This window comes from Enhydra lutris, unplaced genomic scaffold (assembly GCF_002288905.1).
Source record: "Enhydra lutris kenyoni isolate GAN:26980312 unplaced genomic scaffold, ASM228890v2 scaffoldscaffold30, whole genome shotgun sequence".
Taxonomy (NCBI): domain Eukaryota; kingdom Metazoa; phylum Chordata; class Mammalia; order Carnivora; family Mustelidae; genus Enhydra; species Enhydra lutris.
This window is the reverse complement of record NW_019154114.1, coordinates 5,574,982-5,714,040: the sequence shown is the minus strand read 5'-3', so window position 1 is coordinate 5,714,040 and position 139,059 is coordinate 5,574,982. Positions and strand designations below refer to the sequence as shown.

At 45.4% G+C, this 139,059-nt stretch overlaps 2 protein-coding genes and 1 pseudogene across 3 annotated transcripts in view; 1 reads left to right on the top strand and 2 right to left on the bottom strand.

Moving 5' to 3' along the window:
* Window positions 1-18,211, bottom strand: part of LOC111153063 (transport and golgi organization 6 homolog) — a 197,320-nt gene extending 179,109 nt beyond the window's left edge. The window contains exons 1-3 of the mRNA XM_022511863.1: window positions 18,115-18,211; window positions 3,732-4,372; window positions 1,345-1,461 (exon numbers count right to left, since the gene is read on the bottom strand). Of these exons, the coding sequence (XP_022367571.1) occupies window positions 1,345-1,461; window positions 3,732-4,372; window positions 18,115-18,211 (855 nt within the window). The remainder of the gene's footprint in view (window positions 1-1,344; window positions 1,462-3,731; window positions 4,373-18,114) is intronic.
* An 8,616-nt stretch (window positions 18,212-26,827) lies between these two features.
* Window positions 26,828-111,243, bottom strand: LOC111152817 (cadherin 1). 2 transcript variants are annotated; one of them, XM_022511474.1, is made up of 16 exons: window positions 111,137-111,243; window positions 110,119-110,233; window positions 61,716-61,945; window positions 53,971-54,114; window positions 53,691-53,846; window positions 52,785-52,929; window positions 50,876-51,051; window positions 50,491-50,619; window positions 47,929-48,111; window positions 46,042-46,286; window positions 39,684-39,829; window positions 35,736-35,960; window positions 35,186-35,416; window positions 31,944-32,074; window positions 30,204-30,347; window positions 26,828-28,630 (listed from the first exon to the last, which is right to left on the bottom strand). In XM_022511474.1, the coding sequence occupies exons 1-16, from the start codon at window positions 111,182-111,184 to the stop codon at window positions 28,421-28,423; spliced, it is 2,658 nt and encodes an 885-aa protein (XP_022367182.1). In that variant the 5' UTR covers window positions 111,185-111,243; the 3' UTR covers window positions 26,828-28,420. The 2 variants fall into 2 exon arrangements, with proteins under 2 accessions (XP_022367182.1, XP_022367183.1); XM_022511475.1 differs by lacking the exon at window positions 47,929-48,111.
* A 2,875-nt stretch (window positions 111,244-114,118) lies between these two features.
* On the top strand, window positions 114,119-120,461 carry LOC111153062 (annotated as a pseudogene).
* Window positions 120,462-139,059: the final 18,598 nt, after the last annotated feature.

Here is a 139,059-nt window from a genome sequence, read left to right as displayed (position 1 = left end):
GGGGAAGCAGGCTCCCTGCCTCTCTGCCTACTTGTGATCTCTCTCTCTCTGTGTCAAATAAATAAAATCTTAAAAAAATAAAATTAAAAATAGGGGCGCCTGGGTGGCTCAGTGGGTTAAGCCTCTGCCTTAGGCTCAGGTCATGGTCTCAGGGTCCTGGGATTGAGCCTCGCATCAGGCTCTCTGCTCGGTGGGGAGCCTGCTTCCTCCTCTCTCTCTGCCTGCCTCTCTGCCTACTTGTGATCTCTCTCTCTGTCAAATAAATAAACAAAATCTTAAAAAAAAAAAAAATTTCAGATAAATTATTTTTAAGAAAATATCTTATATCTACCAGAATATATACTATTGTGTTTTCAAAGGAGATAAAAATAGTCCCAATGATAGCACTAATGTTAATGTCTTGACTATATATATATATTCCATTCAAAGAATAAGATGTCTAAACATTTCTGCCCAAAGAATGTATTATCAAACAGCCAAATTTTAGTATTAAAAAAGAGCTTCAGCTTCAGAAATTTTTTTTTTAAGATTTTATATATTTATTTGAGAGAGAATGAGAGAGAGAGAGCATGAGAGAGAAGAAGGTCAGAGGGAGAAGCAGACTCCCCAAGTCGCTGGGAGCCCGATGTGGAACTGGAACCTGGGAGTCTGGGATCATGACCTGAGCCTAAGGCAGTCGCTCAACTGAGTCACCCAGGCACCCAAAGAGATTCAGTTTCAGAATGAATAAAATACATTTTCAGTAAGATTGCCATATTCTAGTTAAATTTAAAAAATGAACAAAAATTCAAAGCAAATAAATAAAATGGCCATATCCTTGGAAAAAGTGGCCATCATTCCATTAATAGAAAAATCCTTAAAAATTATCCTAACGGCTGGGGTGCCTGGCTGGCTCAGTTATTAGAGCATTCAACTCTTGATCTTGGGCTCATAGTTTCAAGCCCCACAGTGGGTGTAGAGATTACTTAAAAATAAAATCTTAGGGACGCCTGGGTGGCTCAGTCGATTAAGCCGATGCCTTCGGTTCAGGTCATGATCCCAGCCTCCTGGGAACAAGCCCCACATCAGTCTCCTTGCTCAGGAGGGAGTCTGCTTCTCTCTCCGCCTTTGCCTGCTTGTGTGCACTCTCTCTCTCTCTCTCTGACAAATAAATAAATAAAATCTTTTTAAAAAAATAAATAATAAATGAAATAAAATCTTTAAAAAAGATTATCCTAAGGGTCAGTGTAACTTAGTTTTACAAATACCAAAGACTCAACTAGATTATCAAATCTCCCAGGAGAAGACAACATTCTGCACATTATCACTAATGATTCACCCACAGGAGCGCCCAGGCCGGAATACCTGGGGTGGTCCTCCCTGGAGGAGAAGTAACTCTCGGACTGCTAGTGGTTGATACGCTTGATCCAAGATGTCTCTCAGGGCCTCTCTAGATAGCGTTTTTTCCTCTTCTGTTAAAACCTAAAAGAGACATGTACTTGGCTTTAGCAGGCACTAGAAGGTAAAGTTCACGGTACTGTACAAAAACGCTGATGACAGGACAGGAGAACAGGCTTCCTTCTCTTGACTCCCTTCCACGTGGAGGAAGTAATAACATCAAAACACTCCTGGCACCCTCTGCACCCCCTCACTCACCTCGGAGCAGGAGATTTTAGGCACTTAACTTATTGGTGAGTCTGAAATAAACTTACTTACCGGTGAGTGCTGGCAGGTACAGCTTGGCTCGTTGGTCATCTGTGTCTTGGGAGCAAGTGTACATTCTGCTCTGCTCTTCCTTGCTGTGGATTTTACAGGGGCATATCCCCTGCCACGGGGGAGCACAGGGTGCTACAGTTTTCTAGCACTCCTTACAACTGGTGAATAGTAAGTGTGTCTAACTCTGGAATGCGCTGTTAGGAAGCCCAACTGTCTCCATCGATAAGCTATATCCCCAATTTTGCACTTAGGAGCAGGAGAGATGACATTTTGAGTTTTTAGCTCACTTACTCGGTTAAATTTTAATTCACTCAGAAGTTGGGCAGCAAAGAGGAGTGCTACTTGTTTTTTGTTTTGTTTTTTTAAGATTTTATTTGTTTATTTGACAGAGAGAGATCACAAGTAGGCAGAGAGACAGGCAGAGAGAGAGGGGGAAGCAGGCTCCCCGCTGAGCAGAGAGCCCGATGTGGGGCTCAATCCCAGGACCCTGAGGCCATGATCCAAGCCGAAGGCAGAAGCTTAACCCACTGAGCCACCCAGGTGCCCAAGGAGTGCTATCTGTTGGGTCTCCTTGAACCTCAACAGTACTGCTCCCCTTCAGTAACTTGGTAAAGCAGTCAGGATTGTGCCCATTACCATTTAGCAATGTGAAGCACTCGCACTGCCTAGAGCAGCTCCTGATGCTGGGACTTGCCCAGCTGCAAAACATGTACCCCCCATGTTTCCCCTTCTGTCAACTTCTCTTTCCTTCCTACTTGGTCCTTTCTGTGCGCTTCCCTTTTCTCCTTCCTGCTTGACACTCTGGGGTACTGCTTAGGTAATAGTACTAAGATCTGTCGATCCAGCCCCCCCCCGCCCCCCGCTTATCTTAGAGCGCTGGAAGCAGAAGGCATGGAGAGAAATGCCAAGACTCACACCCTGTCGTAAAGAGCACAGTGCCCTGCTCCCCACAACATGAAGCCACCGGGGGAGCTCATCATTTCATGTCACTGCTCGGATGACAGCAGCTTTTAGACAAATGTTTGTGAACATATGCAGGAAAGAGAACAGAAAAGGGAACAAACAGAGAAGAACTACGATTAGAGGGTGACATAGGTGACAGAGAAACGAGGCGGGTGGGCATTATGAATCTGGCTGTAGGGGCAAAGGAATTAGCCCACATTCAAGACACGTTGACCTTCAATACATTTTGATCTTAAGAGCTCCTTCTCACTAGGCTCCTATGCTGATGCTGGTGGCCTTCTCATGAGGAACTCGGGGTCCCTGCTATGTTGTACTTATGCATCTTGTCTCTTCAGTTAACGTCTTTTGCTTCCGTAACCTCCAAAGCACCTTTACAATCCAGGTACCCAAAACCTTACTATGTCAGCAAGAAAAAAAACCAGGCCAATACTCCTAACAGCTAATACCAATAATGAACACTAATTGAATTATGCAGTGACCCTGTGCTTTACATACTTAATTTCATTTAATCTTTCCAAGAACTTAATGAAGGACAAATAGTTTAAAACTAGTATTAGTAGTGATTACTTTTTGATGAGCACTACTGGAGATTGGGTTAGGTACTTTACACACATTATCCTTAATCCTCACAACCACCCTCCAAGGCAAGTATCATTACACACATTTTATGTGTATAGAAACAGAGGCAAAAGAAGAAGAAGAAGAAGAAGAAGAAGAAGAAGAAGAAGAAGAAGAAGAAGAAGAAGAAGAAGAAGAAAAAGAAGAAGGAAGGAAACAGAGATTCAAGAAAACCTGCAATCATTGTCACAAAATGACAAGAAGAAACAGGTAAAATGGACTCTCTAGGCACGCTAAGGACTAGCATCTAATAAATGATGCACCAGCCTTCTAAAAAGATTCATTTATGATGAATGAATGCTTATCCACTAGATATGCTTTGGCATTCAACAGGAATTCTAGGTCTTTCCAACAGCCCTTTTCCAAAGACCTAAGAATTGTCTTTTATAACCACACACACAAATATACACACACACATTCACAAAGACACACACACACACTCAATGTGTGTTTACCTCGCCCTCAGGTTTCGGTGGTTTTCTCTTGGTTGAGGAGAATCCTAGCTGGCACAGACCGGCAGCAATATCTCCAAAATGGCGGCAGAAAATCAAGCTTCCCAGAGATGTGTGACGTGCAACATTTAGAAGAACCTTGCAGCTGGTGTACAGGCGCCGGGTCGCATGAGGAGGAGCATCGAGGCACACCACATCCTGAACGACAGCCCCAAACTCAGTTCTGCATCTCAAAGGGACTCCGACTCCAGGCATGAGATAGGGGCAGATACCCAAGGTGACTACAAACTGCAAGGCTGACTGGACAGTCTTCTGCTGAGAGATGCTAAGTGTATCTGGGCTCAGGGCAGGAGCAGCTTCTGGAGTCTTCAGGTTGGGTTTACCTGGAGTGAAATCAGCTGCAAGGTGGATCATGGTTTCCTTCAAGCACAACAGCAACAATAAGGCTTGAGAGGTAAAACTCCAGGTGACATCCACAGAGTTTTGTGGCCATTCTGAGTTATTAGCGATTTCATCCCTTAGGAGTTTCAGTGTCTTCCAGTGAGGATCCTTCAGCAATTTGTCCTCCAAAGCAGACAGGTTAGAATTTAAAGTAGCCAACAGGACATTGTGTTTTGTGATCTGTAGCGAACTTGAGTCTGATCCTTTTGAAGGGGGGAAAAAAAAGGATCACATACATGGGAAACAAATTGTACTTCTCAGTGTGTGGAATGCCTTACCCACTCCAGCTCATCCTCTGGGGCCTGGCCCAGATGTCACTGTCCCTGGAAAACTTTCTCCAGTTGCACCACCCAAGCCTAGGCAGAATTCAAGACCCCATTTTCTGCCTTCCCAAAGCACTCTGCAATGTGGGGAGAATGGCATATAACACATTATACTTCATGTAGTTTGTTTCTATTCCCCGTGTGTTCTGAGGGCGGAGGCCATATCTAGTCATCTTACTGGCTTAAATTGTAGCCAGAACTAAAAAATAAAAGGCTGAATGTTTACCACAGAAGATTCATCCAAACTGTTCTAGGTTCCAGGGATAAAGCACTAAACAAAACAAAGTCTCTTCTCTCATGGAACTTACATTCTAGTGCAGCAGTTCACAAAATATGGGCCTAAGGGTAGGAGGGATTCATCTGATCACCTCCCCCCCACAAAATATCTATTTTCAATCCGCCCCCCAGAACCTTTCCTAAAATGGTCTTTTCTGCCCTCTACTGGTGAAGGAGCCTAACATGCTCACAGCAGTAGCTGACAGAGCTGACAACTCCCTCCTTGAAACACACTCAGCCCTTGGCTTCTGAGACATCTCAAGGGCCGTGTCTCTGCTGCTTGGCCCTCCTCTACCAGGCCTCTACATTCTCCTGGGCTTGTCCTGAATTCCACGCTCTCTTCCTCAAGGATCTTCTCCAGGTCCATGTCTTTAAAAACCAGCTCTGAACTATGAACTACAAAATTCGTACGCCCAGCTCATGCTGACTCTCCAAGTACCAAGGTAAGTAAAAAGAAAATCACATCTAGGCATATTAGAGCCAATTGTTAAAACCAGGGAGAAAGAGAAAATCTTGACAGCAGCCAGAAAAATACAGAGTACTATATAAGAGGGACGATGCTGTGAATGACTATGAACTTATGAACACTGACTGCTAAAATTGGTAGAAAAACATCTTTAAAATACTGACAGAAGGGGCGCCTGGGTGGCTCAGTGGGTTAAGCCGCTGCCTTCGGCTCAGGTCATGATCTCAGGGTCCTGGGATCGAGTCCCGCATCGGGCTCTCTGCTTGGCAGGGAGCCTGCTTCCCTCCCTCTCTCTGCTTGCCTCTCTGTCTACTTGTGATCTCTCTCTGTCAAATAAATAAATAAAATATTTTAAAAAATAAATAAAATAAAATACTGACAGAAGAGGGGCACCTGGATGGCTCAGTCAGTTAAGTGTCTGAATCTTGATTTCGGTTCAGGTCATGAGCTCAGGGTCATGAGCTCAAGGTCGTGAAAAGGAGCCCCATGACGGGCTTCTTGCTGGGTATGGAGCCTGCTTAAGGTTCTCTCTCTGCCAGGGCACCTGGGTGGCTCCATCCGTTAGACAAAAGTCTCTTCGTTTTCGGCTCAGGTCGTGATTTCAGGATTGTGAGATTGACCCCTGCATCAGGCTCCATGCTCAACATGGTGTCTGCTTGTCCCTCTCCCTCTGCCCCTCCCACCACCCACACTCTCTCTCTCAAATAAATAAAATCTTAAAAAAAAAAAAAAAATTCTCCTTCTCCCTTTCCCTTTGGCCTTCCCCCACTGCTCATGACACTCTCTCCAGAAAAAAAATAATAAAATACTGACATAAGAAATAAGATGTCAACTTGGAATTCTAGATATAGTAAAAATAACCTTTAAAAATGAAAGTAAAGGGGCGCCTGGGTGGCTCAGTGGGTTAAGCCGCTGCCTTCGGCTCAGGTCATGATCTCAGGGTCCTGGAATCGAGCCCCGCATTGGGCTCTCTGCTCAGCAGGGAGCCTGCTTCCTCCTCTCTCTCTACCTGCCTCTCTGCCTGCTTGTGATCTCTCTCTGTCAAATAAATAAATAAAATCTTTAAAAAAAAAATGAAAGTAAAATAAAGACATTTCAGTTCAATGAAAATGAAGAGAACTGTCAGCAGTCCTGCAATATAAACAAATGGTAAAGGAAATTCTTCAAGTGGAAGGAAAATAATACTACATGGGATCTTTGGGAAGGAATAAAGAACATCAGAAATGGTAAATATAAAAGACTAAGTTTTTCTCTTAATTTCTTCAAATATATGTATGTCTAAGGCAAAAATCTATGAAAGTGTATTGGATTTATAACTTCTATAAATATAATAAACATGAAAATCATAATAGCATAGGGGCACTTGGGGGACTTAATCAGTTAAGTGTCTACCTTTAGCTCAGGTCTTGATCTGGGATTTCTAGAATCAAGACCCATGTTGGGCTCTCTGCTCAGCAGGGAGTCTGCTTCTTGCTTCTCCCTCTCACCTTCTCTCTCCCTCTGTGCTCTCTCTCAAATAAAGAAATTAAACTTAAAAAAAAAATCATAGCATAACGCCCAAGTTGGGGTCTGGGAGCCATAAAATGGCCCTTATAGTTGCAAGGTTCTTAACTGTTAATGTGAAGTAGTAACAATATTAACTCCAAGCAGATCGTGAAAAATTAAGGATATGTACTGTAATTTCAGGACAACTATTAAAAATACAAGGCAAGGAGGAGGGTTATGGTTAGAAAACCATAATAAAACGCTGACAATGTAAATGAATATAAGAAGTAACACACTTTAAAACTAAAACACCTTCTAAGAAACAAATTAGAAAGGATTAAAGTGGAATAACGAAAAGAGTACTCAGCAGAGCATTACTTATAATAGTGTAAAATGAGAAGTATATATTCATTAACAGGAGACTGGATGAGTAAATAACCGTCTACCTGTACCTAACATACTACATGTAAGTGTAGTATTTATTTTGTTTATTATTTATTGTCTCTTTGCCGACAAGAATAAAAGCTACCTGTAGACAGGGATGTTGCTCTGTTTCATTCATTGTTGTATTCTCCTTGCCTGGAACAAGGCCAGTCAGATAAAGTAGTATTGATCAAAACAGGTAGTAGATGAATGAATGAATAATGGAATATTTGTAGCCATTAAGTTATCTCAAGGGGCACCTGGCTGGCTCAGTCCAGACAGCATCTGACTCTTGATATTGGGGTCATGAGTTCGAGCCCCAACTGGGTGCAAAGATTACTGCAAAAAAAATTTCACTGAATTTTATTTAATGACATGCTCATTCAATAGATTCTAAATAAGTATATTCTAAAGTGAACAGAGGGGTGGGATGACTGGGTGGTTCAATGGGTTAAGCGTCTGCCTTCAGCTCAGGTCATGATCCCAGGGTTGTGGGATAGAGTAGTTTATAGGGCTCCTTGCTCAGCAGGGAGCCTGCTTCTCCCTCTACCTGCTGCTCCCTCTGCCTGTGTATGCTCTCTCTCTCTCACACAAATAAATAAAATCATAAATAAATAAATAAACAAATAAATAAATAAAGTGAACAGAGATGGCGCCTGGGTGGCTCAGTCAGTTAGGCGTCTGCCTTCGGTTCAGGTCATGATCCCACGGTTCTGCAATCAAGCCCCTTATCAGACTCTCTGCTCGGCAAGGAGTCTGCTTCTCCCTCTTCCTCTGCCTGCTGCTCCCCTTGCTTGTGCCCTCTATCAAATAAATAAAATCTTTTAAAAAAATAAAGTGAACAGAGTATGAAATACTATATGAGCAAAAGATATGAACAGTTTACAGAAAAAGAAATGCAAATGACTTCTAAACATAAAAATAAGATCAACCTTGTTCGTAACAGAAAAGTAAATTAAAACTATACTGAAATAGCACTTCCCATTTATCAACTGGCTAAAATCCAAAAGTTTCATAACACATTATGTGGCAGGGTTTTGGGAAATCACGCACTGTCATACATTTCTGGAAGAAACGAAAATGGTAACATTCCTGAAGAGAGCAATTTGGCAATATCTAACAAAATTATATACGTATTTAACGTTTGGCCCAGCAATCCCACTTTTTAGGAATCTATCCTATAGATAAATACACAGACAAAAATGCAAAATTACATATACACAGGCTATTCATTGTAGTGCTTCTTGTATTAACAGAAGACCTGAGACAACCCAAATGTCCATTAAAAGAGACATGACTGAATAAACAATAGTATATCCAGATAACAGCATGCTTATAATGGAGGAAGATTGCTGTAAACCATGATGTAGTAATCTCTAAGACATTAAATATTAAAAGTAAGGTATAGGGCGCCTGGGTGGCTCAGTGGATTAAAGCCTCTGCCTTCGGCTCAGGTCATGATCTCAGGGTCCTGGGATCGAGGCCCGCATCGGGCTCTCTGCTCAGCGGGGAGCCTGCTTCCTCCTCTCTCTGCCTACTTGTGATCTCTCTCTCTCTCTCTGTGTGTCAAATAAATAAATAAAATCTTAAAAAAAAAAAAAAGTAACGTATAAGGGGCACCTGGGTGGCTCAGTGGGTTGAGCCTCTCTGCCTTCAGCTCAGGTCATGATCTCAGGGTCCTGGGATCAAGCCCCGCATCAGGCTCTCTGCTCAGCAGGGAGCCTGCTTCCCCCTCTCTCTCTGCCTGCCTCTCTGCCTAACTGTAATCTCTCTCTCTGTCAAATAAATAAATAAAATCTTTAAAAAAAAAAGTAAGCTATAAAAGAATGTCTATCACATGCCACCTTTTGTCTAAGAAAGGAAACAAATATAAAATACATTATTTGCTTTTATTATCCAAAAGGAGTGAAAGAACAAATTAAAAAGTAAAATGAGTTATCTACAGAGAGAAGAGAACAGTGGGGAGGAGCTAGGGACAAATTCATCCAGTTTTAGAGTTTTTCTTTTGGAACACTATATGTGTTTTTCTTAGTTAAAAAAAAATTAAGTAAAAATTTTTTTCAAAATAATTCCTAAAAATCAGAAACATACAAATGGATCTAATAACTCTGTATTTTATGTTCACAGTTGTCAAAGTACAATCTGCAGATCAAATCTGGTGTACCACCTTTTCCATAAAGTTTTATTGGAACGTAGTCATGCCCATTTATTTGTATATTATCTATGGCTGCTTTCAAGCCACACAGAATTGAGTAATTTTAACAGCCTATATGGGTCACAAAGCCCAAAATATTTACTGTCTGCTCCTTTACAGAAAAAGTATGCAGACTCCTGCTCTATACCAAGTTAGCAACATAAATGCAGAGAATTATTTCAAGTCACTTGAAATACAGAACTTTAGGGGCACCTGGGTGGTTCAGCTGGTAGAGTGTGCAGACTCTTGATCTCAGGGTTGTTGACTTCAGGCACCACACTGGGTAGCGAGATTACTTAAAAATAAAATCTTAGGGGCGCCTGGGTGGCTCAGTGGGTTAAGCTGCTGCCTTCGGCTCAGGTCATGATCTCAGGGTCCTGGGATCGAGCCCCGCATCGGGCTCTCTGCTCAGCAGGGAGCCTGCTTCCTCCTCTCTCTCTGCCTGCCTCTCTGCCTGCTTGTGATCTCTCTGTCAAATAAATAAATAAATAAATCAAAAAATAAATAAATAAATAAAATCTTAAAAAAAAAAAAAAAAGAACTTTATACATCCTGAGAACAAAAAACAAAAATTCCCTAAAATTAGTAGGTTTGTAGAGGCACCTAGGTGGCTCAGTCAGTTAGGCATCTGCTTTTGACTCAGGTCGTGATCCCAGGGTTCTGGGATCGAGTCCTTCAGCAGGGAGTCTGCTTCTCCCTCTGCTGCTTCCCTGCTTGTGCTCTCTCTCACTCTCTCTGTCAAATAAATAAAATATTTAAAAAAAATATATGGGGCGCCTGGGTGGCTCAGTGAGTTAAGCCTCTGCCTTCAGCTCAGGTCACAATCTCAGGGTCCTGGGATCGAGCCTGGCATCGGGCTCTCTGCTCTGTGCAGGGAGCCTGCTTCCCCCCTCTCTCTCTGCCTGCCTCTCTGCCTACATGTGATCTAAAATAAATAAATAAAATCTTAAAAAAAAAAAAAAGTAGGTTTGTTATGATGGTGATGCAGGATTTGTTGTTTTAAAATATTATATGCATGTGTGTGAATGTGTTAAGCACATACCTATATATGTATATATATATGTATGAAATAAGTAAACTACATTAACTTCATTGGAACCAATATTTTCAGATAAAAGAAATATAAAAATATAAAATATAGAAGAATGGCTAGGTGGACAAATATGGGATGAAGAAAGAATCTAGGTCAGGGGCACCTGAGTGGCTCAGTCGTTAAGTGTCTGATCAAGCCCCACGTCAGGCTCCCTGCTCAGTGCGGAGCCTGCTTCTCCCTCTCCCTCTGCCCCTGCTTGTGTTTCCTTTCTCACTGTCTCTCTCTCTGTCAAATAAATAAATAAAATCTTTCAAAAAACTGAAAGAAAGAATCTAGATCATGGTATATGGGTTTTCACTATAAAATCCTGTCCACTTTTCTATATGCTTGAAAATTTTCATGAAATGTTGGGAAAAATTTAAACTCCATCATCTTTCATTTTAATTGGGGTATCAGTAAGAACTGTGGATTTATGTTTTGTTCTTTGAAAATCCACATATTTCCTAGCTTTAATAATTGAAAAAGTCCGTAAGTAATGACACCAGGGACAATGAATAGGCCTAGTATCCACACCGCAGTAGACTGCAGTCTCTGATTCCACTTCTCCTTCAGGGCGTCTGGCTGGCTCAATAGGTTGAGCATCTGACTCTTGATTTCATCTCAGGGTTATAGGTTCAAGGCCTGCATTGAGTCCTGCACTGAGTGTGGAGACTGCTTGAGAGTCTCTCTGCCCTCCCATCCCCGCCCACTCATGCTCTCTCTTTCTCTAATAAATAAATAAATGTCACTTCTCCTTAAAGACAGTTGTTTTCAAGAATAGGGCAAGAAATGTGTAAGAAGAGTCTGGGACGTCTTATCATGCCTGAAAGCGAGAAGGCTATCAAAGACTACCAGGGTCATGTCAAAGAGCCCTGGAGGGGCGCCTGGGTGGCTCAGCGGGTTAAAGCCTCTGCCTTCAGCTCAGGTCATGATCCCAGGGCTCTGGGATCGAGCCCTGCATTGGGCTCTCTACTCAGGGGGGAGCCTGCTTCCTCCCCTCTCTCTGCCTGCTTCTCTGCCTACTTGTGATCTCTGTCAAATAAATCAATAAGATCTTTAAAAAAGAAAAAAAAGAGCCCTGGAGTGGCTCCCACAAGCCACAAACGTGGCAATTTGAGCATCAAGAATAATGACTACAATTTTTGAAACATATCATATACACAAAAAAATCTATTAGCTCATAATAAAATAAAGAAATTACTTCATTGGTTACCTTTGAAGATTAAGACACTATCATTCTGAAAACTGATCAATAAAGGAACACTAGGAACCTGTTATTAAAATATGTACACGGGGGGCACCTGGGTGGCTCGGTGGGTTAAAGCCTCTGCCTTTGGCTCAGGTCATGATCTCAGGGTTCTGGGATAGAGCCCCGCATCAGGCTCTCTGCTCAGCAGGGAGCCTGCTTCCTCCTCTCTCTCTCTCTCTGCCTGCCTCTCTGCCTACTTGTGATTTAAATAAATCTTAAAAAAATAAAAAATAAAAATAAAATATGTACATGGGGTGCCTGGGTGGCTCAGTGGGTTAAGCCTCTGCCTTCAGCTCAGGTCATGATCCCAGGGTCCTGGGATCGAGCCCCGCATCGGGCTCTCTGCTCAGCAGGGAGCTTGCTTCCCTTCCTCTCCCTCTGCCTGCCTCTCTGCCTACTTCTAATCTCTGTCAAATAAATAAATAAAATCCTTTAAAAAAATAAAAAATAAAATATGTACATGTATATACATATGTACACACACAGAAAAGGTTCTCAAAGGTTATTCTTCAAAGTATTAAGTGATGACCTTTGGGTGGTAGGGTTATGGGTAATTTTTCTTTTTTGCTTAACTATATTTAAAAGTTTTTTCTGAAGTGAATATGTATAGTTTCTGTACTTAAAAGAGTTATTTTAAGGTTATAAAACAGTATGTAGTCTATCTATGTTTATCAGAAAGAAAAATATTTCCCAAAATGCAACCTCCAGATAGTGGAGATTAAGGTCATTTTATTTTTCTTCTTCTAGTTTCTCTATATTTTTTAAAAACTTTACTATAAGGGATATCAACTACTTCTATATAAGAAAAAGGAACATAACACTACTCGTTAAGAATAATGAGAATCAGAAGTATAAGAATTTTTCAGTACTTCTCTAAAACCATTCAGGGCAAGTGTTCTGATTCAATAGCATGAGTCTCTGGTTCCTTTAGCTATTATGTACCTAAAAAAGGAAAGAAGTGTTCTCCTAACTTGTAACCACTAACCATTAAGACCACCAAACAACCTCTAAGTGATTTCCTGCGACTTTGTAAGATCTTTGAACCCAAAATGGGACACAAAGAAAATGATTTAAAACAAAAGCTATCAGCTGTTTTTCAAGAGCCCCTTCATAGCATAGTCTTCTCTGCCCTCTACTGGTGATAAATAATTAAAATCTGCTTGAAAATAACAAAGGCATCCCCTAAGGTGGTTTTCAAAATGGGGTATATGGACCCCTCAGGGAGTCTGCAAGTTAAAAATTATTTTCATATTAATACTCGGCCATTATTGCCTTTTTCGGTCTCATTCTCTCATGAGTGTACCAACTGTGAAAAGTTCATTCAGTTCAGATTCCATATCCCAACTAACCTTTAAGAAATTACCTCTTGTTCAGTTTCAGTACACTATGAAAAAATATACACAATTATCGGAAAAGGCAATCGAGTTCTTCCTTTTCCAACTACATCTCTATGTGAGTTTAGATTTTCTTCATCTATTTCAATCAAAACAACCCATCATGACAGACTAAACAGTGAAGCGAATATGAAAATCCAGCTGTCTTCTAATAAGCCAGATGCTAAAGAGATTTGTAAAAATCAAAACAATACCACTCTCCCTGGTAAGTTAGCTCTTGATCACTATACTACACGACAGAGCCTCAAAATGCTACTCTATGTACCATCTAAAACCATCCCTATCACACTTTGGGAAATGCCGCTCTTAGGCACAACGTTATTTATTCCTCCCAATCACCAATTTAAATGCCTATGCTGTGTGACATTTAAAATCAGACTCCACAGTTTGTGTAGTACTTTTTATTATGTTCAAAGTGCAAAGCAATATGGCATGCAAAATTAAGTGTGGTACAGCTTCATTATTTACAAATTATCAAAATTTCCAGCTCCTTCCTGACAATGTAATTCAAATTTAATGACAGAGTTCACTGAATATATATTTAGTATAGAAAAAATTCATAGTTAGGAAAACTATTACTGAGACGGTTTCCATTTCTTACAAATAAAACTTCATTAAAATTGACAAACCCCTGTGTGGCTCAGTTGGTTAAGCTTCCGACTCCTGATTTTGGCTCAGGTTGTGATCTCAGGGTCGTGGAATTGATACCTGTGTCGGGCTCTACACAGAGTGTACTTGAGATTCTCTCCCTCCTTCTCCTTCTGCCCCTCCCCACCCCTGGAAATAATAAATCTTAAAAAAAAAAATTGACAAACCCCTTTCAAATTCTGCTTAACACATTTCCTAACAAAAGAGGTGGAGATAACTACTATGTGCCCCATGACTGAGAATAGAAATGGAAGGCAGAGGAAGAGAAAATGCTTAATGTAGAATATTTCATGGCTCAAAAGTGAAAGACCACTGGCATCTTTCTTCCTTTCTGTTTAATTCCCATCGAGACTGAATTCCTCTTCCTCTTACAGACTTCCACAGCTCCACTCCTGATGACTACTCCCCTATCCAGGTGCTATCTGCACCATCCTTTCACCACTAGCATTATCCCACCATGTTTAATCTCTCTTGGTCTATATGCATAGTACCATCTCCCCAAACAGACAAGATACATGGGAGCATAAATTTTTATGTAATTTTGTTTCTCCAGTAGCAATAAGGTCACGCTACTATATACAGATGACTCCCAGTAAGTATTACCTCAAAGGGAGTCAAATTTATTTTTTTTTAAGATTTTATTTATTTGTTTGACAGACAAGTAGGCAGAGAGGCAGGCAGAGAGAGAGAGAGAGGACGCAGGCTCCCCGCTGAGCAGAGAGCCTGATGTGGGGCTCGATCCTGGACCCTGGGATCATGACCTGAGCTGAAGGCAGAGGCGGCTATAACCCACTGAGCCACCCAGGCACCCCTAAAAGGCGTCAAATTTAAAGGCAAATCAAAAAGAGTTTAATCCAGCTGGATATAATTTTGACCATTACTTTCATCCTGACTTCTCAATACTCTCAGTCCATCAGAGACATCTGAATACTCATGATGCACAGAAGTGTTTTCAATTCCCTCAGCAGCTGATATGATAAAAAGAAACAGCAGACAGAGGCACACAATATATAACAGACTATATGTGCAATATCTTATCATTTTACCACAGTAAACTTTTTCAAATAGGAATGCTTGAATTCCTGTATGTTTAATGAGTACAAATATGTATGTAATTCCACCACATATTCTTCGAGATTTAAGCAGAGTCACACAGCAGAAGCATGCTGGGCCCATACTCTTCGAGATTTAGAGACGGTCTTTTATAAATGTGCTTTGCAGGCGCCTGGGTGGCTCAGTTGGTTAAGCCACTGCTTTTGGCTCAAGTCATGATCCTGAAGTCCCAGGACAGAGTCCCACATAGGACTCCTTGCTTGGCAAGGAGTCTGCTTCTTCCTCTGACCCTCCCCCCTTCTCTCTCTCTCTCTCTCTCTCATTTTCTCTCTCAAATAAATAAATAAAATCTTTTAAAAAATAAAATAAAATGTGCTTTGCATGTGTGTGCTTTGTGATAGATTACTTCCAGATTTTTTGCTCATTTAACCTCATTGTCAGTCATTTCTAGATTGAGTTGCTAGACAAGTGACCTCTCAATTAGCAAGTTAAGACTTTATTTTGCAGTTTACTTCTTCATTGGGGCAAAGTAGTATAGTTATACTATAGTGGAAGTCATCTGAGTTCAAATCCTGGCTCTATGAAAAAAATAAAAGTATCCAAAATATATAAAGAACTTATACAACTCAACACCCAAAAAACAAATAACCCAATTTAAAATGGGCAGACTCCATAAACAAACATTTCTTCAAAAAAGACATCCAGGGGTGCCTGGCTGGCTCCGTTGAAGAGCAAGTGTAGAATCACTCCTGATCTTGGGGATGTGAGTTTCAGTCCCATGTTTGGTGTAGAGATTACTAAAAAAATTAAATAAACAAAAAAAAGCTATCCTGATGACTGACACATGAAAAGATATTCAACATCACTCATCATCAGAGAAATGCAAATCAAAACTACAATGAGATACCACTTCACATCTGTCACAACGGCTAAAATAAAAAAACATAAGAAAGAGTATTGGCAAAGATGCAGAGAGAAAGGAACCCTCTTGCACTGTTGGTGGGAATGCAAACTGGTACAGCCAATGTAGAACTAAACAGTATGAAGGTTCCTCAAAATATAAAAAATTTTAAGAAGTAAAATTTTTTAAAAAATTAAAAATAGGGGCGCCTGGATGGCTCAGTGGTTTAAGCCTCTGCCTTCAGCTCAGGTCATGATCTCAGGGTCCTGGGATCGAGCCCCACATCTGGCTCTCTGCTCAGCAGGGAGCCTGCTTCCCCCTCTGTCTGCCTGCTTCCTCCTCTCTGCCTGCTTCTCTGCCTACTTGTGATCTCTCTCTCTCTGTGAAATAAATAAAATCTTTAAAAAAAAAATTAAAAATAGAATTACCCTACAATCCAGTAATCACACTACTGGGTATTTAACCCAGAGAATACTCAAACACTAATTCAAAAGGATATATGAACCCCTATGCTTACTGCAGCATTATTTACAATAGCCCAATTATGGGAGCAGCCCAAATGTTATCCATCAATAGATGAATGGGTAAAGATGTGGGGGATGTGTGTGTTTCATTCAGCCATGAAAAAGAATGAAATCTTGCCATGTTCAACAATATGGATGGAGCTAGAGAGTATAAATAATGCTAAGCAAAATAAGTCAGAGAAAGACAAATACCATATGATTTCATTCCTATGTGGAATTTAAGAAAGAAACTAACAAAAACAAGCAAAGAGAGACAGACAGACAAACCAAGAAACAGACTCTTAGCTATAGAGGAAAACTGATGGTTACCAGAGGGGAGGTGGATGGAGGGATGGGTGATACAGGTGATGGGGATTAAGGAGTGTAGTTGTTGTGATGATTCGCAGGTGTTGTATAGAACGGCTGAATCACTACACTGTACATCTGAAACTAATGTAACACTGTATATTAACTATACTGGTACTTAAAATAAAAAAAAAATTAAAAACCATCCTAGCTATGGCCATTTGACTAAGTGGATAGAGCATGCCACTTTTGATCTTGGGGTCCTGAGTTCAAGTCTCACACTGGGCATAGAGCCTACTTGAAAAATAAAAAAATATCCTGGCGCAGGCACCTGAGTGGCTCAGTCAGTTGGGCATCTGCCTTCAGCAGATCCCAGGGTCCTGGAATCAAGCCCCCAGTCCGGCTCCCTGCTCAGCAGGGAATTTACTTCTCCCTCTCATCTCCCTCTGTGTATGCTCTCTCTCAAATAAATAAAATCTTTTAAAAAGAAAAATCCTGACTCTACCACTTACTAGACTGACACTGTACCAACTTGGAATGTACCTGAGCCTTGGTTCTACATCTGTAAAAGAAAATACAAGTAATACCTATCTCATGGGATTGTCATGAGGATTAAATAATATACATGTAAACAGCATACTATTGGGCCTGACACTTAGTAGGCTCTCAATTACTATTATGAATGACCTCTTTTCACTTCTCCCAGGTATGGTACAATGTTCGTGGGAATTTGTGCATTTGGTGGTGGTGGGGGAGGGGGGTGTTAGAGCAAAATCTGAGACTTGGAACAGTCACCTCATGGCCCTTCGTGTACCTTACCCTGCTCACCCTAGAAACCCCTTCCTGCACAGTTCCATCTCTTGTGTTCTTTCTCAAAGCTTCAGAGAACAGCAGAGGCTCCATACCGAATAATCTGCCTTTGGTCTGAGAATGGAATTCAGCAGACCTCAGTTCTGGGTCTGTGTTCTGCCCCTAATTTGACCACATGATCTGAGGCGGGTTACTTAATATCTTCAGTGAGTCTTAAGTGTCCTCAGGTGTAAAAAGACAGTGCCAGGTTGAACCACTGCTAAGGTCCCTTCAGATTCTAACCCTGGAAGGTCTTGTCAACTCACCACGAAAGATAGAAGTGACTCTAAGTCCCTCCTACAGACTATATCCCTAAATACTCTCCCCAAACCCAGCTCAAACACCACTGCTTTCTTTTTTTGTACGCCTCGGCATTCTGTATAAATCTGCATCCACATTAAACCCTGCGCATTCAAGAGGATGAACCTCCCATTCCGCGTCACGAGAGTCTAACCTTTTGTAAACTCTTGCCGCAGTCCCTACCTCAGAGGCTGACAGTAAGGACTGAATGGAACCATGTACCCAGGGCACTTAATAGTGAGTGCCTGGCACAAGATAAGCGCTCAAGAGACGTCGGTTACCATCAGTATTCTGCGGACCCCATCCCCTTTTTTATCTTGGGCTTCCTCAAGTAAAATGAGGCTGGCCGGACAATGCCCGAAGTCCCCAGGACCGGGGCGGGGCGGTCTCAGAGCTGGGGGTTCCAGGGAGGGCCCGAGGGGCGCACACTATGGAAGTCAGGGCAGCCCGGGAAGACTGGCGGCCCTGAGAGTGCAGCCCCGCGCCGAGATCCGTCCTCTCACCTCCCGGGCTCAGCAGCAGCTTCAGCGCTTCCAGGATGCTCTCCAGACCGCAGGTACCCAGAGCCTCTCCGCCCGGTGCCTGTCCGGGGGCCGCCATGACTGAAGTGGAACGCGCCACTGGCGACCTGCTCAAGTGCCTGAGCGGACCGCAATGGCCGCCATATTGAATGTGGCGGAGGCGCGAGGGGCGGGGTCCGCTGCAAGGGGTGGGGCCTTGGGGCGGGGCCGATGCAGTAGGATGGGCCTTTTACAAATAGTTTCTCGGGCCCCTTTTTACTCCCCTGGGGGGAAAAAAACAGCTAACACAACCTGCCTACCGCACAATTTCAGAAATGCAATATTATTAAACACTAAATAAAGAACGGAGAGGACAGTAGTTGATCATGAAATAATACCTATCAGTATGAAAATAATTGGGTACCCAAGCACTAAAAGACATAGTGAAGTAAACAGATGCTGTGCCTATTATAATGAAGTTTGGATACATAAAAAGTTTGGATACATAAAACAATATTCAACTAAATATTGTTGAATTTCTAGGGACGCCTGGGTGGCTCAGTTGGTTAAGCCGCTGCCTTCGGCTCAGGTCATGATCCCAGTGTGTTGGGATAGAGTACTGCATCGGGCTCCTTTCTCTGCAGAGAGTCTGCTTCTCTCTCCGCCTCTGCCTGCCACTCTGCCTGTGTGCTCTCTCTCTCTCTCTGACAAATAAATAAATAAAATCTTTAATATTGTTGAATTTCTTTATGAGTGATATTTAAAAACAAGTACTGGGGGTGCCTAGCTGGCTCAGTTGGTAGAGCATGTGATTCTTAATTTCAGGGTCCTGAGTTCAAGCCCCACTTTGGGTGTGGAGTCTACTTTAAAAAATTTAAAGAAGTGCTAAACACAAACGCATCCATTTTTGAATAGCTACAAATATTGCTATTGGTGATACAATATTTGAAATGGGCCAATTACAGTTCCCAATAAAATTTAAATCTTTGTTCTTTTTACATTCTTGGGAAATTCTGTGTATATTAAAATCATGCCCCCTCACCCCCATCTGCATCATGTTAATATGTACAGCATTCATTTGCAAGTCAGACCATCAGAGACAGGTTTTCACCTATGTGATTCCTGGTGGGACTTTTTTTTTTTTTTTTTCAGACTTACTCATTTTAGAGAGAGAAAGCAGTGGAGGGGCAGAGGGAGAGGGAGAGGAAGAGAATCTCAAGCAGAATCCCAGCTGAGACTGGAACCCCACACTGGGCCAACCCTACAACCTTGAGGTCACTACATGGGGCTTGAACCCACCACTCTGAGATCAGGATCAGAGCAAGATGCTTACCTGACTTAGCCACACAGGAGCCCCTGAACAGTCTGAACTCATGTAGTCTGAAAGTCATGCTACAAATCTAGCAGAGTATTTCTGAGGGTAAGACCTCAGTGTGTGCCTGCCTCTCCCTTCACTAAAGGTCAATAATCTTTCATATCATTCTCAACCCACTTTCCGGAAGTTCTCCCAGATAGGCTGTCCTGCTTCTCCTTGAGATCCCCTGAGCTAGCCTGAGTTCACTACTGATGACTGCCCTTCAGCATTTAAAAGCTGCTGGAAGTCTTAGGAATTAGGATGTGCTCCACAGCCAGCCCCTATCACTGGAGAAAGAAGCTGGTCCTTTAAACTCCTTTCTCAGACCCCTCCTGGCACTCCCAGGACTTCCGGCTCCAGGTCAAATCCATCAACCATTTCCTCCTCTCTAAAGTGAGCAGGTACAGGACCCTTTTTACAAAGCTATCCTAGGGAGTTAAAGTGACACTGTTCTGAAACATTTAGCATTGTCTGCCACGGAGGGGGATGCTTTAAAAATTGTGCCTGTATCTTACTCTCCATCTCTTCAAATAAAATCCTGTCAAAATATTTTTAAATTGGAAAAACTTTTTTTTTAAGATTTTATATACTTATTTGACAGAGATATCACAAGTAGGTAGAGAGGCAGGCAGAGAGAGAGGAGGAAGCAGGCTCCTCACTGAGCAGAGAGCCTGATGCGGGGCTTGATCCCAGGACCCTGGGATCATGACCCGAGCTGAAGGCAGAGGCTTTAACCCACTGAGCCACCCAGGCACTCTGGAAAAAGATTTTTGAAGGGCAAATAAATGACCCATGAAATTACCACATCAGTCTTTTCATTGTTGTTGGATATCCCACCCTAGACTGTCAATTTTTCTTCAGTTATGTATGTAATCAAGCTCATTTTGGGGAATAAAAAATTTAAGGTCTCCCTCGTAAGGGCCACTGGAAAAAAAAACAAAACCCAAAAGCCCCAAAACAAAAACAAAAACTTTAAGGTCATTTCAAGATACTAAACATTTAGTGAAGTGGATGTAAAGCATTGTGTAGGAAAGACCTACCCCTGAGATTTGTGGGCATTGGGATAGAAATACAAGTGGAAGCCTTCATACCATATGCCTAAGTATTTCAAAGTACAAATCAAACTAACGACTAAAATAAAACATCTCCTATTCTCCTACTTTGTTTTTGGTTTTTTTGGTGGGCAGCAAAGCAAAGTTTATTGAACAGTAACACAAAGCTCCCAAAGAGGGAGGGGACCAGAGGGGGTTGCCCTATTCTCCTTTGAAAAAATGTACCAGGTTTGAATTGAGACTTGTCAGACTTGGCCTCAGAGTTCCATATTGGATGTCGCACTAGGGGGGAAGCCAGCCCCCCACCTCTGGCCTGACCCCATTTTCTCCTCACTAGTGTCTCCATCCTGAATTCACACAAATGGACACCACCGCCTAGATGTGTACACACCCCTAAGAAACTACCACTTGCCCCCCACCAGGGTTAGGGGTACACACACAGCGGGCATAGGTCACCTCTCAGAGGGCACACCAACTGAAGAGGCTCACACAGCAATGGAAGCAGGTTAGAGATGACTGAAGAGGAAATTCCAGAGTCTCAGAAGTTGGGAGTGAGGTCTGGGAGAAAGGTGAGGATTTGGGGTAGGCAATTACCCTAGGACTGGCATATTCCTGGCGTGTCCATAAAGATACTCATCATGGAGGAGGTCAGGTGGGACCTATAAAGCAGGGGACCCAGGGTGGGAACCCTACTAGCCAAGTCTAAGGGTGGTACTGGTGTGATTTACAAAACATGGTAAGAAGGGCCCCAGAGCTGAAAACCCTTTATCCCAAAGCATTACGGCACCAGATTTTATCATTTGGGCACTAAAAGCTCAGATACCCCAAAATAATACACCTAATTTCAAAAACAGTGTCATAAAGATCCTATAAAATTTTTCCAGCAAAAAAAATGGATGCCGCTTAATACACATGATAGGATGCTGGAGGCGAGCCTGGAGCCTGTAAGGTTATAAATAGGTTCTGCATCTGAAAAAAGGGAAGCATTCTCAAGCTTGGCCTGACTTTTAAAAAATCATTAAAATTGGCTTTTAATTACCCTACATCCTTAGAATCCGGTATTTATACTTCGAGGATTTTAATTTATAGAACTGGGTTCTGGCAGCCCCTTCCTTGGTTTGCTCTGGGCAGCTTTGTTAAAACACTCAAGTATAGCTGGGAAACTCCCTCGCAATATGCTGTTAAATATCCATCACAACCAACATGCACAAGAGCTCTATGAGAGAGGCTGCTGCTTCCCGGCAATGAACCATCCATCCGGGGATGTTCAAGACACACCGAGGTCTGTATTCACGGAAAGCGGATTCCATTCATTTGAAGTTGACCAACATGAAGCCCATTATCAGGGACTTGAGGGACAGCAGTTAAACATCTTACCCAAGCTGACTGGGGTCTGCTTGCCTCAATCCAGAGAACCAACAAGTCTAATGGCACTCAACACTTATCAGTGGCCGTTTGACAGAAACATAATTCCCAGTAAAGACCCCAGCAAATTGAAAGTTCATATGGGTACTTATCTTCTGAAGCCATGGAAGAATTGGAGTGGCTGCATCCCATTTTCTCTAACTCACCCCTAAACTCTTAGCCTACCCTTGTCAAAACTTTACTCACTGTGATCATTCTCATGGCTCCACAAAGAAGGTTCCCGAAGCTCATTAATTTTTCACTTACTTTATTTTTAGGGCATTTTTAAAAATTTAAGATTTTAAGTACTCTCTACACCCAACATGGGGCTTGAACTTACAACCCTAAGATCAAAATTCTCATGCCCTACAGGCTGAGCCAGCCAGGCACCACAATTTTCATCTATTTTAAAGGAATGATTTTTTCTCTGTATTACCACTCTTAAGTATCCATCAGATATTTATGGGAGAGGAAGAACTTATCTCTGTCCTCTTGGCTTCTCAGTAGGGAGGCCTGGGAATTAAACTGACAAAAGACATTAGAGAGAGAAAAGACAGGTTTTTATTCACATCCAAGGGAGCTCACAGAAAAATGTAACTCCAAGGGGCGGTCAGAATATGGGGTTTATACTCCATATTACTAGAGAAAGGGTGTGTGTGGGCAAACAAATGATTTTAAGAAAAGATGAATGAGATGGGAAATAGGATTTTTGTGGCAATATCTGTTTAGGTGATTGTTTTTGAAAGAGAGACCTCACACACACGAGCAGGGGTGTGGGGACAGAGGGGAGAGAGCGCAGCATATCTGAAGTAGACTCCATGCTGAGCAGGGGTTGGGGGCAACACAGGGCTCAATCTCAGGACCCCGAGATCATGACTTGAGCCAAAATTGAGTCAGACCCTCAACCCACTGAGCCACCCAGGCGCCCCTGTTGAGGTGATTTCTTTTCCTGGGGTGCCAATTTCTTATCTCCGGTAGTAGGACTCAAACCTCCCTGCTTATGAAACTCCCTGATGAATTTGTTCAGGACACTCTGCTTTTAGGCAGATAAGGGGAGTCCAGAAAAAAAAAATCCTCTTTACAGTGCTCTATCCTGGATCCCTTTGTTCTTATTTCAACGGCCAGAGGCTTTTTATTGTCTCAAGGTTCCCCCCCCACCTCCCCCCACTCCCCCGCCAAGGCCAACTCCTCAGTCCTGCAAACGGACGCATCTTCACAGAACGCCACTCTGGGTCACATAGTTGTCCTAATCACAACACTTCAGTGGTTCTGTCCGACCCACTAAATCCAGCCCAAAACAGAACACTTGGCCTTTACTCTCCTAATACCCTGCGTTTGCTTAAGTGATTCTCTCCACTGCAAACTCCCTCGCTGTGCCCCTTATTCAATAATAAAAACGAGCTCACATTTAAGAGAACAACGCCGTGCGCCAGGCCCTCTTCTGAATGCTTTATGCGTACCAACTCAAGAGCCCACAATCACCCTATGAAGTAGGTACAGTTCTCCCTGTGGAGATACGGAAACGGAGGTAGAGAAAGATCAAGTAGCTTACCTAAGCCCACAGGTGGAAAGGTCAGAATCAGGATTCGAACTCAAGCTCCGGGGGGAATGTGTTTTCTCCAAAGACTACCTCCTTAGACAGAGTTCGCCAGACCTCGTCATACGTCACGGCGTCAGATCTTGTCAGACCTCATCAGACCTCGCCAGAATTACCAAGAGGAAAACAGGCTCAAACCACTTTCTCTGTTGCCTCTCACCAGTCACTGGTGTGACTGGTGTAACCCTCTGCATGTAGTAGGTACTTTGTAAACAGTTTATTTTCTATAGAACCATTTTATTTGACCTCATGGTATTTTGCTTTTCCCTTTTTTAGGATTTTATTTGGCAGAGACAGCGAGAGAGAGAACACAAGCAGGGGGAGAGGGAGAAGCAGGCTTCCCACAGAGCAGGGAGCCCAACGTGGGGTTCAATCCAAGACACTGGGATCATGACCTGCGCGGGAAATACTTAACTGCTGAGCCACTCAGGCACCGCTCATGCTTTTAATTATAAGTACAACATAATGCCAAACCCGGCGTCATGAGGTCTATTTTCTTGAGGGTTTTGTAGGTTTATCCCGTACATTTTGGGTCTTTGATCCATTTTGAGTTTGTTTCTTATATATGGTGTAACAATACATCTAATTTCATTCTTTTGCATGTGGACAACCAATGTTTCCAGCACTATTTGTTGAAAATGCTGTCCTGGGGGGCCTGGGGGGCTCAGCTGGTTAAGCGTCTGCCTTCCGCTCAGGGCATGATCCCAGGGTTCTGGAATCAAGCCCGGCATCCAGCTCTCTGCTCAGAGGGGTGCCTGCTTCTCCTCTCCCTCTGCCTGCCAGCTCTGCCTGCTTGTGGTATGAAACAAATAAATAAAATCTTTGAAAAAACAAAAAACACTGTCCTTTAGCAGAGCATGAGGAAAACGGTGATACCAAAATAGCAATAGAACAGGACAGACGGCAGCTACACTTGTGGGGAACATAGCATAATGCATAAACTTGCCAAATCACTAAGTCGTCTTAGCACCCTTGTAGAGTATCATTTGACTATCTATGCAAGGGTTTATTACTGGCTTCCTTATTTCTCTCCAACTTTCAGTTTTGAAATACTTCAAACTTGAGAAAAAAAATCAAAAGGCTAGTACATGAACACTTGCATACCCTTCACCTGATTTAATGCCCTTCAGCTGATTCAGTCGTCATGAACATTTCATCACACTTGCCTTTGTGCTACCACTCCTGACATACTTTTTTGTTGAACCATTAATTTCCAGATGTCACAACACTTTATCTCTAAATTCATCATTTATCTTCAAATAAGGTTCTCCTAGTAAGCTATGTCCCCAAGAAAATTTGTATTTATTCAGGAATATCATCTACTCCAAGCTCCGTATTAAAATGTGCCCAATTTCTGGGGCACCTGGGTAGCTCAGTCAGTTAAGCATCTGTCTTTGGCTCAGGTCATGATCCCCAGGGTTCTGGGATCAAGCCCAACATCACATCAGGGTCCCTGCTCAGCGGGGAGTCTGCTTCTTCTTCCTCTGCCCCTCCCCCTGCTCACGCTTGCTCTCTCTCAAATAAAAATCTTAAAAAAAAATTTTTTTTTGACCCATTTAAAATAAAGAAGTCTTTTATGGATTTTAAATTTTCACTCCTGGACCGAATCTACGACTATTCATTGGCAGCTTCTCCAACTATACATAGAATTTCCAATATAACCTTGCAGATAGCCAGAATCGAAGAGTTTTCATATGCTAGTGTTCACTGCAGCAGCACTCACAACAGCCACAAGGTAGAAACCACCCAAGACACGTGGGTCCGTAACACGAGGCATATATACGCATAATGAAATATGCAGTCCTGACAGGTGCTGTAATACAGGTGACCCTGGGAACCTTAAGGCCAGGTGAAACAAGCCAATTTTAAAAGTACATGTATCACATGACACCTCTTACATGAAACACCGAGCAGAGTCAAATTCATGAGGACAGCAAGCAGAACAGAAGGCGCGGGGGGCTGGGAGGGGAGTAACAGGGAGTTATTGTCCAGTTATAGAATTTGTTTGGGTTGATGCAGAGGTACTGGGAACAGAGGTGATGGTAACAGAGGTGATGGTCATACATTTTGAATGTACTTAGTATCACTGAACTGTATCCTTGAAAGTAACACATTCTGTACAAACTATACTTCAAATTTTGATGTTTTCCTGGGCTAGTGAGATACGGTCGGCTCTCTAATGATGCTGGGCAGTGGCAGCCACAGCCTGTCGGTCCTGTGATCAGTAAAGTACACAACCAACACACTTAAAACCATTCAGTTTCTCACTGTCCATATTCTATAAATCACACTAGTTATTCAACACTTATGGTAAAATAAAATAGGTTTTGGGGCACCTAGGTGGCTCAGTGGGTTAAGCCTCTGTCTTCGGGCACAGGTCATGATCTCAGGATCCTGGGATTGAGCCCCACATCGGGCTCTCTGCTCAGTGGGGAGCCTGCTTTTCCCTCTCTCTGCCTGCCTCTCTGCCTACTTGTGATCAAATAAATAAATAAAATCTTGAAAGAAAAGTAGGTTTTGTGCGAGATGATCTTACTCAACTGAAGTAAGTGTTCTGAGCACACTGAAAGTGGGTTAGGCTCAGCTATCATGTCTGGTGGATTAGGCGTATTATATGCATTTTTGACATATTCTCAACTTACAATGGTTTATTGGCAGGTAGCCACATCCAAGTTGAGGAAGATCTATATAATTCACCACCACTTAAAAAAAAAAAAAAGTGTATACACACACACACACACACACACACACACACACACAATTCTACCCCTCCCGCAGGAGAAAGTCACACAACAGGGTTTTTCAACAGAAGCACCATTGACATTTTGACCCTGCCGGTCTCTGCTCTATGTGGCTGTCCATGTGTTGCCAGGTTATCAGGCAGCATCTCTGGCCTTGACTTGATGCCAGTAGCACCTCCTCAGTCACCACCATCAAAGTAGCTACAGAAATTGCCCCATGTCCCTGGGGGAGGGGGCCAGAGTCTTCCCTGCTGGCGGACACCGGACTATACAATCTTTGCTGATCAACTGGATGTTGTCTGAAGCTCCGCGGAGCTCCCTCAGCTCCGTTCCCAGTTTTTCCATTGACAAGAGAATTTTAAATGTTTCTCCACATACCACATGGATAGACAGTCTTCAAATAAAGTGACATTCTGAATGCAGTTCCCCGCACTCTGCCCACAACAGAATGACACCGAGCTCTGAAGGAGTCATTTCAACATGAAGACTCCTCCACGTTTTCAGGGGACTCAACGACCCCTGGTCTTGCCTGGAACTGTGGTGTAATGAAATAAAACAAGTGTTTGACAATGGTTTAACAAAATTCTTTAATAAAATTTATAAAAATGAATATTGAAGAATTTCCTCAGCCTAAGTTGTTTTCCTTTTCCACCCCAAAAGAAAATACAAAAATTATCCATACCCACACACATATACACTCAAAACTGTAGTAGCATTCTCTACACAGGTCTACATTGGAGTTTAAATTGCTGAAAAATCAAGAGAATTCCAAGTGATTGCAAGGATGATTTTTTTTTTCCCTTTGAAAAACAGCTGACAGACAGTAAAGCAATTCAGATAAAATTGTTCTTCGTGGTTGTCAAAAGTTTCTTGAAGTTTGCATTTCAATTAAAAGAAGATCCAAATCAAAGTTCTCCCCATCCTCCCCATGCTAACACCCTTCAGGGCACATTTTCTTTCTGTTCCTCAGGGGAAAAAATTGGATTTCCTAAATATTCTTGGTTTTCTACACACACTTGGAATTTGGGGCAGATGTGTCCAGATGAGCCAGCATTTTCTGTAGACATCAACAAAAGCAGGCACTTGGGGATTCTAGGTTTCAGGTATAAACTCTGGCATGAGGATCCTGATAGGACACACATGCTGACGTTCTTCCATTCTTCAGAATTTTCAGAACAGAGGTAGAGCCACCTCAATCATTCACAGTCTCAGTTTGCTAAATTGCCAGGATCAATGACACATCTCTCCTGCCACCTCCAAGCCCGTTTCTCATGTTGCCCTCAGCTGTGACAAACCTCCTTCTGCCTTTGGCTGCGGCACTTGGGCACTATCTTAAATGTCAAAATAGATCACTCTTTTGAGTGACAAATGAACATTAGAAGTTGAGTGGTGCCTGAAAACTCATCACCTTTTCTGCTCAGTGCTCCCTGTTGAGAACCAAAGTACCTCCATAAGGACATACACATAACAAACATACTTACGCAGAATAAGTAAGTGGATGGACACCAATTTCAAGTTATGTACTTAAGAAATTAAAAAGGAGATCCATTAAAGGTCTTATGAGTCCATGATACTCAGTCACACTATGGCCAGACTAAGACCAAGTCTCCTACCCTGAAAGGGCCCAACAATTTCTCCAACAGAGAACTCTTGTCTGGGGCAATAGAAGTTCAGGAGGAGTAAGAGTGGGTGTTACAACAGGGAACACCAGTGCAGTGATAGGAGAAAAAAAGAACACAGATTAAAAATAATTATACATATATACATACACATACACACAAAATAGGGCAGGTGAGTCTTCCCTTCCTCTAAAAAAATGAGACAAAAGCCTGTAAGGAAATCTGCAAGTTGCTAACACAATCTTCTGGAGACTGAAGCTATTCTTATGAAATATTACACATGTGGGGGGGGGTCTATTGGACAGCATCACCATTTAAAGAACGATGAAAGAAAAAAAGCTTCAAGTAAGAAGTCAAAATCATTCTAACACACACAGATTAGATCTATAAAGTGGTAATCCTAACTATTCTAACTGCATCACTGAGCAGTCTCTCTTCCCCGGAAACTCATCTCAAGTGAAGGGCGGTGGAAAACCATTACCCCTGCATTTTCTACCACATGGCTTAAGGACCCATCTCCTTCCCCATTTGTCTCAAGTCCCCTAGTCGTCCTCGCCACCTCCGTACATGTCCGCCAGCTTCTTGAAGCGATTGCCCCATTCGTTCAGGTAGTCATAGTCCTGGTCTTGGTCTGACTCTGAGGAGTTCAAGGAGCTCAGACTAGCAGCTTCGGAACCACTCCCTTCATAGTCAAACACCAGCAGAGAGTCGTAAGGAGGAGCAGTGGGGTCAGTGTCTGCTGCCTTCAGGTTCTAAAGAAGAAGGAAGATGGTAGGCTCTTTCAGTGAGAAGAATCACACACCTGTCAGGCAAGATGCCTTCTCTAGGTGACTCAACGCGTAATGCACGATAACACAGCCATCCTACAGAACACCAGGGGCAGTCAGCACCAGTAACATAAATGCATACAAACTGGCAAGGAAGACAGACAATACACAGTTGATGAAAAGAGAACATCATGGGTAAAGATGCAAAATGTTTTCCCCTAAACTAATGATAAATTTTACGTAGACAGGAGAGAAACCAGCCAGTCAGGACAGACAGAAGCTGAAAACAATGAGGACAGTCGCACTGGTCCATATAGCATTTCTACCTGGAAAGGTCTGGAAGGATAAATGCCAAACTGTTAACTCTGGAGAGTTGGGGGCAGTAAGGAAAGACTTGTATTATGTTTTCTTTATATACATTTTCAACGTTTATTATTTTATTCTAGGTAGCAAACACTATTTTGGTAATTAAGAAAAAAAGGAAACTACCATCCATCAGCTGTGATGACACACAATGAATGTTAATGGAGGAAAGCACCTGGATTCATATTTATCGAAGAGGGAGGTTTTAACTGGCCCTTCCCATTCCCAGCTTCCTAGAAGATCCAGCCTGGTCACTTCCAGCACTGCTGGTTTTATGTAGTACCTGGTGAGGACTCCCAGAGCAACTAAAGCAAAACCAGCCTCTACCACAAAGACTCGCCGAAGGCCACTGAACCATCAGACAAGCCCTGAAAATTACTGCAGTAATTGAGCAAGGGATCAAGTAACATAGTTTAAGGAAACAGATCCTGCCAAACTATTATCTTACTTGATTCTTTGCTCATCCCGACCACCAATTTGTCCTCATCTTACCCTAAGCTAATTAAACTTAATGCCTTATTTCTCATTCTCCCATGCAGAAAAGGACCATCTCGGACAGTTCTGGCCAGTAACCTATAGGATGAACTCCCGTACTTGCATTAATCGTTGTTCAGAACAAAGATTTCTGGCCTCTGCTCAGCCCTTCCTACTTCTTCTTGACTGGAATACAGACCCAAGGCCTGGAAGTGTGGCAGCCATCTTGTGATCACGTGACAGCAAACATGAGAACAAGGATTTATGAGGTTAATCTCCTCATAGCAGTCTAAGCTTCTGGAATTCATAGCTGAATGAATTTTTGACATGCAGAAACTGCTGCTCTATTTCTGGCCCTTAGGCAGACCTGTGATACACATTTAATATCACTCAACCAGCAGTGGGATGCAGGGACAAAAAGGCCTATTAGTGAAACCAAACTGGATCTCTTCTGAATCTCTTTTAGTTTCATTTCTACTTCTACTAAATCCTTACAAGCAATTCTCAGTTTCGCCATATGGATACTGCAAATTCACTATGAACGGTCTGAAGTGCTTTTAGTTCTGAAATTCAGATGAGACACAAAAAATAGCATTCAGGGATCAGGCAAGGAGAAAACGTGGTAAAGGAAAGAATCTAAAGACATTTTCCTCACTTTCAACTCAGCTGTGCCTGAGTTTAGAGACAAGCTGCACCTTGGCGTTTGACTTTGCTAACTTACTTCATCAATAAAGTTTCCAATTTCATCAGGATTGGCAGGGCGGGGCAGGTAATGGGGCACACTCAGGAGGGTTGGCGCCACATCATTGCGAGTTACTTCCGGCCGAGCTTCCAGGCCCCTGTGCAACTGGCTCAAGTCAAAGTCCTTTGGAGGAAAAGGTAAAAATAGAGCAAAGAGTATTAAAAAAAAGAAAAAAGGTCACACAAACCCAGGGCTATATTTGGATTACAGAGTCCGTTATCAGATAATGCTCTTTCAAATGCATGACAGTTGTAAGCATGTGTCAATGTAATCCGAAATGACAGTTTTCAACCCAAGAGTTTCCAACATAGCACCAGAAGAAAAAAACACCATGAAAGAATTGTGAGGAACAACTGGGGGCCTGGATGTAGACTGCTGTACCTTACTAAGTCCCAGGCGATCTACAGGTTCTGGAGAGCCTTGCTGCCCTAGACTGACCGTCCGTTGCCAAATCCACACACTGAAACCTAATCCCCAATGTGGTGGTATCTGGAGGGGCAACTTTTGGGAGGTGATCAGGTCGGGAGGGTAGATGGAGCCCTTGGGAACAGGATTAGCGCCCGGATAATAAAAGATACTCTAGAGTTCCCCATCTGCGACGTTGAGTACATGTGAGATTATGTATGACTGTGAGCCGGGAAGCGGGACCCCACCGAACACCAAATCTGCTGGTGCCTCGATCTTAGACATCCCAGCCTCCAGAACCATGAGAAAGAAAATTTCTGTGGTTTTTCAGCAACCTGTCTGTGGCATCTTGTCTAGCAACCCACCCGGACTAGCTGAGATAAGCAGTCATCCCACAAATGTCTGAAGAACATTTCTCTGTACTCACTAGTATGTTCTACAAAGCAGGAATTGATTTTTTTTTTTTCAAGATTTTATTTATTTGAGAGAGAGAGCGAGCGAGCGAGCATGAGAAGGGGGAGGGTCAGAGGGAGAAGCAGACTCCCTGCCAAGCAGGGAGCCCAATACGGGACTCAATCCTGGGACTCAAGGATCATGACCTGAGCCTAAGGCAGTCGCTTAACCAATTGAGCCACCCAGGCACCCGGGAATTGAATTTCTAATGAATGGCTGTTCTTCCAGACCAGAGAGCTCAGCAAAGATGCTCATGTATGGCCAGAGTCAAAGCACAACTCTGTAGGGGGCCTGGGGTTCCCTTTCTAGATGGAATACACTTTCAAAATTCTCCAAAAGACTCCTGGCCGGCCCAGTCAGTAGAGGATCCAACTCCTGATCTTAGGATCATGAGTTTGAGCCCCATGCTGGGCACAGAGATTACTTTAAAAAAAAAAAAAAAAAAAAAAAGTCTCCAGAAAACTCTAGGCTAAGGCAAGACCCGTATTCAAAATAAAGGAAAATAAAGAAGGCCTAAAGATTTAACATGTACAAAAAGGAAGAAAAGAATTTTAGCATACCTATAAGCTCCAGGGAAACAAAATATTACAATAGAGTAGTTGCTTTATGGCAACAATAATTTGACGTTTGTGGCCTGAGAACAGCAATGAGAAGACTAGGCTCCGGAGTCAAACTACCTGGTCCTCCTGCTTCCTACCTCTGTGACTACGGGCAAGTCACTTACCCACCCTTTGCCTCCGTTCATTCATCTGGGTGCTGAACAGAACAATACTATTTCAAAGGTCTACCTTCTCGTAACCATTGCATCTTCCAAATACAGAGATCTCCATTTAGCTTTTTATCGCGGTTTTAAAAATGTACCTGATCCTCTTCTCCACCTCCTTCTTCATCATAGTAGTAAACGTTGTCCCGGGTGTCATCTTCTGGGGGTAGTAAGGGCTCTTTGACCACCCCTCTCCTCCGAACAAACAGCAGAAGCAGCAGAATGAGGACTGGTGTGGGGGAGAGAGAACGAGGACAGCCACAGGTCAAGACGGCCATAAAAAGCCCCTATCACAGAGCATCGTTGCCCTGCCTACCAGACAGATGGCTGCCACACAACCCTTTGCTGACGCTCACACACTGCAAGTTAATGTATGCAGTCAGTGTAACATCGTGGACTATTACATGGGAGCTGAAGTGTGGTCTTTACCCAGCCTTAAACCAATCAGTCATTTCCCAGAATCTGAGCTAAAATGCTCCAGGCAGAGGAAATGAGGGACAAAGGCCCTGAGGCAGGAGCATGATGGGCAGGGCTAAGGAGAGGCGAGGTCAGCATGGCATACATAGCAGGGTGAGCGAGGGAGGGAAAAGCGGACATGAGTTTAGAGGGTTGGCAGGAACATGGCAACTACTGAAAGGACTTTGGCTTTGATCTGGAACCACTGAAGGTTTGTGAGCAGGGGTGGGTCAGCCTAAATGTGGTGGACAGATGCATATTATTTTTCATCAGTTCTAAGGAATGAGACACAGACCATTCAATCGCCTGGTATATTCCTTATTTTCTCTTAAGAATCACATAAGCAAGCTCTAAACTCTGTTTAATTTTCCAAGTTTTCATCTGACCTTGGGATACTTGTGGAATATATACAATTAATAATTAACTGCTAAAAATTTTTAACTATTTCTTGTGACTGAAAAAAGTATGATTCAGTGTGTATTGTTTTTGTTTTTGTTTTGTTTTGTTTAAATAGGTGCTTGTGCCCGATCTCTAAAGGACACCTACTGAAGCCATCTTGCACTGAAACAGGAGGTTGTATAGATTTGGGGGAAAGATTTCTTACAAGTATCCAACCTTCCTATTGTTTTTGAAATCAGCAAGGTTCCCAGACTTTCCACAGATGAACAATGTAACTTCATTGACCACAATTCACAAAGAGGAATATGGAGTACTTGCTCCATGGGCCAAGACCTGTCTCCGCAGACAATACAGTACTTAACACCACGTAAGATGCAAACAGTCACCATCCTGGTGGAGCTTCGAGCCACTAAAAGCAGGTTTATCGTTTCCAAGAAGACGCTACTTATCCAACATTACTTAAATGTCACTGAAAGTAACCAAAATAAGTCCTATTGTTATCACTTCAGGAAGTTCTGCCCCACACACTGTACCACAACCTCAGCACTCCCACAGGATCTCCATGAAGCCTGGCACCAAGCAAGCAACCTAACACTGAGGGATGCCAAGAAAACCATCATATCCTGGCGTCTTTCTAGTGTAATCTTTGTTTAAGTGTAAGTTCTACGTTGGCCCACAGGGAACAAGGAGTTCTAAGTCTGAATGCTGGCATTGCCTCTGCTCTCAACACTGTTCCACATCTGAACATTCTGCAGTGTCACTCTTGTCCCCTGTGCCTAATGCAATCTATCCCAAACACACTGAGGTAATGCTATTACTCAAAAGTCAATTATTTTCAATGTAACAACGATCTTTAACATATTCCTTAGAATGGAAGTACTAGTTAGTAGCTGCCATCCCCAAAGCTGACTGACCTAGATGTAAGGGGAGTGGGAAGGAAACGGCCAGACAGGGCTTGTACAAGGGCACCCACGATGATGGCAGAGGAAGGGGAATTCACCTCATCCCACAGTGGCAATAAAGCCAGGTGAACACTGAGGAACAGAGGTCCAGAAAGCTCACTGAATTCTGAACGACACTCTCCTTCCTTCTCAGTTTTGAGGGGACACAAGTAGCAGAGGGCGGGAGCAAAGCAATCTGTTCAAGCAGCAAGCAGTGGGATTAAGAACGTCTGTGTTGGGGCGCCTGGGTGGCTCAGTGGGTTAAAGCCTCTGCTTTCGGCTCAGGTAATGATCCCAGGGTCCTGGGATCGAGCCCCACATCGGGCTCTCTGCTCAGCAGGGAGCCTGCTTCCCCCTCTCTCTCTGCCTGCCTCTCAGCCTACTTGTGATCTCTCTCTATCAAATAAATAAATAAAATATTAAAAAAAAAAAATTAAAAAAAAAAAAAAAAAAAAAAAAGAACGTCTGTGTTGAGTCTAAACTGAAACCCCAGGGTTTTTGCCACTGCTCCCTCTAAGAACGTTCTTCTACTCCAGCCACACTGGCCTCCTCTTTGCCCTTCACAGTGCAATCAAGCCTTCCTCTCTGTGCCTTCACTAGTGTGGGAACCCTCACGAACGCCCCTCTGTCCATCTGGATGCCACCGGCCTCTGTCCCAACCATCCTACACCTTCCATCAAAACTTCCTTGAGGGTCAACTAACATCCACCCTTTCTGATAGTAAAAGCATTAACGACCTGGACCACCCTTTCCAGTCCCGAATTTATAAACTATTTTTGAAAATTTTCTAAACGACTTGCAATCACCAAGTTTTTAGAAACCATAATGGCAACCATAGGGTCCAGTTTCTAGGTGGGACCAGGTGATAACAGTTTCAAAGACTATGGTAGGAACTGACACAGCCCCCCCCCCCCAGTATCCTTTTCCCCATTCTGTCCTTTCAGTCACTGATACTCACTGTTCACGCTACACTCCACCCCCACCCGATGCCAAGGTTTAAATGGGCACATGGCCATAGAGTTCAAGTGGGAAATTCTCAGTGTGGCTGTGTTTGGGCCAGTGGGATGGGACTGAAGGTGACTCATGTCATTTCCAGGTATGTCCTTCCCACGTTCTCCAGCATCCCTTCTCCAGGATGGAATGTAGACTGTGGAAGCACAAGTGGTGGAGGTGAGCTGGAGAGCTTGGACCATGCTGATGAGGAGAAGACCCTAAGGCCTTGCTGCTCCAAGCTGGTCCAAGGACCTGCAGCTCCTGCACCACCAGGGAGCTGGTTACAAATGTGGAATATGAGGTTCCCACCCCAGACCCCTCCCAGATGACCAGCTCAGAATCCTCATGCAGGTGACTGATATGTCCTCGAGCATGAGAAGCACTCCCCTGAGGGACTGACAGAACAACAAAATAGAAGGACTATTGATGATGATCTCATGGAACAGGGCTGCCTTCCAGTCTTGGCCAACTTATCTCTGAACCATTCAGTAAGGGATAGAGCTTCCCCGTTTTAGAAGCCAAAGGCTGAACCGCCTGGCAGTCATACGTACTTAGTAAAGCGAGGATTCCTCCGAGAATGCCCAGAATGGCAGGAACCTGCAAGCCTGCCTCTGCGTATGGCGCCACCCTCTTGCAGTTGTTGGTGACCCCTTCACAGTCGCACACGTACACATCTAGGGTGGTCACCTGGTCCTTGTTCTGGTTATCCGTGAGCTTGAGATTTATTTTGTAGTCACCCAACTCTAAGGTTTTTTTCGGCTTCAAAATTAGAGATTCATGGGCTAAAGGAAGCAACAAAAATCAATGATTGGACAAGGGGAGAAAAAAGCCTCATTCTAGAATAAAATTATTGGGGTCAAGAAAATGGAGCTGCTTGGGTCACAGATTACTGGACAGTACTTAGCAGAATCAGATACCAGAAAGGAAAGGGCTCTTCGGTGCAACGCCTCAAATGTAGAAGGGGTAAGTGAACACACGTCAAATTGAAGGGTGGCATCTGGAAGTTAAGAAGGGAATTTCAGAAAGGGGGAGGGTAGGAGCAGGTATGGGAGCAGGGAAAGCATGTGGTCAAAGTTCCTGAAGTAAGATTCCAGTTCCCACCTTGGTCATTGTACTCAATGGTCCAGTTGACACTTGCCCCATGCGTTAGTTCTGCTGTGAAGGGAGATGTGTTGGGCGGAAGATCTGGGTCAATGATGTTGATGACATGAGGCTGTGGACTCTTCTGGCAGAAGTCCATATTTCGAGGTTCTGGTACAGGGCCATTGTCATTCACATCAGAGAGGATCAGGAGGAGGGTTCCCGTTCCAGTAGCAACTGGAGAACCTAAGAGAAAATACACAGGAAATACTATGGCTCAAGAACATTCATGGGGTGCCTGGGTGGCTCAGTGGGTTAAAGCCTCTGCCTTCGGCTCAGGTAACGATCTCAGTCTCCTGGGATTGAGCCCCACATCAGGCTCTCTGCTCAGCGGAGAGCCTGCTTCCTCCTCTCTCTCTCTGCCTCTCTGCCTACTTGTGATCTCTGTCAAATAAATAAGTAAAATCCTTATTAAAAAAACAAACAAAAAAAAAAGAACATTCATGAAGCTCTACTGACTCCCATCTGCCCAAATCCCAATCTTGGTTTGACTCCTTAGGGACCCATCAGCAGGCGCCCCCCTCCCCATCATGGGGCATCTTCACTTCAGCTCTGACTGCTTTCTGACATGCTTTTCCCCTAGTCTGACAGCAATTATTCAAATTATGCTCACACAAAGGACACCCCCTTCCCTCTTCTACACATACCTTTATGCACACATTAAACTTTAACCCCTCTAAGACTTCCTCATTCCATTCCCCCCTACCCCACAATTCTCCCTTTTCAGAGCTTCTATGGCTTGAAGGTCATTATCAAAGGGTTGAGCTTTTTAAATTGCTGCAAGGTGCTTTCGAAAATAGTTTGAGGGTGGAGGAAGACTTGGCCACTTCTGTGTGGATTTCTTTTACCTTCTGACATAGCATCTAGCAAACACGGTGGTAGAAAAAGTAGACACTCAAGTATAACCATCAATGTTAGATTATTATGGAAAGAAAACACAAGACTCTTATCTTGAACCTAGAAAGGGTTATACCCAGGTAGCAAGACTATAGTGCTGTTGTATTTTTTTTTTAACCCTATAAAAAAATCGTGGTTAAAACAAACCACATAGCATAAAATTTACCATCTCAACCATTTTAAAGTTCACTTCACATTTTAGGTTCAACAATGTAAGTATATTCCCACTGCTGTGGAATAGCTCTCCAGAACCTTGTTATCTTGCAAAACTCAAACTCAGTACCCATTTAACAACTACCTACTTTCCTTTTCCTCCCAGCCCCTGGTTACCACCATTCTACTTTGTCTCTATGAATTAGACTGCTTTCAGACCTTAAGTAAGTGGAACCATAAAGTATTTACCTTTTTGTGACATGGCCTTTACTTAGCATAATGCCCCCAAGATTCATTCAGGTTATAACTTGTGACAGGATGCCCTTCCTTTTTTAAGGCTTAACAATATTCCACTGTATGCATATACCCGTATTTTGTTTATACATCCATCAAATCTTTTTTATCTTATCATATGTATTTAAAAAATAGGTAGTGTCATTTACATTTCTTTTCTTTTTTAAAAAAGATTTTTATTTATTTATTTGACAGATCACAAGTAGGCAGAGAGGCAGGCAGAGAGAGGAGGAAGCAGGCTCCCTGCTGAGGAGAGATGCCAATGCGGGGCTCGATCCCAGGACCCTGAGATCATGACCTGAGCAGAAGGCAGAGGCTTTAACCTACTGAGCCACCCAGGCACCCCTCTTTTTCTCTTTTTTTTTTTTTTTTTTAAAGATTTTATTTATTTATTTGACAGAGAGAGATACAGGGAGAGGGAACACGAGGCAAAGTGGGAGAGGGAGAAGCAGGCTTCCCGCCAAGCAGGGAGCCCGATGCAGGGCTACATCCCAGGACCCTGGGATCATGACATGAGCTGAAGGCAGACGCTTAATGACTGAGCCACCCAGGTACCCCTAAAATTTTTTCTAATTAAAAAAGAACTAATAGATTTTTTAAGAAGCCTCATTCTTCTTCCTCGTAGACCTTACATTAAAAAGTGCTGAGTCACGCACAAAGTGAAACTTAAAGGAATCATTCGCCACCATCATACCTGAGCCACGATTATGAGGTCAGGGGTCAGCAAACTAAGGTCTTCCAGGCAAATTAAGAAACATAGCTGTGCTCATTCCCCCTTTACAGATTACCTATGGATGTTTCTAGGCTGCAAAGGCAATCAAGACCACATGGCCCGTGGACACTAAAATACTTATTCCCTGGCCCTTCCTTTACAGAAAGTCTGCCAACCCATGTTCAGGAGCCATTTCCTCCACCTACTTCCAGGCCAGGCTGGAGAGTTTCTACGCAGCCAGTGACAGCGGCCTGTGCGGCTGAAGCCTTGGGCTAGCTTTCCCTTCAGGCAAAAAGCATTCTGTGAATGGGACCCCATCATGGGCCTTACTTGTCCTGCTCTCTGCTTTTAACCCGATTAACTCCCACATACAGCTCCAGGAACAGGCTTTCGATTCTAAGTGAGGAGGCCAGGCTCGTTTGCCCCCGGCATGGTCACAATGCCACGGAGTCTGCATCATCCACCAGCCACCTGTCCAGCCCCATCATGGCCTAATCTGCTTTGCGGTGTTTTCAAGACTATCTACTACCTCAGGAAGCTGGGGAGTTAGAGAGAGAAAGAGAATCCACCACAGTCCCAGGGAGCGAGCAGTTTCTAACAGTAATTCTGTTTCTAAATAGCCAGCCAAGGGAAACACTTGCACACAGAGGTCATGGACAAGGAGGTTTCCTTATGAAACTCATGGGAGTATCGAGTAAGTGGAAACCACCCCAAGTGTTCTTTGATGTGTGAATGATTAAAATATGCTATATCCAGATAACATTAATACAAAGAGATAGATTTATAAGGTGTCAAAATATATCTGGGTCTTTAAGACACATTATCAATAATAATAAACTAAATAGCAAATAAATTAACTTTCATTTAAATCAACATATACAAAATAATGGTTGTTTAAGGTTTTTTAAAAGATTTTTATTTACTTATTTGATAGAGAGCAAGCAAGAAAGGGAACACAAGCAGGGGAGTGGAAGAGGAAGAAGCAGGTTTCCTGCTGAGCAGTGAGCATGATACAGGGCTCAATCCCAGGACCCTGGCCAGGATCATGACCTAAGCCAAAGCCAGACGCTTAACAACTGAGCCACCCAGGCACCCCCAAAATAATGGTTTTTGTAATAAAAGCAAAACCAGGCTGTAAACTAGATAGTGGCTTTATAATAAACTCTATTTCTTTTTTTTTTTTAATAAACATATAATATATTTTTATCCCCAGGGAATAAACTCTATTTCTATATGCATGTAAATGTATTCAAATACACAGTCTGGAAGGAGCCACATTTCACTACTAATGATGAGGATAAAAATTATGATAGTCCTTATAGAGCATACACTCTTCTAGGGCACTTTTACATAAATGAACTCATTTATTTTTTATTTTTTTTTTTTTTAAAGATTTTATTTATTTATTTGACAGACAGAGATCACAAGTAGACAGAGAGGCAGGCAGAGAGAGAGAGGGAAGCAGGCTCCCTGCTGAGCAGAGAGCCCGATGTGGGACTCGATCCCAGGACCCTGAGATCATGACCTGAGCCGAAGGCAGCGGCTTAACCCACTGAGCCACCCAGGCACCCAAATGAACTCATTTAAAATCCAGATGGGGTATTATCATTTTACCAGATAGAGGAACAGAGGGACATAAGCTTTTGTCTTAGGATCCAGACCAAGGCAGTCTGGCTCCCGTGGGGAAGGAGTGGGTTCAGGTATAATTATTTGTACTTTGAAAATCATATGCCTTTCTTTAAGAATACAAGGAAAAGAATGAACTCTGGCCTCCAAAAGCAGGGTATGGGGCAATGGAGCACACTAGCCAGGAGGGTGAGATGGCAAAGGTCACACACTAAGGGCAGCCTTACCGTTGTCAACGGCTATAATGATGGCCTCGTACGTGCTGTTCTTCACATGCTCTGTGTCCTCTCTGTCCAGCTCAGCCCGAGTGAAAATGGCACCAGATTCTGGATTAATCTCCAGCCAACCGGCAGCATCCCTCCAAATCCGGTACCTGAGAAGGCACAAACTCTGCCTTAGAACAGTACACTGAACAGCACCTAGGTGAAGAAGGCTAAGGGTCCTCATCGCTCATTGATCCCATCTACAGCAAAGTATGACCATCCATGTCCCCTTCAAGTTGCAGACCTCACGTTCTTTCACTCAGAAATGCTTCAGCGTGTTAGCCCCTAAGAACAGAGGCATTTTCTTACATGATGATTATTTAATTTCAGGAAATAGAACTTTGATATCATACTCTTATTTAATATATGGCACATATTTAAATTGTCCATTTCCCCAAAACTGTCCTCCAGAACATCCCTGCCCAGATTCTGGATCCATCCATGCCTGACATTTAGACGTCATGTTTCCCTAATTTGGAACTAGTCCTTAGCCTTTCTTTTCTTTCTCAACACTTTTTGGAAAGTGTAGGCCAGGGGTGCCTGAGTAGGGCAGTCAGTTAAGCACCTGACTCTTGGTTTCTGCTCAGATCATGACTGGTCATGAGATCAAGCCCTACATCCAGCTCTACACTCAGCACGAGTCTGCTTGAGTGTCTTTCTCCCTCTCCCTCTGCTCCTCCCCCCAGTTCTCTTTCTCTGAAGTAAGTAAAAAAATCTTACAGCACGAACAACAAAAAAGTAAAGTATAGGCCACTTGTTTTGTAGAAAGCCCCTCAATTTGGGTTGGTCTGATCATTACCCCCTAAGTAGTTTCTTTTTCTTATTTTTATTTAAAAAAAATTTTTTTTTAAAGATTTTATTTATTTATTTATTTATTTGAGACAGAGAGAGAGAGAGAGAGAGAGAGCAGGAGCAGGGGAGCAGAGTGAGAGGGAGAAGCAGGCTCCTCGTTGAGCAGGGAGCCTGATGCAGGGCTCGATCCCAGGATCCCAACCTGAGCTGAAGGCAGATGCTTAATGACTGAGCTACCCCGGCACCCCTCCCTCCTAAGCAGTTTCGCATTATATGAGGGAAGGGGAAGCAAGAACAGTGTGGAGATAATATGTGTCCTCGTCATATCCATCAGATTAGGAGGCACGTGAGAGCTATCCTTTTCTTGGCGATGTTCACTTCCATCACTTGGGGAAGTGACAGGCAATCAGAACTCTTTACAGCAAAGGTACCTTTTTTCTTACGGTAATTAATCTATGACCTGAGAGGAGAAAATGTCACAATAGCCTGTTCACCGAAGTTTCATCCAAGAAATTTAACATCTATGGACAATTCTTGCCTGAAGCAATGAATACTATCCTATGTGTGTGTATGTGTGTTTTAAGATTATTTGTCAGAGAGAGAGAGAGAGAGAAAGCACAAGCAGGGGAAGCAGCAGACAGAGGGAGAAGCAGGCTTCCTGCTGAGCAAGAAGCGTGATGTAGGACTCAATCCCAGGATTCTGGGATTATGACCTGAGCGGAAGGCAGACACTTACCCAACTGAGCCACCCTGATGTCCTGAGCCTTTTCTTTTGGTTTGTTTAATATTTTATTTATTTATTTGACAGAGAGAGAGAAAGACAGTGAGAGAGGGAACACAAGCCAGGGGAGTGGGAGAGGGAGAAGCAGGCTTCTTGCTGAGCAGGGAGCTCAACCCAGGGCTCGATCCCAGGACCCCTGGGATCCAGACCTGAGCTGAAGACAGACACAACCAACTGAGCCACCCAGGCACCCCCTCATCCTATGTGTTATTTAAAAGCAGACTCTTTCAGACCAGTTACCCAAGGGGTACGGTAGCTCACAAACAGTGGCAACATGCCCCCCAGCACCCCTACGATGAGCATGAGGAGGTCTGGGTTGACACAGTGGCCCGAGGGTGGGATGCAATACTGGCCTATGTTGGTAGGTGCTAGAGAGGCTCAAGCTCCTTCCGGTCTTACACAGCGAGAAAAAAGTTTTACTCAAAAAATCCTGTTAATGGCGCCTGGGTGGCTCAGTTGGTTAAGCGACTGCCTTCAGCTCAGGTCATGATCCTGGAGTCCCGGGATCGAGTCCTGCATCGGGCTCCCAGCTCCACAGGGAGTCTGCTTCTCCCTCTGACCGTCTCCTCGCTCATGCTCTCTCTCACTGTCTCTCTCTTCTCTCAAATAAATAAATAAAATGTTTAAAAAAAAAATCCTGTTAAGCTACACCTTATTAGGTATACCAGAAACATTCAGTCAGAGAAAACAAAGCCATGAAAGACAGAGATGGGGCGCCTGGGTGGCTCAGTTGGTTAAGCGTCTGCCTTCGGCTCACGTCACGATCTCGGGGTCCTGGGATCAAGCCTGCAGTTGGGCTCCCTACTCAGTGGGAGCCTGCTTCTCCCTCTCCCTCTGCCTTCCCCCCACCATGTGCTCTATATAAATAAAATTTTTAAAAAGAAAGAAGAAAAACAGATACACCGCTCAGTTATCTGCCAGGGTCATGGAAAGACTCAGAAAAGGAAACAAATAACTTAAGGACACAAGGGCCTTGGATACCTGTATGTACATCCTCACCTCTTTACAAGTGCAAAGCCTTGAACCACAGAGTGGTCTTTACTCCAAGGGTAAGGGCCTCTACACACAATAGTAACACTTGGTCCCTGCACTTGGTCCAAGAGAAGGTGGTTGTTGTTGTTTAAAGATTTATTTATTTATTTGACAGAGACAGAATGCACACACGCACACTAAGGGAGAAGCAGACTCCCCACTGAGCAAGGAGCCTGATGAAGGACTCGATCCCAGGATCCTGAGATCACGACCTGAGCCGAAGGCAGGCACTTAACTGACTAAGCCACCCAGCTGCCCCTCAAACAGAAATTTAGAATTGCCCATCTCACTACTGCAAGCGAAGATGTCAACCCAGCCTTGAAACCACACACTCCAAGGCTTCATCACTGAACAAAAGCCCAACAAAGTTGTCCCTGGTTTTCCACTCTACTTTTCAAGTTTGATTATAAACACATCTTACGAAGGGCACCTGGATGGCTTAGTTGGTTAAGTATCCGACTTTTGATCTTAACACAGGTCTTCACCTCAGGGCCGTGGGTTCAAATCCCACCTCAGGCTCCCCACTCAGTGGGGAGTCTGCTTGAAATTCTCTCTCCCCCACTTCTCCAGCCCCTTTCTCTCTAAAGTAACTAAATAAAATCTTTAGAAACATAAATAAAAGCACACACTATGTTAGTGGGGCACCACATGTTGTAGGGTCTGTTGCTATCCGGACTGTGGGGTGTGGCTTGGGGCGTCCAGCCGTGGTTCTGCACCACACTATCTCTATGGGACTCAAAAAAGACCATGAGGTGATTAAGAATGTGTGGAGGCCAAGGTATAGCCGCTGCAGCAGGCACCCCGTGAGGGACACCAAGTTCATGCAGGGCAGGACCCGAGAAGGTAGTGCCTCTGGCCTACATGAACAGCGTGCCATGTGAGTGGCTCAAGGTCTCCAAGAACAAGTGCACCCTCAGTTCATCAGGTAAAGGGTGAGGAAACACATCCATGCCAAGAGGAAGACAGAGGAGCTCAACCATGTCCTGGTGGCCACAAGGAAAGTGGCAGCCAAGAAGGACCGAACCCCTCCCCTCTGTATATAATAAAGCCTTTTTGGAACTTAGAATGCGCGCATGCACACACACATACACACACACACGTTATTGGCCCTTTTATTTTTGACCACTTAGAAGCAATCTTCAGATTATGACCAGTATCTTGAATATATGGATGAAATCAAAGTATTTTATGTATTTTAAGATTTTATTTTCTAAAAGATTTTATTTATTTATTTATTTGACAGACAGAGCTCACAAGTAGGCAGAGAGGCAGGCAGAACAGTGAAAGGGAAGCAGGTTCCCTGCTGAGCAGAGAGCCTGATGCGGGGCTCAATCCCAGGACTATGGGATCATGACCCAAGCTGAAGGCAGAGGCTTTAACCCACTGAGCCACCCAGGCGCCCCTTAAGATTTTATTTTTAAGTAATCTCTACACCCAATGTGGGGCTCAAACTCACAAGCCCAAGATCAAGAGTGACACACTCCACTGACTGAGCCAGTCAGGCGACCCTGAAATTACAGTCTATTTTAAAGCAAATCCCAGATGCCAAAAGATTTCTCCTCTGGGGATGCCTGGGTGGCTCAGTTGTTAGGCGTCTGCCTTCGGCTGGGGTCAAGGTCCCAGCGTCCTGGGATCGAGCCCCTCATCAGGCTCTCGGCTCAGCGGGAAGCCTGCTTCTCCCTTTCTAGCTGCCCCCTGCTTTTGTTCCCCCTCTTGCTATCTCTCTCTGTCATAAATAAATACAATCTTTAAAAAGATTTCTCCTCTAAATACCTTAGCACATATCTTATATAGGAAAAGTTAAAAAAAAACAAAAACAAAAACAAAAAAGACCCCCAACAATCAGAATGCCACTAACACATCTTACAAAAACAATTACTTAACGTCATTTAATGCCAACTCCATGTTCAAATATCTCGAATTGACTCAAGGGTGTCTTTATGGTTGGACTGTTGAATCTACATTCAAGTGTAGTCTACACATTACCCGTGGATCACCTGCCTGTTAGTACTCTCTTCCTGCACAGCAGTCCCCCTTCCCTTTTGCTATTCATTCATTTCATGGAAAACAGTGCCATTTGTCACAGAGTTGCTACATTCTGTGTTTGGCTGACTGCCTCCTTGTGGCATTTAAGTAGTTTCTTCATTCTCTGCATTTTTTTTAAAGATTTTATTTATTTATCTATCTGACAGAGAGAGAGAGAGAGAGAGAGATCACAAGTCGGCAGAGAAGCAAGTTGAGAGAAGGGGAAGCAGGCTCCCCACTGAGCAGAAAGCCCACTGTGGGGCTCAATCCCAGGACCCTGAGATCATGACCTGAGCCGAAGGCAGACGCTTTAACCCACTGAGCCACCCAGGCACCCCATTCTCTCCATTTCTTCAAAATCAGATCCTATTGTTTGACTACATCTCGTCCCAACTTTTGTTTTCTCCAAAACCATTTCCTCAGTGGCACTGTGTGCACGCCGCTGATCACAGGAGGTGGCTGGCACGTTATGTCGTGCTGTCCTTGCCTTTTTTTTTTTATAATAGTAAATGTTAAAATCGATCAGAAAGTTTTGGTGTTATTAGTCTCCATTGAAAATTTCCCCGTCATCCTTGATCTAAGGACTCAGTTCTAGCAGCCTTTAAGATCACTACCTGCCCCCTTTGTTTAGTTCATTCTGTAGAGGGCACAAGCACTGTCTAGAGGTATTCAGGAGCTCTTTCCCTCAGTACAGAATCGGCATAAAAAGTCTCCAGAATAGAAGCACCTGGGTGGCTTAGTCGGTTCAGCATCTGCCTTTGGTTCAGGTCATGATCCCAGGGTGCTAGGATCAAGCCCCATATAAGGCTCCCTGCTCAGCAGGGAGTCTGCTTTCCACTCTCTCTCTGCCTCTCCCTGCTGCTCGTCCTCTCTTGCTCTCTCAAATAGATACAATTTTTTAAAAATTCCCAGAATAACCTTAAAAGTTCAAGTCACATTTAAAAAATCTTTTTGTTTGTTTGAAGTTTAGTAAGTGAAAAGCACTGATACTAAAACACAAACACCCCTCAAAATAAGAACATACTCAATTAGTAAGTAAGACAGTACTCCAGATTTGTAGAACGTTTTTTTTCTAAATAGTTCATTGTTACAGTTTTCCTCTAAAGCAAATATTAACAGGTAGGAACCTCTCTGTGAAGAGTAAGTGGGCTCATTGGCCAAGCTCTGCTACCCCTGGAAATCACACTATTACTAACAAAGACACATGTGTCATGTTGGGATTTGGGCTCTAATAACTTTTTCCTAGCCAAATCCAGCCCTCAAAAGATGAGGGACGTTCTTTTTCATACATGGTCGTGGGTGCTGCTGTTGGTTTCCACATGTGTTTTCAACGTAGGTGGGTGTGATCTAGATTACAGAGGCGCCTTCCAGTTTAAAAGGAGAGGAAATAGTGAGCTACTTATAACGCAACACCATTCATTTCAATTAAAAGCACATTCCTGCCTCACTGCATGACCTTGAAGAGAAGAAGCACAGTAAATCTAGAATGGCTATCTATGGAGGGAATGGAAAAGATGTGAGGAATGGGAATTTAAAAAAAAAAAAAAAAAAGGGGCCAAAAGAGAAGGGTCTTGCACAGACCAACGATGATAAAGCTCTATGAACTAAGTATTTTACACACATGCACACAAATGTACACACACACACACGCACAGAGTTGCTGCCAGTCTGTTGAAAAATTCTCAAACTTACGTTATGCTCTGTTCCATGAACTGGTCCGGGTCTTTGGCAGTGTAAGACGTGATTTCCAGGCCCACACCGAAGTCTTCAGGTATGCGCACTTCCTTTGGGCAAGGCACAAAGACGGGGGCTTCATTCACGTCCTCCACGTCCACAGTGACAGTGGCCGTGGAGGTGGAGAGAATGACCTCAAACGGGGCTACATTCACGACGGTCACATACAGAATATACTGCTGCTTGGCCTCGAAATCCAAGCCCTAAGGAGCAGAAACAAAAGGGGTTAACAAATACATTCTTTGTTAGTGTTTTTTTTTTTTTAAGATTTTATTTATTTATTTGACAGACAGAGATTACAAGTAGGTAGAGAGGCAGGCAGAGAGAGAGGAGGAAATAGGCTCCCTGCTGAGCAGAGAGACCGATGTGGGGCTCAATCCCAGGACTCTGAGATCATGACCTGAGCTGAAGACAGAGGCTTTAACCCACTGAGCCACCCAGGCACCCCTTTGTTAGTGTTTAAAAAAAAAAAAAAAAAAAAGATGACATGCTTAACTACTGCTGTGGCTGGCACTATGTCATGGTTCTCTGATCTGGCTGTGTTAGGAAGAAGTTAACTTGAGAACTTCTGAAGAAAATAAAGGCCTACACCCTGACCCAGTAAACAATAATCTCCCCGGCCGGGGGGGGGGGCGGCAGGATGTAGATGTTTTTCAAAAGCTAACACGCAACCATATTAAAGATAAGAACCCTAGAGGAACCTGTGTAGCTCAGTCGTTAAGTGTCTGCCTTCGACTCAGGTCACAATCCCAGGGTCCTGGAATTGAGCCCCACATCAGGCTCCCTGCTCAGTGGGAAGCCTGTTTTCCCTCTCCCACTCCCCCTGCTTGTGTACCTGCTCTCACCGTCTCTCTCTCTCTCTAATAAATAAAATCTTTAAAATAAATAAAAAGAGGTAAGAACCCTAGCAGAGAGTAACAAACTATGTGAAGCCTTGAACAGCACAACCCAGTGAGCAAACACTAGCACCTTAAGTCATCTACTATCCAAGACTAGTAAGAATGTTGGTATCCTATGTGACATGTGGTCCGTGCGAGAGCAGATGGACAAAAGACCCTGCTCCTGACCTCGCTGACCTCAATTAAGTTTAGTGACAACATGCAGGTTCAGATATCAGCCAGCAACAAGGTCAAAGTCCAGGTGGGCCATTTCCCAGCTGTGTGGTCCAGGCAACTACATCTCTGGGTCTGTTTCCACACCCAGATACATACGAAAAGGAACCAGTATGTAGAGTTGCTTTAAAGAATAAACTGGAAATTTTTGTGCGGGACGTCGTGTATGGTAGGGGTTCATTTTAGTGGTTTCTTTTGTTAGTAGCATAGAATATGTTGACATCAGTGTTCGGTGGGAGATAAGGTTATGTAGAAAAGGTGCGGCAGAAACGAACAGTCTTGCTCGCCTATTCAACAGGAAGTCTACGTTTGGGGGCTGAACCAGAGATCTGCTAACTTTGAATAACTTTGACAAGAGAATCACTCAACTTCTTAGTTTTCAGGTTTCCAAGACATCTTTCAAAAAGTCATGTGTCCCACTTCTAAAATAATCCAGCAAAATAGCAGAGACCAGTAAACCCTTCTTTCTTCTCATTTGCCAAATGGATATGGGGGTAGGCAAATGTTTCAGGGAGAAAGCCTTTTAAAACAGATGGTACTTTCTTTCTCCTTGATTTCAAGGGGCTGCGTAGGAGCTTCTCACATGTGCCTGAAGAGTTGCTGCAAACCCCAAATGGCTCACCAGAACCTGGGACAGCTGCCCACTCCTAACCCACCAACGCCACACTACTCTATTTCTGAAAGGACACTGAGGGACAAGGGAGCAGGCAGCTGGCTGAGATGTCATACAAACCTTAGCTGTTTTCAAAATGCCGTCGTTGGTTACTGGGTCTGTGGTGACAACAAACTTCTCATCGTTATTGTTCAAAATGGTGTACACGGCCTGCCATGCTGGGGTATTGGGGACATCGTCATCAGTCACTTTGAGTACGGCGATTTCAACGTTGGCCTTGTTCTCAGGCACCCGCCCCTGGTACTACAGAGCAAAGGAGATGAGTCACTTATGACATCCCGACATCTAATAGATGAGCCAGGTCCATGAGAGCTAAAGGAATCCTTTCAAGCAGAGTCTTGGAGAAGAGCCTACTTCACCAGCAGAGCCCCTACTTCCTGTTGGGGGAGCAGCTAATACTGCTCAAGATGTCTCATCCTTCAAGACTACCTGTGTCCACTTTCCAAGGATCTGACTACCTGAGCCCCTCAGCACACTCCAGCCCAGCTGCTGACTGTGATCGTAACCAAACTCAAGACATTGTGGCTTATCCACTACTCCTCTCCTCTCCCACCATTCCTAGTAGCACCAACGATTTTCATAAAACATAAGTCTGGTCAGTATGGTCCTCTGCTTAAAACCCTTGATGACATCCCCTTGCACCAGGATAAATACTAAAATTCTTATGCCATCTACAAGGGCTATAGGACCCAACCTCATTTGATTCACTACCCAGCCTGTTTTTCAGTTCTTGACAATTTTTTATTGATTCAGGGCATTTTGCATATGGTGATCCCTCTGCCTAGAACACTTTTCCACTGCCCCCTATCCCACACTGGACAACCTCCTTTCAAGTCCTACCTTCCTATTATCATGGCTATTTCATATTTAATGAGACTGATGTACATTTCACCACTTCTTGAGATGCAAACCTAACACAGGACTAAGAACATAGGATACTAAATGGGGTAAAGCCACCCACAAATTTACTGAGTAAACCAGAAAAGTACGTAAAACTTTGGGTTGGAATCAAGGGAAAAACCTGTTCACAGCTGAAAGGAGTCATTGGTTTCTAACAAATTATCCTGAAGACTCTACTAATACAAAGGTCAGTTTCTAGAAAAACTAGAACTGCACGAAAGCCCGTCAGGCAGGAGAAATGGGCAGGATGGAAGGCCAGGAGCTGTGCGGGTGGCCGGTCTGCGGCAGGCATGTCTGGCCTAGCAGGTGCGGCTCAGGCCCAGGCCCCGCGGGTGGGAGCAGACTGCAAGAAACCTAGAGCAGAGGTTGGTAGTGCGTTCACCCAAGCCCTGGCTTTCCAGTGAGTGTCTAGGATGCTGATGCTTTCCTCAGACCAGACCTTTCAAGTCTTACTGTAAACATCACGGGCTTTGTGAAGCCTTTTTGTACTCACAATGCCTAGATTAGGGTGGCAGTTACTGCTAATTGCCTAGTAAATATCCACTCACCCCTTCTTCACGAATTATACTGTTGGGGGCAGCAATGTGCCCAGACAAAATATTTTATTTCCCATCCTCCTCGAAGACAGCAACTGCTAGTAAGAGGTAAAGGAGGGGCGCCTGGGTGGCTCAGTGGGTTGAGCCTCTGCCTTTGGCTCAGGTCATGATCCCAGGGTCCTGGGATCGAGCCCCGCATCGGGCTCTCTGCTCAGCGGGGAGTCTGCTTCCCCCCTCTCTCTGCCTGCTTCTCTGCCTACTTGCGATCTCTCTCTCTGTCAAATAAATAAATAAAATCTTTAAAAAAAAAAAAAAAGAGGTAAAGGAAACTTGTGGGATGGAACTAAGAAGCCTTGACTTAGCAGCAATGCCTTTTGCTCACCATGCCCTTGCCTCCTCCCTGAATGAAGCACGGAGACAGCTGGAGCTGCAGCAGCCATCTGGGGCCACCGAGGATGGAAGCCATGCCCCAACGATGGTGGGACAGCAAAATGAAGGAGTTTCCACTGAGAGTGTAGATACTCTAGCTCTAGGCTCTTTGTGACACAAGAGAAAGTTTACCTTATTTGTTTAAGGTACAAGAGTCAAGTCTCTGTTACTAACCACTGAGATTATTTCTAACTAACATATTAAGATTTAGCATTCTTTCATGTGGCTTTTAGTACCTTCTATCCATCTCCATTTAATTGCACACTACAGTCTGTACAAGTTGTCCAACATCTCCCTAACTAGACTATCAGCTCCAATGAGAACAGAGGTTTTGCCTTATTGTGATAGTATCTCCAGTATGTAACACAATTCCTGTTATAAATGTAGAAAATACTTGTTCAGTGAATAACCAAAACCTGCTAAGATTTGCCAGCAGGATGCACAACATGAGGACATGAGCTCAACCGGTGCCTTTTTTTTTCTTTTTAAACTGCTCTCTTGAACTCACAACCCCAAGATCAAGAGTTGTGTGCTCCACGGACTGAGCCAGGCAGACGCCCCCAGGTGCCATCTGCAACTCTGCAAACCTGGGTCAACAGGGTCCACGCTGAGGAGGACAGACACGACTCCCATTCCAATCTGCTTGCGTCTGAAAGCTCACTAGTCTGGGGGAAATCCACAAAGGGTTCACCCATGAGCAGCTGCAAAGCCAGGGAGGACCTTTCTCTGGAAACCATCCAGGGGGCTGCAGAATTACCGTGGTGGGCTGGAAGACGGGGGCGATATCGTTGATGTCAGTGATTGTGATCAGAGCCGTTGCGGTTGTACTTAACCCTTCACCTTGCAGGTCGGCAGCCTCGACCACCAGGGTGTACATGGGAATTTTCTGCAGAGATCAAAACCTGTGAGTCAGGACCAACAGCCACATCAAGCCCAGCCCAGGACATGGAAACCGTTTATTTGATCATTTGCTTCAATGCCAGCCTGCCTTCTAGGTATAAAACCTCTGAGAGCTGTTTAGATGCAAAGCTCAGACCATAAACATAAAGCGGCAAATGGCCTCAGCAGAGCTTTGTACTGTCCATGTGATTTAAGCTGATGTGTTTGCCCTCAACCCCCTCCAGAACCTCTTGACCCCTGACCTCCCGGTCCAACCCGGTGGTGAGCACGCTGATGACTCCTGTGTCCTTGTTGATAGTGAACATCATGCTGCTGGGCAGGAGGGGGTCTTGGGTGACGATGCGGTAAGCGATGGCGGCGTTGTAGGTGTTCACGTCGTCATCCGCATCTGTGGCCGTGACCTGCATCACGGAGGTGCCTGAAGTGGCGAGGGATAGAAAGAGTCGGTTCGGCTGCACTTTGATTCTGGTCAACACAGCTCCGCTCGGTTCTGTCCAGAGTGTTAAAAGAGGAGCCCTAGGGATGGTGCTGTGTTATGGCTCCATTCTCTGACTTCCAAAAATTTTTACCAAAGTGGTAGGGGAGGAAAAAAGCATTCCATCCAGTGAGCAGTGTTCCAATGACTCTGCTTTTCCAACAATTTAGGATGCGGGCTGGAGGTGAGGACAATGGGGAATAAAGAACCTCCCAACTAAACGCTGTTCCCTGTCTCTCATACTGAGTGAATGAGGTGAAAAACAGGAAAAAATCCCACCAATATCCCCACGTGGTGTCAGAGGCACAGCTTCACCAGAGAGAATGGTCACTAGAGATCACAGCCTTCAAGGTGGTAGAGAATACTTACAGCACATGCAACGGCCAAAGGACTAGTGCCCATGACATCAACAAAATTCCTTAGAGCTCCACAGGAAAAGGACAAATAGTCCAAGGGAAAAATGGAGCAAAAGACTTGAAGAGACAAGTCATGAAGAAGAAACCCGAATGGCCAGCAAACATAGAAAATGCTAATAGCCCATTAATAAATCAGAGACATGCCATTTAAAATTGTACAGAGATACCAAGTGCACACTCAACAAAGCTAAAAAGTCTAACAATTCTAGGATATCGACTGCTGGCGGGAATGTCAAGTGGTTCAACCACTAGTCACACTGAACAGGCACGTACCCCATATAACCGACCAATCCGCCATTATGGACACACACCCTGGACAAAGCCTCGTGAGTACGCATCAAGTCATATTAAAGAATGTTCTGAGAACACTATTTCGAACAGTGAAAAACTGAAACAAGCTCAAGTTCCCTCAACAGGGGAATAAAGGGCTTTCTACAAATATAAAAATAATAAATATGATGCAGCAATGAGAATGGATGACCTTGGACTGCTACGGGCACCAACACGAAGAACTTTATGTCCATAAAGCTGAAGGAGCAAAGCACATCACAGAAATACATGTAGACTGTGATTCCATGTATACAAAATCTGAAAACATGCCAAAAAACCCAGATATTATAGAGGGGGTACATATACACATGATGCACAAGATAAGGGGAAGCAAAGGAATGACTACCACCAAAGTCAGGGCAGTGGCTACCTTTACCACGGAGAGAAAAGAATGCGTTCAGGAATGGCAAAAATTTGTTTCTTCATTAGAGAAGGTTCTTAAACTGATCTTTTTTGCGGGGGAGGGGTGAGTTCTATGCCCATGTGGGGCTAGAATCCACAGCCCCAAGATCAAGAGTCACATGCTCTACCAACTGAGCCAGCCAGGCACCCCTCTTAAACTGCTCCTATTTTTTTTTTTTTTACAGATTATTTATTGATTTACTTTATTTATTTACTTTATTATGTATTTATTTGACAGAGAGCAAGAAGAGAGCACAGCAGGAGCAGCAGCAAAGGGAGGAGGAGAAGCAGGCTCCCTGCTGAGCCGGAAGCCCGATGTGGGGCTGGATCCTAGGACTCCTATTTTGTCATACACATTTCTGCAGAATGATGTTTTGTGTGCGTGCGCCGCACACACACATACACACAGGCTTCCAAAAAAGTTCTGTTCCTATGAAGGACCTGATCCCAAACACAAGCCCCAACACTTTGAGGTCTGAAGAATCTGAGTGTCTTTCTGGGTATTCAGCATCTTGACATTGGCCATACCTGGCAGAGCACCTTCCATGACAGATCCTTCAAAGACCTCCTGGGTGAACTCAGGCTTGTTGTCATTCTGATCAGTCACAGTGATCACGATCTCCATTGGGTCTTCGACTGCATTCCCATTAGAAGACACGGCGTGAGAATAGAGCTGTAACAACCAAGTGAGGGTTATTTGGACCCCAACAAGGAGGAAGAAATGGGAGAAGTCATGTGAGGAGAACTCCAGCTGGCCTCCACTCCCTCCCACTCTCCAAGACCCAAGGATGGACACCCCCCGGCCCCGCAGAGAACTTTTCTCATACATGTGCTGCTGCTTCAGTGATGTCATGACACTGGTTGAAGTCATATTATGTAAAGATTCATGTGCTGCAGAACACAACCACCAGGTCAGAGCTCCCCTTTCCCACAGGAAGGTTGGGGAGCCAGACCTAAGACAAGACCGGAGGCCTAAAACACTCTTATTCCCAGCAGGGTAAAATTTGCTCTGGCTTCTCCCGTCTAGTGTCTCTCCCAGATTTTTCTGCATTTGGCCCCATGTATTACCCACCAGCTCCCCAAGCTCACACAGCTACCAAGGTCCAGGAATGGCTTTTGCTCCCCAACATTGTAACTGGTCTCTTCGTTTGGGTCAGGAACTTTAAGCCCCAAGAGTAAGTTGATATCTTCTGTCTAAACTCATGTATGGTCCTAAGACTCCCCCTCTCTTTAATCCTAAAAGGAAAAAATCAACACCCCTCCCTCCCTTTTTCCAGATTCTCCTGTCATCTCCCCTTGTCAATGGGCATAGAGATATCCAATTAATAAGCCTCATACATCCAGAGCATCTGTTCTAGGGATCCAACATGGGTCGACCAAAAAAATTTGGAAGGATATGATCCCATTATTTGCATGCTTCTGAGAGGTACTCACGATGTACTTGGCGATTTGTTCTCTATCCAGAGGCTCTGTCACCTTCAGCCATCCCGTTTCTCTTTCAATAACAAATACACCAACCGGAGGTGTGTCAGCTCCTTGACCAGTGATGCTGTAGAAAACCTTGATTTCTTTGTCTCTGTTAGATTTGATCTGAAGACCAAACAGAACAAACAGAATTATCAAGGAAGGATCCTGACATTGGGGTTTTCCCGTTTTCTTCTAGGTCCTGTTCTGCCAAACTGCTCCCAGAGAAATAGAGAACTTCCTTCTCTACCTGAACCAGATTTTTAGGAAATGGGCCTTTCTCATTTTCTGGGCAGCTGATAGGAGGGATAACCCAGTCTCTCTTCTGTCTTCTGAGACCACGCTGGGAGTTCGGAAATGTGAGCACTTCTGTCTGGGTTTCAGAGATAGCATCCTAAAAAGAAAGGGGATGAAGAACAAAATTAGAAAATTCAGGGGAGGTAATACAGGCCAAAAACAGTCCCACCTAACCAGCCAGCATCTGCAGCCTTCTCGGGGGTAGGCAACGGTTTTAACTTAATAACAAAACACAACACAATGAACTTCTCTGACATATAATAAAAATGGTGTTCCCTTTTGATCCTTCTAATGTCCAGAATTCAAGTAATCATTATGTACACACAATTATACTTTTGAGAGTTTATTATTTTGCAAATTATTTCAAGCCTAAATATATCTGTCATTTTTAATAGAACATAACACTCTGTGGGGCACCTGTGTGGCTCATTGGGTTAAAGCCTCTGCCTTCAGCTCAGGTCATGATCCCAGGATCCTGGGATCGAGTCCCACATTGGGCAGCAGGGAGCCTGCTTCCCCCCCACCCGCCCCCGCCTAACTCTCTGCCTACTTGTGATCTCTGTCAAATAAATAATAAATAAAATCTTAAAAAAAAAAAAAAAAAAGAACATTACACTCTGATGATTGAATGTCAGAGTTTATTCAACAACTGAATATGCAAGCATTTCAATTTTCTTTTCTGTTTTTCCTAGGGGCTTAGGTCCCCAAAGTGGAGTTCTCAGCCTGGATGAGTTAAGGTTTAGGAATTTCTACTAAGAACTACTTTGTGCGGGCGCCTGGGTGGATCAGTGGTTTAAGCCTCTGCCTTCAGCTCAGGTCATGGTCTCGGGGTCCTGGGATCGAGCCCCACATCGGGCTCTCTGCTCAGCGGGGAGCCTGCTTCTCCCTCTCTCTTTGCCTGCCTCTCTGCCTATTTGTGATCTGTCTCTGTGTCAAAGAAATAAATAAAATCTTAAAAAAAAAAAAAAAGAACTACTTTGTGATCGATACCAATCCTATATTTTCATTGTATCATTTTATCTGTTTGGTTTCCATTTGTTTTAATAGAAGCTGTTGGGATGGGAACCAAAAACACCCTTTGAGACTTGTATTGAACAGTTTTCACGTGTGATAAAGAAAACTTTATGCACACACAGGGAAATAAGATAGTGGAAGATGGAAGAAAAATATCCTCCAAATTGTTTAAGTGCTTTAAAGTTATTAGTGGTAATACATAAAGGTTCTAGAGTACAATTCCATCCCCTACTCCCCACATAATCACTGATCACTGTTTGCCAAAGGTGATTCAAGTGCTATTTCCTGGCTTTTCACATTTGATTCAAAATGTACAAGATACAGCTGCCAGTGCAAGACTTCTTCCTGGAGTGCAACTCCCCTGCTGGACTACCCCGACCCTGGGTGCACAGAACTGCCGAGCCGCAGGGACTATCATACTGTCCTACAGCTCCCCCTGGGCTTTCATCCCCATCCAGGGCCCAACTATCCACCCTTCTGGCCAGACCAGATGCAGCCATAGGTCCCACGGCTCCATTACCAAGAGCTCATGCCCCCTGGTTCCTGCAAGCCACAGGAGCCGATACCAAAGAGGGGAAGAAGGTTGTGGCCCCGGAAAAGGACAGCCACTCACATTTGTGATTATGTAGGCTGCGGCAAAACCTACATGAAGAGTCCTCACCTCAAGGCACACCTGCAAACCCACACAGCTGAGAAGCCCTACCACCTGACTGACGGCTGCGGATGGAAATGTGTCCGCTCGGACAAACTGACCAGGCATCATGGTAAACACATCGGGCACTGACCCTCCTAGGGCCGAAGTGCAACTGGACCTTCTCCAAGTGGGACCACCTCACCTTACACACGAAGAGGCACTTTTAAAGCCCAGAAGGGTGGATGTGCCCCACCATACCAGTAGAGAATTCAGTATATATATGTATTTTTTTTTTTTAATATTGTATTTATTTATTTGACAGAGAGACACAGCGAGAGAAGGAACACAAGCAGGGGGAGTGAGAGAGGGAGAAGCAGGCTTCCCACCAAGCCGGGAGCCCGATGCGGGGCTCGATCCCAGAATCCTGGGATCATGACCTGAGCCGAAGGCAGACGCTTAACGACTGAGCCACCCAGGTGCCCCTATATATGTATTTTTTAACCTTTTAAACCGTACCCCCTTCTTCCCCAGGGGAAGGGAGGAACCCAGTTGGAAAGCACTATAACCATGGACAAGTTCCCAACAAGCCAACTTGTGAATAGATAATCGGGAGACACAAGGACACCAGAAGACAAATCAAAGAACCGATGAGGTCTGTGACTGGGTCTTCTATCATTCCAATGCTAAATCCAACTTGAATATTCCTGGACTTAAAAAACACCAAGTTGGGACGCCTGGGTGGGTCAGTGGGTTAAGCCGCTGCCTTCGGCTCAGGTCATGATCCCAGGGTCCAGGGATCGAGTCCCACATTGGGGTCCTTGCTCGGCAGGGAACCTGCTTCTCTCGCTGCCTCTGCCTGCCTCTCTGCCTGCTTGTGTGTACTCGCTTGCTCTCTCTCTCTCTGGCAAATAAATAAAATCTTAAAAAAAAAAAAACAACACACCAAGTTTGTGACTGAAGGTGTGGCTATCAGGGTTTAAATTAGAGCCATGAGTTGGGGGGGGGGGGGGGGGAAGACCAGAATTCCTTTGAATTGTGTTTCGATGCAATGTAAGTACAAAGATCACCTTGTACTCTTTGCCTTCTAAAAGCCATTATGATGATATTAGAAGAAGAGGAAGGAATTCATGTACAGAAAATGGGTTTTTAATAGCATAAATGATGGTGCCTGGTGAGTCTTGGTTCTAAAGGCATCAAATGAGGAAGCCCAAGTTCTCAAACTGCTGCATACTTCGACAAGCAAAATCTTGTTTTGTCTTTCAACCTACATTTATGACCTAAGTCAGGTAAATACACCTGGTTTACTTCTTTAACAGTTTTATGCAGAGGGGCGCCTGGGTGGCTTAGTCCTTAAGCATCTGCCTTTGGCTCAGGTCATGACTGGGATCAAGCCCCACATCGGGCTCCCTGCTTGGCGGGAAGCCTGCTTCTCCCTTTCCCACTCCCCCTGCTTGTGTGCCCTTTGTCTCCCCCCCAGGTCAAATAAACAAATAAAATCTTTAAAGAAAACAAAACAAGTATTTTTATGCAGTCTGTTATGCACTGTGGTTTCAGATGTGCAATAATTTGTACAGTGGTTTATTCCCAAGTATGCCTTAAGCAGAACAATTTTTTTTCTATATAGTTCTGCTAATACAAATTTTTAAAAATGCACAAGACAGACATGAGTTAAGATGAGATATCATCTCAGAATCCTTCCCAGTACTGCATTCCTACGTATTGGTTTTATACACACATACACTCTCACTCTCTCTCTCTCTCTCTCTCTCTCTCTACGTCCTTGGATTATTGATATTCCAGAGAAGTAGTCCCTCCTGAGTCAATGGCAAGCCGCAGAACCAGGATGCCTATCTGTGAATCCTCACTATGGCATTTACAACTCCGGGGGACACTGTTTTACTCTGTTCCACAGTTCCCTAATATGGGGTATCATTGGAAGGATTAAATGAGCTACTAGTATTGCAAATAAAGCACTTAGAATAGTTCCTGAGGGGCGCCTGGGTGGCTCAGTGGGTTAAGCCTCTGCCTTCGGCTCAGGTCATGATCCCAGAGTCCTGGGATCGAGCCCCACATCGGGCTCTCTGCTCCGCGGGAAGCCTGCTTCCTCCTCTCTCTCTGCCTGTTGCTCTGCCTGTCAAATAAATATTAAAAAAAAATAATAGCTCCTGAAACATATAAATGCTCAACAAATGGTCATAATGACAGTTAGGTTGGCAAACACTGAGCTGTGGTTTTAATGGATGTGAGTTTGGGATTAGATACAGCCCAGGAACAAAGTCTTCCAAGGACTGTCTGCAAATGTATCCTAAGCCTAAACAGGGCCATCTCGCACAGCCACTGAGTGTACAGCATCAGTGCATGAACCCAGGTTCATCTGCCACACTGAAGAGGAAGACAAAGGGCACGTGTTGCTGAGATCAGAACTGCGGAGTATTTTCAGAGAAAAAGAATAAAGAAATGATGAACACTGGCAAGAGAATATTAATATCTTCATGGGATGTTAAAGAGAACCATGCCTAAACATACTGAGCATGGAATTCGTCCCTCAGAAAAAAATCATACCAGACTGAGAAAATCTACCCAAAGATTAAAAAACCAGAAAGTTAAAAAGCGTAACTGACAAAAACTGTGTGTGTAGATATTTTTTTTTTTCTTTTTAAAGATTTTATTTATTCATTCGACAGAGAGAGATCACAAGTAGGCAGAGAGGCAGACAGAGAGAGAGAGGAGGAAGCAGGCTCCCCACCAAGGAGAGAGCCCGATGCGGGGCTCGATCCCAGGACCCTGGGATCATGACTTGAGCTGAAGGCAGAGGCTTTAACCCTCTGAGCCACCCAGGAGCCCCTGTGTGTAGATATTTATATACATAGTACATAGCATATTTTGATATATTTAAGATCTATGTATTTCAGGGCACCTGGGTAGCTCAGTGGGTTAAGCCGCTGCCTTCAGCTCGGGTCATGATCTCAGGGTCCTGGGATCGAGTCCCGCATCGGGCTCTCTGCTTGGCGGGGAGCCTGCTTCCCTCCCTCTCTCTGCCTGCCTCTCTGTCTACTTGTGATCTCTCTCTGTCAAATAAATAAATAAAATCTTTAAAAAAAAAAAAAAAGATCTATGTATTTCATATGAATTAAAGAAGTGGGAGTGTCACCCTTCCTTTTTTTTTTTTTTTAAAGATTTTAATGTAATTTCTTTTTCTTTTTTTTTTTTTAATTTTATTTATTTATTTGACAGAGATCACAAGTAGGCAGAGAGGCAGGCAGATAGAGAGGAAGGGAAGCAGGCTCCCCGCTGTGCAGAGAGCCCAACATGGGGCTAGATCCCAGGACTCTGGGATCACGACCCAAGCCGAAGGCAGAGGGTTTAACCCACTGAGCCACCCAGGCGCCCTAAAGTAATTTCTACACCCAACATGGCACTTGAACTTACAGCCCCAAGATCAAGAGTTGCATGCTCTACCAACTGAGCCAGTCCAGCGCCTCCCACTACCCCTTCTCCTAATGCAGGACCCACAGGGTCTCTTGAACTAGAAACGAACCAAAGTGAACCTCAGCAGCTATGTTGCCACATACCACTCAATATCCATTCTCCCTTTCTTATTTAAAAATGAACAAACCCCGAAGTATCTATACCTGTCCCTCTCCATATAGATCTCTCTATATAGATAGTTTTGTATCCAGCACTGTGTTCAAGTAAGAGAGTACGTTTTCTTTACTGCATTTACAGCTAGGTATGGCCATGAGGTCAAGTTCCAACCAATGAGATATAAGCCTTATTTGCTTAAGAATTCCACAAAGATGGTGGGGGTGGGGGGAACTGGGACAGGATGCCTTGGTGGCTCAGCCAGTTAAGCATCTGCCTTCAGCTCAGGTCATGATATCAGGGTCCTGGGAAGCCCCTGCATCAGGCTCCCTGCTCCATGGGGAGCCTGCTTCTCCTTCTCCCTCTGCCTGCTGCTCCCCCTGCTTGTGCTCTCTTGCTATCTCTCAGTCAAACAAATGACTTAAAAAAAAAAAATCCGCAAAGTGAGTGCCTGGCTACCTCAGTTACAAGGCCAAGCAACGCTAGATCTCAGAGTTCTAAGTTCAAGCCACATGTTGGATGTAGAGATTCATTTTTTTTTTAATCTTTTAAAAATGAATTCCATAAAGACTTCTTTAAAAAGGCAGGCAGACAACTGAGTGATGCTTTTGTTCGCTTTCTTCCTTTCTCCTTACCATCTAGAATGAAGATTTGATGACTAGAGCACCAGCAGCCATTTTGGATCACGCGGTCCCCTTGAGGATGGAAGCCATATGTTAAGGATGGCAGAATAGAAAGGAAAAGAGTAATCTAGGCTCCTAATGACTGTAGGGTCTCCATACTGCCACAACTTACCCTTGAATTTCTTCAACTTAACGAAGAAATACTCCATTTTGAATAAGGCACTCTCATTCATCATTTTCTATAATATGCATTTGAACCTCATCATGATAAAACAAAAAGAGAGGCAGAGGCAAAACTGGCAGAAATAGGGAGGAAAAGTTTGAAAAAACCAAGCTCAAAACTTATCTTTTGGTCATAGGAGCCTTCCACACACAGTGGTCCAGCAATAACTCACCATGCTGAACTTACATAAATGATGGAATCAACTGGAGACTTGAGTCAAGGAGCTATGTTAATAAACTGCTACTAAGTTCTTCATTTTTCTGGTCTACCAGAAAAGAGGTAGATCTGGGAGAAAAGAATGTATCTATCAAGACTATTAAACTCCTGCATCTCAACTACCTTTGGGGAGAAAAACAGAAGCCAGCCTTAAAGACTTTGGTACTTCCAACATGTTCTGTATTTTTAAGGCAGTACCAGAATACAACTAGAACGACCTCCAGAAAGACATTCTGGTAGGAAGCACGATGGGAACAATTTAGAAACTAGCAAAGGTGTCTGCTTGGGTAACAATACCCAGAAACACTGTTGCCGAGAACTGGGCAGATATATATCCTTTCATTCATGGCCTATTCACCCATCTGTCCATTCAGTATTTACAGGGTTCCTAGTGCATGCCCGGCTGTGGGACAGGCACCACAAATACAACAGGGAAGGATCTCCTGCAGATTACAGTCCAACGGAACAAAAGCTTCCTGCTGACTTTTCTCATCCCATCCCAAGACCCTCCCCAGTAGAAACACAAAGAGTAAAATGAAATGGAAAAAAAAAAGATAGAAAAAAAAATGTTATCTAAGTATTAAAGCAATAAAAATAATAGAATGATCAGAGAATAGATCTCTTATTCATTCTTCCTCTAAGAAAATGAGCAATTACTGAGTACTTAGTGTATGCCTAACATATTACAGCATTTCACATGTATTAATTCCTGCAGTCACTCTTCTCCACGTTACAGGTAACCTCTTTGTGATTGAAATTCCTTAAGTGAACTCTCCTCCAGCTACTCAGGTAGTGAGTGGCAGGATTATGATTCAATCCCAGACAGTGTCCACATTCTTACCCACTATTTTCTATTACGGACAGAAAGATGATTAACACCTTGCCGTCATTCCACCTGATCCCTCCCCACCCAAACACAAAAAAATTCCCAGCAAGAATTAGTTCAGGGGCGCCTGGGTGACTCAGTGGGTTGGGCCTCTGCCTTCGGCTCGGGTTGTGATCTCAGCATTCTGGGATTGGGCCCCGAGTCGGGCTCTCTGCTCAGTGGGGAGCCTGCTTCCCCCTCTCATTTTGCCTGCCTCTCTCTCTGCCTACTTGTGGTCTCTGTCAAATAAATAAAATCTTAAAAAAAAGACAAAAAATAGAATTAGTTCAGTGAAACCAACAGTCTCAACTAGGGGGATTCCACAACACCCCCCACCAGCACTGGCCATGCCTGGAGACATTTCTGGTTGTGATGACGAGGAGAGTGCTACTGGTATCTGTTCAGTGGGCTAAAGGCAGGGAGGCTGCTGAATGTCACAAGAAAAACTATCCAGCCCCAAATGCGAAAGGTGCAAATGGCAGAGAAGTCAGATTGGGCAACAGACTTAAAACAAGAGTGAACTTCTAAGAAACCAACATACATGATGGTGGTGGCGGTGATGGTGGTCACGGTGCTCGGCTGCCTTCAGCGTGACTCTGGCAGAGAGCTTCCTGCGGCTGGAGTCCCAGGCGTGGACCAGAAAACTCAGCTCCGGTTTATGAAGTTGTAGAGGTCGCTTGACAGTCACCACACCATCTGCGTTCACTTTGAATCGCGTGTCATCAGCATTGTAGGCCGTCCCTGGCCGGCCAGTGCATCCTTCAAAACTCACTGTGGGGCATCAATCACAGGGATTAGGAAATGGGGCAGCGTCGAGACAAGAGCATCCCTTCTCTCTAAAGTGAACTTGGTTTACCCACCAAAAGCCTGACACACACAAAACAAACACAAGCAAAACAACCCCAGTGTGGGGACAGAACAGAAAGATGGCAAAGTCCCCAATATCGTTATGATGTTGCTCAGCATCCCAGGGGGACTGTTAAACATGGTCTCATTTCTTTCTTAGCTGCTTGTAAAATGCAAACAGTAACCTGTTTAGAAAGTAACTTTTTTTCAAAAGCCAAAAAGGGGCCTCTCCTTCAGCTGGCTCCTGACAACATGAAAACAGACCGCGGAATCAAAGAGAATACTTACGAAGTTCAAAGGTTAGAGACTAAGGTACAGTGAGACGTTGTGGAGGGTCTACATTCAAGTAAGAGTTTACATTTCAATAAACAGTGGCAGATAATAAAAGAGAGGCACATGGCAGGATGCTTAAGAGAGGAAGAGAGTACCTGTGTTCAAGTCCCAGCTCTGCTTATTATTAACTCTGTGACCTTAGAAAAAGTACTTAACCTCCCTGCGCCTCAGACTACCCAACTACAGAACGAAGGCAACAAGAGCGACTCCCCTGAGACCGAGATTCTCTCTCCCTCTACCCCTCCCCGCTACTAGCGTGCACGTATGTATACTCTCTAGATAAATAAAATCTTAAAAAAAAAAAAAGAAAAAAACCTTTAAAAACAAATGTGGCTTTGCTTAATCATTTATTCAACCCTCATGAGTATTCCACAAAAGACACTGATCACCCCAAATACGCAGGGAGTGCTGACTATGTGCTTATTACCTGAAGCATCCGGAGGTAATGCCTGCTTGCAATCAGCTGGGGGAAGCGAAACTGATCATCTGGGTAGGGGAGATAATGAGTTATCTTCAACCTGATCACACAGGGCAGCAAATAAATGCAGAAGACAGAGAAGGATTAAAAGAAACAGAGAGAGAGAGAGAAGGACTGCTTGGGTGGGGCAATGTTATGACCAACGATTTCAAAACTCTACTTCAAACTTTATAGCTATCAATGTATTGAAACGTAAGAACTACCAATCAATACCCAAAGCTGGAGATGTTGTGATGAAAAATGTTTACACTAAACAGCAGAATCCCCAAGAACTCATTGTACAGGGTTCACCAAGCCAAATGCCAGAAACTGTGCTGAACTCTAGAGACAAGCTTGTCAACAAGACCGACAATGCACCTGCTCTCACTGAGCTTACACTGTCGTGGAAGATATGAACAAATACAGAAATCAGTAACTTCAGGTAGTGATGAGTGACAGATATAAAGAAATTAAAGACAGTGATACAAGAATGATGGGGAGGTGGGGGCCAACTGGGTGGTTCAGTAGGTTAAGCATCTGGCTCTTGATCTCAGCTCAGATCCTATTTGTTTATTTGTTTGTTTTTAAGATTCATTCATTTATTTATTTATTTATCTGAGAGAGAGACGGGGGGGGGGGAGCAGAGGGAGAGGGACAAGCAGACTCTGTGCTGAGCATGGAGCCTGACGTGGGGCTCGATCCCAGGACCCTGAGATCATGACCTGAGACAAAATCAAGAGTTGCATGCTTAACCAAATAAGCCACCCAGGCACCCCTCAGCTCAAGTCTTAATCTCAAGGTCGTGAGTTCAAGCCCCATGTCGCACCTCATGTTGGGCTCCAAGCTGAGCATGGCATGTATTTTTTAAAAATTAAAATTAGAAGATGATGATGAAGAAATGATGGGACAAGGGGATTCAGAAAGGTGTGACTCATACTGGATGGTGAGCACAGACCTCCCTTGGTGGAGGTGGCAGAGCTGAGATCTGAAGGGGCAAGTCTTGCAGAAACCTGTCTCAGGGGCCCAAGAGGCAGAGAGAACAGCCAATTAAAACAGTTCGCTCCGGGGGCGCCTGGGTGGCTCAGTGGGTTAAGCCGCTGCCTTCGGCTCAGGTCATGATCTCAGGGTCCTGGGATCGAGTCCCACATCGGGCTCTCTGCTCGGCGAGAAGCCTGCTTCCCTCTCTCTCTGCCTGCCTCTCCGTCTACTTGTGATCTCTGTCAAATAAATAAATAAAATCTTTAAAAAAAAAAAAAAAAAAAAAAAAAAAAAACAGTTCGCTCCGCAAAACTCTCAAAGTGGCCTGTTCTCATCCTTTTCAAATACTTGCCCTTCATTTCTCCAGTGGAATTTCTATTCTGTCCAAGTGATCTTTTATAAAAATTCCTCCTCTTCAATCTATTTTAACACAGCCAGACACTTCTCCATTCATGAGTATCAGGTCTCTGCCACAAAGTCCTACAACCATCCTCCATACCTGGGTTGCAATTTTCCATTTTTTCCACCAGGGGCCACCCTTGCAAATGTTTCTGAAGCCAACAGCCCCACCCTTGCTGGAGAAGCCAGTGACTGCGTTGACAAGGTGAGCACCACCATCATCATTCCCTTTTGAAGACTAAGGCGAGGAGAGGTTAAGAAATTTGCCTGACATCCGAAAACCAGGTGAGGGGCAGAGCGGGGACTGGCCCTCAACCTGAGTTACTCAGTGTCACGATTACAGTCCGCTGCCCTGAAGAGACCTTGTCAGGCCTTGGTTATTTGGAAGAATGGTTTGGCCTCCTAGCTAGAATCCAGGGAAATCTGGGGCCACCTTGTGCTGGAGTCGCTACCTGGCCGAACAAACAGAGAGTTCACAGGAAGGGAGCTGGGTCCTTCAAACAATCACCCACCCAACCCTCTCTCCCCACTGTTTGCAAAAGCAAAAATCAAAACCATGCCTTCACCCCTACCCTCACTCCTAATTCTGGTTTTATTTTTATTTATTTATTTTTTTAAGATTTTATTTATTTATTTGACAGACAGAGATCACAAGTAGGCAGAGAGGCAGGCGGGGTGGGGGCGGGAGGAGGCTCCCCCCCGAGCAGAGAGCCCGATGTGGGACTTGATCCCAGGACCCTGAGATCATGACCTGAGCTGAAGGCAGAGGTTTTAACCCACTGAGCCACCCAGGCGCCCCTAATTCTGGTTTTATTAACTCCACATCCCAAACTTGAAGGGGTGAGGGTGGGGTGAGCAGGGGAAGGCTGCAGTAAATAACAGGAAGAGGGACAAGAAGAAAGAGCCAGTCTGAGTCTTGTGGCCAAATAATAAGCCCAGATCCCACCATGTTCTGCTGAGTGGCCTTAAACAACATGCTTAACTTCTCTGGGCCTCAGTCACCATCACTGATGGAGCCTACCTCTTCAGGGTTTTTGTGAAGATTAACAGAGGCAGTGAATGTGATCACATTTTGAATGTGGAAGAGCAACGCGAGTAGAAAATGATAATTATCATTCCAGTGCATTTGGGTAGACAAACCTGAAGTATTTGCCACAAGTCAAGTATCTGCTAAACGAGCAGAGAAACCATAAAATGACAAGAGAAGCAAGAAGAAATGCGAAGTCCTTCAAGGATGGGCAGATACTGTCTTTTATGTCAAACATAAGAATTCCATCTCAAACCAGCAAAACAAGATGTTTTTCAAATAACCCTCCCTCCAAACCCATCTCAGCAGAAGCAATGGGGTGAGTCTGGAGGATCTGGGGGTTGTCACATAAACAGGGAGCAAGAGCTGCCCCTGCTTATCACAACAAATTAATTCCTTCCCCCAGCTGGCCCCAATCAGCGCAGTGAAAGTTGGGACAAGCAGGACTAGACTTGTCCAGAGGGCGGGAGCCTGAAAAACTGAAAATGGTTTTGCAAATAACTTTGATCCAAGGTGCTTAACCTGTTTGGGGCATCTTGTCTTAATGGTGGCTAAGCCCCACCCTTTGAGAAGTGACAAAGAAGTGTGTGGAACCCTAACTTGAATTTCCAGGTGCTCATTAAGGCCCATTATCTTTCTGTGCAACCCGATCCTCTGGGCTGATAAACCAGAAATTACAGGCAAGATGAGGGAATGAATCTCCAGCTCCGGGAAGGCTCTAGGAGGCTTGCTTCAGCCCTGACAAAGGCTGGGCAGTGTCTCAGAGCCACAGTGACCACTACCACCAGCCTGTGAAGGCAAACAAGAACAGCAAAGATTTAAAAGGACAGAACATGGGGGCGCCTGGGTGGTTCAGTGGGTTAAAGCCTCTGCCTTCGGCTCAGGTGATGATCCCAGGGTCCTGGGATCGAGCCCCACATCGGGCTCTCTGCTCAGCGGGGAGCCTGCTTCCTCCTCCTCTCTCTGCCTGCCTCTCTGCCTACTTGTGATCTCTGTCAAATAAATAAATAAATAAATAAAATCTTTAAAAAAAAATTTTTAAAAATTAAAGGACTGGACATGGGAACTGGGTATATTTTAAAGTTTCACAATAAAAAATTAAACAAAAATAAAACTAGCAAGGAATTAAGTATTAAGTCAGGATGACCTCCTTTCCTAAAATTTGTCATTTGTTCACTAGGTCTAGAAACCAATCCCAGTAACAAGAGCTAAGAACCCAGGTGGCCACCTCTAGGTGTGAAACCCCCCCCTCTTTTTTTTAAAAGATCTTGCTTATTTGAGATAAAGAACAAGAGTGGGGGCATGGAGGGGGAAGGAGAAGCAGACTCCCTGCTGAGCAGGGAGCGGTTGTGAGGCTCGGTCCCACCACCCTGAGATCATGACCTGTACTGAAGGCAAATGGTTAACCAAATGAGCCCCCCAGGAGCCCCTGAAAATCTTTTCACCACAATAATATCATCACCATCAAAAACCACAGACTCAACTAATAGCTTCAACTACCTCTGACCTCCTGTTCTCTTAATACATTTGAACATTTGTAGAACGTACGTGCCAGGCTCCAATCTAACTAAGCCCTTTACCAATATTAACTCACTTCACCCCAGACCTCTATGAAGTGGGTACTACCAGTGTTCCCTTTTTACATGTGGGGAAACTGAGGCAGCTCCTAAGCTGCAGAGCTGAGATTAAAACCCAGGCAGTCTAAGAATTCTCGCTCCTAAACACTGCCTCACACCACTCTCTGCAAGCCATACCCTTGCACTGAAGCTCTTTAAGTCCAATTCCTCCAGCCACCTCCACTTTCTTTGTCCTAACATATGTGCTTGTGAGGCGAGGGGCTGGACCGTCTGCCTCCAAGGTGAGTGTTCTTCACCACTGTTTCCTACTGGCAAAACGGGGATATGCTTCCTAGCAATAATAAAAAGAAACATTATTAAGGGGGGAAAAATGTTTAAAAACATCCCAGAGCAGTAGGGAATTCTACCCACCAGGACGTTAATGGTAATTAGGGTGGAGGCTGGAGGCGGGAAATTCAGAGTGTGGCTGGGTTTTTTCCCAACATATTTTTCCTTTTTTAATCTTTGTACGTATTATATTGTGCATTACGATTAAAGAAAACTCCTTTTTAAATGACAAAGATGACTTTTTGAAAGTTTATTTTTTTTTAATTTTTTTTAAGATTTTATTTATTTGACAGACATCACAAGTAGACAGAAAGGCAGGCAGAGAGAGGACAGGCTCCCTGCTGAGCAGATAGCCCGATGCGGGGCACGATCCGGGGCACGATCCCGGGACCCTGGGATCATGACCTGAGCTGAAGGCAGAGGCTTTAACCCACTGAGCCACCCAGGCGCTCCTGAAAGTGTATTTTTTTAAAGATTTTATTTATTTGAGAGAGAGAGAGAGAACACAGGTGGGAGAGAGGGGCAGAGGGAGAGGCAGACTCCCCGCTGAGCAGGGAGCCCACCATGCGGGGCTCAATCCCAGGACCCTGAGACCATGACCTGAGCCAAAGTGAAATGCTTAGCCCACTGAGCCACCCAGGCACCCCTTGGAGGTGCACAGCGCGGAGAGCACACTGGAGAAACACATCGTGATTCTCGTGCATTATCATCCTGTTAAGTGCCCTATTTTCTAACTCACCTGGCAGAAATGACTTAAGTTCAAACTAAAAATTAAACCCGAGTTCATGAAAAGCTTTTGGTCCCAGGGCAGGGCTTTGAATGCTGAGCAACATTCTTTGCTTGCAATTGCCATTGTGGCTCAAAAAGTCCTTTTTTAAGGATTCCATTTCTTCTTCCACCCCCCACCAAACCCCATAGCTGGAATGTGAGTGGGTAGAAACCAGACAGTCTCAAAAGCCTTCATATGTTTCTGGGAGATGTTGAAATTTAAGAATAGGGACCCACAATCAAAGCCAGCTAACCATAGTTGAGTTATTTGGTAACCAGTGGGATAACCCAGTCTCTTAGCAGCAACTGCTTAAAAGCAGTGTTTTCCCCACACTACACACAAAGGCACGCATTATGGATTGTTTCTCTCTCGTTGGAATACATTTCCCACAGCCAACACCATAGAACCCTGCATTTAGATTTATTTCAAGGACCATTTGAACTTGAGCACTCAGCCTTAAGAGAAGGTCGCACACACAAGATCAGAGAGCCTTCTGAGGCTCCTGGGGGTCGTGTAGCCACTGCATACCCCAAACCAAGGACTTTGGTTTCTAACTTAAATACTGAAGATAAAAGACAAAAAGTTTAACTTGATGGACGAAAGGAATCCTGGAGAGACAGACATTATCACTTAGCTAGGCAGGAGCTTCTTTTTGTTGGGTAGGAGTGGTGTTTCTAACTCTAACCACAAAGCCCTAATTCTCCGCGGATACCACTGCCTATAAAATTTCTTTCTAGATTCCATTTTCTTTGATGCCACTGGGTGACTCTGGAACATCTTCCTTTAATGGGTGTCCATGAAATTACTCAAACTTATAGGTTCACTGAGCATCCGTGATCAGCACGCGTGCGAACACACACACACACACACACACACAGCATGTTTAATAAAGGCGATTGGGGTGCCTGGATGTCTCAGTCGGTTAAGCATCTGCCTTCAGCACAGATCATGACCCCAGAGTCCTGGGATGGAGCCCCAGGTCGGGCTTCCTGTTCAGCGGTTAAGTCTGCTTCATCCTCTCCCTCTGCCCCTCCTCACCACTTGTGCGCTCTCCCTCACTCTCTCTCTCTCTAAGATTTTATTTATTTATTTATTTACAAGAGACAGAGAGAGGAAGAGGCAGAGGCAGAGGGAGAAGCAGTCTCCCCACTGAGCAGGGGAGCCCAACACCGGGCTCAACCCCAGGACCTGGGATCATGACCTGAGCTGAAGGCAGATGCCCAACCGACTGAGTCACGCAGGGGCCCATTCTCCCTCACTTTCTTAAATAAATAAATAAAATCTTGAAAGAAAGAAAGGAAGGAAGGAAGGAAGGAAGGAAGGAAAGGATGATCAGGCCCCCAGGCTGGTTACATTCGGGGAAGACTGAGAGTCAAGTTATACTAGGAAGACTATCTTTTCAGCCCTGATAAGTATCTGTATGTGTCCATTTGCTACCAACTAGCAGCCTGATATTACAACCTAATAGCCACACTAGATACACTGGGCCTGGGTGGTAGGAATTTAGCAGCCCTGGCTAATAAATGAGGAAACTGATGAGGAAACTGAAGCTCAGAAGTCTCAGTGGCTAGAGACCTGACCTGGCCACACAGCCACGAAGCGGCAGAGCCTGTGGTGTGAAGCCACTGTCAGGAGTTAACCCCCTTCAGTACTGATAAGCTACCTGTCACTAGTTCCTAACTGAATGGATGCCTGCAAGTTAGTTCCCACAAGGGAACAGGACAGGTGGAGTATCTGTAATAGTAGTAACAAAGCATCCCTTATCTCCATCTTTCTCTCTCTCTCTCTCTCTCACACACACACACACACACATACACACACACTCTCTCTCTCTCACTCTCACCCTCCCTCTCTCTCTCTCTCTCTCACTCTCACTCTCCCTCTCTCCTTGAAGGAACGCTGTTCCAGTCTTCAGGCCACAGAGAAACAGGGACAGTCAGGAGCCAAGCGAAAGAAGCAGCTAAATAAAATATATAAAAAAAAAAAAAAAAAAAAGAGGAAGCTAAATTTCAGATCCAAGAATGTTCCGCTGTCAATCACCACATTACAGAAGCTAAAATAAGTCGAAGTTCCTCTCATCAGTCAGCATAAACCTCAGACATTTTTCTGGGGGAAGGTAAGCAGCTTGCATTTTCCTGGTAGACGGCAGGACTTGCAGCTGGTGTCCACAAAATCTGGGTGATGTGCTCCCCGAGTGCTGTCGGCTGGGGTGCCCACGCCCCACCCAGTCTCCCAGGTTGACAGGCAGCTCCATGGGATCTCAGGGATGGAAAGTTTACTCTCATTAAGTCTCCCACATCCATTCTCCCAGCCTCCCAGTATGTCCTTGCCGAGAACAAATTATACGTGGTCTCAGATGCGGTGTGTCTACACATACACACAATGGAATATTACTCAGTCATCAAAAAGAATTCAAGTTTTGTCACTGCAGTGACACTGGTGGAAAGAGAATGTATTATGGTATGTGAATAAGTCAGAGAAAGACAAATACCCTATGACTTCACTCACCTGTGGAATTTAAGAAATGAAACAGATGAACATAGGGGAAAGGGGGATAAAAGGGAGAAGGAGGCAAACCAGAAGAGACTACTAACTATAGAGGACAGCTGCTGCAGGGGAGGTGGAGGAGGAGCTAAAAGAGTGATGGGTATTAAGTGGGGCACTTGTGATGAGAACTGGGTTTTGTAAGAGATGAATCATTAAATTCTACTCCTGAAACTACTACTACACTATGTTAACTAATTACAATTTCAATAAAAACTTGAAACAAAATAAATAAACGAATACACATTTTTCTTAAAAGTGTAGTAAGTGGTCTCTGTATTTAACGAACACCCTAAAAACAGACATCAACAATGAACCCCACGTGGGTAGGAAGTAAGGAACCGGCTCCTTCACATGTTTTCCATTAAAACAGGCTAAGGGGGCACCAGAGTGGCTTAGTCTGTTAGGCATCTGCCTTTGGCTCAGGTCATGATGTCAGGGTCCTGGGATTGAGTCCTGCATCAGGCTTCCTGGTCAGTGGGGAACCTGCTTCTCCCTCTCTTTCTAACAAATAAATAAATGAATTCTTAAAGGGGGTGGGGACAGACTGAAGTCTGGGGTGCCTAGCTGGCTCAGTTAGTAGAGAATGAGATTTTTGATCTTGGTGTAAATTTGAGCCCGACACAGGATGGGAGATTACTTAAAAATAAAATCTTAAAAACAAAGCCACAAAAGACTCAGGTGGGGAGCAGGGCATCAGTGCAGACAGAAAAGTGAGGTTACAGATCAAGGAAAAATTAGCTGAGGACCCTCGAATGGGTGCTAGCAAGGTTAAAGGGGTGACCCATCACCCTTATTTCTCCCACTTTGTTTTAAGGTTAGTCACGCTGCCCAGATCACTCTAGCAGTGGAATTTTGCTTCCTACCCATGTTTCTGCCCGGGCTGCTGCGGTGTTTTCTCAGAGAGCAAACACCATGGATGCTGATCAGCACGGTAAAAAACGTCATAAACGGCCCATCTGGAGTTGGTAAAAAGCTCGTGCAAATACTTTTATGGTTGCACATTTGTGTGAAGGGGGTCAAACCAAGTCGGGTTCAAACCCAGCTTTGATTCATTCATGCCACCATAAGCAAGTTACTCTGCTCTTCCTTGAGCACCTGTTTCCCCATTTTGGAAATGGGGACGTCCTCATCTCCTCGGAGGGACTGCTTCAAGGATTCTTTGTTCAGCAAGTATTTACCGGGCCCTGACTCTTCGCCAGGCCTGATTCTAAGTCCTGGGAAGTAAAGCGTTAGACCAAGTAAGGTCCCTGCCCTCAAAGGGCTTCATTCCAGAGAGGAAAAGATAATTACCAAGTTACTAAGTACCCTACATGAATCAAAAGTGCTAATACAGAAAAACAAGCAGGTAAGCAAGTTCTAAGGCTTTACGCAGAGCCAGGGTGGAGGGGACAATTTAAGAAAGGGCATTTAGGGAAGCCTCAAGACCAGGCCTGTGAAAAGATTGTCCCAGTTTCTGGCTGCATGCCAAAGCAAGGCAGGGCGCCATATGGCGGGGGGGGGGGGGGGGCAGTCCTGGGAGCCTGCTCAGGCCCTGCACACCTAACACACCTGTGCTGTTCTAGTTCTGAAGACTCAGCCGTGAACACAAAAGGGAATAAGCCCTGTCCTCCCGGGTTGACTGTCCAGTGGAAGGAAAATGACATTAGCACGGGGTTCCCACACGGCCTGAGCACACAGCACCGGCTCCCACTCCTCTGGTCTAGAAAGGCCAGGGGGCCTCCCCGTTCCCCGCGTCCTTTTGATAATCAAGGCCAGAAAAGAACTCAGGTTTCAGTGTTTTGTCTTTCCGGGCCCGCACTGGACGGTGCAGCAATGAGCCAGCACCCAGTGAGTGATAAAACCTCCCTCGGTTTCCTCTCAACACTCCTGTCCTAATGGGGCTCCAGAGCTCAGCTGGAGAGGCTGGGGCTGCTGCTCTGCTCAAGCCAGAGGAAGAGGGCTTGGCTTCGGTGTTCCAGGGTGAACGCTCACCAGCAACAGATCCCGACTCCGCTCACTTCAGAAAGGGAAGCGGGCAAACACTGAACTTCACTCTCACAGGAGCCGGCTGGCAGCTTGCCGGCTGTGAGGTGAGGCGGGGACTGCTCCCCTGACTGAGGGAGGGAAGCCAGTCTGGTTTCATCAAAAAGAACAAAGAGAATCGGGGGAGGTGGGGCAGCCCTCCAGCGCCGTGTCCCAGCTTCTGGCTGTAGGTTAACTGCGCAAATACCCAGCCCGCCTGCCCCAACGGGGGGGCGGTAATTGATCATTCACACAGGCCGAAATCCAGGATGCATTCCTGTGGCCGGCCTGGGCAACTCCAGGAACTGTCTGTTTATTGATTAGAAAGAAAAGGCGCCCTCTCACACCACAGTCATTGCCCATTCTTCCTTTCTGCTGCTTTCCCGGAGGCCAGGGAAGGCCCCATGTTCCAAATTCCAAAGCAGCTGAACCCTTCCTCCCTCTAGCTCCTGCTGACCCCTCACAGGTAAAGGCAGATGATAGGCCTGGGGTGGGGGACCAGATCCTAGGCCTAGGTCCTTAATGCAGCAAGAAGGGTTCCCTTGGTCTTAGCTGCCCACCTGTGCAATAAAACACCTTGACCAAAATATGCCTAACATCATCTCCAACCAGGGTCTAACATGCCCTACACACAGATTCTCTGGGATGTTTTTAGAAATATCCAGGCCTGGGCATATTTTAAATCTTCCCCAGGTGCTTACAGCACCCAGAGGGAGCTCCCTTTGTGCAAGGAAATAGGTAGAATACGCACTTTTCATTATCACAACAACCAGTTAGGGAAGGATCACTTCCCATGTCATCAGTAAAGGCTCAGAGATACTAAGTGTCTCTCCCAAAGCCACACAGCATATACAGGTCTAGCTGAACCCTAGGACCACAGTCTTAATCCTTGCATAGTCTTGCTTCTCCACAGCCGCATCTGTTTTGGGACCTCCTCTTTTCTCCATCACTGTCTGACATAGGGTGTGAGCAGATGCAGTGAATTCCCTTCCATTTATACTGGGCCATGGGATGCTAACATAATGGGGAAAATGCACACAGCTCACGTTTTCTCAATCACTTTTGGGGAGTTTTCTTGTTTTGTTTTTAAACATTTTATTCATTTATTTGAGAGAGCATGAGCGGGGTGGGGGGGGGCGGTGCAGAGGGAGAGGCAGACACCATGCTGAGCACAGGGCCAACGTAGGGGTGGATCCCACCACCTTGAGATCATCAAAATCCAGAGATGGATGCTTAACTGACTGAGCCACCCAGGCACCCCTCTTCAGTCACATTTTCTATCCTCTCCCCAAATCCTAGTTTTTTATTTTCAAAAGCAGCACCTTGTATCCATCAGATGAAGAAATTAACAGAACACACATGATGTCACAGCATTATTCTTTTTTTTTTTTTTTTTTAAGATTCTACTTATTTGACAGAGAGAGAAAGAGAGAGAGATCACAAGTAGGCAGAGAGGCAGGCAGAGAGAGGGGGAAACAGGCTCACCGCTGAGCAGAGAGCCCGATGCGGGGCTTGATCCCAGGACCTTGAGATCATGACCTGAGCCGAAGGCAGAGGCTTAACCCTCTGAGCCACCCAGGTGCCCCCACAGCATTATTCTTAATGCCAAAAGCGGAAACAACCTCAACTGACAGATGAATCAAATGTAACCTATCCAGGGGCCTGTTTGTGTTCCCTCTCTCGCTGTCTCCCTCTCTGTCAAATAAATAAACAAAATCTTAAAAAATATATATATAGTCTATCCATATAAGACAGTATCATTCAGCAATAAAAAGAAATGAATTACAGATACATGCTACATCATGGATGAACCTGAAAACGTCTCACTGAGAGAGAGAAGCCAATCATAAAAGCCTATGTTTTGTATGGTTCAATTTATATGAAATGCACAGAGTAAGTAAAGCTATAGACCAAAAATCAGTTAGTGGCTGCCTAAGACTGGAGTCTGGGGGTACAGACAACTGAGAGGTGAAAGCCATGGGTGAGAGATTTCTTTTTGGGATGATGAAAATGTTTTAAAATGATTTGTGATTGCACAACTGTGAATATATTGAAAAGCCACTGAAATCTACACTTTATTTTTTTTAATCCTACACTTTAAATGGGTGTAATATATGATCTGAGAAGTGTATCTCAATAAAAACTTTTAACTTAAAAAAAAAAAAAAGGGACAAGCCAAAAGCACAAAGCCCTCAGGGTCCCATCCATACAGAGAAGACACTCTCTATGCTTGTAATGTATCCCTCAGGCTCTGGTCTATACTCCTCTCCTAATTCATTTATGTCCCCTGTCCTGCAATCCCGATAGCCTGTTTTTTCTAAAATTAAAGTACAGGAGTGTACTGGCTGGCTCAGTCAAAAAAGCATGCAAGTCTTGATCTTGAGGTCATGAGTTTGAGCCCCATGTTGGGTGTAGTAGAGAGGACTTAAATAAAAACTTAAAAAATGAAATAAAATTAGGGTATGGACACTACTATATTTTTAAGAACCTTCTTTCCTAACTTTCTTCTTTCTCTCCATTTACCCATTAAAAAAAAAAAATTACCCTATGCATGGTATAACTACTCTGCAACAAAAGGGAACAACACACTACCGACGGCAAAAGCGTGATGAACCTTAAAAGCATTACACTTGGGACACCTGGGTGGCTCAGTCGTTAAGCATCTGCCTTCGGCTCAGGTCATGATCCCAGGGTCCTGGGATCGGGCCCTGCATTGGGCTCCCTGTTCAATGGGGACCCTGCTTGTGTTCCCTCTCTTGCTGTCTCTGCCAAATAAATGAATAAAATTAAAAAAAAAAAAAAAAAAAGGCATTACACTCAGTGAAAGAAAAAGACCAAAGACTCGAGAAGATCACCAGCCCTGGAGATCCAGACTCAGTTAGTCTGGGGTATGGCATTAAAGAGTACCCTCTTATTATATGAAAATTCTAGAATATAGGAGAAACCAAGCTGATCAGTGGCTGTCTAATGCTGGGGGTGGGGAGTGGATTGCAGTGATGCCCCACAGCTGGGTACATTTATAAAAATTACCTCCCTGTACACTTGCAGTGGTAAACTGCGTGGTATGCAAATTACATTTGGATGAACCTGCAACAAAAATAAGTTACTTGGGTCTCCTTTGAGTCAAAGTCCCATGATTCAAAAAAGATGCAATCCATGCATCCAATAATGCCAAGGTCATAGTCACAAAAAAGTGGGGAGGGAAAAGAGAAGCCATAAATAATTCTTAATTAGTAATAATTAGAGGGGCACCTGGGTGGCTCAGTGGGTGAAAGCCTCTGCCTTCGGCTCAGGTCGTGATCCCAAGGTCCTGGGTCGAGCCCCCCATTGGGCTCTCTCTCTCTGCTCCGCAGGGAGCCTGCTTCCTCCTCTCTCTCTGCCTGCCTCTCTGCCTACTTGTGATCTGTCAAATAAATAAAAAAAATCTTTAAAAAGTAATAATAATAATTAGAAGAGTAAACACCCAACGTAAAGACAGTCATTGAGTGCAGGCATTGTGCGGAGCATTCAACACACCTTGACTCCCAAGCTGCTATAAAGCAGGTGAGGTTCTTATTAATCCCTTCATGCTGATGAGCCAGCCAGAAGCCCAGAAAAGCTTCAGTCATTTGCTCAAGGGCACAGAGCTGGTCAGTCTCTGAAGCAGAATTCACACCCAGGACCAGCCACCACTGGCTGAGCCACCAGGCTAGCTGTGCTCTGCCTTGAAGGAAGAGAGAAGCTCCAGGGGCAGAAGAGTGATGTGAGCCGATGCAGACCCAAGCTGGGCACAGAGGCAGCCCGCTAAAAGCAGACTTACTCCCTGTAACGAACACAACCTGGACAGCAGTATGTGCCAACCTGGGGCGGCATTTCCCAAGCCCTGAGTGACTCAGAAATGTGCTGACTCTGCTTTTGGAAACCCAGAAATCTGCTGTGGGGTTCGGAATGTGCAATCCTTCAATGAACTCAGGAACGAGGACTGGAAATCTCTTTCACAACACAGAGAAGGCTTGCACCTTTTCCAAATGTGGGCTGTGCTAGAAAAGCATGGGGCTCTGACATTTGCAACAAAACTCCTCTAACGGTTCCAAAGAACAGCGGGAAGCCAGAGCTGCAGAAGCTGGGCATTTCCCACAGAGTCTCTCAGTCACATGCGTTTGCAGATGACTCTGAAACAAGTGCTCACTTGTCCAATAAAGCTTACAAGGGGAGGCTTTCTCTTTCTTAATAGATGCTAGCATCATTTTTCATTATCAAGAACAAATAAGCATTGATGCGAAAGGCCGCGGCTTCCAAGAGCATTTGCTAAATCTGCTCAGCGGGCTCCAAAGGTAACTGCTCAGCCCCCGCGGGTCCCTTTGCACGGGCCCCTGAGAAAGCAAGCCCGAAACCCATCCTGCTTCCCTCCACGTGCCAGGAAAAAGCACATGTCTCTCTCAGATCGGGGTGCTTACTCCAGGAATTCCAAGCAGATAAAACAAATGAAAAGGACATGAAGACCAACCCATGGGCTCCAGATGTGGGCTCTACCATCGGATGTGGGCTCTACCATCGGATGTGGGCTCTACCATCAGCTGTAGCATGGCCATGGGCCACACGGGCCCCATGGTCTCCTCTCACAAGACGCAGTTGTATGCTTGCCGCTACCACAAGGACCTGTGGCACCTCTCCCAGCAGCAGTTCCCAGACTTTTCATTTTCCTGGTTGCAACTCTTTCAAGACGCCATGGAATGTTTACCCAGCCTCTTCCCATTTTCCACTGTGATCAAAACTGGAATGCTATGCACACGCTAAATGACCTATGTACAAGGTTATTCACTATGGCATCGTTTGCAACAGCAAATCATGGGAGACGACTCAAACAACCATGAACAAGGGATTAAACTGCGGGGATTTTCTCAGTTTCCAATGAAATACTACTGTGGCTATAAAACAAATGAGAAAGCTCCTTATGCGCTACCATAAAACAAACTTGAAGACACATTGCTAGGTGAAAAATGTGCAAAGCAGCGCAAGGGATCAGACTGTATATTCTCGGGCACCTGGGTGGCTCAGTTGTTATGCGTCATTAAGCAACTGCTTTCGGGTCAGGTCATGATTCTGGGGTCCTGGGGTCAAGCCCGGAACAGGCCTGCTTCTCCCTCTCTCACTCCCCCTGCTTGTATTCCCTCTCTTGCTGTGTCTCTGTCAAATAAATAAAATCTTAAAAAAAAAAAAAAGACTATATATTCATATTTGCTTATGTTTCATACAGAAACCTTGGAAGAAATCAATAGGCAAAATATCAGAGGTGGGGGATAGGAGGTGTGATTGGACCAAAACCGGACAGGGCAGGAATACAACTTTTCACTGTATATACCTTTTATATTGGTTCATTTTTTTCGGCCATGTGAACATATTACTCATTCATAAAAAAGAAAAAGAATTGTAGGGCACCGTATATAAACTGTTTTAGTAGAAGAATTTCTATTTTGGCAAGTGCTCAAAAGACTTGTCTCCAGGAGACCAGAACTCCCAAGAATCTCAGCCATCCAGGAGGCAGGAAACCCTAGGGAGGGGTCCACATGGGTCTGGGAAAGAAGGTGGTGACCCACACATGACCAGAGAAGGAAGGGGGCTGCAGGGGAGAACTCTAGTCAGCTGGTCTAGTCAGAAGGCTGAATGCCAAGTCAGGTGACCAGATTCTCTGTGGAGGGGGTGGTCAGGAACACGAGAACTCAAGGCAAGTCCTCTACATTCTCCCTATGTTTTCCCGTCAGTAACACACACAGTCTGAACTTTATCAGCAAAGATGTGGGCTTGAAGGCCTTCTTGTTGCACCTCACGGCAAGGGGAACCGCAGTACGCCTTCTGTGGAAGGCATTCTGACCACGTTTGTAGACTTTTCATTCTTACTACCTCTTGTCTAGCAAAGCTCAAGGCTATGACTTCATCCCACAGCTGGACTCAAACCTGTGAACAAGGACAGATATTTAAAGAGAGCCACTACAGGTGTGGTAAAGTGGCAGGAGACAGAAACAGTACTGAAAGAGGAACGGTGAAATGAACAAGAGGCATCCACTCGAGAGAAAATCAGGCAGAAATGACAAAGAACAAGACAGTCGTTAAAAAGAATCAAGTAGGGGTGCCTAGGTGGCTCACTTGGTTAAGTGACTGCCTTCAGCTCAGGTCATGATCCTGGGGTCCTGGGATCGAGCCCCACATCAGGCTTCCCCTGCTCTGTGGGGAGCCTGTTTCTCCCTCTCCCTACCCCTTCCCCTGCTTGTGCTCTGTCAAATAAATAAATAAAATCTTAAAAAAAAAAAAAAAATCAAGTAAATCTACATTTAACAATAGGGGAGGAATTTGTCTTTAAATAAACACAAAAAGCAAAATGGGCTGGAGAAAACACTTAGAATATCTTCAGAAAGATACGAAAGACTGGTAACTCAGGTTGTCTCCAGAGGCAACCTGCGAGGAGAAAGCAGGTGGGAGACTTGCATTTAGGTCGTTTTGTACCACTTAAACTGGTTCATGTTTGCTTTCTATCGTCACATAAACCCGTATTTCTCTTTTCTTTAATGAGAGACCTAGACTGAAGGAGGGATGGTGTCAAGTCAACTAACTTCAAAGGGCAAGACCTGCATTCAGCCTTCCCTAATGCAGCCTTCAGCTGCATTATCAGAAACAAGATACTCAGGAGATGAGAGGCTAGCTGGTCCTGTTCTGTTCAATTCCGTCTGTGGTTTGAGAAGTACATTCTCAGGGTTACAATCTAATGAGCTAAATGATGAATGCTTTTTTCTTTCCAGAAGTCATGCTTTAAGAGGGACACTGACCCATGGAACCAGTCCAGAGGCAAAGGGGCAAGGATGGCAACTTGCCCTCTCAGAGGGAAGAAGAGGCCGACTGTCCTCAAGATGTGCAGGGCTGACTCCTTCCCGAAGTATCCGTGACAATGGCACCAGAGGGCAATGTAAGGGCCAGCAGGAGAGTAGAAATAGGGAGACCACTTGAGAGAAGGGAGCCGTCTTAGGCTAAGACCTATCCAAAGAGAACTGGGCTGCCGGCCTCCTGAAGGCCCCTCACTCGCTCGAGCACCAATGGCTCCAGCCGGTGCAGCCTCCCCAGAGCACGTGGGTTCAGGGCATAAGCCTGGCGTTGAGAGAGATCTGGATTCTAACCTCAATTATGCCTCTACCTGGCGGCATAACTTCAGGAACATTAACTCCGGAGTCTCCGTTTCCTTGATTTTAGAAAGAATGGTCCCTACACACCATGCAGTCTGTTGGGAAGAGTTCTCATCAAGGGCTCCATCAGTCTCCCGTGTAACTGACCCTGTGGACTCTGCCGGGTTACTGCCATATACAGATACACGGACCTGCAAGCTTGTGCAGCTGCCCCTGAGGCCACCGGGCAGGTGAGGCAGGGCCGCGGAGGCGACAGAGGCTCTGGGGCCCTCCCAGGAAACTCAAATCCCATCCATGCCTCCCGCTGGCCTCATCCATACCTCTCAGGACCTGCCATTCCTGCTTTTGCGTGTGGGGCCCCCTTGCCTGTGGGCAAAGTCTACACTTCAGGAAATCAATCCTTTCCTACCTTTTCTGAGGAAAGCTAGGTCACACAGGGAGCAGGGTCCCTCCCTTCTCAGGCCACCTGGAAACCTCTCCATGCCGGTGAAAGCAATCTCCCATGACTGTTCTCCTTTGACCCAATCCTGAGGACACAGCAGTGACCACCTCTGAACTGAATCAAGGTTCTGGGCTGAATAGGCATCAGGGGAGGTGTGAGACCCTGGAATTACCAGTAAATATGTGGACCCCAGTAGCAGGTTCCATGGCCTTTGATTATTTCCTCAGGGACCAAAGATCCCCAAAGCAGAGCTCTGGCCTAGAGACACACTAGGTGAGTGTTGGGAGGGAGAATGGGAGAATGAAGGGGCTCAAATACGGCCACGATGACGGTTTCCAATGCCACCCCAACCCAACCCTCCCAACCCCAGAGAAAAAAACTCCACACCTCCTGCCTGCATGCTTTGAGAGCTATGAATAATAATAATAAAAAAAGCACACGTGAGGGTTTGGGGCAGGAGGTGAGAGAAGAACCCAAGACAGCCAAACAACCCTTATTTACCCACAGATTCAATCCATCATTTTTTTTTTTTAAGATTTTATTTATTTGTCAGAGAGAGAGAGTAAGCACAAGCAGGGGGAGCAGCAGAGGCAGAGGGAGAAGCAGGCTCCCCATTTAGCAGGGAACCTGATGTGGCACTCTATCCCAGGACCCTAGGATCATGACCTAAGCCGAGGGCATACACTTAACCAACTGAGCCACCCAGGCGTCCCTCAATTCATCTCTTAATGCCCAGACCAGTGCAGTAGCCTCCACCAGGTCTTCCTAATTCTGGCCCAGGTCCCTAGCACCTCTGCTCTACCCAATGGCCTGTTAGAACCAGTCAGATCACAGTCTGCCTATGATCAACCCTTGTGATCTACTCACAGTCCTCCAAGAATCCCCATTTCTTCCCCAAGTAAAAGCCCAACTCCCTACTGTCAGGCCCCAGCTACCTCTCTGACTACCCTGACCTCATTCATTCTGCTCCAAGCCAACATGCTGAATACGCTCCTGACCAAGTCACCGGATTTGCTCCTCCCTCTGCCCAGATGACCATGCTTTTCAAGGCTCCCTCCCTCCTTCCTCCACTCAAAGGTTAAGGTGAAGGTCACTGTTGATGCAGGCCCTGAACATTTTAGTTAAAATAGCACTCCACTGCCTCTATTATTCCCTCTATATGTCTTCTCTGCTTTATTTTTCCCTTATAGCATTCCCCACATCATATTTACCAGACCTATTTACTTATTATTTACCTACTACCCTCCCAGTAGAATGTAAGTTTCACGAGGGCAGGAGTTTTGCCTACCCCTGAAAAATGTTTACTACTATATCTCTACAGCAAGTACATCACTGCCAAGCATTTAGTAGACAGTCAATGGACATATGTCAGGTAAATAAATGGTGCGTTTGTCTTCCCCATACATTGGTCAGATCCTACAGCCCAGATGGCCCCAAAGCCAATCTGAGAGCAAGTAAACCCCGAACAAGTAGATCAACAGAGGTAAACATCCTTTCCAGAGACCACGGTGAAGTGTGGGAATGGCCAGTAAATAAGGCTTTGAATCCTCAGTTTTGACACTAAGGGATTTGGGGTCAGCCGCAGCTTAAGGGGGACAAAGATGCTCATGAGCCCAGAGTACCCACCTTAACTTCACGAGTCTTCCCAAGCAGGCTAAGACAGCATTTATCATCATCATGATTTCACGCCTATGGTTACTAATTAAGTGTTCCAGTACTAACCCTCTCATAAGCACCGTACACATTCTTAATCATCACAACCCTAGAAGGTAGACACTGTGGTCCCATTTTACAGGTGAATAAACCAAGACTCAGAGAGATGAAAGGACTTGACCATGGTCACACAGCTAGCTAACAGACGGAGAGGAAAACTGAACTCAGGCCAGCCCGACCCCAAACAAAGCCTTTAAAACCTCCATTTTTGCCCCACCTTTCTGATCTGTTCTGTTAACGGGTCTCCTCCCTGGTTCTATCTTTTCACTTCCTGCACAAGGTCTCCAAATAGGAGTGCTGGACAGGAGCGGTTTGTTTCCCAAACAAGCCACTGGGACATCTCATTAAATCCGACACTCCAGGTAGAGGCTAAGTGCTGATGGGGCAGGCCGTGTGTTGACATCTGACAAGGTCCATTTAGACGAGGTCTTTGGGGAATTCCAACAGCACAGAACTGGCTCTAAGAGCTGTAAATAAAGTTGGCTCGCTCAACACCCTGGCTGGTAATAGGGTTCGCTGACCTCGGCAAACCTGGAGGGGCCACCTGGCTGTCCCCAAAGGCTTAAATGAGAGTGTAACTTTCGGATATTAATTCCCAGAGAACTTCTTTCTTGCCTTTTGACCTAAAGGAGGCATGCCATGCCAGAGGAGCCAGGAAGAGACGAAAAACCTCCTGACCTCCATGGATAGCATGGGAGAGCTGTGTGTTAGCAAATCCTGTACAAGGCAAACACATGCCACTGAGGCAAGCTTTAAATACTTCTCCTTCTTGCTCTTAATACTTTATCTGCTGATGGGGCAGCAGGAGTGCAGACCAGTCAGGATGCCACTGTAAACACCCTTTTAAGCCATTAGCTTATTAGGCTCATGTGGAGAGCCTGCCCTCCTTTTGATTACACAATACATCAAACTGATCTTGGGTGTTCATTTTCTTCAGCAGGTAGGGGGCTGTGGTTTCCCAGAATCTCATGTGTTTACGAGAAGCCTGCAAACCAAGCTTCTTCAGGGGACGGGCGGGGCTGAGTAAGAGGCCTACTACCTCAAACCGGAACTGTTTCACTAATTAATGATCTCATTTTCTGCCCCTCGGCATTTTTAAAAACCCAGATATAATTCAGATATGTATAAAATCCACCCATTTGCACTGTATAATTTCAGTGGTTTTTAGGTTATTCCCTATGTTTTGCAGTCATCACTACAATCTAATTCCAGAACATCTCCATCACTCCAAAGAGAAAACTGCAAACACATCAGCAGTCCCAGTCCCCTGGCAGCCACTCATCTATTTCCTGTCCATATGAATCGGGTTATTCTGGACATTTCATATAAAATGGAAGCAGACATTATGGGGCCTTTTGCGTCTGGCTTTTTCCACTTAGCTGGTTTTCAAGGTTTATCGGTTCATCTGTGTTGTACCAGACATCAGTGTGCTCTTTTTCTTGGCTGTATACTATTCCATTGTATAGAGCACCCACATTCTGCTCATCTAGTCACCAGCTGATGAACTCTGGGGTTGGGTTTTGTTTTGTTGACTACCAGGAATAATACTATGAACACTGATGTGCAAGCTTTCGCGTGGACCTATGTTTTCAAGTCTCTGGGGTCTATAGCTAGGCATGAAACTGCTAACTTGAACAGTGATTATGCTCAGCTTTTTGAGGAAATGCCAGAGGTCTCCCACAATTCTACATTCCCACTAATGCATGAACAAATTTTAATTCCTCTACATCCTTGCCAACAGCTGTCATTTTCCGGTTGTTTGTTTTTTAGAGATTTTATTTTTAAATACCTTCTACACACAATGTAGGGCTCGAACTCACAACCCTGAGATCAGGAGTCACATGCCCGACTGCCTAAGTCAGACAGGAGCCCCTGTTTTTCAAATGATAGCATCATTTGAAAAGCACTTCCTAGTGAGTGGGAAGTGCTATTTTACTGTGGTTTTGCTAATGATCTTTTAAGGAAACCTGTCATCTCCCCTAGAAAATCACGGCCTCACAGGGTTGTTGTGAAGGCACTCCTGGCTAGAGCGTTTTGGTGGTGGTTTAACAGCAACTAGTACTATTATTTCTACCACCAATGCTTTCTACATCATGTACTATGTGCCAGGATCCTTATATTAGACACTTAACCTTCACAATAACTATAACAAGTGCTATTATTATCTCCATTTGACAGGTGGGAACACTGAGGCACAGAGGGGTTGAGTAACTTGCTCAACATCACACAGCTTGTAAGTTGCTGACATGAAACAGGAATTAGAGCACAGGGCAGCCTTGGCCCACAGCTCTGGACCACTATGCTTTCACAGATAGGAAGCACAATGCCAACAAGCCTGAACACCATAGCCTAAACAAACCTTTAAACCAGCTCCTGATACAAGGCTTATACACACCAGCATTACATTTGTGACAGGGCTATCCATGGGAGGTGGGACCACCTGGTGGTAACAAGTGGTAACAAGTGGCAACAGGAAGTCACCAACACCGAGGCTGAGCGTTCAGCTCTACCACTCAGACCTCCAGTCCAAGTGAGGTCGTTTGCCACCCCCATTCCTCAGTTTCCTCATCTGGGAGATGGGTCTAATGGTGATCTCTAAATCTGAGACCTGGGGTGATGATTATATGAGAAAGTTCGGACAAAAAAAGATCAGCACTCTAGCTGACGTACAAGCCTGTCAGACTCGAATCTTATGCACAGGTTGTTTTGCTAAAAATGGTGCATAACTCGGGGCACCTGGGTGGCTCAGTCGGCTAAGCATTGGCCTCCAGCTCAGGTCATGATCCCGGGGTCCTGAGAGCGAGCCCCACATCAGGCTCCCTGCTCAGTGGGAAGCCTGCTTCTCCCTCTCCCACTCCTCTTGCCTGTGTTCCCTCTCTTGCTCTGTCAAATAAATAAATACAATCTTTAAAATAAGAAACTTAATTTTTTTTTTTTTAAAGATTTTATTTATTTGACAGAGAGAGAGATCACAAGTAGATGGAGAGGCAGGCAGAGAGAGACAGAGAGGGAAGCAGGCTTCTTGCTGAGCAGAGAGCCCGATGTGGGACTCGATCCCAGGACCCTGAGATCATGACCTGAGCCGAAGGCAGCGGCTTAACCCACTGAGCCACCCAGGCGCCCCAAAATAAGAAACTTAATTTTTTAAAAAAGGTGCATAACTCAAAATGTGCTGAGTTTTTCTGTAAAAGTGGATGTGAAGGATTCCTAGTCTTTTAAAGTTGCAGACAAAATGAGACTTTACTATGTAAAACATTATAGTGCTATTTCCACTTTGAATGAGTCAAACCCGCACGTGAGCGCACTGTACAGTAGCATGGGCTGTACTCCGTACCCATCAGGCATTATGCTAAGCACTTTATCCTCCATGTCCATAGAGAGCACAATTAATCAAAACAGCAAAAGTGGATGAGCTGTCCTTACTACCTGCTACCATTAAAAGAAATCGAAAATAACTATTTGGGCACTTAATAATTTTCCCTGCTCAATTCCTCCCCTTTTGGAGGTCTGTGGAAGATAGATAAAAAGTGGAAAGGGGGTGCTCAGCTAACGCTAAACACCCAAGGATCACGAGTGAGTGTTTTGGAAAATGCTCACACTGGATCTTACACTGTCTTGACCTTGAGGGCTCACTTACTTTGGGGCCTATTAAAACATAACCTCTATTCCTTTTGAATGCAGCATGCTGATGCCACCATCCCTGCTTACTTCAGAAGCTTCAGATCTAGAAATGCCAGCTCTGCTTTATTACAGGGGAAAGAAATAGACTAAGTCTTTTTAAATTACAAACTTGAATTCCATGTGTGGCTGATACAGCTTACATGAAACTCATGTGCTTATAAACACAAAAACAAAGACTTCCATCCTCTCACACTTTTTCAAGTTCTATTCCCAAAGCAGGACAACAAAAGGAGGCCAGTGGCTCTGATTAGAAGAGAAGAATGCCACCATTTCTTCTCACATTCCCTACTGCATACACTGTGATCACAGAGGCCAACATTTTAAATGGCTTGCATGCAAGATTCTATAATAAAACACATTCCTGGGAGAGTTGGGGCTATTTTGAATACAGAGTGGCTATTAGATGAGACTGTACATTTTCTTTGTTGGGACAATGGTGACTTTTAGTTGTGGTTCAAAAGGAGACTGTCCTTACTCTTAGGAGATGCAGGCCAAATTTGTGATGGTGAGAGATCTTATGACATACTCTGAGATGGCTCACAGGGCCAACAAACACACCAAAGCCCAAGTAGGACCACGCCGATAGTAAAATAGAAGTACTCCAATGTTCACTGTGCTATTTCTCAATTTTTATGGATGTTCTGAGTTTTTCATAGTTGAAACAAGTTGTGGGAGTGGGGGAAGGTTCTAGAGGAAGAACTAACCAAACTAACTGACCATGTATTTACTATGGATGGAACCAGGACCGCTGTTCTGCTAGGACTCAGGACACAGCTGCACCCACAGCTAATTAGCTGACCAAGTCCCCCATCCACGGGGAAGCAGCCTCCCTCGTGAGCCTCCTGGAGGCTTCCCCCATGTCCACCCTCCAGCTGCTGCTCAGGATCTCACTATCTGTTTGAACACTAAATGCCAGGCATCCGCTTTGACTACAAAGGGTCCATGTTGTACCAGTCATCATTCAACATTTTAAAGGATCCACTCCTGAGTGTTTGTAACTACTGGCCATTTGCCAAAGACCATTCTTTCTCCTTAGCTTCCATAATCTCTGCTCTTAGCTAACTCTGACAGCCTAACCTGCTTCCCTTGCCTGAGAACAGGGAGAGCCCTGTTGCACAGAGGTTAAGCTCTGATGCAGACTTGAGTTCAAATCCCAGCTCTGTCATCTCCCAGCTGCATAATCCCGAGCCAATCACTTTTCTCCTCCAGGACTCGGTTTACTTCACAGCAACACAGAGATATAGTCAGTTCTGTTATACTTGTTTCAAAAATGCAAATGTGTTCCAACATGAATGACTTATTAGGGAACAATCTGAGCATAACTCAAATTTCAAGTTTGCTCATGTGTGTAATTTTGTCTGTGAGAAACACTAGGCGAATGCAGAGCAGTGTACTCTGCTGAAGGGTAGGAATGCACAAAACACACACAGATCTCCCAGCCACACCCATCCCCATCTGGTGTTACCACTTTCCATCTGACTTCACGTTATTCTCCTTCCACAAGAACTCACAAGACACAGCCCCACCAGACCTACTCCCACAAGCAAACTTTTTTTTTTGATGTATTACAATGAAGTTATTGAGTGCCGTGCTGCTAGCCACTTCCCCATAAGCCCTGTGGCGTTTTCCTGGGCGATTCTGCAGTGTGATGGTTTTCAGGAAGGCCTCTGTCCCGTTACAGTGCAGTTGTGAGTGCAGTTGCTCCCTCACAGAGTATGGTGAGATGGCTACGAGACACAACCCCCCGGGGGTTGGGGGGTGGGGAACAACTCGGTTGGAGGACCCGATCTTGGAGGTTGAGTTTGAGCCCCACGTTGGGTGTAGAGATTATCTAAGTAAACTTTGAGAGAGAGAGGAAGGAAAACTAATAAAAAAAAAAAACAACAACAACAAAACAACTTAAAAAAAAAACAACTTAAAGAAAAAAATCCACACAGGGGGAGGGGAGAGTTCCATGCGGGGCACACTGCAGTACTCGATAAATGTCGGCTCATGGCGGTCTCTCAGTCTGAATGCAGAGTCCAGTGCATTAAAGATGCTCAGGGAACACTTACTGTTCCTTTTCCCTGAAAGGTATATGGTCTATTAATCTCAGTGGACTAATTAAAGAGACTTATCCTTCTCTCCCGAGAGGTTGGGAGGGGCAACAACTGTCAAACTGTAAATCAGAGATGGGGCTTCAAAGAACTAATGGAGCCCTTCCCTTCCAAGCCTGGCCGGAGGAGGACAGGAGTCAAGAAGACAATGACCCTCCCTGTCTGCAAGGAGTCCAGGATATAAACTCTTGGCCATCGTGGGGCAGTGTAGTATTAAGTGATTAAGAGCCTAGGTGACGGGGCTCCTGGGTGGCTCAGTGGGTTAAGCCTCTGCCTTCAGCTCAGGTCATGATCCCAGGGTGCTGGGATGGAGCTCAGCATCGGGCTCTCTGCTCAGCGGGGAGCCTGCTTCCCTCCTCTCTCTGCCTGCCTCTCTGCATACTTGTGATCTCTGTCAAATAAATAAATAAAATCAAAAAAAAAAAAAAAGGAGCCCAGGTGAGAGGTCAGGTGACTAAGGTCACACCCCGACGGCATCACGCCCACCGCACTTCCCTTACCTGCAGAGCAGGAAGCACCACCGTCACTGTCTCCTACAGGGGTGAGATGATTCAACACATAAAGCCCTTAGCACAGGTGCAGACACAAGAGAAGTTCAGTGAACACCGGCTGCTATTCCAGGCCTATTAAGGCAAAGCCGCATGCGTCCAACCACAGAGCTAGAGCAGGAAACCATACACATGTACAGCAGCCAGGGGAGGCTGGTTTTAGCTGAACTGAGAGACAGGATACGGTGGGTACAAACTACTTTTCATCAACCATCCACCCCAAATCCCCTCTGACACATAGCCTGCACTCAGCTAGCCACAGTCACTGAATAAACTTAATGTTCTGGTCTCTCGCACATCATTTCCTAAAGAAACAGACGGAGCCTCCTCCAACTGAGGACAAAGGTTCCATGATTAGCCAGAAGGAAAAATCAGTTGAATGGAATGGTTTAATCACTTCATCTGGGTGGAAGCTGACACAGTGGTATTTATCTTTCTTTCAGAAGAGACTCTTTATTCAGTCATAATAGAAGAATGATATCTTGGGGCACCTGGCTGGCTCCGTCGCAAGAGCAAGGGACTCTTGATCTCAGGGTTGTTGAGTTCAAGCCCCATGTTGTATATAGAGATCAAAGAGGGGGGAAAGAAAGAGAGAGAGAGAGAGAAATAAATAAATCTTGCCATTTGCAACAACACAGGATTTAAATATATACTTAAGTGTGAATGAATGAATGAATGAATGAAGAGGTCATCTGACCAAGAAACAAGATCTGGTCTCTGTCTTCCCCTCCAGGGTGTCTCTCACCTGTTACCACACTGCATCCAGCAGGCCCTTGCCCGCGGGCCTCTTCCTCCCCTAGTAAACTGTGCTCTTTGCTGTCTTGGGCTCTTGGTCCTGCCTGTTTCCTTTGCTTCCAGCAGTTCTTTTTATGGCACCTGCCCCTGCAGCACTACCCAGATCACACTTTTCCTCATGACAACCTGCCTGACCCACTCAGCTACATTAGGCCACCTCCCCACTCTAGTTACTCTTCACCCCATTTCTCTGCTTCATTCCATGAAACCCTATTCATTTACATGTTTCATGTCTATTTACTTATTTACTTTGTTTGTTTATATTTTAAAGATTTTATTTATTTGACAGAGATCATAAGGCAGGCTGGTGGCGGGGCGGGGGAGGGAAGCAGACTCCCTGTTGAGCAGAGAGCCTGATGCCAGGCTCGATTCAAGGATCCTGGGATCATGACCTGAGCCCAAGGCAGAGGCTTTAATCCACTGAGCCACCCAGGTGCCTGTTTCATGTCTATTTAGACACTAGAACTGAAGTTCCCTGAAGGCACAGGCCTGGTATGCTGCCCTTTCTGTGGTACCCCAGTACGAGCAAAAGGCAGGCCCAGGATAAACATGGATTGACTGATGCCCACCTCAGGGCAGATGTGGAGTCATTCATCCATCTATAAATGCTCCCTGAGTACATACTAAGTGCTGATTATTGTGTTCAGAGCTGGGGGTCAGGGTCGGATAGAGAAGAGACCCAAGTCCTTACCTCTGGGGTAATTGCAGTCCCACGGGGAGGATATAGGCAGAGGGAGCCTGGCCAGGGCTGGCATCCATGGAAGTAGGCCCATGTCCAGAAAGTGACATTCTTGGGATGGGAGGCAGAGCTCCCTGGGGCACACACCTCACGGTAGCCAGCAAGACTCTCAAGCCAGCAGGTAGGAAGCTTAGCTTGACCATCTAGGCCAGAGAAAGGACTAGACTGAGAGGCCCCCAGGAACCCCTCCAACTCTGAAACTACTGATCTTCAGGCAAAGGTGAATAAAACATAATAGTGGCCAAGACAGTCCTAAAACTTGTTTGGAACCACAGAGGACCCCGAAGAGTCAGAGCCATCTTGAAAAAGAATAAAACAAGGTATCACAATCCCAGATGAGATATCCTACACAAAGCTATAGTTATCAGAAAAGTATGGTACTGGTACAAAAACAGATACACAGATCAATGGAACAGTAGAGAGAGCCCAGAACTAAACCCCCAGTCTCATGGTCCATTAATCTCCAACAAAGGAGGCAAGAAAATACAATGGGAAAAAGAAAGTCTCGATAAATGGAGTCGGGGACACTAGACAGCTACATGCAAAAGAATCAAACTGGACTCCTTTCTTACACCCTACACAAAATAAACTAAAAATAATAATAAACCCAAAACAGATTAAAGACCTAAATATAAGACCATAAAATTCCTACAGGAAAATACAGGCAGTCATCTCTCTGACATCAGCTGTAGAAACATTTTTCTAAATACGTCTCCTTTGGCATGGGAAATAAGCAAAATTACTGGGACTACATCAAAATAAAAAGCTTTTGCTCAGCAAAGAAAACCCACTGAATGGGAGCGATACCTGCTAATGATACATCGAATAAGGGGTTAATACCCAAAATATATAAAGAACTTCCAGCACTCAACACCCAAAAAACCAATAATCCCACTTAAAAATAGGCAGAAGACATGAACAGATATGTCTCTAAAGATGTACAAATGACCAACAGACACATGAAAGGTGCTCAAATCACTAATCATCAGGAAAATGCAAATCAAAACCACAATGAGGGGGCACCTGGCTGGCTCAGTCAAGTGAAGCCTATTGACTTTTGATCTCAGCGTTATGAGTTTGAGGCCCACGGCAGGTGCAGAGGTTAAAAAATAAACATTTAGAAAAAAATGTGGAAGGGATGATCCAGTTCATCGGGTACTATCATGAAAACAAAATGGCCTTAAGACCTTCTAAGCAGCAGATCTACAGGTCATAGTGAACCACACACTAAGTGAACTCTGTGCCTCAATTTCCTCATCTGAAATGGGGCGGAGAACCTACTACTCCCACTGAACGATCAGGAGAATTTGATGTTACTGTACAAATACTTAGGGCAATGCCTGGCACACAGTAAGAGCTTTATCAGTGTTAATAATAAAAACAGTGATTATGTCTTACTGTTATCAAGAATAGCAGTAAGGGGGGCGCCTGGGTGGCTCAGTGGGTTAAAGCCTCTGCCTTCTGCTCAGGTCATGATCTCAGGGTCCTGGGATCGAGCCCCGCATTGGGCTCTCTGCTCAGCAGCGAGCCTGCTTCCTCCTCTCTCTCTGCCTGCCTCTCTGCCTACTTGTGATTTCTGTCTGTCAAATAAATAAATAAAATCTTAAAAAAATAAAAATAAAAAAAAATAGCAGTAAGGTACTACTACTTCTGAAGCCCAATGCATGCCTGACATTCTGTATTGTTCCTGTTTAATCTCCCCAATAACCTCTTAAGTAAGCACTACTAATCCCATTTTTTTAAAGATTTTTATTTGTTTATTTGACAGACAGATCACAAGTAGGCAGAGAGGCAGGCAGAGAGAGAAGGAGGGGAAGCAGGCTCCCTGCTGAGCAGAGTCCAATGCAGCGCTCCATCCCAGGACCCTGGGATCATGACCTGAGCAGAAGGCAGAGGCTTTAACCCACTGAGCCCCCAGGCGCCCCTAATCCCAGTTTTTGAAAGATTTTTGAGAGTGAGAAAGCACAAACAGGGGGAGGGGCAGAGAGAGAAGGAGAAGCAGACTCCCCACTGAGCAGGGAGTCCAGATTGGGACTCAATCCCAAGACCCTGAGATCATGATCTGAGCCAAAGGCAGATGCTTAACAGACTGAGTCACCCAGGGCCCCCCTATTAATCCCATTTTGCAAAGAACCAACATTAACAGAAAGATAAGACTCCCTTTAAAAAAATCATTTTAAGAATTTCCCAGGATTAGACCTCTGAGAGCTTGGACAGCCTAAGGACAGCCTTCCCTTCTCAAGGAAGGGAAGCTATGCATCCCAGCAATCAGATGAAAATTGTGAATCCTTGCCCTGTCACCAAGCAACCAAGGGGACCTCATCTCTTTGAGCTCCAGTCTCATCTATAAAATGGAAATAATTATAATAGGATTAGTGCACAAACTAAATGAGCTTACAAACGTAAAGCCAAGTGCCTGTCAACTGAAAGCTTTTTGATAATGGTCTTCAATTATGGACACTTCTACTGAGGGCGATTCACTGAGAAGAAGGCACAAAATATAAAGAGAAACCAGATCCAATTGTAATAAGGAAATTCCCCATGAGAGAAAAATAAATCTTTAAAATGTGTTAAGTGTCTGAAAGTCCTAACGTGTCCAGAAATACTTTTTTAAGGAGATAAATCGCCTTAAAGCCAATCTCTTTAATAACAAACGACTGTCCTCTAAAATATCAAAGAGTACATTCAGAATCACATTTCTGAAATGCCTTACACATTCACTGGTCCCTGGCCCCCCCCACCCCCAAAGTCGAAAAGCACCTGTACTCCTTGTGCACAGTAAGGAAAGTCCCTAAAATTCTTTCTTCCTTGGCCCAACCTTAAAACTGAAACTGCAGCTGCCTTATCTCCATGTTGGATCTGTTTTCTGCCAGGCTTGAGTTTCATGCCAGCTTCTCCAGGACAGCTGCAGGGCTCGGCCATGCATCTAAATATTGGCCAGGCAACTCGTTAACTCCTCAGTCCAAAACCAAGTTATTTGTCAAATTACCCACTAGTCTGAATTATCCAGGCTACCCTTCCGGGACTAGCAGGCTGGAGACCCCAGATGCCCAGTGACTCCCTGAAGGTAAGAATGGACCATGAGTGAGAGGGAGGAAGGAAGGAAGGGAGAAAAAGCTCAGTTGGCCATCCAAGCTCTCCACTCCACAGACAATAGAATTCTTGCTCCGCCAGGGTTTTTGTCATTCCATCCACATGTCTTGCATATTTTGCTCATATCTGCTTCTCCAAGAAAACATGGGGAGTTCAAAGAGCTCAATGTAATTCCTCTTGCCCTCCAACTTGACAGATGCAGCCAGGCCTTTGAACGCCTTTTCAGGGGGAGCTGGATACCTCAAAGCCTGATGAAAGCTCTGGACCCAATGAACCCAAAAAAGGCTTGCCAGTACGCCGTGTACACACCCTCCCCTTGTTCACATCCTGGTGGGTTCATGGATTCATGGATGCCCCACCCCCCACCAAGTCCAATCAAGAATCTCCTGGCTTTTTTTTTTTTTTTTTTTTTTTTAATGCTGCTGTTCCCCTCAGACCTCTTGACTCTGGATCTCTAGCAGGGAGGCCCCTCCGAGTCCGTATTGCAGTCTGGGGGAGCCCAACTGTAGCCCAGGTTCGGGATGGGAAGGTGTGGACCAGCTTCCTTTGAAATGCAATCCCAGGACCTCCATCCAGGCAGAGTGGGCTTATTTAAAAATGCCGGATTCCCAGACCCCACCCAGATTTACAAATGGGGGTCTCTGAGAGGATGGGGCCCATCAGTCCACATTTAATTAGTTACACAGGTGGTTTTGAGGCACCATAAAAACTGAGAACTATTCCCAGAATTACAGCTCAAGACCTGTAAACAATTGCTAATTAACTAATCAGCATGTCAAATGGCAGAGCACTGAGGGTGTCCACATTCCGAGGAGTAGGGAGAGGAGCAGGGGACATCCCCCACTCCAGTACTGACTTCCCTCCTCCACCTCCAGGTCCCTCTCCTTTCCTCACCCTCCCAACCACATCCTCAACTAACCCTCTACACACCCTTGGATTACTAGTGCTGCCCTCTCTAAACTTGTCAGCTGTGTAATCAGAAATGGGTAGGGGGCATGATGGGACTACAGGAGCAACACCCACCCCAAGAGCCCTATCCCTCCCCACCCTACCCTGCTATACTCCGGTCTTTTCCCCAAACTTCCTTCTAACATAGTACTTAACGCAGTTTGATGTCCCTCCACCTTCTAGAATGGAAATTCTGCACAGGGGGTGGTCATTTTCACCTGAGGCCCTGGCTTCCCTGGAGTGCCTGGCAAAGGGTAGGCAGGCTCAGTAGGTTGAAGAGTGACAAAGTTTTGAGCTAAGTGGCTTCTTGACGCCAAACACTCTTGAAAGTAGTAGATATCACCACAATTTCCTTTCAATGTAAAAAGGGAGAAACTGAATAAATTAAACTGCTTCTTATTATACCTGATTTATCTTTCTTTAAGAAGCAAATAGTAAGTTGGGGGGGGGGGGGGGGGATGCAAAACTTTTTAAATGTCCCATGACTGTTTAAAAGAATGGCCAGAGGGATCCTATCTAAGCTCAGCTGAAAGGGTGTTTTTGTTGCTTTTCAGAAGAGGAAGAGCAAAATGTGATAGAAAAATTAAGAGGTCTGGGAATAGGACTTCCTCTTCTACATTATAATGTACTCCTCCCCCCTCCCAAGGCAGTGTCCTCAACAAATGGCTAAGTCACCCCAGCTCCAGGGTGCAAGCCTGATTCTCCCCAGTGAACAAGCCTCTCACCAAACACTGCTTACTGAGTGCCAACTACATTCCAGGTGCCATGCTGGGGACACTTCATGGGGCATCGAGACTGCTGGAACAGAGAACCTGGGGGATCCCAACCTAAGAAGGGGTTGGGGGCAATGTCCTGACTATCGCCTTGAGGGCAGAAAGTCAGAGAATGCTTCCTGGAGGCAGCACCAACTGAGCTGGCCCTCAGAGATGAGTGCGCGAGGCAGAAAGCTCAGGGGAAGTGCTGCTGGTGGAAGGGACAGAGTCCGGCTACTCTGCAGATGGACCAGAAGCACCATTAGAAATGTGAATCCATGGGCCTTACCCTGGACCAAGGTCTTGAAACTGAACAGTCAGGGGCCAGGGCCCAAGCTTCTGACCACCAGCGTAATAATACTCACCCACTGAACAGCCTTTCATCAAACAACTACTTCCTGAGTATCGCACTGCCTGGAATGGAGAAGGGAAGAGGCAAAGCAAGAAGATAGGAACTGGTGGGAGGGATCTGCACTGAAGGGGTGGAGAGGAGCCAGGAGTTAAAAACAAAGTCCTCACAAGGCCTTCCCCTGGGGCACTCCCCTCTGCCCTTCCATCACCCTCTCCACCTTGGTCACTCAAATCCACATGCACTGGCCTTCTGCTCTTCCACTCCACTTCAAGGCCTGGGACCTTCTGTTTCCCCCGATCTAGACCACCCTTCCCCACACTGCTCAGCCCCTCACCTCTCTTGGATCTTGGATCTTTACTTGAATGTCCCTCTTCAGTGAGGCCTTCTCAAACCACCCCAACTGCTTCCCAGCAAATACTTACTCAGATTCACTTTTCTTAAACATTTGTTGCCACCTCAACACCCTAAATGCTTTACATGTTTATTATGTTTACTGCCTGTTCCCACCAATATAGGAGACTACAAACTCCACCTGGGTGATCTGTTCCTGGCTGGTTCTCTGCTGCATCTCCAGTCCTGGAACAGTGCTTGCCACATAATAGCTCTTAATCATTATTTACTGAATGAATGAATGAATGAATGAATGAGGAAATGAATGAATAATGCACAAACGGACAGACAGGATGGGAGGTGCCGTCTGCTGAGATGAGCCCCTGGAAGAAGCAAGGCGGGGGAGAGGGGAGTGGACTTTGGATAAGCATTCAAGTGGGGGGAGGCTGGGTGAACGCCCCGGACCTGATACTCCAGGCCAGACCACGCTGGCCTCCCCCAGGGCCATGTGGATGGTATAGTTCTTTCCTGGTTCTCTGTGGCCCACCCCACACTGCTTCAGCAGAGTCCAGGAGTGACTCGGTCAACCAGCCCCAGGGCAGGCAAAGAGAGGAGAACCTGCTGCTCCTGTTCTCCAAGCTCGCCTGGTCTTTGCCAACACGGCCCCACCCAGCCAGCCAGCCAACGGCAGCCGCATTACTGTCCTTCTATGGTCCTGTTAGGCCCCATCAGCCCCAAAGGCCAGGCCTGATTTGCCAAGGGGTTGTTTCCTCATAGCCCCCACCCTTACAGTGCCACTCCAGAGCTGGGAGTAGAGTTTCATCTCAGCTCCCTGAGACACCAAATATCCCCTTTGTCATGTTCCTAGCCCCCCCACCCCAATCTGCATGGGAGGATCCCTCCCCACCGACCTTGGCTAAGGGTACCCCTCTCTCAGCCAACAGGCTCCTCTCCACCCTCCTGCTCACATGCCACCCAACACCCCAGGCCCAGCTCCATCTGACTCCCCCCGCACCCCCAAGAAGCTCTGCCAGCGGCTCCAGCCCACACAGGTCTTACCCCACCTGGATTCTGAATGTGCCTATTGTCTGAAAACCTGGCATCTCAGCATTTTCTGACGCTCCTGGACAGATTACCAAACCCCACAGGACAAGAGAATCCTTGTGACTGACAGATCACACAGTAGGCCCTCAAACTCCGTACTGAGGGAACCTGATCGGATTCTAGGATGCTAAAAATACCTTCCTCAGGCTAAAGAGAATGGGGGGGGGGGTGTTCAACCACAGATGGGTAAAATTTTCCAGGACATATTTATAAAGGATGAGCAGGAGAGGATTACATTTTGCCGGACAATTCATATTTCCACTTATGGAAAAACTCTAAAAAGGGAAAAACCACAAATAGGGACACACATGTTCTGTAAGTGTTCAGAAAAATATCTGGGAGGATACACACCCAATTGCTAACAGCAGCCACCTGAGAAGGGGAGAGAACTTTGGAAGATGTTTAAATTTTCTATTACAGAATATTCAGGTTTTCCTTGTGGAATGTAAGCTTTATAGTGGAGAATTTCAAACATGTCCAAGAGTCGAGGAAACAGTGTAATGAGCCTCACAGATCCAGCACACAGCACCAATACCCAACTTGTGATTTCACGTATACCCCAACCCCCAACTCCTTACCCAACCAAATGCCTCCTTCCATCTGTAAATAAATCCTTGCCAACCACTGGAGGATTAAGACTGCTCCCCCACCTCAAAAAAATGATCCCTAGACACAATTACTGTTAAGGTTTTTTAAAACAAAATACTTCCCATTGGATCCGAAGATCAAGGAAGCTGTGGCTGCGTTCATAGAGTTAACAGGTTTAAAATCTCTCCCCACCCCCCCACCAAGTGATTAAGAAGAAACTTTAAGTAGAAGTTTAGAAAAGGAAAATATAATAATTAGCCTAAGCAGCTCTGAAATTGCGGCTTGCAAACTTCTCAGTTTGCCACACTTGACGGTTCAGATTTAAAAGGGAGCTCAAGGGCAAGGGTAACACCCCTTTCATTCTGGGCTTCCAAGGGGGAGGGGATCTTGAAGTTTCATTTACCCCAAGGGCTCAAGCTAGTCAAGGCTTTTGAAGGCTGCAGTGGGTGGACCTTGAGTTTCCTTTTTAGGCCAAAGCGAAGAATCTGGAATGCAGATATTCCCAGAAACCAGTTAAAAGCTGGCCAGGCGGAGAGGTGTGCCTCTAGCTCTGTGATCCTGGGCTGGTCTTTTAAAAAAATAAATAAAAAATACAGCAGAAACATCTAATAATAAAAACTCAGTACTTCAAAGCTTTTGTTATACGCCAGCCACTGAAAACGCTTTAGACATGCTAACTCACAGCATTCTCTGTCAACCCTGTGAGGCAGGAAACACAATTTCATCCCCTTTTTAGAGGTGAGAGCACTGGGGCACAGAAAGGTAGAGCAACCTGCCCAAGGTCATAGGGCAAGTAAGAGATGAGTCAGAATCTGAACCCAGACAATCCTGCTTCTCCTCCTGCCCTCCCCAGATCATCTTTACTCCCCCCGCCCAGTGGGCTCAAGGAGACTCTTTCCTTCACTCCACAGGATAAAAGAGAAATAAATGCTCAAGATTAAAGTCACAACCTTGACGTCAAATCTCTGTTGAAACCGGGAATGCAACCTCACACCTGGTAAGTGAAGTTGGGTTTCCTCGGTTGAACCACCCCCCAGGTATTTAATTCCCAAAGTTTTTAAGCACTCCCAAGGTTCAGGTGAGAGGATTAGCAGAAAGGAGGAAGAAAAGAAAAAAAAAAAAAAAAAAGGTGAGAAATTCTAACTAGATTCTAAAGTCCAAAGAAAAATCAGCACAATTTACATGAAAGTTTCCAAATCAAAGACTCTAATGACAAGCTCTGAAACAGCCATCTGCAAGGCATGCGAGCACTTCTTTATCAATGCAGACTTAAGTCAGAAGGCACAGAAGTACACCCACAAATTCTAATTTCTCCAGAAAGATTAAGACATTACAAGCCCAGGAGCCAAGGTGGTAATGAAATTGGTCACGTGAACTTTACCAAGCAGCTGTGGAGCCCTGTCATTTCCGAAAAACCTCGGGTCCCTGCTCGCTATGAGGAGAGAGACCTACGGGCCAGTATCCTGGGAGTTATGACTAAGAACGGGCACCACAAGTACCTGTTCCTAGGAGGATGAGGTCACAGATTCCAGTGGCTCCTGATAACCTCACCAGGAGAGGTGGCCTGGCCGGTGATTCAGGGTTCCACCCCACCTGGCAATGAGCAGCCAGGCTATTGTCCCAGGGCTGACTCAAGGGGTGACGTTTTCTACACAAAACGCACTTTTCCCACAAATAACTTGGTCCTCTTGTTCCCTTTTCAAACACTCCTACACAACCGGGATGAAGAATCTGCGGGGGAGTTAGTTTGCAGCCTTTGAACGTCCCCATACTTCGTTCTGACTAAGCAGGTCTTGGGACACCGGTATACCTGTGACGCCCCCACACACACACCCAATGTGCCCAAGAGTCATGATGCCTTTAGGACAGTCTCATCCCCCTGCATGAGGTTAAGAGAAACAGATTTAAAGTCCTATTCCTCTCGGGCAACACACCAAGGGTGGGTGACATGGAAAGCACATTATATCCTGGTTTAAATCTGATACCCTTTAAAGGAGATGTAGTGACAATTAGCTCTCGGGACTATTCCTCCAGAAAAATACCTGCCCAGAGATGAGCCCCCCCCCCAACTTCTTTTATTTTTCCTCTGAGGTATAGTTGACATACAATATATTCATCTCAGATGTACAACATAGTGAGTTACATTTAAACACTTATTACAAAGAGATCACCAGATAAATCTAGCTACCACGTGTCACCATATAAAGTTGTAAGCTACTATTAATTATATTCCCTATGCTGTACAGTGTATCCTATGTCTTATTTTAATAACTGAAGTCTGTACCTTTTAAGAGAATAGTCTTTTGTTTTTAATAGACTAGTCTTTAAATTATATCAATATGAACTTTTAAAATAATACAGGAAGCCCCGCTCCATCAAAGACCTAGTCCAGGGGTGCCTGGGTGGCTCAATGGGTTAAAGCCTCTGCCTTCAGCTCAGGTCATGATCCCAGGGTCCTGGGATTGAGCCCCGAATCAGGCTCTCTGCTCTGCGGGGAGCCTGTTTCCTCCTCTTTTTCTCTGCCTGCCTCTCTGCCTACTTGCACTCTCTCAGTCAAATAAATAAAATCTTGAAGAAAAAAAAAAAAAGACCCAGTCCAATCTAACACCTCTTGAGCACACACTTCAAGTCTTCACATAAATGTGGTTTAGTGAGGATTCTCCCAGAACCCTCCACTCCGACACTTTTAGTTCTATCCCCTTTCCTCCTGTATTGTTCTCCTTCCACAGACCACCGTGCTGTCTCCTGTTTCCTCTGATTAGAAGAGAAGCTACACAAGGGCAAGCATTTGGGGGTTTTGTCCTGCTATATCCTCAGTGCCCAGCTAAGCACAGTACTAGTGTTGGCAAGTGCTCAACAAAAATGTGTTCGGTGCTCAGACAGATGACTGCCATCTGGAAGGACTTCTCTTCCCCCTGAGACCTTCAGAGCAGGAATTACCTACCCAACCTCCACACTTGGCCAATCACAGTCTGGTTAGTTGCCTTTTCTTGCTGTAAAGAGCACAGCACAGGCTTTGCTGTGCTCTGGAGTCCAAAAGCCACCAGAACACCCAGCCACAGAACACCCAGCCAGGCTCTCCCCTTTCCTGTCTGCCGGACCTGCACTAGCTTATCCTCTCAGAGCTACAACCATCACTTCTCACGGGTTGAGGTTTAAAGGAGACAGACAGCACATGGGAAGATCTGAACATAGAATAAGTACCTGTCAGTGCAATGTTGTTTATGAGAACAGAGGATGAAACAGTAATGATTTTTTTGGTAAGTATATCTCAAATATTGCATGGGACATAGTAATAAAAAATTAAAACCACTATTTCTCTGAAATTCAAATATAACTGGGCATCCTGTATTTTTATTTGCTAGCCCTGGCAACTCTACATAGTAGGCTGCTACCCTTCTGAAGACAGGGTGATAGATCTTATATAATGATTTCTAACATTCTCTCTCTGACAAATAAATAAGTAAAATATTTTAAAAGGTTTTACTTACTTATAAATAAATATATTTGGGAGAGAGCAAGCAACAGAGTGTGAGAGAACTCTCTTGGGGAGGGGGGTCAAGGAAGAGGGAGAAGCAGGCTCCCCTGAACAGGGAGCCAATCCCAGGATCCCGGGATCATGACCTGCGCCAAAGGCAGATGCTTAACTGACTGAGCCACCCAGGTGCCCCACCTTCTCAACATTTACTGATTTGATGGATTTTGGAGTTGTGAGATTTGTATCTTGGCCATGAGCTAATTAAGATGCCTTGAATTTTTGTATTGAGAGGTTTGGTTTTTTTTTTTTTTTTCCATCTCAAAAGTTCCTCCCAGGTTTCTGTGCATTGCCAAGAACCAGAAGAATGGATACCAGGTCTTTAACAATTAATGGCCCTGAAGGATGCTGCAGATACCCAGGAAGAAGGTGTTGGGTGCATCTGGGAGTCTCGCTCAAGGAAGGTGTTACCCAGACAATAGGAAACAAAACAGATGGCTCTGCTAGGCTCAGATCTCTGTTTAGATTTTGATCTGGTGCTTCCTTACACCCAGAAGTGTGGGGCAGAAATGGCTCCTCTGACCTTTAGACTCTAGATTGCAAGCTGTTTTGAGACAAGACAATTAGGTAAGGTTACACTAGGGGTGTGCAGGGCTCAGAGAAGCAGGGGAGTGCCAAGCGGAGACACATGCCCTGTGACTATCCCCTCCTCATGTCCTTCTATGGCTCATACTGACAAAGTTCTAGCTTTTCTTTAAAAACAAAAGCACCCCAGAATAGTTTTTGTTTTTGTTTTTGTTTTAATTAACATATACTGTATTCTTTGCTTCAGGGGTACAGGTCAGTGAATCATCAGTCTTACACAATTCACAGCACTCACCATAGCACATACCCTCCCCAATATCCATAACCCAGCCACCCTATCCCTCCCCCATGACCCTAGAATTGTTTCTAAATACAAAAAATATGTATAGTTCTATACATACACTCTGAAACCTCCTTTACTCATTCAGCAAACACTTACTGAGTACCTATTATGCGCCAGGCACTGTTCTAGATCCAATAAAGCCTGAAACTAAAACATGAAATTCCCTGGCCTCCAGGAGCTTCTATTCTACTGGGAGGAGACAGAAAATGGACAGAAGAAATAACTGAAATACATAGCATGCTAGATGATGAAAAGTGCTACAGAGGAGAATAAAGCAAAGGAAAAAGAAGGGGAGTGCTCGAAGGGGTAACTATCTCAAATAGTTTCAAGGGTTTCAAGGGGGTGACATGTGAGCAAAACTTGGATCTAAATGAGTGAGCCATGAGGTGTCTGTCAATAGAGCAAACAACTCTTGATCTTGGGGTCATGAGTTCAGGCCCCACGTTGGGCATAGAGCTTGCTTAAAAGTAAGTAAAATGAGCAAGCCAATGTGGGTATCAGAGAAAAGTATTATAGACACCAATAACAGCCAGTCAAAGGTCTTGAGGTAGAAGTGTGCCTGGTGTGTTCTAGGTACAGTCAGGAAGAAATGATGGTAAGGGGTGGGGGGAGATCATGAAAGTTTTGCACATCACAGAAAGGACTTTGATTTACATTCTGTGTGAAATGGGGAGCCACTAGTGGATTTTGATTTTTAACTTTTTTAAAAAGACTTTTTTTATTTGTTAGAGAGCGAGCAAGCAAGAAAGCACAAGGAGGGGGAATGGGAGACAAAACATGCAGAGGGAGAAGCAGGCTCCCCAAGGAGCAGGGAGCCGGAAGAGGGACTCTGATCGAAAGGCAGCCACTTAAGCAACTGAGTCATCCAGGCGTCCCTAACTTATTTTTTGATTGAAGTATAATTGGCATACATTTTATTAGTTTCAGGTGTGCAACATACTATTCCCTATTTGTATTAACTTAAAATTTTAAAAACCATCACTCTTGGCTGCTGGATGAAGACTTTTGGGGGGTGGGGTGCAAGAGGACACAGGGAGACCAGAAAGGAAGCTGTGGCATTAACCTAGATGAACACACTCTTAAAACTTCTTTTGGGAAAACTCTTCTGGGAACAGAAAAGGTGTATGAGTATGTGTGAATGCCAAACCACAGAAACAGGTGTTTTCCCTAGCCTTCAACTTGCCTAGGTACCATAAATCTGAAAGGCTTTCGGCTTATTACAAGCTCTCCTAATTACAAAGCCCACTAATTATTATCTAGGCCTTGGCCAATTATCTTACAGGGTCCTGTGCTGGCCACTGTTTATGATTTTGCTCAGGGTGCACAGGTTCAACCCTTCCAGATGGGCTCCATTAGATCCCAGCAGTAATACCTGAGCTCACAGAATTCAGGCCCAGATCTCTCTCACACCCTGAAAAAGTCCCAGTTGGAACCTTAGTAAATTTAGGACACTTTCCCTCCCAACCCCTCAATCTGAATGCCAACTGAATTCCATTTTCAGAGACCCAGAAAGTTGAAGACACACAGAAAGGAAAAGAAGTGCACTTCAGCTAGCATTTATTTGGAAGGGGAGGAAAGGGGAAACAGGATGGAAATTACCCACACGTGAAAGACAAGTGCCCCTTCAAAAGCAAAAGCAGCTGAAATCCAGCATCACAGTTAAAATTAGTGAGATCAGGAAGGTGTAAAGACACCTCTTCCAAGGGGAGAGGGAATTCCTTACCCTCAGAAAGGTGACTTGGGTTCCACTGGAGATGCAGTTGGGCAACAAGGCACAGGAGGGGCATGATGAAAGTGTGGGTTTTGAAAGATAAAAGTACAAGACCATTGCCCCACCTCTGCCACTTCCTGGGTCAGGATGATAAGACTTTTTTACATACATATTTAAAAAAAAAAAATATATATATATATATATATATATATATATATATATATATATATATATATATATTTATATATGTATTTTTAACCAAGTGAATGATTTGTCTACTAAAAGAATAGAAAGGTAGGGGGACTAGAAAGAGAAAACCCAGGACACCTGGCTGGCTCAGTGGGTGGAGCATGCAACTCTTGATCTCAGGGACGTTGAGTTCAAGCCCCACATTGGGCACAGAGATTACTTAAAAAACAAAACAACAACAACAACAAAACGAAAGAGAAAACTCTCTATTAACTGCAGACTAAAGTCCAAGGCCTTGGGATAGCCTGGCTGCAGCCTACATAGGCAGTCGCATCCTGGGGTCCTCTCCAGGAGCTACCCTTCCCTGTCCAAGAAAGCACAGCTCCAGCCTGGCTCCTTTAGGCCCCGCCATGCCTTTGAGCACCCCAGTCCCAGTTCCTGGACAGCCTGTCCACCCTCTCTGTCTGGCTGAAACCCTCTCACTCACCGTAGTGATTGCGGAACACTTCCCCACCACACAGCCTTTCTCAGAAGGTAGAAGGTACTCGAATTACCCTCTGCAGGGGTCTCAGAGATTTTTGCAATCTCCCTGAGAGCAAGAGCTGGGTCTTAAGTCAGTACCCCTAACACTGGCTACACAGTGGGGAGGGGTATGTGTACTGGCTATTTCCCTGGGTCCCCCCCATTCCTAGCCCATCAGCCCTTTTCTACACCCACAGAGCAGTCCTTTGCCAGCATGGCAGAAGGACCAACCTTATCCCTTCTGGATCCACGGTGCCCTTGAGTCCCTGGCCTTATTTAAGCTGGACAGCGAGATGTTCAGACCCTGGCTGGCACCAGGTATCTACTCATTCGACATTTCTGACCTAGCTACTGTGGTTGTCAAGGGCAATGAATCTGGTAGCAGCAGCAGACACCTGGGGAGCTTTAAACAAAATGCCATATCCAGAACCCCACTCTCAGAGACTATAGCTCAGTGAACTTGCAGGAGGGCAGACCTGCATCTTTGAGGTGTTCCAGGTGATTCAGTACTTAGCCATGCGGGCGAGTATACTCTCAGGGGCCGGGGCAGGGCATCTCTGGCAATGGGGAAACAGTATCCTCAAAGCATGTGTATTATGAAATAATTTTATTTTTTAAAGATTTAAAGTAAGCCACAACACGGGGCTCAAACTTCCAACCTAAGATTAAGAATCACATGATCTACCAACTGAGCCAGCCAGGTGCCCCATGAAATAAATTTCAAATCAGAAGGGGTGTCTGGGTGGCTCAGTTAATAGTCTGCCTTTGGCTAAGGATGTGTCCTGGGGTCCTGGGGGTTCTGGAATTGAGCCCCATGTCATTGGGCTCCCTGCTCAGCCAGGAGTCTGCTTCTCCCTTTCACTCTGCCCCTCCCCCAATGCTCTCTCAAATAAATGAAATTAAAAAAAAAAAATAGAAGCTGACGATTTCAAGGTCATTTTGATCTTCCCATCCCAGCTGCTCCTTGCCCCACTCCGACTGCAAACAATATTCATGAGCAGGTCCACAGGTAGCCCCACCCAGGTACACTGCACAGCGGAAAGCAAGAAAACACCACAGAACTGCCTTTCCTAGCAAAGGGCATTCTGGTCTAGTCACTGTTTGCAGAGCAGTGTTTGCTTTAATGCAGAACAGGGAGAGTGAGGAAACTGGTTTGGCTGGTTTATTGGGTGGGTCGAACAGAGGGAAAAATTTGAACCGAAGGTAAAACACAGAGTAGAGACTCCAACAGAAGGCACCAAATACTCCAAGGGCTTTAATATTTAATATTCATTGAGGACCTGGTACTATTATACCCATTTTATAGATGAGGAAACTAAGGCTTCTTTAGAGGGTAAAGTCCTTGGTCAACATCTCAGCAGAGAAGGGGCATTCCCTAGGTTTCAATCTAGGAGGTCTGACTCAAGAACCTTCTAAATGATGGAAATGTGCCTGGGACTTTGGGGGCGGGGGGGGGGGGGGAGAGGAGGACTGGAGGTAGATTAAAGGAAGGAAAGGGAAGAGGAAATGTGCAAAAAAAGAGAGTGGCTAAAGCCCTCCCAGCGGTAGCAAGCATGAGCTGAGGTGTATAAAAGGTAAACTTAAATTAGTAAGAGAGAGACAGAGAAAGGAAGAAAGGCTACCAGGAGAATTTCTTTTAATTGACTAAAGACGACAAACACTTCAAAACGACTGCCCTTCCCCTTTCAGATTCAGGTTTGAGGGCTCCCGCCTCTGTGCGCCTCTATGCTCTGCCTCTCAGACGGAAGCACTCAGCAAACTATCCCTGGAACACACTTAATGAGATAGCCCAGCTTCCAGAACCACTAAAAGGGCGAGCAACCCTCACACGGTCTTAGAAAGTTCACAGACTCACCTCTAACCAGTCCATTTGGATCAACAACTAGGGCTGGCCTGAGGCCAAAGATTTTAAGAGGTGGAAAAAAATAAGAAAACGTATGAGGAATAATAAGTATTTATTAATTAACTCATTTGTTTAAAATATCTGCATGCCTACTCTGTCCCTAAGAAATAGGAGGCACCATCTAATGAATCTTTGTTTCTTTGTATCATCTCACCTGCTTTGTGTTCAGCCCACAGCTGCTGATTCCTTACTGCAACCCCAGAGTCTAGCCCAGGGCTGGCACTCCTACTTGTTGTCTAGCCAAATACACAAACATACACATTTAAGTCTCACAACAAACCACTAGGTATTATTGCCCCCCCCCCTTTCACAGGGGGGGAACTGAGGTTCATTGAAGTAAAGTGATCTACCCAAGGTCACACAGCTAGAAGCTGAAAGGCAAACCTGGATCTTCCTTTTTTAAGATTTATTTACTTGAGAGACAAAGAGAGGGGGGAGAGAGAGAGACAGAGAACAAGTGGGGGAAAGGGCAGAGGAACAAGCAGACTTTCAGCTAAGCATGGAGCCAGGCTAGATCCCACCCCTGGGATCATGACCTCAGCCTGAAGTCAGACACTTAACCCACTGAGCCATCCAGGTGCTCCACACCTGGATCTTTCATGTGCTTACTCAAACTATCCTGACCAGCCAAACAGACTTCATTCCCCTCCTTGAAAGCCCAAAGCCTTGAAAGGAGATGGGAGTTGAGGCAGAGTGGAAACCCAGAAAGCCTGATGGTGACAGGTGCCTCGGGGATTTTAGGGTTTTGGCAGCTTCTGGGAGATGTGAGAACGGACTGCTGCAGCGTCTGGCTTATCTGGCGCTACACTTAGAAGGGAATGTGTAACAGACACCAAGGTGAGCATTTCGGAAGAGAAGACTCACCCAATATAAAGCCCCAGACAGCGAAAAAGGGATTTCCATAACCACCTGGCAGAGGCAGGGCGGTCCAGCAGGCCCCACGGGGGTGGGGGAGCAGCAGGCAGACTTCCCTACATAGGAAGTATGTAAGGAAGCCTCCGCTTCTCACAGACACAAAGGCAAGAACAGGAGGAGTCAGGTCTCCTTCCCCAGTGAGCTCAGCACCAAGCCTTATCACCGATGTGAGTAATGGGGAAGTGAGTCCGAGGGGCGGGAGAGAAAGGATCTGATGATGTAAGGGAGATCCCAAAGCAGGTTTCTGTATTTGTATTTTTTTTTTTTAGCCCAGTTGAATTAGGAGGTTTGCACACTGTTTCTATCACCTTTCAGCACATCTTTTAGAAATGGGAAATGGATGTATTTAATCCACCACACAAGTGGGTGCTTGTGAGCTAGGTCAATCCATTAAGCAGCCAGAACCCAAACCCAAAACATAAACCCTGTTTGCCCAAAACCAGGTGGTAGAGGAAGCAAAGCAAGGAAGTCATCGGTCTGAACACCTGCAGGCTTCCCCCACCCCTACCCCACCCATGCCTCCATCAAACTAAGGGCACTATGATGATACTTCTTAGATCCCATACTGTCTAACGGCCTGGGTTTCTCAAACCAGTTTGTGCTAGGAAAAAAAATCAGAAATTCTAGAGAACTGGGTTATAGTTGTTTGTTTTTTCAAATACTCTCCATTCTAGAACCTGGAGAGAAACCAAGGAAATAAATATAAGGCTGAGACTATGGGGTCAATCATCTCACAGAGCATGACAATCACCCCAGCGAACCACCCCAGAGTCCCTGGAGTTTGGTTTAACTCTATCTGTGACACTCTATGGCCAATGGTGGACAAAAAGGAACAGGTTCCTTGTTTTCAAACTCCCATGAAGCAAAGTGTTTGTGGAGCCAATGTTTAAACCTGGTGCTAATGTCACATCCCTCCATTTCCTTGGATTCCCCAAAGACTGAGACCACCACCTTCCTTAGGTGCCTTTTTAAAATCACAAAGCCGTGATGCCTGGGTGGCTCAGTTGGTTAAGCAGCTGCCTTCGGCTCAGGTCAGGATCCCAGCATTCTAGGATCAAGTCCCACCTCTGGCTCCTTGCTCAGGGAGCCTGCTTCTCCCTCTGCCTGCCACTATGTCTGCCTGTGCTCACTCTCTCTGACAAATAAATAAAATCTTTAAAAATAATAAAAAAATAAAATCACAAAGCCATGGGACGCCTGGGTGGCTCAGTGGGTTAAAGCCTCTGCCTTCAGCTCAGGTCATGATCCTGGGGTCCTGGGATTGAGCCCCGCATCAGGCTCTCTGCTCTTCGGGGAGCCTGCTTCCTCCTCTCTCTCTGCCTGCCTCTCTGCCTACTTGTGATCTCTGTCTGTCAAAGAGATAAATAAAATCTTTTAAAAAATAAAAATAAAATAAAATAAAATAAAAATACAATCACAAAGCCAGTTCTCTGAGGTCGCACATTGATTTTACCAGGACACTCCTATCCTGGGCTAACTGGGTCATTTTACACAGGACTGGTAGGAAAGCCCAAAACAGGGAAATGTCAGAAAATCTGTTGAGTGGGGTGGGTCCTGGATAGAAAGAAACTGAAACCAGCCACCCCACCGAGGAGCTCGCAGAGGCGGCCTCTCCCACCAAGATCGCCAGCGGCTGACTCCCTGCACTTCCTATGGAGTCTGACCCATCTCCATCACCACTACCTCCTCTCCTCCGAGTCCTGCCACATCAACATCTCTGCTCTCTCAGGCACACAGCGAAGATGACATCTACTTCACAATGGACACTACTTCCCCAAATGCCATCTTTCTCTTTTTTTTTTTTTCCCCAGAATATTGAGCAGGTAAGAGAACAGAAGACCAGCTGTGTGTCTCTGAGCAGATTACTAAATTGCCCAGTTTCCTCACCTGCAAAATCGACCAAATAACGGTGCCTACCCTCATAAAGCAGAATCAGGTGAAGGGAAACACCTGCCTCAGAGTTTGGTTCAAAAGGAATAGGTGCCGCTATTAATAATAATAATGGCAGGGGTGCCTGGGTGGTTCAGTCAGTTAGGCGTCTGCCTTTGGTTTGGATCATGAACCCAAGGTCCTGGGATTGAGCCCTGCATCTGGCTGCCTGGTTAGTGGGAAGCCTGCTACTCCCTCTCCCACTCCCCCTGCTTGTGTTCCCTCTCTTGCTGGGTCTCTGTCAAATAAATAAAATCTTTAATAATAATGGTAATTTTTATATTACATAGTAATGTTAGTGGGACAGACCAAGAGCTTGTCAGGGGGAAAGGCGGGGTGCAGTGCGGGAGCAGTGAAAGCCAGATTAACCCACATCTGGAGCTACCAAATGTCCTGAGGTACAGGAAAACAAAGTGACCAGCTCTTGTCTTGGACATCCCCATAGAGAGAAGCACTCACACTCCCAGTTTCTAACCCCTGCCTCAATCTTCAAGACTGGGTAAACTGCCTCCTCCAAGAAGCCAGTCCTACCCACTGGCAGCCATCAAATCATCCCACGCCACCCACATTCTTTGGCAACTAAATGCCCACGTCCCACAGTGCCCTCTTAAGTGGGTCCTGGGACATTCTCCATAATCTGCTGGAATGTGACATGCCAACAGGCTGGAGTGTCCCTGTAGCTCTTCGATTCATTCCTGGGTGCCCAGAACAGGGATGGGCAGAATATCAACCATCGGGTAATGGTGGACCCACTGCAGAACTCCTTTCTGACTCAATAGAGAGCTCCACACAACACCGACAGGACCCAGAAAAGCAAGTATGTTTAATCAATGAAACTGCAGTTTCTGTTTAAAAAAATGCCGCCCACTGTTGGAACAACTTCCAAAATTCAAACAATCTTCACACAACAGCATGACTGCTGCTGTTTTCACGTGACCAAAGACTGGAAGAAGAAATGCAGTGAATTTCCTCTGGGAATCGTGGGTGATTTCTCACTTTAACAAGTGTTTTATAGTTACAATACTTGCCCCACCAACTAAAATCAAGAGGAAGGAGAACTCGTTTGGTAGAAAAGAAGCATCTGGGAAGTTAGTGAAACCAGAAGAGAAACCAGGCTTCCCTTGCTCGCTCACTCCTGCGAACAGTGAAGTGAAATAAAGCAAACCCTGTAATCCTGATGATCACAGTGATACTGCCCAGAAATACATTGTGTGCTTTTTCATTCCCAGAATCAGAGCTACCTGGCTTTAAAACAAAAAGAAGAACAAAAACAAACACAAACAAAATAAACATTATTCCTTAGGGGAATGGTACGTGTATTGAAATTTTTCACCTCTTTGGGCAAATGCCACAACCTAATAACCAAGACAGGGCACCTCGTAACTGAGATGGTGCAGAATGGGGCCTGGGAGTCGGGCCCATTCAAATTCCTGCTCTCTGACCTTGGGCAAGTGGACTCCACCCTCTGAGCCTCCATTTCCTTATCTGCAAAGGGGAATTACTAAGCCTTCGCCACCCTCCACCACACCAGGTTTCTCCAGTCTCGAACGACAAACTGTCTCGCAGGAAAGGCCTCTAAACGCCCCCTCCCCAACATCCCCCTACAAGGGTAGCCCTCTCACCCACAGTGCTCAACCATGGCTAAGGCTGAGATCCCTACATTTGTGTAAATGCCAAAGGGGTATCTTTTGAACCAGGAAAAAGGGGCTTTGCTCAGGGGCGTGGGAGTACAATTTCCCAGACCCTTGCCACTCCCACCACACCAGGCTCAGGACTTACCTCTGCCCAGGACTCGGCCTCTCTCTAAATGTCGCCGGGGCACTGTGAACGTGTAACTGTCAGAGCCAAAGCCAGGACGACAGGGCCCTGGCTCCTGGCAGAGCCACGATGAGACCTAAGTAGGGAAAAGGTATGAAACCAGGGTGACCTGGGCGCGGCGGCGGGAAGGGGGAGGGGGGTCCCCTCCTGCCCACACCGAAACCAACTGCGCCTCCCCTCCCTCGCTCCCACCGACGGCATTGTGGGAGGGAGCCACCCTCACTCACCCCCAACCCCCAGGGCAAGTAGCCTCGCCAAACCCCTTCATTCCGAAACCTGCTGCCGCCAAGCCCCAGGTACTCCCGGGAGAGGGGGCTGCTCTGTCAGCTGCTCCCCACCAAGCGCCCCTTTCCTTCCCGTCTCCTTTTTCATTTCACTGGAGGCATCTTCACCCTTCCCCACTTCACTTTCCACACACCGGGAACGCCCCCACTCCTAAGTCTACCTCCTCACAAGGAGGGGCGCTTCAACACCTTTTGAGCCCTTTATTATCCCAGGGGCGCCTCCAAACCTGTTTACAGTCTTTTCTTTACACGGCAGGTGCCTTTATTTCTACTGATTTCCCTTTCCTTACCACAGGGGTCGTCCCCACTCCTCCTGCCTCCCCTTGACTTGCACTGGGACTCCTCTTTTCCGTATCCCGACGCCCCACGTCCCCCCACTGCCCGCCCCCAGCGAGGACTGCGGCCAGCCCCGGGCCCCCCGACTCCGCCGCGAGGGTCGCCCCCGCCCCCCACGCCTCGAGTATTTGCGGGAGGGAGTGGGTAACGTCGCGCTCGCTCTCCACCCGCTCCCACTCCCACCTCCGTGGAGCCCAAGAGCGCGGCGCAGCCTCCAGGCCGTTCTTGAAACTAAACTTTCTTGGAAGAGGAGGGGGCGACAGGAGAAAGGAAGGGCCGACGACAGAGAGAATGGGGGCCGGGAAGCGTGGCGTGGGGGCCGGAAGGCGTCCCCCGCCCAGCCAGGGGACGCGACGTACCTGCAGTAGCAGCAGGAGCGCGCAGACGCTAGGGTACCGAGGGCCCATTGCGGGCCGAGCAGCGGTCGGGTCCTGCGGAGCTTGGCGGAGCGAGAGTGCGGCAGGACTTCCGCGAACTCACAGGTGCTCTGCAGCTCCCGGCGCGGACGAGCTGGGTTGCGACGCGGCGGCCAGGTGAGCCTGGAAGGCACCGCCCCCGGCACCGCTGATTGGCTGAGGCTACACCTGCTGCCCACGGCCAATGAGCGGCGGGGCTTAGCCTCGGCTTCCTCCGCGGATTCGGGGGTGGTCGGCTTCCACCCGCTTCAAGCCGCTGCCGCCCAGTGAACCGCTACCCGCGCTTGTTAGAATCAGGATGTGGGATAGGGGTTCCACCATCCCTGTCACCTCCAAGTTCCCTCCCAGCCTCCTGGTGCCTCACAAACACCTGGGGACAGAAAGGAATTTACTCTTTATCTAGTTTTGGCCTTTTTTTTTTTTTTTTTTTTTTTTTAAAGTAGACTCTGCTCTCAACGCGGGGCTTGAACTCATGACCCTGAAATCAAGAGTCACTTCTACAGACTGAGCCATCCAGGCGCCGCATTAGCTCTGCCTTTTCTTTTTCTTTCTTTCTTTCTTTCTTTCTTTTCTTCTTTTTCTTTCTTCCTTTCTTTCTTTCTTTCTTTTTTTTTTTTGACAGAGAGATTGAAGAAGGGGAAGGGCAAGGAGAGGGAGAAGCAGGGTCCCTGCTGAGCAAGCAAGGAGCCGGATATAGGCAGGAGCCCAGGGTCCTGGGATCATGACCTGAGCCTAAGGGAGACGCTTAATCGACTGAACCACCCAGGCACCCCCCACACACAGACTTTTTTTTTTTTTTTTTTTTTTAAGAGTTATTTATTTTAGAAAGAAAGCGCAAGAGCAGGGTGGAGGGGCGGAAGGAGAGGAGGAGAGTCCCAAGCAGGCTCTGAGCTAAGCACCCAGGCGGGACTGATCTCATGATTCTGAGATCAGCACCTGAGCGGAAACCAGAGTCGTTTGCTTAGGTGCAGTAGCTTAGGTAGCTTAACCGACTGAGCCACCCAGGGCTCCTAGTTCTGTCGAAATTTTTTAACTCCTGGTCTCCATAGGTTTGTGAGTGTGCAAATCAATCCACTGGGTGGGACCCACATTTCAAAAACATCAATATCTCCATCTTTCAAATGGTGTGCCAGGCCCTATGTTAAACATTTAACATTGACCCTCTCCTTTAATCTTATCTCAAAACAACCCAAGAGCTGTTGTTATTCCCGTTTGATAGGCCAGTAACTGATGCATAAAGAACTGGAGACCAGTAGGAGGTGGTGGAGGACTGGAACCCACCCCCTCTCATTCCAGGACCCTTCTTGCTATTAGCTTCACCTCATGTAGACCCCAGACCATCTTGCAGCTGGAGCGGTAGTTTCCTTTTTCTTTTTCTTTCTTTCTTTTTATTTTTTTAAGATTTTATTTATTTATTTGGCAGAGAGAGAGAGAGATCACAAGTAGGCAGAGAGGCAGGCAGAGAGAGAGAAGGGGGAAGCAGGCTCCCCGCCGAGCAGAGAGCCTGCTGCGGGGCTCGATCTCAGCACACTGAGATCACGACCTGAGCCGAAGGCAGAGGCTTAACCCACTGAGCCACCCAGGCGCCCCTCCTTTTTCTTTTTTTTTTTTTTTTTAATTTTATTTATTTATTTGACAGAGAGAGACACAGTGAGAGCGGAAACACAAGCAGGGGGAGTGGGAGAGGGAGAAGCAGACCCGCCCCCGCCCCCAGGAGAGAGCCCCATGTCCCTGGGATCACAACCTGAGCCAAGGCAGACGCTTAACGACTGAGCCACCCAAGCGCCCCTGGAGCGGTAGTTTTCAATCTTCGATGTTATCCTGGAAGAGACCCTTTAAAGATCATCCAAACCTGTTATCTGCAAGTAAGTTTCAATGTCCCATAGCAAGTCAATATCAAAGCCAAGACTGGAGCCTAATCCCCTGATCCCCAAATTGGAGCTCAACACCACACTATTGTCTCCACTGCCTTCTCTAGAGAATTCTGTCCTTAGGAAAATAATTTTAGAGTCAAAAAAGAATAGACATGCAGATGTTTGATCAGAGAGCTTCTGTGTCTGACTGCCAGAGGCCAGCCCCGTCTGTGTGGTTTGGCTATCCCTACGACGACACTATGTTTCCCTCACCCCCCAAGCATGTTCAGAACTACTGAACAATGTGGAGTAAACTGCTCACCAGCTGCATGACCTTGGGCAGCTCGGTGCTCTTATCTGTGTAAATGGGTCAATGGGAACTATTCAAGAAAATGACTAAACAGAATACTTGGAACCTGGTAGTGCCCGCTCAGTAAATGTTTGGTGTATTGGTTGTTCTTTGGAAAGAGCACTCCCTTTCCCTCTTCCTTACGGGGAAGGCCATTTTTAGCATACTTCACTAAATATTCATTAAAGGTGAATCTGGGCTCACTGAGGCTACTTTCTTAACCCAGAGGAGAGGTATTGTTGCAAACCAAGAGATCAGCCCAGCCATCCTCCCCCACCTGTCCCCTCAGTTTTAATGGGTTTCCCCACCTGTCCCCTCAGTTTTAATGGGTTTCTGAGTACACACCCAGGCCATTTGGATTTCTGCATTTTGGCTCTCTCTGCCTTTAACCCACCAGGAGGCTCATAGGGAAAGGGCTCCAGTATTTCCTTTCCCACTGAGGCTCCCGCCTGACTGTGCATTAAACAAGATAATGGAAATACAGAAAGAGGCGTTTCCCCCATGGGGCAGCTGGTCCGTTTATTTTTTTTCTCCCAGTTATGTAAAAATACATATTTTATACCATTGCTCGGCCCAGGGAGCCTTTAGGGCTTTGCTTTTCTCCACCCAGCAAACCCTGGCCTTGTAACTCTGAAGCAGCTCTCATCGACTCTTCCATTACACTCTGATAATTCAATAAAAAGGATTTTAGAAAACAATTAGGGGCAGTGAAGACAGGTCAGCATGATGCTCTCTTCAGACTTCTCAGCAAGTCCTTCAAGCTCCAGAAACAGTCGTGAAGGGCTGCTGGCTCTCAATGGTCGGAGTGACGAGGGAACACCCAGGAGGTTGGAGGTAGAGCACTGAGTAACTATGGCCCTCAGTGAACTGCCTCAGTTTCCTCTTCCGTCAAAAAAGGTTTCCTTTGGGGCTCCTCCGTGGCACAGTCAGTTGGGCATCTGACTCTTGGTTTCAGCTCAGGTCACGACCTCAGATCACACCCCGCATCTGGCTCCCCGCTCAGCAGTCTGCTTGTGACCGTCTCTCCCGCTTTCTCCTGGCCCTCCCCAACCCTAAAATAAATAAATAAATCTATTAAAAAAAAAAAAAAGGATTCCTTGGGGCGACTGGGTGGCTCAGTTGGTTAAGCAACTGCCTTCTGCTCTGGTCATGATCCCAGGATCCTGGGATGGAGCCCCGCATCAGGCTCCCTACTCACTGGGGAGTCTGCTTCTCCCTCTCCCTCTGCTGCTCTGCCTGCTTGTGCTCTCTCACTCTGTCAAATAAATAAATAAAATCTTAAGAAAAAAAAGAAAAGACTGTGAGGATCAAAGGAGCTGAAACACTGGGCTATGCTGCTGGTGCCCTTTGACCTCAAGTTGGTGGAGGCTTCACATTCTCCTCTAGCTGGGGAGGGGGTAGCAAGTGTCTTGATCCTTTCCAGTCTCAGTTTCCTCTTCCATATAAAATGGGGATGCTGGGTGCCTGGGTGGCTCAGTGAGTTAAAGCCTCTGCCTTTGGCTCAGGTTGTGATCCCAAGACCCTGGGATTGAGCCCTATATCAGGCTCTCTGCTCAGCGGGGAGCCTGCTTCCCTTCCTCTCTGCCCACCTCTCTGCCTACCTGTGATCTCTGTCTGTCCAATAAATAAATAAAATCTTTAAAAAATAATAAATAAAATAAAATAAAATGGGGATGCTGATAGCACTTAATTCACAAGATTCTTGTGAGCACTCCATAAAGTCAGCCTTTAGCACTCTTGGCTCAATACATCCTCTTCCCAAACTTTGAGCCCCTATGAAGCCTCCCCACCGCCACCATTAAAGCCTCATAGGCTAACTTTGGCTGCTGTGCAGAAAAAACTCTCAGACACCTGTCTGGTTAATCTTTTCAACCTTCCCAAGGGTCATTTGCATTTTAAAGAGGGCTCTAGGGTGTGCTTCTTTCAAAGGAATGAGAATTTAGGAGGTAGTAAGCTCGGCCCAGGGTTCTTGGAGGGGGTCTGTGGAGGAGCCGGCTTCTGGTAGGTCCAAGAACCCCGGAGATCATCTGCAATTGTGTCTGCGCAGGTCCACCGCATTCATTAGCTTCTCAACTGAGGGGAAGAAGAGTCACAGACTTGGAGTTAGATCTCTCTGAGGACCAGTCCAATGTTAACAGTACAATTTCAAGTATCTACAGCGAAAAGAAACGTTGGCCAGGGGCCTTGCTGGTGGATGACAGCCCCCACCGCTGATGCAAACCAAGCATTGGTCGCTGGGATGAGAATTCCAGGTTTCCTTATTACAGGGTGTGTCTCTGACGAACTTCCATTTCCTGGGTGTCCTGGCCCCAGGTCAGCCAGGAGGTTAATGATGACTCCTCCGGGTAGTCCTTTCCCTTTCATTTCCTGGCAATAGGGTGGCAATAGTGGTACACAGACCAAGAGGGATACCGCCTCTCTAAGCCTCTCTGAGAAGAGCTTAACCCCTACCTGGCTGGAAAGGCATCCCAGGGAAACTGAAATTGCCAGGGTCTGCAGCCAGATCAAGCTCCCAATGGTGTGGGGGAGAAGAGGCTCTGTACTAGCTGCTCCTGGGGGCTCCTGAAACCTCTGCTGGCCCAGACTGCCTGCCAGCACATAGGGGAGGGAGCTGGATATCCAGCTTCAGCTTCCTGTGAAAATAACCGTAACCGAAAAAAAAATAACGGTAACTGATAGAGGTGCCGCCCTGGCCTCTGCAGCTCAGCCAGCCCCTCGTGTCTGCAAAAAAACGTTGTTCTTTCAAACACAAAGAAAACAGTACACTGCGTACCCTGTAGGGTAGAATGAAACACCACATAGCTATCATCTAGCTTCAATAACTGTTTTTTGCTTTTTTTTTTTTTTTTTTACAGATTTTATTTGTTTATTTGACAGAGATCACAAGTAGGCAGAGAGGCAGGCAGAGAGAGAGAGAGAGGAGGAAGCAGGCTCCCCGATAAGCAGAGAGCCCATTGCGGAGCTGAATCCCAGGACCCCAGGATCATGACCTGAGCCGAAAGGCAGAGGCCTTAACCCACTGAGCCACCCAGGTGCCCCATTTTCGCCATTTTTATAATTTTGTCATTTGTAAACTTTGTACTTGTACCAAATCTTGTCTCATCTTTTCACCCCTGCATTAAAAAAAAAAAAAGACTATTTTTTAGAGCAGTTTTATGTTCACAGCAGATTTGAGAGGAGATACAGAGATTTCCCCAATACCCCTTGCCCCACCCCCATACAGAGGCTCCCCCAGAATCCCCCACAAGAGTGGTGCCTTTGTTACAGTTGGTGAACCTGCACTGACACTTAATAATCACCTGAAGTCTACGTTACAGTTCTGTGGGTTTGTATAAATGTACGATGACATGTAACCATTATAATGGCACACAGTCATTGCACTGCTCTAAAAATCCTCTGTGCTCAAAACAAAACAAACAAAATCGTCTGTGCCCTTCCTTGCCTACTCATCCCTCCCTCCCTGCTAACTCCCGTCAACCACTGATCTTTTTTACTGTCTTGTAATTTTGCCTTTTCTAGAATGTCTGGGGCACAAGTCAGCCCCCAAATACACCATTTTGGCATACTGATTATTCTGAATTACTTAAGAAAGAGCAGTGCAAAAAAAAAACCCACTCTGACTCCCACTTTGTGCCCTATCTCCCATGTGAAATGTTCCCTCCTTGTACCAGGAAAGAGACATCTTTATGGGAGGACGCAGAGAATTCAGGGCCAGGGAAGCTTTTATAAATAAAAATGATCGGTTTTACTAATTTACTACCCCCAGCCCAAATTCTACTTAAAACCCCCTAATAATTGGCACTCTCAAACATAAGTTTTCTTTATCCTGTCAATTCCTCGCAGTGTATATGTCTTAACCTAAAATGTATGAAAGCTTGGGGTGCCTGGGTGGCTCAGGCAGTTAAGTGGCTGACCCTTGATTTTTGGCTCACGTCTTGATCTCAGGGTCTGAGATCAAGCCCTGAATTGGGCTCCAGGCTAAATAAGCATGGAACCTGCTTAAGATTCCAAACCATAAAAGACTCAATCTCGGGGCGCCTGGGTGGCTCAGTGGATTAAAGCCTCTGCCTTCAGCTCAGGTCATGATCTCAGGGTCCTGGGATCGAGCCCCACATTGGCTCTCTGCTCAGCAGGGAGCCTGCTTCCTCCTCTCTCTCTGCCTGCTTCTCTGTGATCTCCATCTGTCAAATAAGTAAATAAAATTAAAAAAAAAAAAAGACTCAATCTCAAAAAACAGACTGAGGGTTGCTGGGGGGAGGAGGGACGGGAGAGGGTGGTGGGGATATGGACATTGGGGAGGGTATGTGCTATGATGAGTGCTGTGAAATGTGTAAACCTGGCGATTCACAGACCTGTACCCCTGGGGATAAGAATACGTTATATGTTTATTTTAAAAAATAAATAAATAAATTTATTAAAAACAAAAATAAAAAAAATTAGAAAAAAAAGATTCTGTCTCCCCTTCTCCCTCTGCCCCTCCCCACTGCTCACATACTCTAAAATAAATACAATAAAATAAAAGAGGGACGCCTGGGTGACTCAGTCAGTTAAGCGTCTACCTTTGGATCAGGTCATGATCTCAGGGCCTTGGGATTGACATATAAATAAACAAAATCTTAAAATAAATAAATCAATAAAATATTTTATTGATTTATTTATTTATTTGATAGAGAGAGAGAGCACTGAGGGAAAGTGAGAGGAAGAAGCAGACTGCCTGGGAGGCCAACATGGGGCTCGATCCCAGGACCCTGAGATCATGCCCTGAGCCAAAGGCAGACACTTGACTGAGCCACCCAGGTGCCCCAAAATCAATCTTAAAAAAAAAAAAAAGAAAGATGTGGGGTGTGTGTCTGTGTGTTAAAGCCTCTGCCTTCGGCTCAGGTCATGATCCCAGGGTCCTGGGATCGAGCCCCACATCGGGCTCTCTGCTCTGCAGGAGCCTGCTTCCTCCTCTCTCTCTGCCTGCCTCTCTGCCTACTTGTGATCTCTGTCTGTCAAATAAATGAAAAAAAAACAAAAAACAAACAAAAAAAAGATTAAAAATTAAAGATTTATCTATTTGACAGAGAAAGACACAGCAAGAGGGAACACAAGCAGGGGGAGTGGGAGAGGGAGAAGCAGGCTGTGGGGCTGGATCCCCAGACCCTGGGATCATGACCTGAGCTGAAGTCAGACGCTTAACCGCCTGAGCCCCCCAGGGGCCCCAAATAAATAAAATCTTTAAAAAAAAAAAAAGATTTTACTTATTTATTTGAGAGAGAGAGAGAGAGAGAGACAAGCACAAGCACGGGGAGCAGCAGGCAGAAGGATAAAGAGAAGCAGGCTCCCCGCTGAACAGGGAGCCTGATGTGGGGCTCAATCCCAGGGTCCCAGGGTCTTGACCTGAGCCAAAGGCAGATGCTTAACTGACTGAGACACCCAGGAGCCCCAGGATGTCTTATGTTTTGTATTTGGTTGAATGCATCTTCACAGTGTCATATAACACATCCCTCTATCCTATATGTCACACATACTGGTCCTCAGATCTAGAGGCTTTATTTGATTCGGATTCAATTTTTTTTTAAAGGTTTTATTCATTTATTTGACAGAGATCACAAGTAGTTAGAGAGGCAGGCAGAGAGAGAGGGAGAGGGAAGCAGGCTCCCCGCTGAGCTGAGAGCCCGATGTGGGACTGGATCCCACGACCCTGAGATCATGACCTGAGCCGAAGGCGGCGGCCCAACCCACTGAGCCACCCAGGCGCCCCTTGGATTCAATTTTTTTATTTTAATTGTTTTTAAAGATTTTACTCATTTGCTTGACAGAGAGACAGAGAGAGAGCACAAGCAGGCAGAGTGGCAGGCAGAGGGAGAGGGAGAAGCAGGCTCTCCCCTGAGCAGGGAGCCCGATGCGTGGCTGGATCCCTGAACCCTGGAATCATGACCTGAGCCAAAGGCAGATGCTTAACTGACTGAGCCCCCAGGGGACCCCAGATTCAATTTTTTAGACAAAAATATTTCCTGTGTGGTCTAAGAACTTCCCACAACATCATACCAGGAAATGAGAAATTGTCTGGTTGGCTCTATTACAATAGTAAGATTCAGTTAATGTCAGCTGATCCCCCATTAGCAACTTATCTATCAGCCTTTTACCTTGTGGTTTTAGCACCATAAGTGATGGCTGACCAGATCCATTAGCTCATTAGGGCAAAAAACAAACATTTATTAAGCACTCCCCTGTGCTAGGTACTCTGCTCAGCACTATGGACACAAAAGTAAACAAAATATGTTTCCTGCCCTGAGCCTGCCTGGCTGGCTCAGTCAGTAGAGCATGCAACTCTTGATCTCAGGGTTGTGAGTTCGAGGACCATGTCCGTTGCAGAGTTGACCTAAAATAAATAAGGCATCTCTTTCCTAACCGGTCCTTGGTGTGTTCTGTCTCAGAGCTGCCCATGGCAAAATATCTTCAGGGAATGCCAAAATTGGGCATCCTGTCCCCAACTTCAAAGCCACAGCTATTATGCCAAATGGCCAGTTCAAAGACATCAGACTACCTGACTACAAAGGCAAATACATTGTGTTCTTGTTTTACCCTCTTGATTTTACCTTTGTGTGCCCCAGGGAGGTCATTACTTTCAGTGACAGGGAAGAAGAATTTAAAAACCTCACCAAGCGATGAGTGCTTCTGTGGATTCTCATTTGTGTCACCTGCCATATGGACCAACACACCCAAGAAACAAGGACTGGGACCCATGAACCCTCCCTTGGTATCAGACCCCCAAGTGTAGCGTTACTCAGAACCATGGAGTCTTTTTCTCTTTCTTTTTTAGGATGATGGAGTCTTAAAACCTGAGGAAGGCCTCTCATTCAGGGACCTCTTTATCAGTGATGAGAAGGATATCCTTTGGCCGCTCAGTCTAAATGACCTTCCTGTCGGCCGCTCTATGGATGAAACTCTGAGACTGGTTCAAGCCTTCCAATGTACTGACAACCACGGGGAAGTGTGCCCGGCTGGCTGGAAGCCGGGCAGCGATACCATCAAGCCTGATGTCCAGAAGAGCAAAAAATATTTCTCTCAACAGAAGTGAGAAGTGGGCCATTTTAGGGCTGGGCTGCAGTGGGTGTCCATGAAAACAAAATCTCTTTTGTACCAGTGTCAGGCTTAAAACACAAGACTCCATGCAGATGCGGTATGGGACGGGACACGCCTTTCCTGCAGGGGCTGGGGATGCCTGCCTTTCTCTCTCTGGGGAGCATGGCCTGAGCTGTGCTGTCGGCCAGGCCACCTGATGGGCGCAGTGGGGCACTACTTTTGATCTTTCGTTGTTTCTATTAAACTTGAACTGAGAAAAAAAATAATAATCGAAATTTAAAAAAATTGTTTCCTGGGGCGCCTGGGTGGCTCAGTCAGTTAAGCATCTGCGTTCAGCTCAGGTCATTATCTCAGGGTCCTGGGATTGAGCCCTGAGTCAGGTTCCCTGCTCATTAGGGAGTCTGCTTCTTGCTCCCCCTCTCTTTCTGCCCCTCTCCCCCTGCTCGTGGTTTCTCTCTCTCGTCTCAAGTGAATAAAGAAAATCTCTTAAAAAAAAAAAAAAAAAGTTTCCTGCTCTTAAGAAGCTCAAAGGTGGGACGCCTGGGTGGCTCAGTTGGTTAAGCAGCTGCCTTCGGCTCAGGTCATGATCCCAGCGTCCTGGGATCGAGTCCCACATCGGGCTCCTTGCTCATCAGGGAGCCTGCTTCTCCCTCTGCCTCTGCCTGCCATTCTGTCTGCCTGTGCTCGCTCTCTCTCCCTCTCTCTCTCTGACAAATAAATAAATAAAATCTTTAAAAAAAAAAAAAAAAAAAAGAAGCTCAAAGGTAATGAGGGATGCAGTCAGGTCAACATTCATCCATATCTTTATTGAATGCTGACTCTGTACCAGGCACTGTGCTTGATCCAAGGAACTGCAGTATATGGTATGATTAAAAAAAATAGCTATCATGCCTTGGAGCTCATCGTACTTTATATGCTTTCCTCTGGGTACTGTCACTGCTCCATTTTCCCCATTTGGAAGCAGAGGCTCCTAGTATTTGTCCAGGTTACCCAGTAAAAGGGATAGAACTGGAATTTGAACGCAGGGTCCCTGGTCTCCAAAGCCTCTTAATCTCCATGCTGTACTGCTAAGGCCAGGGCAGGCTTTTACTTACAGGTACCTGTCGAACTGAGAGGCAAACCTTGCTTAATTGAGCAAGAAATAATCTGTATTGACCTGAAATTCCAGACCCCAGCGCAGCCAGGAGAAGCTGGTAAGAGCAGAGCTCAGGCTGCTGATTGCTCAGCAGGGCTGGAGCTCCCCTCCACAGTGGGGTGGGGGACCCACACAGCTGCAACCAGAGGGGCCATGTGGTTCTCCGACCTGCCTACAGAGCAGAACGTGTTATCCCCATTTTCCCGAGGGTCTGAGAGTGAGGCTCAGAGGGAAGGGCCAGCTCACAGCAGAGGCAGGCTTGAGGCTGGTGCCCCAGCTCCAAGACCAGTACCGCAAAAACGGTTCCCAGCATAGACGTAGGCACTCACTGCCTGAGTCTCAACCCTACTCTTCCGCCAGCTAGTTTTAGGTATTTAAATGAGTCACTTAAACTCCCTTTGGTCCTCAATTTCCTCATCTGTACAGATGGGGATCACAGTAGCACCTACATTGTTGGCTGGTTGTGAGGAACCCAAGGGAACAGGGCACCCAGGAAGTGCTAGACAAACATTAACTATTTCCACACTTCCCGCTGCTCAGGGTTTCCCCGAGTGCAGTCCGTGGGCCGTGGGCTCCCCCCAACCAGCCTCTCACTTTCTCCTAGACCTGCTGAAAGAGGGGCGCTTCATGGCTGGCTGGGTGCCGTCTCTGTGCACACATAGCTTTGAAAATGGTTTCTCAAGAATGCGAGATAAGGCGCTGCAGAGTCGCGGGGCACCCAGGCTTCTGGTCTCCCGGGACCAGAGAAGACCCCACTCCTCCTCCCCGAGCCCAAGAAGTCATCCACAGGGATGGCTGGAGAAAGCCCCTCCTTCTCGTACCTTCACTTTTGACAAGGTCTACCCTCCAGCCTTCACCAATGAAATCCCGTCTGTAAAATGACTCAACCCCAGAGGGTCCATTAGTTTTTTCTTCCACCACTAAAAAGTAGGACTTTGGTGGGGAGCCTGGGTGGCTCAGTCAGTTAAGCGTCTGCCTTCAGCTCAGATCATGATCCCAGGGGATGGAGCCCTGCTTCGGGCACCCTGCTCTCTCTCTCTCTCTCTCCGTCAAATGAATAAATAAATCTTTGGGAAAATTTTTAAAGAATAAAAGCAATAAAAAGCAATACAACACATCATGATTCTGTAAATGTCAGTCATTTGAGAACTGCTAGAACCCAAGAGAAGGAAAAGTGAACCTGGTCAATGACAATTTACAATATCAAGAAGTTCAAAGTCATAGTGCCGCTATGGGCCCAGGCGCCTCTGCTTTTTAGTTTTTAGGTTGAATTTTCCGACAAAGCAGAGAAGACTTAATTATAGTCACAGTGTAATGAATAATATGTACATCTTAAAAATCGGGGGGGGGTACTGGGAAAAATTAGAGGAAAGCTGGGAAGTTTGGTGAGGACCCCAAATCCCCATCCAACAGGCATTCTTTTTTAAGGTTTTTTGTTGTTGTTGTTTTTTAAGATTTTATTTATTTGAGAGACATACAGAGTTAGAGAGCGAGCGAGCAGGAGTGGGAGCATGAGCTGTGGTGGGGAAGGGGAGAGAAGGACAGAGAAGGACAAGCAGAGTCCCTGCGGAGCAGGAAGCCCACATCTGGCTGGATCCCAGCACCCTGAGCCCAAGGCAGATGCTCAACCAACTGAGCCACCCAGGCGCCCCAAATTGTTTTTTATTAAAGTAATGTCTATACTCAAACCCATACTCTAAGCTCAAACTCATGACCCTGAGATCAATGTCTTGATCTTCCCACTGAGCCAGCCAGATACCCCCAAACAGATATTTCTGTGGAGAGGGAAATTTGGGGAGAGGAGTGAGCTCACGATTACCCATTATATTATTTATTATTCACTATTTTTCTTAAGTAGGCTCCATGCGCAGCGTGAAGCTCAATGCAAGGCTTGAATCCATGACCCTGAGATCAAGACCCGAGCTGACACAAGGGTCGGATGCTTAACTAACAGAGCCACTCTCAGGCCCTTACCTGTTATATTATTATGTTTTATAATGTATATGTGATATACTTATTCTTCTAAAAAATTTCAAATATTAACCCTTTAAAAGAAAGAAAACATAAGGGGTTCCTGGCTGGCTCAATCGCAAGAGCATGCAACTTCTTTCTTTCTTTCTTTCAAGATTTATTTATTTTAGGGGTGCCTGGGTGGCTCAGTGGGTTGAGCCTCTGCCTTGGGCTCAAGTCATGATCCCAGAGTCCTGGGATCGAGCCCCAAATCGGGCTCTCTGCTTAGCAGGGAGCCTGCTTCTCCCCCTCTCTCTGCCTGCCTCTCTGCCTGCTTGTGATCTCTGTCTGTCAAATAAATAAATAAAATCTAAAAAAGAAGAAGAAGAAGAAGAGGACCAAGTAGAAAGGGTCTCATTAAAAAATATATATATATTTATTTATTTTAGAGAGAGAGAGAGAGAGAGAGAACCTCCCTTTTGGGGTGGGGGCAGAGGAAGACAGAGAGAGAGAATCTCAACCAGACTCACTGCTGAGCTCAGAGCGAGATGCAGCGCTGGATCCCATGACCCTGAGATTATGACATTAGCCAAAATCAAGAGTCACACGCTTAACAAAATGAGCCGCCCAGACACCCCAAGGGAGTGTGGGACTCTTAATCTCAGGGTTGTAAGAGTCCCACATTGGGTGTAGAGATTACTTACAAATAAAATCTGAAAAAAAAAATTAAAAGATAAAGTAAAAGCAATGAGGAAGGGCAAGAGAAAATATAAGATAAAATGAATAAGATAGAAACAGAGCAAAAATAAAAAAGCATTTGGTCTCTGCCTCCACAAACGCAAACTTGTTCTGACTATGCTAAGTGTTTAACCCTTTCTAGATACACCTAAAAGGGATTAAAGGAGGGTGGTGGGGCATTGGATATAAGAAGGAATGGAGCTCTGCGGCCCACTACAACCTGGATGAACCTTGGAAACATGATATGCTTAGTCAAAGAAGCCAGACACAGAAAGCCAAGTATAAGTCCATTTTTACAAAAGGTCCAGAAGAAGCAAATCCATAGAGACAGAGAATAGATTAATGGTTGCCTAGGGCTGGGCAGGATTTGGGGGTAAGAGGGACTTTGGGAGTGACTGCTACTGGAGATGGAACCTTCCTTTAGAGAGGGAGGCATACGTTCTAAACTTAGATTGTGGTGACAGAAAAAAAAAAAAAAAAAGATTGTGGAGATGATCTCACAACCTTGTAAAAAAACTAAAACCCACTGAATTGAATGCTTTAAATACGGAAACTGTGGTTTATGAATTTTGTCAGAATTAAACTGTTTTCTTTCTTAAGTGGGGAGGAGAGTTTTGCTAACAGCAAGCCTAGCAGAGGGGTGACTTTTGTAGTCCTCTGCCTCCTACTGGTTTTGTTTCACAAATGGAAAACTCTAGAAACCTTTCATCCACACACATATATAATTATAACAGCAAAAACGGCTCTCATTTATGTAACACTCAGTGTGTTCCAGGGTCTAGTCCCAGGAACTTTTATTGTTACTGTCTCAAGCACCTCTGTGAGGAAGACACTATCCTGCCCCCTCTTGGGAAGACCAAGAGGTGAAATGATTTTTCAGGGCTAGCAAGTGGCAGAGCTGTAGCAAACCCACCATGTGCCAAGTCCTGGGCTCAGCACCAGCAATACAGAACCCATCCTGAAGCCTGTTACCCCTCCACTGTCCATGAAGAATGAGCCAACCAACCCAGTGCTAGAGAGACCATCCTTGTTTGCCAGGGACAGTCGGGGTTCCTGGGGTGTAGGACCTTCAGTGTTGAAACCAGGGAAGCCCAGGGTAAACCCCACTGAGGCAGTCACCTTACCAGTCAGTGGGCACGTTGACGGTCCTGTGCACGCGTGGGTTTGCTTGTGCCTATGTGCACCTGTGTGCTTGTCTGCTCATGGGTTCGTGGAAGAAAGGGATACGTCTTTGTCCTCCTCCCAGGATCGGCAATTCTCAGCAAGAGTCCAAGTTTCATAGGAGGGGAAGGTGAAGCTGAGACAGATGGTGGCAGGTGCGGGGAGCATCCTGCAGGGGTGTAGACCAGCCGAGTGATAAAACCTGGGAAAAGAGCAAGGTTTCCACGGCAGGAAGAAACTCTGGAGTCCAGACTGAGGGTGAGGAGGGGTCCAGCATTTTGCAGAGTGACTCTGTAACTTCTCAGGTTGCTTTCACTCACTCACTCATCCGTTCATTCATGTGGTAAGTACCCATTGGGCACCTAGCACGGGCCAAGTATTTTGCTGGTGAGGGGAGTGTCTTTCTGCCCTCAAGGAGCTTTTGCTCTGGTGGAATAAACAGACGAGGGAAGCAGGTTTTCACAACGCAGGGCAATAAGTGAGAAAGACAGCACCAGGCCACTCAAAATAAACACCAGCCCTTAACACCAGAGCAGGGGGCCCTGGGCCCCTACCCTTTTGATTACTGGGTGACAGGGATGTCTGGAGGGTATGAAAGATAGCCCCCCCTGGTATGGGGAGCACTTGACGGACTCAGGGAACCAACTGATTGCCAATGATACGGAAAAATTTCAATATAGTATCTTAGCAACTAAAATAGCCATATCAGAGACTAGAGCTTGGAGACTAGAGCTGGTGGTAATGATTCAAGATTAACAAGTCACATGATGGGAGGGCATAAGGGGCTCAGGGAAGGCTTCCTGTGGGAAGTGACATCAGAGTTAGCCAGAGTGCCTGAAGTCACCACCTGGGCGGAAGCCCAGAAAAGAGGGCTCAGCATTTTCAGGCAGTTCAGTCTAGCTGGAGGAGGGAGATGCAGGAGACGGGGCCCACAGGCAGGTAAGGAGACTGCTGGGTGCTGGCACTCATGGTCAGCAGCTGGGACTGTGTCCTCAGAGCAATGAGGAGCCACTGCAGGATTTTAATTAATATTAGAGGAAAACCAAAAAACATATGTAACAAATGAACTAGATAAAAGGCAAGGTCCTTTCTCTTTTCTAGAGATTTTAAGTAATCTCAAAAAAAAAAAAAAGATTATACGTAATCTCTACACCCAATGTAGGGCTCAAACTCACAGCCCCGAGATCATGAGTCCTATGGTCTACTGACTGAGCCAGCCAGGCACCCCAAAGTATGGAAAGTCTTTTAAATTCGAGCCACTCTAAAAGTTGTATGGTGGTATATTATTCTGGTTTACTTTGTATTTACTCAATGACTAATGCTGAGCACCATATATTTTCCCTTTCTTTTTTTTAACGTATTTTCTTAAAGATTTTATTTATTTGAGAGAGAGCAAGAGTGAGAGAGAACATGAGCAGGGGGAGGGGCAAAAGGAGAGGGAGAAACAGTCTCCCGCTGAGCAGAGAGCCTGATGTGGGGCTTGATCCCAGGACCCTGAGGTCATGACCTGAGCTGAAGGCAGAAACTTATCCAACTGAGCCACCCAGGCACCCTTTCCCTTTCCTTAAAGAAAAAAAAATTATACAAGGAATAAATATCCACAATAGAAAAAAATTTTAGGGATGCCTATAGACGGCCCAGTCAGTTGAGTGTCAGACGCTCGGTTTCGGCTCAGGTCATGATCTCAGGCTCGTGAGATCAAGCCGCATGACGGGGAGTCTGCTTGAGCTTCTCTCCCTCTGCCTCTGTCCCTCCCCCCCGCAGCGCCCCCCCCACTCTTCCCGCCACTGGGAATGCATGCTCTCCCTATAAAATAAATAAATAAATCTGAAAGAAAAAAGAAAAAAAATATTTTATTTTATTTTATTTTTGACAGAGAGCGAGCGTGTGCTCAGGAGGCAGGAGGGAAGAGAGAGACTCTCAAGCAGACTCCCCACTGGGCATGGAGCCTGACACAGGGCTCGATCTCATTGCCCTGAGATGGTGACCTGAGCTGAAATCAAGAATCAGAGGCTTAACTGACTGAGCCGTCAGGAGCCCTTGAGGTCACATTTTTTTTTTTAATATTTTATTTATTTATTTGACAGACAGAGATCACAACTAGGCAGAGAGGCAGGCAGATAGAGAGGAAGGGAAGCAGGCTCTCCGCTGAGCAGAGAGCCCAATGCGGGGCTCGATCCCAGGACCCTGGGATCATGACCTGAGTCGAAGGCAGAGGCTTTAACCCACTGAGCCACCCAGGCGCCCGTGAGGTCACATTTTTGATGCTGGTTGGGTCCAAGGCCCCAGAGTGGGATCCCACAGGACCAGCCAAGATGGTCCCTGGCTTCAGACGGGATAGAAATCAAACACGAACTGAGAGGAAGTGAGAACAGAGTTTATTGAATATGTAGAGAGTATAGATTTGTCTAGGAGACTCAGGAAGGACAGGAGAGTGAGTCTCCTTTTTTAGGATTTTAATTATTTACTTGTCAGAGAGAGAGAGAAAGAGAGAGCACAACCAGGGGGAACGGCAGGCAGAAAGAGAAGGATAAGCAGGCTCCCCGCTCAGCAAGGAGCCCCGTGTGGGAGTCATCCCAGGACCCTAGGATCAAGACCCAAGCCAAAGGCAGATGCTTAAACCACTGAGCCACCAAGGCATCCCCAAGAAAAAAAATTTAATGCAGAGATAAACAAAAAAGAAAACTAAAATAAAAATCACCTGTTATCCTAGAGTTAACCACAGTTGACATTTGAGTTATACCTAAGATATACTCAGATATATATTTATTGATATATAATTATTACTAAGTAATACAGATATATAGATGGATATAATTGTAGATAGATATGGTTATATCTATCTATCTATATGATTATATCCATCTATATTTGAGTAACTAATGTACCTGGTACCTGGTACAAAGTCTGAGAGGAATGAAAAGTTAAGTGTTGAGAAATAAATCTCCCACTCATTCAGTTGGCAAAGGTAAGAACTCTAACTAAACAGAGTAGCAGAGAGCATGAACTAACAGCATTCTTTCATGTGCTGATGGGAGTGTAAACTGGCGCGATTCTAGTGAAACGGAACATTTATAAACCCTACACCCCAGCCTACACCCTACAGCCCCTTGCTCAGCATTTAACCAGAGAAATCACCAAAAACATGTGCAGCATGAGAATCATACAAGAATATCCATAGTTGTATTACCATAAGAGTAAAAATTAAAAAAAAAACCAAACAACTAGATGTCCATTGACAGGAGAATGGGTATTTATTTTTTTATTTATAAATCCTATTTTATTTTATTATTTTATTTTATTTTATTTTTTATTTATTTATTTTTTAATTTTATTTATTTATTTGACAGACAGAGATCACAAGTAGGCAGAGAAGCAGGCAGAGAGAGAGGAGGAAGCAGGCTCCCCGCTGAGCAGAGAGCCTGATACGGGGCTCGATCCCAGGATCCCGGGATCATGACCTGAGCCGAAGGCAGAGGCCTTAACCCACTGAGCCACCCAGGCGCCCCTATTTTATTTTATTTGTCAGAGAGAACAAGCAAGCACAAGCAGGGGGAAAAGCAGGCAGAGGGAGAAGCAGGCTCCCCGCTGAACAGGGAACCTGATGCGGAACTCAGTTTCAAGCCCCCGAGATCACGACTCAAGCTGAAGGCAGACACTTAACCAACTGAGCCACCCAGGCGCCCCAAGAATGGGTTTTTTAAATGCAGTATATTTGGGGTGCCTGGCTGACTCAGTTAGAGGAGGGTACAAATCTTAATCCAAGGGTTGTGACTTTAAGACCCACGTTGGGTGTAAAGATTACTCAAAAATTAATTCTTAAAGGGCACCTGGGTGGCTCAGTCATTAAGCGTCTGTCTTCGGCTCAGGTCCTGATCCTAGGATCCTGGGATAGAGCCCCAAGTCGGGCTCCCTGCTCTGCGGGAAGCCTGCTTCTCCCTCTCCCACTCCCCCTGCTTGTGCTCCCTCTCTCGCTATGTCTCTCTCTATCAAATAAATAAATAAAATCTTAAAAAAAAAAAAAGTAACTCTTCCTCTCTGGTCCCCCAGCCACTTTGCTCCCCTCCCCAAAGGCAACTGCTATTACCATCCTCCATGTATCCTCCAGGATAAACCACCCCATTCTACCTGTTCTGTAAAGTAACCTGTGTTTGTACTCTGTAACTGCTCATGGGCAGCCTACCATGTCAATAAACATAGATTCCTAATAGCATTTTAATGGTTGTATTATTTCCCGCTGTTTAGATACCTATAATTTATTAAACTAATTGCCTTCAGGTAAACCTGGGTTTTTTCCCAGCGCTTATTCTTATAAACAACGTTATGAGGAATCCCTTTATATATATGCCTTTGATGACTTGTATGGTAGGTCTTGAGGATAAATTTCTCCAAGGGGAGTTACTGAGTCAAAGATAATGTGCCTTGGGACGCCTGGGTGGCTCAGTTGGTTAAGCAGCTGCCTTCGGCTCAGGTCATGATCCCAGCGTCCTGGGATCGAGTCCCACATCGGGCTCCTTGCTTGGCGGGGAGCCTGCTTCTCCCTCGGCCTCTGCCTGCCATTCTGTCTGCCTGTGCTCGCTCTCTCTCCCTCTATCTCTGACAAATAAATAAAAAAAAAAAAAAAAAAAAGATAATGTGCCTCTTGCGGGATTTTGAACCATACATCGTGCCCACCAGCAGGGAGGAGGGGATGGCCTTGAAGAGCTTTGGCAACAGGCTCGGTGCTGCTGCGAGGTTTTTTGTTCCTGAAGCTACTCCAGAGGTTAAGTCTCCAACAAAGCCAGGTTAGCCATGCCTGGGCCGTCCCTGGGGGGCAGCAGGAAACGGGGTGGCTTCTCTGGCAGAGGAAAACAACAAGTCTTTATTAAAATGCTATTCACCAAGAAGCTTTATTAGCCCAGATCCTGGCCTCGCATGGGGCAACTCCCTGCAGTCTGGCGCTGGACTATGTCTCCTGGGGGAAGATGAGCAGGAGTCCAGGGTGTGCCGGGCTCCCCTTGCATTGCTCGCCTCTGCAGTTACTATCGTACAGTGGGTAAGAGCTGGCCTGGAGCCAGACCACCTGGACTAAAATCCCCACCTCCTGGCTGTGTGACCTTGGGTGAATTTAGAATCTCTCTGGCTTCAGTTTGCGCTTCTGGGAAATGGGGCCAATAATACCCACCTCATGGGGTTGTTCTAGCATTTAAATGAGTTAGTATAGGGGGTGCCTGGCTGGCTCCGTTGGAAGAGCATGGGACTCCTGATCTCTGGGTCATGAGTTCAAGCCCCATGTTGGGAGAAGCGTTTACTTAAAAAAAAAATTTTTTTTTTTTTTTTTTTTAATGTGTGAGTATATGTAAAGTGCTCAAAACACATTGGGCATGCTGAAAGTGCTCTCTATTAACTATCACAAGTTACTTGCCCTGGGCGAGACCCACAGTTACTGCCCTTGGTTGGGGGGGGGGGTGTCCTTAGACTACTGGAGGAGATAGGTAGGTAAAGAGGCATTTATAATTCAGGGTAATGAGTGCATTAATGTAGATGCTAAGGAAACGCTCATAGGAGAAAGACTTCAAACCCAAAGATTTCCTGAAGAAGTGACATTATGGCAAGAACCAAGTCCCCTATAGGCTAAAGGAGCATAAGTGGTATTGAGACTTGAGAGACCAGCAATTAACTCCTTTTACTGAAATGTGAAGATGGGATTCAGAGGTTTTCAGTCTTGGATTTCAATTGAGCATTTCTCAGCACCTGCCTGGGTCCCAGGTCCTCTGCAGGGGGCTGTAGCACAAGTGTGGGCTGGAGGGGCGCCTGGTTGGCTGTCAGTGGAACGTGTGACTCTTGATCTCGGGGTTGTAAATTTGAGCCCCATTTAGGTGTAGAGATTACTTAAAAAAAAAAAACCACAACTATCTATCTATTTATTATTATGTAAAATCTTTTAAAAGAGATGTATTTATTTATTTGACAGAGATGGTGAGAGAGAGAGCAAGAGAGAGAGCACAAACAGAGGGAGGGAGAAGCAGGCTCCCCACTGAGCAGGGAGCCTACAGCAGGGGGAAGAGGAGCCTCAATCCCAGGACTCTGAGATCACACCTGAGCCCAAGGCAGCCACTTAGCCAACTGAGCCACCCAGGCGCCCACCAAAAATAAAAAACTTAAAAAAAAAAAAAAAAAAGAGTGAGCTGGGGACGTTAAGGCAGAGGCTCTTAGTGAGCGTTTGACCTAAAGAGGGAGATGGATATAAAACACTTTAGAGGGCGCCTGGGTGGCTCAGTGGGTTAAGCCGCTGCCTTCGGCTCGGGTCGTGGTCTCGGGGTCCTGGGATCGAGTTCCGCATCGGGCTCTCTGCTCGGCGGGGAGCCTGCTTCCCTCTCTCTCTCTCTCTCTGCCTGCCTCTCTGCCTGCTTGTGAACTCTGTCTGTCAAATAAATAAATAAAATCTTTAAAAAAAAAAAACACTTTAGAGTTAGACCCTCATGAGCTCTGCTGGAATAAAGAACAAAAAGTCAAGGGAGCAGGTAATTCTTACTCTTCCAGGATAGTATGGAAAGCTTTGCAGAGGAAATGCTTGTAAGAGTTTATCAGATTCAGGGAGGGTGAAGAAGGAAGGTAGGAGAACAGCACAGGCAAAGGAGAGGCAACAGGAGAGACTATGTTCCGGAAGAGTGAGATGTCCCTTGGGACCTATGGGGCCTGCACCCAGGGAGATGTTATGGTTGGGTAGGAATTACAGCTGGAAGGTCAGTTTAGGTCAGGGTTTTTGGAGAGGTTCACATGACAGCGTAGTTCGACTCCATCTAGTAGGTCATGGGAACAGAACAGAAATGCTTAAGCAAAGAAGGGACATGATGAGATCTATGTTCTGGAAAGGTCACTCTGGCACACATGGGGGGAGGGATAGTTCTTGGGAGGCAGCAACACTCAAAAACCACTGTAATTGTCTAAGCAAGAAATCTGGTGGGCACGGAGGGGACGGGGAGCGTGTCTGTAAGCAGTCATCTGAAACACTTGAAATTAAAAACTGGAAGTTATTCCCTGGTGGCTCATGAGTCAAGATGGCTAAAACCCCTGGAAAAATAAACTTGCTCCTGACCCCAGCCGGCAGGAGCATGAGCAACCTGATCTACTTGTTGATTAGGATTAGGGGAACTTTTCCTCTTTAACTGAGGGTCAAGTGAATTACCAGGGGAAGTAAAAAAAAGAGAATGACAGATATCTAAGGATGGAGTGACTTGGTTTTATCGTTTTTTCCTGAATGGAAACAACACATGAGATCCACATTTAAAATATTTCTCAAGGAGCATAAAGTGCATTCCACCAGAAACAATTGTGACTTCATTTCCATTGAGACAGAGACAGAAGGAGAGTAGAACGGAAGGGTGGAGAAGGGTGGAGAAGTGGGGGGTAGGGGGACAGACAGACACTGGCTAAAGGCCGCCAACAGCAGAGGGAGTGAGAAATGCCAGGGAAGGGAGGATGATGCACTGGGCCCAGAAATGGACTGCAGTATAAAGACCTTGGGATTAGGAAGTCCTGAGTTCAAATCTCTCCTGTTTCACTACCTTTCTTATCCCCATTTAAAAAAAAAAAGATTTTATTTATTTACTTATTTGACAGAGAGAGAGATTACAAGTAGGCAGAGAGGGAGGCAGAGGGAGAGGGTGAAGCAGGCTCCCTGCTGAGCAGAGAGCCCGATGCGGGGCTCAATCCCAGGACCCTGAGACCATGACCTGAGCCGAAGGCAGAGGCTTAACCCACTGAGCCACCCAGACACCCCTCTTATCCCCATTTTTAAAAATTTCGTATTTATTTTTTAAGATATTTTATTTTTAAGTAATCTCTGTCCCCAGTGTGGGCTTGAATTCATAACCCCAAGACCAAGAGTCCCATGCTGCGCTGACTGAGCCAGTTGGGTGACCCTCTCGATATTCTCACCTGTCAAATGCGGGTTATAATATCCTTATCCTATGGTACAATGAATGTTATTGGATCTGTGTCTTTAAAGATTTTATTTATTTGACAGAAAGAGAGAGAGAGAGAGCACAAGCAGGGGGAGCAGCAGGCAGAGGGAGAAGCAGGCTCCCCACTGAGCAAGGAGCCCCATGCAGGACTTGACCCCAGAACCCTGGGATGTAACCTGAGCTGAAGGCAGACATTAACCCACTGAGTCACCCAGGCGCCCCAGATTTGTATCTTAAAAAGATTAGATTGCTCTGGCCACCTGCTTAGAGTGGGATAAAAGGAAAAAGAAAGTACACTGCAGATTACCTGGCTTTTCCGAGTTTTCTTAAGCTCTTGAGACAAGGGGATTATTATTATTACTCTTACAGCTTTATTTATCATTTCTTTTTTAATTTCTAGTTGGCTAATTGTGATTCAGCTTTTCAGCTGTTCTTGTCAAAACTTTCATAGACTCACTGATTCACTGGGGTTGGGCCACTGACATCTTACTTTCCCGTCCCGACGTGTTTTCACCACCTGGCCTGAGAGGAAGCACCAGGGCTCAACAGGATATCTTGTTCCTCTTACTTCCTCTGCCTCCCAACTGTCTGGAACCTCGTGAAATGACACAGCTGGGTCCCTGAAGCACTCTCTTCCACGGCCTGTCCTCAGGCCTCAACCCTCTGCTTTTACTTCTCTCCCCAGACAACCGCTCCACAGAGATGGGAACTACGAAGTAAAGCCCTTGAAGGGGGCCACCACTTCTCCTTTATTCCTTCCTCTCTAACCAGTGCCAACTTCCGTCTTCCATCTCTAGTGGGAAGCAGGATGGTGTGGGAAGCTGGCGCCCCTCCCTGCCAGCGTCCCCGGCCCGTGGGCAGCCCAGACCTCTCCCCACAGCCTCATTCCCTAGGACTCCCCTGCACCTGACCATCTGCGTTCACACGTCGCACAGGCCCCTCGAAACGTTCAAAGTACAGGTACGTCCAACACCAGACCTATCATCGCTCTTCGCCAACCCGTCCGTTTTGTTTTCTTCATTTCAGAAAATGGCACCATTATTCAACAGTTGCTCAGGCCAGAAACTTGAACATTTGGTCTGTAACTCCTTTATTTATTTACTTATTATTATTATTTTAGTAAAATCTCCCCCCAGTGTGGGGCTTGAACTGCCAACCCAAAGACTGAGAGTCACATGCTCTCCAGACTAAGCCAGCCAGGTGCCCTTCTAACTCCATCCTTTCATGCACTGATCAACCCACCTCTGATCACTCATCCAATCCTCCTCAAATATCCCTGCATCTACCCACTTTGGTCTACACCCTCATCCCACGCATCATCACCCCCACTTGGGTGACAGCATCATCTTCTGAGCTGGTAATTTCCCCTTTCCACAGGTGGCTTTTTAAAGTTAGGGAGTTAGTTCACTGGTTCGTTCGTTCATTCATTTATAGGTAATTTCTACCCGCAGTGTGAGGCTGGAACTCATGACCCCAAGATCGGGAGCTGCATGCTTTTCCTGCCAGGCGTCCCTCCACGTGTGGCTATTTAGATTTAAATTCAATAATTAAGTAGGGGCACCTGGGTGGCTCAGTGGGTTAATCCTCTGCTTTGGGCTCAGGGTCCTGAGATCTAGCCCTACCTCTGGCTCCCTGCTCAGCAGGAAGCCAGCTTCCCCCTCTCTCTCTGCCTGCCTCTCTGCCTACTTGTGACCCCTCTCTCTCTCTGTGTGTCAAATAAATTTAAAAAATTAAAAAAAATTTTTTTAAATAAATAAATAAATTCATTAAGTAAGTCAAACGGAAGAAAACTCAGTTCCTCAGTCACATTAGCCACATTTTAAATGCCACGCTAGTGGCTACAGTCTTGGTCAGCACAAATATAGAACATTTCTATCATCACAGAAAATTCTATTGGATGGCTATTCTATTCTATCCTTGAGTTTCTCTCTGCATGTTTAAAAAAAAAATCATACAGACTCATTTTCCTCCTCTTTTTTTACACAAAAAGTAGCACATTTTACACACTGTTCTCCAACTTGCTTTTTCTCTCGGCAAGCAGTGCCTGAAGGGCTTCCTCCTTTGATTTCGATAGCAGCATAGCCATCCCACCATGCTGTGAGTGTGGCAGAGTTTATTTAACCAACACCCCCCGCCCCCGCCAGACGAAAGTTTGCGAGGGGTTGTTACCAACCTCTTGCTCTTACAGACAGTGGAACAACAACAAGGGTAAGTGGCCTTGTCCATCTGGAATTTTGCACACACGCAAGTGTATGGACAACACATGCTGGAGGATGGCTCTAGAGCAACAAGTCCTTCATGGCCCTGACCCTGCTGAACACATGCTGTTCCTCCTGCTCTCCTTCTCCAGCCCCTGACAAACTTCTCCAGCCCTCAAGTATCAGCTTGGGTGTTGCCTTTTTTTTTTTTTTTTTAAGATTTTATTTATTTATTTGTCAGGAAGAGAGAGAAAGAGCGCACAAGAAGGGGGAGCAGCAGGCAGAGAGAGAAGCAGACTCCCTGCTGAGCAGAGAGCCCAGTGTGGGACTTGATCCCAGGATCCTGGGATCACACACTGAGCCAAAAACAGTCATTTAACTGACCAGGCGGCCCATGGGTATTGCCTCTTCTGGGAAGCCCTCCCTGACTCCACACCAGGTCAGGCTAAGATCAGCCTGCACTGTAATTGCCAGGATCCTTCTGGTCTTTTCCCTCAGTTTAGCGCTTTATGAAGGAGGCCTGGGGGGGGGTTGTCTTGTTTTTCCATATATCCCGGGGGCCTGGCACTCAGCAGAGGCTCTATGCCTATTTGCTGAATAATGAGGCAGACATCAAGTTTTAGTAGTTGTTCATTCCAGTACTCCGTGGGCTCCCACACCTCATGGAGTTGGAAAGGAGAACCCCTGGAGAGCAGGTAATTCAAAAGGGAAACTGAGGCACAGAGGTGGCAGCCTTTTGATCAGCATCCTTGACTCCAACCTCTTTTTTTTTTCCAGCCCACTTTATAGTTAATAATAATAACAAAAACTATACGGATTAATATTTATTGAGTATCTGCTATGTGGTAAGTGCTGTTCTAAGTGTGTTACATCCATTAACTAATCTGATTGTTGTAGCAACTGTGTGAGGATTGTACTCTCATTACTCCCTTCTTAATGAATAGAGAAATTGATAACTTGTCAGGAACGGCAGAGAGTAACTGGCAGTGGGGCTTCACAGCTCATGCTCACGCGCACTCTGCCTAGCTGTCCGCTCTTCTTGTAGGCTTCTCCCCTTTCCCAAAGCCCACTGTGGCTCCTTACTGTCTCAAACCCAAAACTTCTCTTGTCATCTCTTCCCCACTCCCATTGCCACCCTGGTTCTTGTTGTTCCCCCCCTTACCCTGCCACCCTGGTCCCGCCCTTCTTGGCTTACTTTATTTTCTACTTCACTGGGTTCCCTCAAGACTGAAGTCAGACTGGGCTTCCTATCCCTTGCTATTATAGTACTGTCTGGGTACCAGTTTTCTTATCTCTACAAAGGTTGGTGGCATGTGAAAGCATGGGACTCTTCTTTCTTTCAGCCCTTATCTAACTCCGTTACATCCTTTGAGGCCAACTCAAAGGACTTCCTCCTTTAGGAAGACTTTCTGGATTTCTCCAACCCCTAAAGTTCCCTCCTACTCTCCCCTGAACTCTAGGCAACTTTTAACACCCAGATTAGAGCATAATTTTTGTCTTACTTTCTGGGTGTAAATTGTTACCCTCACGCAAAATGAATACTCTTTGAAAGAACATAGAAAATGTAGAGCGTGGATTTCAATTATACAGCTTTATTTTTTGAAATACCATCTTCACTGTTTATGGCATGCCTGAGATCTAACTTTACTAATCTTTACTTAATATTGTTTCTTTAAATGGGTTTAGTATTTAAAGCTTAAGGAAATGTATTATTGATTTTTTAAATTGTTTTAATTTAAAAAATTTTAGGGTGACTCAGTGGGTTGAGCCTCTGCCTTCAGCTCAGGTCATGATCTCAGGGTCCTGGGATCAAGCCCCACATAAGGCTCTCTGTTTTTTTTGTTGTTGTTGTTTGTTTGTTTTTAAAGATTTATTTATTTATTTGACAGACAGGAATCACAAGGAGGCAGAGAGGCAGGCAGAGAGAGAGGAGGAAGCAGGCTCCCCACTGAGCAGAGAGCCTGATGCGGGGCTCGATCCCAGGACCCTGGGATCATGACCCGAGCCGAAGGCAGAGGCTTTAAACCACTGAGCCACCCAGGCGCCCCCCCCTTTTTTTTTTTTTTTGGAATATTTCAGTACATTTTTATCAGTAACTTATAGACCAAGAAGACAACAAAAAGTCACCAAGACTAAATACGGAACACCATATTCACAAAACTGACCCAAGGCACTATGTACAATGCTGTATATCAAGATCTAGAATACTCACTCTTTTTAAGTGTACATGAACAGATTTGGGGAGATTCAAATCACACCATGTATGTTCTCGGACTACTGTAGAATGGAATGATATTAAAAATCAAACTAGTAAATTCTATCATATTTGGAAATTCTAAAATGTACTTTTAAATAACTCATGATTCAATGAAGAAATCACAATGAGGATTAAAAAAATTTTGAACTGAATCATAATGAAAACACATCTGAAAACAAATGATATATACCTAAATCCATGCTCATAGATCTATAGATGTACATGTGCATATTATAAATTATAAACCACTATCTAAGCATCCATATCAAGAAATTGGGAAAAGAACAGAAAATTAAACCCCCAAAAGCAGAAGATAAAAATAATGAAGAGAGGGACGCCTGGGTGGCTCAGTTGGTTGGACGACTGCCTTCAGCTCAGGTCATGATCCTGGAGTTCCGGAATCGAGTCCCACATCGGGATCCCGGCTCCGCAGGGAGTCTGCTTCTCTCTCTGACCTTCTCCTCAATCATGCTCTCTTTCACTGTCTCTCTCAAGTTGTTGTATATGATCTGTGTAATCTTGCTACTAAAACCTTCTGGCAGCTGTCTGGAGCAGTCACACGATGTAGATGACGCCTGATTTCTGGAAGTATCTAAAATTGAAGGGAAGAGCCACCTGTAGTGGCTCTTCTTTTTTTGTGTGTGGACATCTTCTCTCTAGCCTATGCGTTGGTTTGAACATGAGTCCTACACGCGGGGAGCCTGCTTCCCCCTCTCTCTCTGCCTGCCTTTCTGCCTACTTATAACCTCTCTCTGTCAAATAAATAAAGAAAATTTAAAAAAATTTTTTTTCAGGAAATGTATTTTAAATTAAAAAAAAAGAAAAACATTAACAATAGTGTAAATGAAAAACCAGTATCATTTGCTACAACTAGAAAGTAAATATCAATAAAATGATAGAACAATGTTGTTTATATTCTAGGCTTTCTCTGGTTAAGAGAGAAAACTGTAAGTCTTAAGTCATCAGACTTGCTAAGCACAAAGAGGACTCTCCTTGATGCAAGCAAAAGGACTGAAAGAAAATTGAAAACACTATACCTCTTTCTGAGTGATTTAGGATCATTTAATACTTCAGTCCCTGCCTCATGTATCACCTAATATCAGCCCACCTTGCAGGAAACAATGGCTTGGTCAGAACAGACAGAGCCATCTTCCTCACCCATCTGTGCCCCTTTCTCGCCTCAGTTTGCTCCTCTGTAAAATGGGCTG

Coding starts and splice junctions, on each gene's coding strand:
- LOC111152817 (XM_022511474.1), bottom strand. CDS start 111,184: ATGGGCCCTCGGTACCCTAGCGTCTGCGCGCTCCTGCTGCTACTGCAG. Junction 61,946..110,118: donor AGGCCGAGTCCTGGGCAGAG/GTAAGTCCTGAG, acceptor GATGCCCCACAG/TGAGTTTTGAAGGATGCACT. Junction 28,631..30,203: donor TTGGAAACTTTATTGATGAA/GTAAGTTAGCAA, acceptor CTTCTTCTTTAG/AACCTGAAGGCAGCAGACAC.